General features: G+C 53.7%; 5 protein-coding genes across 8 annotated transcripts; 1 reads left to right on the top strand and 4 right to left on the bottom strand.

Moving 5' to 3' along the window:
* Positions 1-17,853: 17,853 nt before the first annotated feature.
* On the bottom strand, positions 17,854-35,706 carry MAL (mal, T cell differentiation protein (MAL blood group)). The gene is made up of 4 exons (XM_006112623.5): positions 35,491-35,706; positions 22,141-22,308; positions 21,236-21,361; positions 17,854-20,390 (listed from the first exon to the last, which is right to left on the bottom strand). Exons 1-4 carry the CDS (start codon positions 35,575-35,577, stop codon positions 20,316-20,318), a joined length of 456 nt encoding a protein of 151 aa, XP_006112685.3. The 5' UTR covers positions 35,578-35,706; the 3' UTR covers positions 17,854-20,315.
* Positions 35,707-51,647: 15,941 nt separating this feature from the next.
* Positions 51,648-61,787, bottom strand: LOC102462714 (serine/arginine-rich splicing factor 7). The gene is made up of 8 exons (XM_075925836.2): positions 61,630-61,787; positions 60,521-60,701; positions 60,271-60,447; positions 59,341-59,415; positions 58,796-58,897; positions 58,131-58,178; positions 53,585-53,620; positions 51,648-51,969 (listed from the first exon to the last, which is right to left on the bottom strand). Exons 1-8 carry the CDS (start codon positions 61,655-61,657, stop codon positions 51,912-51,914), a joined length of 705 nt encoding a protein of 234 aa, XP_075781951.1. The 5' UTR covers positions 61,658-61,787; the 3' UTR covers positions 51,648-51,911.
* A 5,384-nt stretch (positions 61,788-67,171) lies between these two features.
* GEMIN6 (gem nuclear organelle associated protein 6) lies at positions 67,172-78,600 on the bottom strand. Its single transcript, XM_075925837.2, has 3 exons — positions 78,399-78,600; positions 71,758-71,903; positions 67,172-67,808 (listed from the first exon to the last, which is right to left on the bottom strand). The coding sequence occupies exons 2-3, from the start codon at positions 71,883-71,885 to the stop codon at positions 67,433-67,435; spliced, it is 504 nt and encodes a 167-aa protein (XP_075781952.1). The 5' UTR covers positions 71,886-71,903; positions 78,399-78,600; the 3' UTR covers positions 67,172-67,432.
* Positions 78,601-78,645: 45 nt separating this feature from the next.
* LOC102463199 (serine/arginine-rich splicing factor 7) lies at positions 78,646-94,644 on the top strand. 3 transcript variants are annotated; one of them, XR_012903072.2, is made up of 10 exons: positions 78,721-78,895; positions 82,239-82,419; positions 82,935-83,111; positions 83,977-84,051; positions 84,134-84,235; positions 84,816-84,869; positions 89,529-89,631; positions 90,677-90,721; positions 91,349-91,384; positions 92,829-92,886. XR_012903072.2 is itself a non-coding variant. In XM_075925835.2 (9 exons), exons 1-9 carry the CDS (start codon positions 78,868-78,870, stop codon positions 92,884-92,886), a joined length of 756 nt encoding a protein of 251 aa, XP_075781950.1. In that variant the 5' UTR covers positions 78,721-78,867; the 3' UTR covers positions 92,887-94,644. The 3 variants fall into 3 exon arrangements, 2 of the variants coding, with proteins under 2 accessions (XP_089633738.1, XP_075781950.1); XM_075925835.2 differs by lacking the exon at positions 89,529-89,631 and having other exon boundaries at positions 92,829-94,644; XM_089777612.1 differs by lacking the exons at positions 82,239-82,419; positions 89,529-89,631 and having other exon boundaries at positions 78,646-78,895; positions 92,829-94,644.
* A 1,975-nt stretch (positions 94,645-96,619) lies between these two features.
* GALM (galactose mutarotase) lies at positions 96,620-132,428 on the bottom strand. 2 transcript variants are annotated; one of them, XM_075925833.2, is made up of 8 exons: positions 132,141-132,428; positions 131,781-131,981; positions 128,047-128,201; positions 121,931-122,137; positions 118,838-118,919; positions 101,276-101,417; positions 99,375-99,549; positions 96,620-97,672 (listed from the first exon to the last, which is right to left on the bottom strand). In XM_075925833.2, exons 1-8 carry the CDS (start codon positions 132,208-132,210, stop codon positions 97,595-97,597), a joined length of 1,110 nt encoding a protein of 369 aa, XP_075781948.1. In that variant the 5' UTR covers positions 132,211-132,428; the 3' UTR covers positions 96,620-97,594. The 2 variants fall into 2 exon arrangements, with proteins under 2 accessions (XP_075781948.1, XP_006112682.3); XM_006112620.5 differs by having other exon boundaries at positions 131,781-132,428.
* Positions 132,429-137,539: the final 5,111 nt, after the last annotated feature.

Below are 137,539 nucleotides of genomic sequence, written 5' to 3'. Positions count from 1 at the left end.
TGGGGGGAGCGCCCCCTGGCTGTGCGCTGTGGGATCCGGGTGGGGCTGTGGGGTCCGGGCGGGGCTGTGGGGGGAGCGCCCCCTGGCTGTGCGCTGTGGGGTCCGGGCGGGGCTGTGGGGTCCGGGCGGGGCTGTGGGGGGAGCGCCCCTGGCTGTGCGCTGTGGGGTCCGGGCAGGGCTGTGGGGGGAGCGCCCCTGGCTGTGCGCTGTGGGGTCCGGGCGGGGTTGTGGGGTCTGGGCAGGGCTGTGGGGTCCGGGCGGGGCTGCTCCTTTTCTCTGGTCCCTCTGCGGGACACGCCGAGCCGCAGGCACCTTACAGGGCCCCCGCCTGTTCCTGGGGCGTGTGGGGGGCAGGGTTCACAGGCACCTTTCCAGCTCTAGCCCTGGCGCTAGGCCCCCTGTGCTCTGGCAGTGACTCCCCAGACAGCCCCACCGGGCCCTGCCCCACACTCTGCCCCAGGCCCCTTGCGGCTAGCTGGCTGGGCCACCCCCTGGGGTCTGTGGGGGCGGGTGGAGGGGGCTCTGGGTGGGGCAGGGCTCTGGCAGAAGGGAGCCAGTGGCCGAGCTGCAGCAAAGGGAGACTCGGTATCTGGGTGGGGCTGGCTGAGCCTGTCGGGCCAGTCTGCATGCCTGGCGCAGGCTGGGCTGTTCCTTCCAGGCCCTGGGACCTCTGCCCCTAAGAGCCAGCCTCCAGCCCGCCTGCCTGCCTCACTGACGGGCCGTCTCGGGGCGGGGAGCAAAACCCTCGCGGAAAGCCCCAGGGCACACGCCCTGCCTGCCTGCCCGTGGCTCCCGGAGCGCCGGGCGCTGTCCGAAACCCGGAGCCCAGGCGCGGCTGAGCTGTGGGACGCAGCCGAGGGAGGAAATCGAGCGGCTCTGGAGACAGCTGTTCCCAGACTCCTCCCCTCCGAGGCCCTGGGCAAAACCGTCCCCAGGGCTTTGTGCTTTCCAGCAGGTGGGTGGGATTCGAGGGCCTGGGGTTCGGAAGGCAAGAGCTGCCGGATTGGGTCAGAACAAGGCCCCTGGGTCCAGGCCCCTGTCTCCAGCAGAGCTCAGGGCCTGCTGCTCCAGGGAAGGAGCCAGAACTCCCCAGCAGGCAGGTCCTTTTGGCACCGGAACTGGCCCCGTGGGCTCTGCACCTGACGGGTGGTGGCTGCGGGGAGGAGGGGAGCAAGAGCTGCTGGGGGTGGGCACAGGCGGCTTGCAGAGGCGATGGAGAGAGGGAGGCTGGGTGCGTGGGAACAGAGGCCAAGCTGGCTGCAGGCCAAGCTGTGAGGGTCAGAAGAGTGGCTCTGGTGAGGACAGAGGCTGCCCCTGCTGGAGGTCTGGGTGGCTCAGCCCATTAGGCAAGGGACAAGATAGTTAAAGGACAGGCCCAAGGCCATGTGATGAGTGTGTGTCAGAGGAGGGAGCAGAATTCCCAGTAGCTGGTTCTCACAGCTCAGCTGAGCTCACCAGACCACTCTGCCAGTGTGGGCCAGCTGCGAGGGATGTTCTCCTCATCTAGTCCGTTAGTGTGAGCGCTTTTCACAGAGACGGTGCAGCCAGCGCGCCAGCCATGTGCACGCAGACCAACTTCCAGTGCTGCCTAGGCTTGCCCCTGCTGCTACCGCTGCTGCTCCTCCACGTTTCCTGCAGGTTTCCACGCAGACCTCGGCTAGGAGGAGAACAGCAGGCCCCGTGGGACCATTCCCTCCATGCCGGATCTCACGCACCCGCTGTTTGTTTTCACTCAGTCCCAGGTCAGCGCTGGCCTGCTCTATGTGTTTTATGGGCTGTTTCCTCCTACCGGGGTGGGGTGTCCCCAGCCAGGGAGGGGCTGAGCTCCGACTGGTGCACTAGAAAGTTATGTGGCTACCACACATACGCAAAGCCCCGCAGGAGCATTTGTGTGTCAGAGGTAAGGCCGGGGGTGTTGCCCAGAACTCTCGGCCCTTCTAGGCAGCCGTGTCGCTGTGCGGGGCAAGGCTGGGCCCTGGGGGAGCAGGGGCAGGGCTGGGCCCCTGGGGAGCAGGGGCAGGGCTGGGCCCCGGGGGAGCAGGGGCGGGGCTGGGCCCCGGGGGAGCAGGAGCGGGGCTGGGCCCCGGGGGAGCAGGGGCGGGGCTGGGCCCCGGGGGAGCAGGAGCGGGCCTGGGCCCCGGGGGAGCAGGGGCGGGCCTGGGCCCTGGGGGAGCAGGGGCGGGGCTGGGCCCTGGGGGAGCAGGAGCGGGGCTGGGCCCCGGGGGAGCAGGGGCGGGGCCGGGCCCCAGGGGAGCAGGGGCAGGGCTGGGCCCCGGGGGAGCAGGGGCAGGGCTGGGCCCCGGGGGAGCAGGGGCGGGGCTGGGCCCTGGGGGAGCAGGGGCAGGGCTGGGCCCTGGGGGAGCAGGGGCAGGGCTGGGCCCCGGGGGAGCAGGAGCGGGGCACAATGAGGAAGCTCTAGCCAGTGTCCCAGAGGCCATTGAGCTGGGCAGCCGTGTGACAGTCGCCGTGTTTTCTGCCTTGTGCATTTCTGGGCTCTTGTGGTCCAGACACTGGCCTCGTGTCCCAGTGCTCAGTGTGGAGCCCTCCCCTTTTGTGTTGTATCTCTGGGCCGACACAACCGGCTGCGAGCCGCTGCCCTGCCCTTGCTCTGGCGCGGCCGGGGGCCTGGAATGCCGGACTCGGGGCCGTGGTCAGCGAGGCGCCGGCTCTCAGCTCGTCCCTTCGCTCACCGCGGGCTGAGCGTGGCTGCTGCCCCCAGGGACAGGTCCGACAGCAGCAAGCAGCTTCGGAGCTAGACAGGCTGACATGGGCCCCAGCTGGGCACCGCACAGGCCCCCCACGACAGGGCCTGCAGGCCTGGGTTAGGGGGCACTTGAAACCCGCTGCCGGCAGTGTTAGCGGGAGGGCCCTGGGCTCTGCTCGAGGAGAGTCTGTTGCTTTCAGACCACCGCGGGAGTTGTGCACCGAGGCCAGGAGAGGGCAGGCGGGCTGTGCAGCCGGGAGAGGGCAGGCGGGCTGTGCAGCCGGGGGAGGGCAGGCGGGCTGTGCAGCCGGGGGAGGGCAGGCGGGCTGTGCAGCCGGGAGAGGGCAGGCGGGCTGTGCAGCCGGGGGAGGGCCGGTGGGCTGTGCAGCCGGGGGAAGGCAGGCGGGCTGTGCAGCCGGGGGAGGGCCGGCGGGCTGTGCAGCCGGGGGAGGGCCGGCGGGCTGTGCAGCCGGGGGAGGGCGGGCGGGCTGTGCAGCCGGGGGAGGACAGGCGGGCTGTGCAGCCGGGGGAGGGCAGGCGGGCTGTGCAGCCGGGGGAGGGCAGGCGGGCTGTGCAGCCGGGGGAGGGCGGGCGGGCTGTGCAGCCGGGGGAGGGCGGGCGGGCTGTGTAGCCGGGGGAGGGCAGGCGGGCTGTGCAGCCGGGGGAGGGGCTGTGCAGCCGGGGGAGGGCAGGCGGGCTGTGCAGCCGGGGGAGGGCAGGCGGGCTGTGCAGCCGGGGGAGGGCGGGCGGGCTGTGCAGCCGGGGGAGGGGCTGTGCAGCCGGGGGAGGGCAGGCGGGCTGTGCAGCCGGGGGAATGCAACTTCCCTGCCGCCTGGGCCCCAGCCCACTAAGGGAAACCGGCTCCTTCTGCCCTCCCAGCGACGGGCGCAATAGCTGGAGCTGCGCTTCCCTGCCGGCCCATTGCATTGGGTTGCGCAACTCGAGCTGTTGCTCCCGTCGCGGGAAGGGCGGAAGGAGCCGGTTTCCCTTCAGTGGGCTGGGGCCCAGGTGGCAGGGACGTTGCATTCCTCAGGTTAAATGCTGAGTCCTGTCTTAAGACGGTTTCAACAAAAATCCCGGACACACGTGACATGACATCACAATCGACATCACGGCTCATTGAGAAAATCCCGGACACACGTGACATGACATCACAATCGACATCACGGCTCATTGAGAAAATCCCGGACACACGTGACATGACATCACAATCGACATCACGGCTCATTGAGAAAATCCCGGACACACGTGACATGACATCACAATCGATATCACGGCTCATTGAGAAAATCCCGGACACACGTGACATGACATCACAATCGACATCACGGCTCATTGAGAAAATACCAGAGAGTTCTATGGTCTCAATGTGTTTCCCGAACAGAAAGCTCGAACACTGGTCTGTCCGGTTCAAAACCAGACCCCTGGCAACCCCACTGTTTCCACTCGCCCGTCCCACTCCCAGGCAGTCACCAGTGGAGTTTCGCACCCTTGGGGCCCAAGGGACTCACTAGAAGGCTGCATCAGCTGCCGGGGTCTTTGGGTGCAGTGTCTGGTTTTCCGGAAGCCCCGCGCAGGTTTTGCCTGGGAAGAAGGTGACCAAACACATTTTTCACATGGCAAACCCACTGAAGTCTAGGTGCTGTTCAGGGGATCTAAGCAGCAGCAGCTCGTTTGCATGTCGGTGGGGCCGGCCCGTGTGCGTCGAACACTGGCCTGGGGCCGTGGGAAAGGACCCCGGAGATCTGGGCCCATCTGGGTGTAGAAAACTGTTCATGTTGATGCCGAAAAGGGGTCGTTTTCATCGGCGTGACTCAGCTGTGCAGGTGGGGGTTAAATTCTGAGTCCTGTCTTAAGGCCCTGGCGAGGGATGGGCAGAGTTTTCTGGTTAATGGTTGTAACGTGCACCACTCTGCACGTCACCTCTGTCCACGCCTCGCTGCCATGCCGCGAACGGGCAGAGCTTTCTGTCCCTTTGGAATAGCGCTGTGCAAATAAGTGAGCATCACACAAATGGTTTGCAAAGGCATGATGGCCCTAGCATTGGGGGCGGGGGGGGGGGTCTAAAACAGCCCCAAATCTGAGCCACTGTTCAGCTTTGAAAGCTGCAGTTTTTCCCTGTGGTGGCTGGTCCTTAAATGAAGGACACCAAAAGGAACATTTTCTTTATTTGAAAAAATCCTTTTTTCCCCAAGCCTGGCCTGGGAATAGCAGCTCCTCTGAAGGGCAGCGTATAATATTCAGCCCGGCCCCTTGTGCTACGTCTACACTAGCGTGATCTTGCGCAAAAACTCTATAGTGCGAGAGTTCTTGTGGTAAAGTAGCTGCGCACGAGAGCGTCTACACTGGTATGTGCTTTTGCGCACGAGCACCCATGGCAGTGTAGATGCTCTCTTGCACAAGAAACCTCTGCTGGCCATTTTAACCATCGGGCTTTCTTGTGCAAGAAATTCATGTTGCCTGTCTACACTGGCCTCTTGCGCAAGAACAGCTGCACAAAAGGGCTTATTCCTGAGCGGGAGCATCAGAGTTCTGGCGCAAGAAGCCCTGATTTCATACATGAGAACGTCAGTTTACTTGCACAAGAACACACGGCCAGTGTAGACAGGCAGCAAGTTTTTGCGCAAAAGCAGCCACTTTTGCGCAAGATCATGCCAGTGTAGACACAGCCTGGGGGTTTCACTCTGCCACGGCCACGGCGGGGCCTCCAGCCCGTTAGTGTATTTCCGGGGTGCCCACAAGAGGGGGCTTCAGAGAATGTGACAAAAAAAGCCCCTGGGTTTTGCAGCGCCCCCTGCTGGAGTCAGTCAGGTGGGGTGACTATGCTGCACGCACAGCTGGCGGGCAGAGGGCAGGCTCGTGTGCCTGGTGGGAAGCACAGGGGTGACACTTTACGGGCTAGCGGAAAACATTGCCCACCCGGCGCCTGCTCACAGCTGTGAAATGCCGCCGGCCACGTGCTCGCTGCAGCGCGCCCCCTCCGCCCTGGGGCGCTAACACGCCTGCCCAGGCATTCCAACCAGGACCATGGCAGGCGCACCACCTCCAGGGCCTACCACCCCACCAGCCCCTCCCGCACGCCCAGCCCTGTGCCTGCCAGAGGGGCAAATACCATCGGCCCCCTGTGCGTGGGCGCGAGGGGCTCTGGGTGCTTCCAGCACTGCGCCCCGGCAATGCCGTGTGTGCCCCGTCGCATGGCAGCCCTCCCGTCTCCCTTCTTGGCGCCCAGGGCCCGTTGTGCCAGGCACCCAGAGGGCCCTGTTGCAGCCCAATGCGAAGCACGCCATGCGTCCCCTCACTAGTCTGCGGCAGGGCTGGGATTCCAGGGCGTTCACTGCCCCTCCCACCAGGGACGCTGGGTCAGCATCTCGCAGGCCTGCCCCGCGCCAGCCTCGCGCCGAGCCGGCCGTGAAAAACCTGCGTGCCGCGCAGACCCCCACAGCGTGCCGCAACCCCCTCTCCTGCACCCCGCCTGTGGCACGGCAGGGGGGCGCTGAACCGTGCAACCCCCGTGTGGGCTGAGAGCCGGCCTGCTGGGCTTCGGGAGCAGCTCCATTCGGAAAGACGGAAGCCAGCGCCCCGGTGAGCTGCTGGCGTGCTCACCCGGCGCAGTGTTTGCTCGCTGGCGTGGCAGGGACACAGCAAATACAGCTGCAACGAGGGGAAGAACCGCGCCGGGAAAGGGCCTGGCTGCCTGCCAGACAGGCCTTGTGGCCGCGCCCACGGCAGCCTCTGAGGAACGGCGCGAACGCTCGCCAGGTGCCACGCCGCAGCCCATCTGTGGTGTGGCGCGTCCTGGGACCACCCGCGGTGCGGCTGAGCGTGTGCTTAGTGCCGCACCAAACCCTGGTTCACGTCCAGGTCCCAGGGCTAATCCATCATCCGCCCCGGCCCATCGCTCTTGTGCCTGACAACGCCGGGGGGGCCGTTGCGTAGCAACGCGACTAGCGGGTTCAGGTGTCTCACGGAAGCCGCCTGCCAAAGGCCCGACGCTCAGGAACCCACCGGAAAGCAGGCCGCTCCCAGGCGCTGCACGCGCACCCAGCGCCTCCGCGCTGAAACGCCTGGGCCCGGACAGCAGCCACCGAAGGGATGGCTCGTTAAGACCACGTCACCCTCAGTTCCCAGCCAACAAGCACGCACGAGCCACTGCTGGCAATCTCCGTGCCCGCTCACTAGCCTCCCCAGGCGGACGGGTCTGTGCCCACAGGGACCCTTCTGGGACGTGCTGCCCAGGGGACCTTTGGAGATCCCGCGTGTGCTGTATTCCCCAGACAGGGCTGGCTTCTCAGAGGTGCTCAGCCCCAGGTGAGATCATTTCATTAGTAACATAGGATGGGGCCTGGCGGGACTTGACAGACACATACACTTCATCAACACACAGCCAACCTGTGGAACTCCTTGCTAGAGGATGTTTCAAAGACCAGGACTTTAAGGCTATGTCTACACTGGTGGGTTCTTGAAGAAGAACATCTTGCGCAAGGGTGCTTGTGCAAGAACTCTTGCATAAAACCACGTCCACACTGCCATGTGCTTTTGCACAAGAGCATCCATGGCAGTGTGGACACCTTCTTGCACAAGAAAGCTCTGGTGGCCATTTTAGCCATAGGGGTTTCTTGAGCAAGAATCCCCCACTGCGCGTCCACACTGCCCTCTTGGGCAAGAGAGCCTACACTTGTTAGAAAAGAGCGTGGCTTGCGCAAGAAGCCCTCTCTTCCCACGCTTTCCTGTACATCTTCTTGCGCAAGAGCGGGCAGGCCGTGTGGCCGCTCTGCACGCGGGCAGTGTGCACGTAGCCGAACAGGCTTCACAAAGAGCTAGATAGATTCATGGAGGTTGGGGCCGCCGATGGCTAGTCACCAGGCTGGGTAGGGATGGGCCCTGCCCTCTGTCAGCGGCTGGAAATGGATCGCTGGATTCCCTGTCGTGTCCCCTCCCTCTGGGCCCCTGGCACTGGCCACTGTGGGCCGACAGGACCCTCAGTCTGACCCAGCCGGCCAGTCTGGTGTTCCTGTGCGGAGCTACATGCGGGAGGCTGGGCCGTGGCGATTCCAGCACACGCGTTGCACCCTGCTGTGTGCAGGGCACAGGCTCCTAGCCAGAGCTCAGGCCCCAACGAGCAGGGATCGTGCTGTGCTGCCCCTCGCGTTACAGCTGCAGGGCCGGACTCCCCAGGCTCACGGCAGGTGCCTTTGAGCCCAGGCCTGTTCCAAAGCATTGAATTGTGCACAGCCCCCGGCGGGGGGGGGGGGGGAGATACTGTCGAGCCTTTTCCAATCCGCTGCTTGAAAATGGCTGACATGGGGGGGCCGTTCCAGCCGGGGGGAGCTCAGGCCTTAGCTGTGACAAAGAGCCAGCCGGTCGGTGGCCATGTGAACGTTCGGCCGCACTGCGGGGTCTGCAGGCGTCACTGCTCGCTACGGGCCCCCGCCCAGCACGTTCCCACCGGCCCTTTGCAGAGCCTTAGCTGCACCAGAGAAGCCCAGCCCCCTTCTAAGACTGAGGCCCGCGGGGCCCCTGGCAGGACCTAGGGCTGCCCTCCAGGGTAAACTCCTGCGCTACCCATGGGGCCCAGCCAGCTCCATACCCTGCAGGCCTGGCCCTCCCCAGCGCGGGCCCACGATGCAGGCACCAGCCGAGCGAGTCTGACCGGCTGGGCTCCCGCCCTGCATTCCTGCCGGGGGCACGGGCCTTCTGAGCCCCTCGGGTGACAGAATCTCCCAGCATCACACGGACACTGCAGCCTGCTGCCCACAGGGGAATGGGAGCTGCAGCTTGAGGGAAGGGGGGTGCAAGCAGATTGAGGGGAGTGATTAGTCCCCTCCACTCGGCGTGGGACAGGCCACAGCTGGAGTGTTGCGTCCAGGTCTGGGCCCCCCACTACAGAAAGGATGTGGATGCATTGGAGAGGGTCCAGCGGAGGGCAACCAAAATGATTCGGGGGCTGGAGCATATGACCTATGAGGAGAGGCTGAGGGACTTGGGTCTGTTTAGTCTGCAGAAGCGAAGAGTGAGGGGGGATTTGAGAGCAGCCTGCAACTTCCTGAAGGGAAGTTCCAAAGAGGATGGAGAGAGGCTGTTCTCAGTAGTGATGGATGGCAGAACAAGGAGCAATGGGCTCAAGTTACAGTGGGGGAGGCCTAGGTTGGACATTAGGAAAAACTCTTTCCCTAGGTGGATGGGGACACGCTGGGATGGGTTCCCTGGGGGGGTGGAATCTCCATCCCTAGCGGCTGTGTCTATATTGGCGAGATTTAGCGCAAAAGCACCTGCCTGTCTACACTGGCCGCGAGTATTTGTGCATGAACACTGATGTTGTAATGTATGACATCAGTGGGTCTTGCGCAAATACTCTGGCGCTCCCACTCACGGATAAGTCCTCTTGCGCCACTGTTCTTGCACAAGAGGCCAGTGTAGACAGGTAACATCCATTTCTTGCGCAAGAAAGCCTGATGGCTAAAATGGCCATTGGAGCGTTCTTGCTCAAGAGAGAGTCTACACTGGCACAGATGCTTTTGTGCAAAAGCAAATCTTTTGCACAAAGGCACATGCCAGTAGCGACGCTCTCTTACTCAAATACTCTAATGCAAAAACTCTTGCGTTGAGAGTATTTGCGCTAAATCTTGCCAGTCTAGACATAGCCAGAGTGTTTAAGTCCTGGCTTCCAGACAAATCCAATTAGAAATCGGGTGCAATTTTTAAAGCTCTTTATTGGTTTAGATTAGAAGGTTGTAACCAGCATACGAGCGCTAATACCAGAGCTCTAACAATCATTATAGCAATGAGCTTTGTTTACAGAGAGATTATACAGGGCTCTGCTCACCAAGTCGTTCTATTTAACTGGCCGTTCCCAGGGAAACACTGTTACAACACCTGGGCTGTGTCTAGACTGGCCAGTTTTTCCGGAAAAACTTGCCAGCTGGCTACACTGGCCGCTTGAATATCTGCAAAAGCACTGACTTCCTACTGTAAGAAATCAGTGCTTTTTGTGGAAATACTATGCTGCTCCCGTTCAGGCAAAAGTCCCTTTTGCGCAAAAGGGCCAGTGTAGACAGCTCAGCTTTGTTTTGTGCAAAAAAGCCCCGATTGCAAAAATGGCGATCAGGGCTTTTTTGCACAAAAGCGCGTCTAGATTGGCACGGACGCTTTTCCACAAAAAGTGCTTTTGCAGAAAAGCCTCCGTGCCAATCTAGACGCGCTTTTCCACAAATGCTTTTAACGGAAAACTTTTCCATTAAAAGCATTTCCGGAAAATCATGCCAGTCTAGACGTGGCCCTGGGTAGTTCCCAGTGCTGGTGCTCAGTGAAATCTTCATGTGCACCTCTAGCCACTAGTGACACTCACTGACATTGGAGTTACGCTGGGGGCTTGGCAGATAAATGTGTCTGACCAAACTGGCAACTTTTCCAGACGATCCGTGTCAGCCAAATGCACGTTACCGGGTCCAACGCGGGGGTGAGCAGGTGGAGGTCAGACCAGCTAGTCTAATGGTCCCCCAGGCCGTAACCTCTGGGAACCGAGGGGCTTGCTAGAATGATGTTGTATTTTAACAGAGACAGACTCTGCTGTGATCCAAATGCACACTGAGCACAGCTGACGGGCCGCGCCTCCTCGGTGTGGGCAGCACGTGGCGTTTGACACAGCCATGACCATGCATGTCAGGGTGGGTTCTGGAGGCCAGGCACACGCATGCGGAGAGACGTCGGGCCCCCAAGTGTTTCTTGAGTGAATCAGTCCCAGTGCGAAAGGCAACGGGGGCACTAAGGGCCCTTTCTGACGCAAGGGGCGGAGCAATTAGACCCCTGTGCGGTCGTGTGCTACAGCAGGGGTGAGGCTGCCCAAAGACGTGGCAGAGCAGTCACCCTGTGGGCCGAGTTTCCCGTCTTTGCAGCTCCCTGCGTGTTGACTGAGGCCCGGCGAAGCGTCAGGTGTGTGAGCCCAAGAGGGAGCAGAGCCACGGAGCCTGCTGAGCACAGCGCTTGCTCAGGGGCAGACCTGGGGATTTCTGAGCCTGCCGTTTGGCGCCACCATGGCTGGGGGGCAGAACTCGGGGCACATTGTCTGTAACTTGCAGTGAGCGTGGATCTGCGGGGCAGCACTGATGTCTGGACCCAAGGGAACCACCCGGCCACTTCCCAGCACCGTCAGGGTAAGCGGGCCGGTGCCGCATGGCTGGAAGAGGAGGGCTGGGGCTTGGGAGAGTGAAATTCATTTTCCTTTCCCTGCCTCTGCCCAGATGGAAAGAGAGGATCCCAACCCAGCGCTGGCTGCCCGTTAGCTGACGTCCCGGTGCTTGTGGTCCCCACAGCGCCCGCACCAGGCTGAGAAACCGCCTGGCTCTCATGCTGATGTGCACTGCTGCAGGGGCCGGTAAGGTCGCCAGGGGTCCAGTTTTGAACCAGACACTCCAGTGTTTGAGCTTTCTGTCCGGGAAACACAATGGCTACGTCTAGACCTGAGCCGTCTACACTGGCCCTTTTGCACAAAAGGACTTTTGCCCGAACGGGAGCAGCATAGCATTTCCACAAGATGCGCTGATTTCGGACAGTAGGAAGTCAGTGCTCTTGCGGAAATTCAAGCGGCCAGTGTAGACAGCTGGCAAGTTTTTCCGCAAAAGCAACTGCTTTTGCAGAAAATCTTGCCAGTCTAGACGCAGCCATTGAGAAAATAGAAATGAGCCAATAGAAGTGCCCGGTATGTTCTCAATGAGACGTGACGTCGATTGTGATGTCATGGCAAGTGTGTCCAGTGTGTTCTCAGTCAGATGTGATGTCCATTGTGATGTCATGGCAAGTGCGTCTGGTATTTCTGTTGAAACCAGCTGGCACCCCTAGGGCCGACCCCAGGCGTGCAGACCCCAGGCTCCCCTATGGCCTGAGCGAAAGTGTCACCTGTGCACGCCAGCAGCAGTAGCAGGCGCATTGATTTTCTCCAGTGCTCAGTCAGCAGGAGGCGCCCAGGCGCCCGTTCCCGAGCTGGGGGGGTGGGACGTGAGCTCCTCTTCTCTAAAGGTCGAGGAGCCCCGGCCTGGAGGCCCGTGGCTCAGTGAGCCCGGCAGCCCGTGAGCGCTGCTCCCAAAGCGAGCCTGCCTGGTGTGCGCCCGGCCGCGTGGGGCTTTCCAGCGTTGCTTTTGCTCCTTTCATGCCTCCTTGCAGCGAGGCAGGCGCAGCGGCTCCGCACCCGCCGGGCGTGGCCGAGGGCACAGGCGCGCGCTGCTCAAACACGAAAGCAGAGGGCACGGCTCGGCACCCTCCCCGCTGCCCGCTCTGCTCCCGCCAGGTGAGCACACAGCCCTGGCCCCGGGCACAGACCCAGACAAAGGGCGCTTTATGGGGCAGCTGGTTCTGCCACATACTTGTCATTGCTGGTGGCAGGCGGGGCTGCACAGCACCCGCTATAAAAGCCGTGAGCTCCCTTTTTAGCCCGTGCGCGGAGGAATGCAGCCCCTGCGTGCCAGGCAGGGGGCGGGGGCTCTAGGGGTGCTGGGAGGCTACGGCACCCAGGACGTGAGTCGGGCACATTCGTGCGAACGCACAACAACAGGAGAGCCCAGCAGCAGGCGGGTTCCTTGCTCAGCTGGCCCAGGCCTCTCAGGCCAGCTCTGCCGCGGTCCAGCCGCCCTGGCTCGCTGCAGGGCCACCCAGCGCGCCGCTGCCTGCTCCCCACAGCTCCTCTGGCCCTGCAGAGCCCCCTGCCCTGGCCGGACACGGCTCGGTTGCATCCCAGGCCTTGGGCACCTCTGCCACTTGGGCCGGCACGGGGGGGCACGGCCCAGCCCCTGGCTTTAGCAGGGCTCAGAGCCGCCAGGCTGCTGCATGGCCAGTGCGCAGCCCTGCCCACACGCAGGCGGCCACTCGCTCTCTGCCCCCAGAGCACCTGCTGAGCGCTTGGCCCAACGGTGGGGGGGAGTCCCGTGGGTGCCTGGGCTCGGGGGTCTGCCTCTGCCCCTCTGCCCGCAGGACAGCGCATTGGGCCAGGCCCAGCCCTGGGCGGAAACCAAGGAACGAGGCCCCAGGCTGGCGCAGGCCAGCAAAACCCTGGCTGGGGCTGGGGGAGGGGCACAGCGTGAAGGTGCCTTTACTGCGGGGAGGGTCAGAGCACCTGTTGCATCAGGGACAGGCAGGGCTGAGCAGCCTGTGGGCGGCGGGGGGGTGGGCACAGAAATGCAATGGCTGGAGCACAAGGCGCAGGATGCTGCAGCTGGCGGGGGGCAGGACAGTGGGGGGGGGGCAGGGCATGGGGCAGCCTGTGGGTGGGGGGGGGACACAGAGATACAATGGCTGGAGCACAAGGCGCAGGATGCTGCAGCTGGCGGGGGGCAGGACAGTGGGGGGGGGCAGGGCATGGGGCAGCCTGTGGGTGGGGGGGGACACAGAGATACAATGGCTGGAGCACAAGGCGCAGGATGCTGCAGCTGGCGGGGGGCAGGACAGTGGGGGGGCAGGGCATGGGGCAGCCTGTGGGGGTGACACAGAGATACAATGGCTGGAGCACAAGGAGCAGGATGCTGCAGCTGGCGGGGGGCAGGACAGTGGGGGGGCAGGGCATGGGGCAGCCTGTGGGGGGGGGACACAGAGATACAATGGCTGGAGCACAAGGCGCAGGCTGCTGCAGCTGGCGGGGGGCAGGACAGTGGGGGGGCAGGGCATGGGGCAGCCTGTGGGTGGGGGGGGGACACAGAGATACAATGGCTGGAGCACAAGGCGCAGGATGCTGCAGCTGGCGGGGGGCAGGACAGTGGGGGGGGGGCAGGGCATGGGGCAGCCTGTGGGTGGGGGGGGACACAGAGATACAATGGCTGGAGCACAAGGCGCAGGATGCTGCAGCTGGCGGGGGGCAGGACAGTGGGGGGGCAGGGCATGGGGCAGCCTGTGGGGGGGGGTGACACAGAGATACAATGGCTGGAGCACAAGGAGCAGGATGCTGCAGCTGGCGGGGGGCAGGACAGTGGGGGGGCAGGGCATGGGGCAGCCTGTGGGGGGGGGGACACAGAGATACAATGGCTGGAGCACAAGGCGCAGGCTGCTGCAGCTGGCGGGGGGCAGGACAGTGGGGGGGCAGGGCATGGGGCAGCCTGTGGGGGAGGGGACACAGAGATACAATGGCTGGAGCACAAGGAGCAGGATGCTGCAGCTGGCGGGGGGCAGGACAGTGGGGGGGCAGGGCATGGGGCAGCCTGTGGGGGGGGGACACAGAGATACAATGGCTGGAGCACAAGGAGCAGGATGCTGCAGCTGGCGGGGGGCAGGACAGTGGGGGGGCAGGGCATGGGGCAGCCTGTGGGCGGCGGGGGGGTGGACACAGAGATACAATGGCTGGAGCACAAGGAGCAGGATGCTGCAGCTGGCGGGGGGCAGGACAGTGGGGGGGGGGCAGGGCATGGGGCAGCCTGTGGGGGGGGGACACAGAGATACAATGGCTGGAGCACAAGGCGCAGGATGCTGCAGCTGGCGGGGGGCAGGACAGTGGGGGGCAGGGCATGGGGCAGCCTGTGGGGGGGGGACACAGAGATACAATGGCTGGAGCACAAGGCGCAGGCTGCTGCAGCTGGCAGGGGGCAGGACAGTGGGGGGGCAGGGCATGGGGCAGCCTGTGGGGGAGGGGACACAGAGGTACAATGGCTGGAGCACAAGGAGCAGGATGCTGCAGCTGGCGGGGGGCAGGACAGTGGGGGGGCAGGGCATGGGGCAGCCTGTGGGCGGCGGGGGGGTGGACACAGAGATACAATGGCTGGAGCACAAGGAGCAGGATGCTGCAGCTGGCGGGGGGCAGGACAGTGGGGGGGCAGGGCATGGGGCAGCCTGTGGGCGGCGGGGGGGTGGACACAGAGATACAATGGCTGGAGCACAGGGCCAAGCATGAGGGCTGCTCGGGGCGGGGGGCTGTGACCACAGTGCTGGGGGGGAGGGGTTGCCTGGCCACTGCATGTGGTGCACTAGACAGTGTCACATGGGTGTCCCCTGCTACGCTCAGGGCTGTGGCCCATGCGCCCAGGAGTTACTAGAATTGGTTTTAAGCATCATCACGGGATTTATCACCTGGCATCCGGGCGCAGAGGCGGCACCAGCAGCGCCTCAGCCTGCCTGCCTCGCCCCGGCCCCCGGGCCCCCGCGCTGGCTCTGCGCCGCTAGGTCAGGCCCCAGGCAGACAGCTTGGCCGTGTAGCAGCATTAACACATGCTCTACACACGCGTGTAATGGCCAGTGGCAAAAGTCAGGGAAGCACTTGTGCTGTTTGCCCACCTCTGGTCCAGGACTGGGCTGTGTCTGCCATTTGCACACGGCTATCTAGGGGCTGCACTGAGCCCGCCACTTGGCTGTGGCACTGCGTGGCCGGGCGCGGCGCTGGCCCTTGGTGGTGGCAGGGGCACGGAAGTCAGCCGAGCACCGTGGCTGGCTGCATTTGGCTAATGCCCCGGAGAGCCCCTTGTGGTGCCGTTACCCTGAGACACGCGTGGCTCGTCACCAGGCAGCAAGATGCTCCGTGCTCAGTCGTGGGGGGCGGTAGTCCCCCACCCCGGTCTCACATCTGGGGGGTGAGGAACAGCCACGCTGAGCTGCGAGTGGAGACCAGCCCCCGGAGCCCGCACCAGCTGCTCAGGGTGCCTCGGTGCACAGCGAGAAGGGACTGACACTGCGCCCTCCCTCCCCCCCAGCACCTGCCTGGGGAGGGCTGGGCACCAAGAGCCACAGGGCGTCTGGGAAGAGGCAGGGGGCAGAGCTGAGGGGGGAAGAGGTGCTGGGCGGGGGTCAGGTGTTGAGGGCCCTACTGCACCGGGGGCAGGGCCAGGATCAGTGGGGGAGGGGGTGGCAGCACGAATTGGCTCCATCCACCCTGCCCAGCCCAGCCTGCGTTGCAGGATCCGTGTCCCCTGAGCTCACACACCCACCAGCCTAGGGTCCGGCCCCAGCCCCCCGGCCACCTTCGTGGCCAGACGCTGCTCCGCCTGCCTGTCCTAACACCTCCGTCCCGCGGTGCCCGGGACAGGGGGCACTGCTGGGCCGAGGGGATCCCGACGCCCGCACACAGCGCCTGCAGCCCGTGGGCTAGCGCTGGATCACGGCACGGCCCACTGAGACCAGGAGACCGCATGGTACACAGCTGAGGGCGCCGCCCACACGCCAAGCACTTCTATAAAGGACCAAGCGCCGGGCCCCGGGACCGGTTAAATGACCAAGCGCCGGGCCCCGGGACCGGTGGAAGGACCAAGCGCCGGGCCCCGGGACCGGTGGAAGGACCAAGCACCGGGCCCCGGGACCGGTTAAATGACCAAGCGCCGGGCCCCGGGACCGGTTAAATGACCAAGCGCCGGGCCCCGGGACCGGTGGAAGGACCAAGCGCCGGGCCCCGGGACCGGTGGAAGGACCAAGCGCCGGGCCCCGGGACCGGTGGAAGGACCAAGCGCCGGGCCCCGGGACCGGTGGAAGGACCAAGCGCCGGGCCCCGGGACCGGTGGAAGGACCAAGCGCCAGGCCCCGGGACCGGTTGAAGGAACACTTTGGGATCTGTGTAGGCTCAGGGCTGGGTACACAAAGGCTACATCTAGACTGGCATGATTTTCCGCAAATGATTGTAACGGAAACATTTTCTGTTAAAAGCATTTTCGGAAAAGAGCATCTAGATTGGCAGGACACTTTTCCTGAAAAGCACTTTTTCTGGAAAAGCGTCCGTGCCAATCTAGACGCGCTTTTCCGCAAAAAAGCCCCGATCGCCATTTTCGCAATTCAAAATTCAAGCGGCCAGTGTAGACAGCTGGCAAGTTTTTCCAGCAAAGCGGCTGATTTTCCGAAAAAACTGGCCAGTCTAGACACAGCCTAAGAGCCTATGGTGACCATCGTGGCTGGGGCCCAGCGAGGTCCCTTGGGGCTGCCTTCGGGCTGGGGGTGGCTGCCTGCCGAGGGTGGGGTCCGTTCCCCGGGGCTTTGCGTTCTCGTGGCGTTGGCGTGTGTCGAAGAGGCAGGGCGTTGTGCCGTGTGGTGCCTGGCGCACCCCGCGCTGTGTGGCTCCCAGACGTGCCTTGCCAGAGACCCATGCTACCCAGGGCGGTTGTGGCCGCGACCGGGGAGCTGGGGCAGTATTTGCGACTGGCCTGCAGGGCCTGGCCCGCCCCGCCTGCTGTGATGTGTTGTGCATTTGTGCGTGTGAAGGGGGCGGCCGATGGAGCTGGCTGAGGCGCCCGGCTAGCGAAGGGGTCGGGCAGCGAGTGATGGAAGAGCTGCTGGCTGCCTCCGGCCTGTTACGCCAGGTCCTGCCGTAGAGGTCTGGGGGCTGCAGGGCTGCTGGAGGGAGCAGCCCCCCCTCACCGTGCATGGTGCCGCGCTCCTGCGCGGAGGCTGCCCTGGCTGGACGTACCCGGGCCCTGGGCCGTGCAAGGGACCGCGGTTACACCCTGCTCCAGGCGCTGCGCCAACTCAGGCAGAGGGAAGCTGCGAACTCCCGCGTGCGCCCCCCCACTGCCCAGTGAGCACTAGGGGAGGGGCAGCTGCTTGGGCGCCTAGCTCCGGGGGATCATGATCAAGCCTCCAGAAGGGGGGGTGTCTTCTGCCACCTGAAATTTGGGCCTAACTTGGAGGCCTTGCCCCTTCCCGCCGCGTTTCCCAGGGGTAGCTCGGCCTTTCTGGGCACCTAGCTCTCCGGCACGGAGCCCCGGGCCCCTCACTCAGGGACGAGCCCTCCCCTCGGCAGCAGAGCCCCGAAAAGGCACCTAAGGCCCCCGTGAGAATCTCGTCCTTAGGCGCCAACTCCCACTTCCTGTCAGGCGTAGGCGTCTCAGCGCACCCCTGTGCAGCCGGGCGCCGCCCCTGCGTGCCGGCCTGTGTGAGCCGCACGCCTGCCATGAACCGCACTCAAACCTGCTGCAAAGATCCTGCCGCCCCGGGGGGGGGGTTCAGCACCGGGCCCCAGCGCCTGCACAGCTAGGTTCAGTGCAGCCCAAGCGTGTGCAGCTGGGCTCTGAGTGGCTCTGCCGTGGGCTGGGCAGCCGCGCCCCGCGTGGCCAAGTCACGTTCGAAACCGAGTCCAAGTCCCCTTTGGAAGCGTCCCCAGGGGCTCCGCAGTATCGCGAGCGCCGCCGAGGTCACGCTACCGGCTCCCGGGGACTCGCCTGCAAGTCTCTGCACGGGCCATGGAGACGACAGAGGCAAACGGGTTTGGAAAACCCCGGGCAAACTCGTTTTATTATTCGTTTTATTAGCAGGATTTGTACATTGAAAAATAATTGAAATCTTCCTACTGAACAAACCAAACCATGTGTCTGAGAGTGATTTAGCACCCAGTTGTGGTGATCATTAGTTTAAAAGTAGCCTACACACTACACAGCACGCTGGTCATCTTCCCCTGCTGAGCAAGACAAGAGAGCAAATTATACACCCAAGAATTACGCTTAGTCCAAGAATACCCTTAGCGGCTGCACAAATTCCCCCTCCCCCCCAAGGAAAGCAGCCGTGGTTCCTGTTTCTTGCCGCTTGGAGACGGGACCGTTTACAGCGAGGGCCAGGACTACTGTTCTGTCACAAGACAGTTAGCGGATCCGGCTGTTCCGCAGACGCCCTGAGGTGAGTACATCGCAGAGGAGTGTGTCTTGTTCTGGGGCTGTTGCCGTCCGGGTCAAGACGAGAAAATCGGGTTAAAATATTCAAATTCAGGTGCCCGAGTACGGTCTGGGTGTCTGACACTGGGCAGCAAAGCCGGAAAACATGGCAGGTGGCTTTCAGAGGAGCAGGCGTCTGCGTACTTAGAACCGGCTTCCTCTGGGGTCCGTGGCCATTGGCCTATTGGCTTCCCGGTGCCGGAGCAGCGCGTAGTCCTTTGTGACCCTCAGTCCCCGCTAACCAGCATCTCTGAGCACCACTCACCGGGAGCCGCCAGATAACCCTGCGCCCCCCAGTCCACAGCCACCTCCTGTACCCCAAACCCTGCACCCCTGGTCCTAGACCAGAATGGTGCCCCCCCAGCCAAAGACTGTACCCCGCCTGCACCCCAGCCCCTCCCCAAACCAAGCCCCCTCTTCCAGGCCCACATCCCCTCCTACACGCCAACCCCTGCCTCACCCCACAGCCCTCTCCTGTATCCAAATCCCTTGGCTCCATGCCCAGCCTTGCACCCCTGCTGTACCCCACACCCCAAATCCCCAGCCCACTCCAGAGCCCCCACCCCCCGCTGGAGCCCTCAGCCCCTCCCATACCCAGACACCCCCATTTAGAGCCCTCATCCTCACCCCTTGCCCCCCCGTCACACACTGCCCGAGTGCGGAATGACTTGTGTTACGTGCTACGCCACTGCCAGAGCGGGGCACAGAACACACGTCCGTGCACCCGGCCAGACAGCAGCAGAGGGACCCTGTCGCGGCTGATGCAGGCGAAAGAATTCTGCTCAGCGCGGTGCCCAGCGCCCGTCAGCTGCTGCTTCTCTCTCGCGCCCAGCGCCACAAACATGAGGCAAACAAGAGCCGCCTGACGCCCCCCTTGCCTGACGCCTGCGGCAGAATGTGGCCCCATCTGGCAGGCAGATCCCCGCAGTGGGGCTGAGCCAGCGCAGTCTGCATGGAGCTGAATGCAGGAGCCCGGCCATTGCAGCGCCTCTGCACGTGGCTTGTGTGAAACTAACTACGCCCCAGGAAGGAGGCAAAGAGATGGATGGGCCCGTGGAGAGGAGACAGACGCCTCAGGAATGCCTCAAGTCACTCAGCCGGGAGGCTTTGCTTTGAGCGTTTCAGAGCGTTTGAGGCCAGAATAGACCAAAATCACCTGCTCTGAGCCCCCTGAATTTCACAGGCCAATTAACTTGCACCCGATGCCCTGACATTAAGCCCAAAGACTTTAGTTAGACTCAGGGTACGTCTACACTGCACGCTTATTTCGAACTAAGTTGTTCCAGAACATTTAGTCTGCAATAGCTTATGTCGAAATAGCACATCTACACTGCAGGGAAGCCTCAAAATGAGTCCGAGGCAGGTTTTCCTGATGTGGACGTGCTATCTCGAGTTAGAGCCCCAGGAGGCACTGGGGAAGGCTAACTTAGAAAGGCCCTGGTGGGGGCTATTTCGAAATAGCAGCAGTGGAGCGTCTCCACACGCCTTATTTCGAAATACCTAGTTCGGAATAGGGGCTATTCCTCGTAGAATGAGGTTTACAGATTTCGGACTAAGCCGTCGGTTATTTCGAAATGGCCGTGGAGACGCTCGCACTGTTATTTCGAAGGAATGGCGCCGTGTAGACGCACCCCACAGTGCTCAGGCCTGTTGGGAAACCAAAGTTCCACCCAAGCTCGAGGCCTCCTTCCCTGGCAGGGGCTGAGAAAGGCCCTTGGTTCATGCCAGCAGCTGGCCCAGGCCCGGGGAGCGGGGACAAAGCCGATCAGCAAAGCGGATCCCCACCACAGACCTGAGTCTGACTTTCAAGACACCGAAAAGAAACCGGTTTGCTGAAAAATAGGCGTCTCCAGGCTGATTTTGTCATCTTCGTCATGGCACCACGTACCAAGCAGTGTAGGGGAGTCTGCACACCAGTGCATACCAGTGTACAACGAGTCATTGGGCAACGGCGCATGCTGCTGAGCTAGTAACGGGGGAGGATGCTCGAACTGGATTCCTTCGGGGCCGCGCTGGAGGGTTTATGACGATTTCCATCGCAGCAGAGAGAACGCTTTGTGGATCACGTACGTCAAGGTGGCTGCAAACGCGAATACCTACAATGGACACACGGCTGGAGTTAGCCGCTAAGGGGCTGTGTGCGTAGACGGGACGTGCATGTTGTGGTTTGTGTTTGCCCGGCCAGCAGGATTCATACTAACCGGCACAGGGCTTGGAGCCCAAACGCCAGGGCTCCGTGCCAGGGTTGCTAAAGTCACCTAAGTGATTTAGACGCCTAAGAGCCACTAAAAGTCACTTGGGCTCTGAAGCGCAAAAGTCACTTTTGAAAATGGGTCAAGTTCTTGCGTCACTTAGGTGCTTTTGCAAATGTTACCCAGAGCCTCACGATATTGTTTGTGAGTGTCTCACAGTAGGTGGTAGCTCAGGCTCTGGTGGAGTCTCTCCAACTTTTACCCTTTCCCAAAATGGCTGCCATCTGCCATTTCTTTCAATGGGACTGAAGCCCCCGTTGGCCCTCAGTTAAGATGGCTGCCACTTTCCCTCCATTCTGTGGTTAAAGGACAAGTTGCCTCAAGTACAGATCTTCACTGGCTTTTCCTGTGCTCAGCGGGGTCCGGGCCGAAGCCCCGGCTGGGCTACGGGAAGAGGGTCACTAGAGCGTAGCCCTCAGCAGCGCTGTATTCGAAAGCTGTTGAAACCAGTGGGCGTGTGAGGCAAGGAAGGGCTCCTGAGTGGCCCCAACCCCCGCCAGAGATGGGGATGGATTAAGCAGCTAACACGGCCCATTATCACAGCGCGGCAGAGAAGGGCTAGTCCCCTCCCGCCTCGTGGAGGTGCTGGGTCTGAGGCTGCCCCCAGGCCCTGCAGCTTTCACCCCTGGCACGTTTTGTCCCTTCCCGCCCTGGCACGTCTGATGGGGTGAAAGCTACTGGATACTCACCACTGCTGAGATATCTTCCTGGTAAATTTTAAATGAGAACGTGTCTTTGGCCTGGATGGTGGCAAAGGCTTGTAAAACCGCAGCACTCAGGTAAAACAGAGCAGCCATTGAATGGTAGAAGGCATCCTAGGAATAATAGCAAGACCAGTTAGCAATTGCTTCCAGGAACGCCGCTCAAGCCGGCGAGAACAGAAGGAACTCTGGAAAGAGCAGATCAACCGTGTGGGTCAGTCAGAAGCCAGACGGTGCTGCAACAGGCGGGGCAATGCCAGCCCATTGGGAAACACCGATTCGTGGTGAATTGACCCCAAACAAAATATTTTGTTTCTATTTTCCTGACAGAAAATTGGAAAACTTCTACAAATGTAACATCACCCTGTAGAAAAGTGTGTTTTCAGCAACTGTGTGTTCTGTCAATGTTATTTTGACAGAAAATTCCCAACCAGCTGCAGCTCTGATCTTCCAAGTCCCCTGCCAACAGCTGGCCCCTCAGACCAGCCTGTGCCTGCATGCGGAGCCCCAGCCCATCGCTGGCTGCCGGAGATGCAGGGCTTTGGGGAGGCAGGGGGGAGGGAGGGCTGCCCAGGAGGGGCTGTGGTGACTCAGCATCGCTCAGCAGCAAGGGGGAACAATTGCTTGTCTGAACGGGTGCAACGTGCACAGCAGCTGGGCTGCCTGAGCCAGCGGCAATGGAGGCAGCTTATTCTGGGTTCCGAGGCCAGAGAGCAGCGTCCGATAGTCCTGCCGGGGCACAGCGAGAGGCCCATCCCCCTAGCACACGCGCCTAACGTCACCTGGCACCGGTGAACACCCCACTGATTCAAGCACATGCCAAAGTGTTGTGTGGCTCAGGGCCCCGGGCTCGGCCCATGCTCCGCGAGCCCCACAGACACAGGCCAGCTTACCACTGCGAGCCAAGACGATTTCCCACCGTGCGCACCGCAGAAATAGAGGCACATGAGGAGCGTTGACAGAGTGAAGCAGAACACGGAGACAAACATCACCCAGCCTTGGATCATTGCAGAAGCTACGCGGGTCGAGGCCACCAGAATCCAGACAAGGCCGCCAAAGACCTACAAGGAACAAGGAACAGGGAGAGAGAACAGATCAATTCCTGGGTCACGTTCTGGTCTCAGAGGACTCGAGGCGTCTGCTGCCTCACCCCGAAAGCTGTACAGAAAGATTGTTTCTTGAGGCAAGAAGGAAACTAGGGATTTGGATTTACCACACCCTGTCTTAATAAACCCAAGAGCTTCAGGAGGTAGCTGAGTTCGTCTGTTACAGAAAAAACCAACCAATGGTCTGGGAGCATTTTCTAGACTAACAGAACATGGAGATGGGATCATGAGCTTTCATGGGCACAGATAACCAGAGTTATGAGCTGGGGATATGAACACTCGAGAGGGGAAGAGGAGAGGGGAGAGAAAGAAAAAGGGAGGGGGTGGGAGACAGAGCATCAGGAAGTATCAGTTTCTTGCCATTTCAACCAGAAAGGACACTGTCTCAACGACTTCATTACCTGCATCCTGCTTCAGAAGCCTTTTAAATCTGCACTTGAAAGGGAATCCTCTGAACTGTCATTCATGCTAAAATTCGACACTCTGCGCGGGGGGCTGAACAAAGACTCTAGCTATCTTTCCCATTACAAAGATAGCTTCCCCAATTATCACCTCTAATACCATTAGCTCACAGACATTTACCTCCCCCCCCCCCGCATCCCCCTTCTGTTCTGAAATGTGATTTGTCCTTTTCATGTGTGTTCATTTTTTTAATTGTATCCTTTGGTATATATGGTTGTGACTATTTTCTTCCACTATTTGATCTGAGGAAGTGGGTCTGGCCCACGAAAGCTCATCACCTAATAAACCATCTTGTTAGTCTTTAAAGTGCTACATTGTCCTACATTTTGTTTTATCTGGAGAATGGGCACTTAAACCTAAGCAGATAAACATCAAAATCAATAGCTAGATTCCTAAGACAGGAAGGATACCACTCAGGGAGCTGTTAGCACTTTCCACACCTCGATTTCCCTTCTTCTCCGGCCATTCACAAGGCATCAGTTCAAAGAAACCGAGGTGACAAGAAATCACCAAACTCCACAATTTACTTTCATGGAGAGAGGAAGGGGGGCCCCATCGCGTGTGTAAATACTAAATAGTACCAAAACAAAGCACTTGATCATGAAGAGCCAAAGTGTTTCCCCGGGGGTCCAGCCCACATGCCAATCTAACATTAGCGAAATGGTCACATCCTGCTCCTCCAGTCGGTCGACGGTTTCTTACTTTTCTGGGTTTTTTAATGACATTTGTTGTTGAAAATTAGATTTGCCGTTAGCAACACAAATTCCAATACAAAATCGAGTCTGCATCTTGGGTGCTGGCCAGCAACTGAGCTCAACTTTGCATTTGCTGCCTTTCAAAACGAAGCGGCTTTTAACCCTGCCTGTGAGCTTGGCGCTGGGTTTCTGGCTGTCGGTGCAGCTGCCATTGGGGTGCACATGGTGCACTTGCAACAGCAGCCACAGCTTTCCACTGGCGTCTGGCTCTCTGCTGAATGAGTGTGGCAGTTAGGGCTTCTCTACACAAGTTAGTGAATAAGAAACCCTTCAGTCGGTGTGCCTACAGGCTGTCTGCACTGCACCTGGACACCCGGAGCCGGCCCTTATCCGTGTGCCTACAGGCTGTCTACACTGCACTTGAACACCCAGAGCCGGCCCGTACCCGTGTGCCTACAGGCTGTCTGCACTGCACCTGGACACCCGGAGCCGGCCCGTACCCGTGTGCCTACAGGCTGTCTCCATTGCACCTGGACACACGGAGCCTGCCCGTACCCGTGTGCCTACAGGCTGTCTACACTGCACTTGGACACCCGGAGCCAGCCCGTACCCGTGTGCCTACAGGCTGTCTACACTGCACTTGAACACCCAGAGCCGGCCCGTACCCGTGTGCCTACAGGCTGTCTGCACTGCACCTGGACACCCGGAGCCGGCCCGTACCCGTGTGCCTACAGGCTGTCTCCATTGCACCTGGACACACGGAGCCTGCCCGTACCCGTGTGCCTACAGGCTGTCTACACTGCACTTGGACACCCGGAGCCGGCCCGTACCCGTGTGCCTACAGGCTGTCTGCACTGCATCTGGGCACCCAGAGCCAGCCCGTACCCGTGTGCCTACAGGCTGTCTACACTGCACTTGAACACCCGGAGCCGGCCCGTACCCGTGTGCCTACAGGCTGTCTACACTGCACTTGAACACCCGGAGCCGGCCCGTACCCGTGTGCCTACAGGCTGTCTACACTGCACCTGGACACCCGGAGCCGGCCCGTATCCGTGTGCCTACAGGCTGTCTACACTGCACCTGGACACCCGGAGCCGGCCCGTATCCGTGTGCCTACAGGCTGTCTACACTGCACCTGGACACCCGGAGCCGGCCCGTACCCGTGTGCCTACAGGCTGTCTACACTGCACTTGAACACCCAGAGCCGGCCTGTATCCGTGTGCCTACAGGCTGTCTACACTGCACCTGGACACCCGGAGCCGGCCCGTATCCGTGTGCCTACAGGCTGTCTACACTGCACTTGAACACCCGGAGCCGGCCCATATCCGTGTGCCTACAGGCTGTCTACACTGCACTTGAACACCCGGAGCCGGCCCATATCCGTGTGCCTACAGGCTGTCTACACTGCACCTGGACACCCGGAGCCTGCCCGTATCCATGTGCCTACAGGCTGTCTACACTGCACTTGAACACCCAGAGCTGGCCCGTACCAGTGTGCCTACAGGCTGTCTACACTGCACCTGGACACCCGGAGCCGGCCCGTATCCGTGTGCCTACAGGCTGTCTACACTGCACCTGGACACCCGGAGCCGGCCCGTATCCGTGTGCCTACAGGCTGTCTACACTGCACCTGGACACCCGGAGCCGGCCCGTACCCGTGTGCCTACAGGCTGTCTACACTGCACTTGGACACCCGGAGCCGGCCCGTATCCGTGTGCCTACAGGCTGTCTACACTGCACCTGGACACCCGGAGCCGGCCCGTATCCGTGTGCCTACAGGCTGTCTACACTGCACCTGGACACCCGGAGCCGGCCCGTATCCGTGTGCCTACAGGCTGTCTACACTGCACTTGGACACCCGGAGCCGGCCCGTATCCGTGTGCCTACAGGCTGTCTACACTGCACTTGGACACCCGGAGCCGGCCCGTACCCGTGTGCCTACAGGCTGTCTACACTGCACTTGGACACCCGGAGCCAGCCCGTACCCGTGTGCCTACAGGCTGTCTACACTGCACTTGGACACCCGGAGCCGGCCCGTACCCGCTGCCTTGGGCTTGAGCCCAGGGACTCTGTAATTGCAATGGAGCTGTCTGAATCCTGAGTTCTGTGACCCCAGGGTGCAGGCAAATCCCTGGCTCCTGCCTGAGCCTGTTGGTCAGACTGCCGGTGGGGGAGCGCTCCCCTCATTGGGCCAGTGTCCGGTGGGGTGAGCGCTCGTCCGGACCAGCAGGGCTACAGCGGCACGTCACTGCAACCCAACTGCCCGTAGCCTGAGCCCAAGTCATGGGCATGGGCATGTGCCAGCCGCGGGTGTCTAACTGCAGTGCACACGCATCCAGCATGGCCCACGCACAGCTCTGGAGCGCCTGCCACACACGTTGCCTCCCCATCGCCGCCATTCGCAGCTGGCTGCGCTGAATCCCACGAGCCCCTGGGCGAGGCCATGCTCTGGGCCTGGAGCAAAGGGCGGCGCAGCCTGGCGGGCGCCCCTCCAACTGTCTGTCAAGTCTGGGGCAGAACGGGCCCGGGGCCCTGCTCTTCCCCCAAAGCCGCTGGGACGATTGTCAACCCTCCCGGCAGCTGTTCTGGCAGCGCCCAGCCCATTCACAGCCGCTGGCCATGGGCCCGGGGCTCGCCGGGTAATTCGGCTCCTCCCAGGCAGGCACAATTCTGGGCCACAAATCAAGCCGCACTCACCTCCCGCCTGCTGCTAAGCGCCTGGCTCGCCTCCCCCCCCCACACCCGCTCTGAGCCTGACTGAACTAGGCCAACGCGGGGTCTGGCCGGTGCGGCAGAGGGCGGTGCCGGGAGAGCCGGCTGCGGGAAGGGCGGTGGCCGCGGGGTCTGGCCGGTGCGGCAGAGGGTGGTGCCGGGAGAGCCGGCTGTGGGAAGGGCGGTGGCCGCGGGGTCTGGGCGGTGCGGCAGCGGGCGGTGCCGGGAGAGCCGGCTGCGGGAAGGGCGGTGGCCGCGGGGTCTGGCCGGTGCGGCAGAGGGCGGTGCCGGGAGAGCCGGCTGCGGGAAGGGCGGTGGCCGCGGGGTCTGGGCGGTGCGGCAGAGGGCGGTGCCGGGAGAGCCGTCTGCGGGAAGGGCGGTGGCCGCGGGGTCTGGGCGGTGCGGCAGCGGGCGGTGCCGGGAGAGCCGGCTGCGGGAAGGGCGGTGGCCGCGGGGTCTGGGCGGTGCGGCAGAGGGCGGTGCCGGGAGAGCCGTCTGCGGGAAGGGCGGTGGCCGCGGGGTCTGGGCGGTGCGGCAGAGGGCGGTGCCGGGAGAGCCGGCTGCGGGAAGGGCGGTGGCCGCGGGGTCTGGCCGGTGCGGCAGAGGGCGGTGCCGGGAGAGCCGGCTGCGGGAAGGGCGGTGGCCGCGGGGTCTGGCCGGTGCGGCAGAGGGCGGTGCTGGGGCGGGCCGGGGTCGACGCTGGCAGAGACTGAGCCCGAGCCCAGCGTGATGCCCTGCAGCCGGGAGGGCGTTGCTGATGTTTTCTGCCCACACAGGGCAGCCTGCTGCTGCATGCAGCTTCACCACGCTGGCCGCACCGCCCATCGGGCACACGCATCAGAACTGAGCCAGGCACCTAGGAGGGGAAGCAGCCGAGCGTCCCAGCAGGGCTCCCCTCGGGGCCGCACAGGAGCCCAGGCTGTGGCTAGTTAAACAGAACGGCCAGCGCCAGGCTCGGGGCCGGGAGATGAAATTGACAGTCGGGACTCAGCAAACCCTGAGGAATCTGGCCCTTGAGTTTGCACAGGCTGATGAAGACGCTTTCAAACCAGGCAGGCATGTAACTCGGGCTCCCTCTCGGCGCGCTCGGGTGGTTCCCTGGCAGCCTGGGGGCGTTTCTGTAGCTGCACCACAGGAAACCTGTTTCTTTATGGCCCCAGCAAAAGAACAACGCCAGCGACTCCGGGGTCACGCAGGAAGCGGCCGCTCAGGGCAGCCAGCACCAAGGTGAAATAAAACTGCTCAGCTAGCTCCAGAAAGCGCCAGGAAGCTCCGCTTGGCAGGGCACTGAGGCGGCCAGGACGGACCCTCTTGTGGGGCTGCTCAAGGGGGTTTCTTGCGCAAGGAGCAGTGTAGGCAGCTCCTTCTTGGGCCAACGTCTGTGCCGCAAAAATGGCAGCTCATTAGGTATGCAAATGAGGCACAGCGATATTCATCCCCGCACCTCATTTGCATATGTTATTGCCCAACAATGCGCAGTGTAGACGTATCCTCACTGTTGGAGGAGGAGGGGAAGTGGGAGGAAGCGTGCTCTGTGTCGCAAGAAGGGCTGAGTGGACGCTCCCAATTTTGAAATAAGCTCCGCAATTGACGTGGCTCGTTGCTTATTTCGAGTAAAGTCCTTTGGGAGATTTACCGTAGACATGGGAGCCTGCCGAATCGTGGTCAATGGTTATAAAGCTTTAACGGTTATTATGTCGACATCTCCCGGCGTTAAATAATTACCTGGCGCCCATTCCCGTTGTCTGGCCCCCACCGCTTCCTACAATCGTGAAGATTTAAATTATTAAAAGAGGGAACAAATGCCTCAGCAGTAAATAGCTGTGGGAATGATACAAAATCCAAAGCCTCAAACCGTCATTAAATCCCCAGTCACCACGATCCATGCCCGTTCCCCCTGCAAGACCCGATGGCATGAGCATGTTATCAGGCCTCGGGCCCTTTTGCCACAATAAGAGTTGCATAAATGCACCGAATGTCAATGTTTTCCCTGATAAATGTGGCTGCTTTATCAGCCCGGGGAGGCAGTTTCAGCTTCACACTGGGCTGGGTAACGCTTTATCGGTTAATCAGCTGTTGTTGCCGGTATGTGACTCCCCCTAAGCACACAGCGGGGAGCGATAAAACGGCCACAGGCGTTTTCCAGACAATTGGTATCTACAATTATCGGGCCGTTGGCCTGAGAATGCCTTGCAGCCAAGCAGGCCTAGGAGCAGGACGCGCTGGCCACCCACAAGCCAGCCCTGCCTCGTCGAGCACAACGAAGCTCTGGGGGCCCTGCAAACCGGGAGTGTGGCTAACCCTCCCCTTCCTGCTGCTCCCCGCGTGCTGCATGTTTGTGCGCCGGGGCCGCCCGTGTGCTGCTGAGTCCCAGCGACAGGGAAGCGAGCGCGGGGCAGGGCCGAGGCGTAACCGCCGGGAGCGAGTTCGGGCTGGTTCCAGGACAGGATTAGGCTGCTCAGTGCACAGCGGGGCAATCGCGAGCGGTGATCACAGGAGACCGGCCGCCCCGGGGGAACCTGCGAGGCCGCCCGCCCCGAGTGCTGCCCTTGAGCAGGGCGGAGGCCGGGGTGCGTCAAAAGGAGCCGCGCCCGGGTCGGCCTCCCAGCAGGGGCGGCTCGTGGAGGCGGAAGGCAGGGGAGGGCTTGGGTCCCAGCTGCGAGGGAATCCGTTCCCCAGGCAGGGACCCGCCGCAGCCGGGCGTTAACTCCCCGGCTCAGGAGCGCAGGGCTGGAGCTGCCCAGCGACTCTTCCAAGCTCCGTTCAGTAGCGATGCCCCTGGGGCAGGGACAGCCCTGGGCAAGCAGCGGCCGTCCCCACCCTGCCTGGGAGGAGCCGCCTTTCCCTCTGGCTCGGGGAATGGCTGGGGGAAGGGAGGCCCGGGGCCTGGCACTATTATGGGGCCTGGATTCCGGCCCAGGGCAGGGCCTGACCAGCGAGGGGCACCGGGGCCGGGGGGTTCCACCCTCCCTAGAGCCCCCTCAGCGGGCGGGGCAATGAGCCACACCCTGGCTTCACGGACGCCCGGGAGACTCGGTCGGGCGCCCGTGGGGACAAGGGCCCGTGCAGAGCGGACACGAGGGGGAGGGCTCTGACCCACCCTCCCAGAGCGCTGGGGGGCTATGGGGACAGCATGGGGCAGGAGCCCCCGCTCCCAGACTAGAGCAGCCGGCTCCCAGCAGGGCCCTGGCCTCGGGGCGGATGCTCTGGGGCATTTCTGCTGGCGCCAGGAGGGGGCGTGAGGCGAGGAGCTGGGAGACCAGCACAGCTGGGAAAAGACGCCAGAGAAACCTGGGGCTTGTGGGCAGGCGCAGGCGCCGGGGTGAAGGGAGCGTGGGCCAGACGGCCGAGCTGGGGCCCAGGCGTACGGGGGGCTCGGCGCTTGGCCCGCCTCTTGGATCCCTGCCTGCCCTCTTCCAGGGGTGGGCTGGCCTGGCGGGATACCGGCAATTTCCTGCTGGGCCGTCGTGTCCACCCGCCGGTGCCCAACCCGCCGCCTGCGCCGCGTGCCGGACCTGACACGGGGTGGGGCTTGAGGGGCGCGCAGGGGTGACGTCATGGGGAGGGCCGTTCTCAGCCATTTCCCGGGCCTGTTTTGATTGCCAGTGCGCTCCTGCCTGCTTCTGCTCCTGCTCAGTGTAATCTCAGAGATCCCACCGGGAGCCCATGTTCCCCCCAGCCCGGGCCCAACAGTGTTTACCCCCCTCTGCTCCAGTTCCTGCTGAGGATTTGTTACAGGCTGGTTCATTCTCCACCCTCATCCCAAGCGCCCCAGCTGCGCGCTCCTCACCGCACGGCCGGCCGTGAACAGGCTCCACTAGCGCTGGGGGGCGCGAGAGCCAAGAGGCGCCCTGCAAACGCTCCCTGGAACATTCCCCTTCGCGGTAGCGTTTCCGAACGTGACACACCCGACCGGGTCCAGCTCGAACACTTGCTCACGCTCACCGAGCGGATCCCTTTCCAGCCGAAGCTTTCACCACACGGCACACAGAATCCTAGAGCCCAGGGCGGGCAGAGCCCTTAGGAGTCAGCCAGTCCAGCCCCCGCCCAAAGCAGGACCAACCCGACTCAGTCAGCCCAGCCAGGGACCTGTCAAGCCAAATCAAACACCTCTAGGGACAGAGATTCCACCCCCTCCCCAGGAACCCAGCCCAGCGCTTCCCCACCCTCCTAGGGAAATAACTTTTCCTAATAGCCAACCTAGACCTCCCCCACTGCAACTTGAGCCCATTGCTCCTTGTTCTGCCACCACTGAGAACAGCCTCTCGCCAGCCTCTTTGGAACTTCCCTTCAGGGAGTTGCAGGCTGCTCTCAAATCCCCCCTCACTCTTCTCGTCTGCAGACTAAACAGACCCAAATCCCTCTGCCTCTCCTCATAGGTCATGTGCTCCAGCCCCGAATCATTGTGGTCGCCTCTGCTGGACCCTCTCCAATGCATCCACATCCTTTCTATGGTGGGGGGCCCAGAACTGGACACAATACTCCAGATGCGGCCTCACCAGAGCCGAATAAAGGGGAATGATGACATCTCTGGATCTACTGGCAATGCCCCTCCTAATGCCCCCTAATATGCCATTAGCCTTCTTGGCTACAAGTGCCCCCTGTTGACTCCTCTCCAGCTTCTCATCCACTGTAACCCCCAGGGCCTTTTCTGCAGAACTGCTGCTTAGCCAGTCGGTCCCCAGCCTGTACCAATACTTGGGATTCTTCTGTCCCAAGGGCAGGACTCTGCACTTGTCCTTATTGAACCTCATCAGATTCCTTTTGCCCAATCCTCTAATCTGTCCAGGTCCCTCTGGCCAGAGCCTTTCAGCACAGACGTGACCCCTGTTCTCGCCTTGCGATGGTTTGGGGATCAGCCCGTCAGACGCTGCACACACGGCCCTTCCCCGCCATTTTCCTCTTCCTCTCCCCAGGCCCAGGCCCCAGGGTGGGGAAGCAAACCTGAGTGTCCCTGACCTACAGCAGCTACGGCTCGGGCCCCGTGTCCTGCTGAGCAGCACCCCCCAGACACCGGCTGCCTGGCCACGCCCTGGCTCGGGGCGGGCCCCTCTTGCCCTCGGGCCCCCCCCCCCCGTTCTCACACGTGCTGGAGCGAGGACTGGAGCCAGTCAGAGCTGTTTGCACGGAGCCACGTGGCAGCTGGCCGGGTACCAAATGGAGTCCCAGTCTGCGAGGCCACGGGCTGCCTGGTCTCCCCCATGGCGGCTGCCCGAGGGAAGGCTGCACGGCCTGAAAGGGGCCTGCACGCTGCAGCGAAGGACACCTGGACTGTCCACCCCCCTCAGAGATTTTTGGCGGGTTCCTGTCACGGCAGAGGGAGAACCCAGCCCCTGTGCGTCCTCTGCAGCCGCCTGCCCCCCCCCAACCCATTCGCTGTCTCGCGGCTCCCCCGGGGCGCTGGGCGGGACTTGCCTCTGCCTGTGGGGCAGCTGCCGAGGGGCGGGGACGCGGTTCCCGGGGGTTGGATGCCGAGGAGCGGGGACCCGGTTCCCGGGGGTCGGCTGCCGAGGGGCGGGGACGCGGTTCCCGGGGGTCAGATGCCGAGGGGCGGGGACCCGGTTCCTGGGGCGGCTGCCGAGGAGCGGGGACCCGGTTCCTGGGGCGGCTGCCGAGGAGCGGGGACCCGGTTCCCGGGGGGTGGATGCCGAGGGGCGGGGACCCGGTTCCCGGGGGTCGGCTGCCGAGGGGCGGGGACGCGGTTCCCGGGGGTCAGATGCCGAGGGGCGGGGACCCGGTTCCTGGGGCGGCTGCCGAGGAGCGGGGACCCGGTTCCCGGGGGTCAGATGCCGAGGGGCGGGGACCCGGTTCCCGGGGGTCGGATGCCGAGGGGCGGGGACGCGGTTCCCCGGGGGTCGGATGCCGAGGGGCGGGGACCCGGTTCCTGGGGCGGCTGCCGAGGGGCGGGGACCTGGTTCCCGGGGGTCGGATGCCGAGGAGTGGGGACCCGGTTCCCAGGGGTCGGATGCTGAGGGGCAGGGACGCGGTTCCCGGGGGTCGGATGCCGAGGGGCGGGGACGCGGTTCCCGGGGGTCGGATGCCGAGGGGCGGGGACCCGGTTCCTGGGGGTCGGCTGCCAAGGGGCGGGGACGTGGTTCCCGGGGGTCGGATGCCGAGGGGCGGGGACGCGGTTCCCGGGGGTCGGATGCCGAGGAGCGGGGACCCGGTTCCTGGGGGTCGGCTGCCAAGGGGCGGGGACGTGGTTCCCGGGGGTCGGATGCCGAGGGGCGGGGACGCGGTTCCCGGGGGTCGGCTGCCGAGGAGCGGGGACCCGGTTCCTGGGGCGGCTGCCGAGGAGCGGGGACCCGGTTCCCGGGGGGTGGATGCCGAGGGGCGGGGACCCGGTTCCCGGGGGTCGGCTGCCGAGGGGCGGGGACGCGGTTCCCGGGGGTCAGATGCCGAGGGGCGGGGACCCGGTTCCCGGGGCGGCTGCCGAGGGGCGGGACGCGGTTCCCGGGGGTCGGATGCCGAGGGGCGGGGACCCGGTTCCCGGGGCGGCTGCCGAGGGGCGGGACGCGGTTCCCGGGGGGCGGATGCCGAGGAGCGGGGACCCGGTTCCCAGGGGTCGGATGCCGAGGGGCGGGGACGCGGTTCTCGGGGCGGCTGCCGAGGGGCGGGGACCTGGTTCCCGGGGGTCGGATGCCGAGGAGTGGGGACGCGGTTCCCGGGGCGGCTGCCGAGGGGCGGGGACGCGGTTCCCGGGGGTCAGATGCCGAGGAGCGGGGACCCGGTTCCTGGGGCGGCTGCCGAGGGGCGGGGACGCGGTTCTCGGGGCGGCTGCCGAGGGGCGGGGACGCGGTTCCCGGGGCGGCTGCTGAGGGGTGGGAGGTTGTGCTAAGCCACTGGGGACGCAAAGGGGTCTATTTGGGCCTTGCAGAAGCTGCTGGATGGGGGGGCTGTAGAAAGGGCCCCCCAACCCTGCCACAGGTCTGAGCAACACGAGGGCTGCTTGCTCTTGTGCTATTGGACCCAGGCCTGCGAGGTGCTGAGCCCTCCCACTCCTGAGGGGTGAAGGAGCTGGAAGGACTCGCCGGAGGCCCCAGCCTTTCCCAGGCCCTGAGACCCTGGAACCAGACATACTGGAGCCTTGTGACCGTCTGGGCCAGGGACGGGCAGTCGGCAACGTGGGCCAGGGCGCCGCGGCCTCCCCAACCCGCCCAAACGCCCGACCGCCCAGGCAGGGGCTGCTGCCAGCGGGGTCGGGGGCCGTGGTGGCTGCCCGGCTCAGCGCCCCAGCTCGCCCCACGGCCAGGAAGGATCGGGCTGGGGGGTGGGCAGGGTTTGGCTCCGGGTGGGGCCTTGGGCAGAGAGGGTGGGGGTGGGGCTGGCGCTTGCCTTCCCCAGCTGAGCGTTCTCCCGCCGCCCATGGAGCCAGGGGTGTGAAAAAACACCTCCCCGGCCCTGCAGTTCATGGCGCTGTGGGAACCAGGCTCCAGCACTGGGAGCCGCTCTCATCGGGGTGGTCTCCACGGAGCGCTGGGAGCTCTCTCTCCCGCCGTCCCTGCCATGCCTCTCACTTGACAGCGCCGCCCTGGCAGCATTGCTGCAGCTGCACGTCAAGCTGCCAGGGTGCGGCTGGACTGCGAGGGTCTAGCGGGAAAAGATGCGCACGTTGCCCTCTGCATTTTCGTGCCTTTTTCCGATACTTTTGTCGGAAGAGGCTTTTCTGAAATTTGGCCCGTCTAGACAGGGCAATATTTCAGGACCCCCCCCCTTTCGAAAGCCCCCTTCTTCCTCGTGGAACGGGGCGTACAGGGGCTTCCGAAAGAGCCAGTCTGCTCTACGGCTAAAAAACAGCGGAAGAGCAAACGCGCCCCTGGACGTGGCGGAGTTTTGTTGGGACCCCCAGTCTAGCCATGCCCAAAGTGCAGACCAAGCCTAACTCCTGGGCAGGATCAGCCCTGCATGACCTACTGATGCTGAGCTGTCGTTGGTCAGAAAGCACTATTTACAGGCTGACCAGTGGTGCACAGCCAGTTGTACTTGTCCAGTGACATTTCTCAGACAAGGGCTTTATCAGCCCCGGCTTCCTGCTGTTTGCAAACTGCACAGAGCAGGGGGCAGCGGCGAGTCGGGAGACAAAGGAGCCTCTGCCCTGTGAACAAAAGACAGGACTACGCAGCACTTTGAAGACTAACAAGATTACTATTAGGTGATGAGCTTTCGTGGGCCAGACCCACTTCCTCAGATCAATATGTGGAAGAGAATTGTCTTTTGTTTCAGCTGGACCAGACTAACACGGCTGCATTTATATCACTACTCTGCCCTGGGAGACCGTGAATAAATCCCTAAGCTGTTCAGGTGAAACGCTGGCCCTGGGCCAGCAGCCTTTCACCCTGTGAACTCTGGTTTGCCTGTCACACCAAGAGGGGGGTCAGAATTTTCTTTTTCTCCCTTGTGGAAAGTGTTAGCGTTTCTCTGTAAAACTGAAAAGTTTTGGTCCCAAAACAAGTCATTTTACAATTTTTATCTGAATTATTGATTTGGGGGGTTGTCTGTGTTTTAATACAAAACCCTAAATGTTTAAAGGAAAACAAATACTCCTCACAAGTTTTCATTTAGTCCAAGTTCCACTTTCCTGTTAAAAAACAGGTTAGATGGAAAATTTTCAGGCAGCCTCACTTACATCTTTAATTAATTGTTGTTAAATGCCTGGAGACTTCTTACCGTTTTCTCCCACTGTAATATTCCGGTTATATAATCAGCCTAATTCTTTCTCCTTGTGCCTGTTCATTCGGTACCATCTGTAACCCCACGGTCTCAAATGACTCTTCAGACATCAGAGATTGCTGGACAGCTGCCACCGTCCAAGAGGAGCAGGGTCGCCAGCCCACTCTCACACATTGAAGATGACTCTTCCATTGAAGAGCATGTCCGTCGATGGACCTGGGGTACGCTGTGTGAGCTGGAGTCATACCAGCCCTTTATTGGACAGGCTAAGCTTTTACAGCCGTCCACGTTCTGTACAGCCAAGCTCCACTCATTGAAACAGGCCCCTGCCGTTTGCAGCCGAGTTAGATTTGTGGCCAGCAGCTCAGCCTCTGCCTGGCCCCCTAGGAAAACTTGTCCTAGGGAGAGACGTCTCAGCAGGAAATCGCCCTCACAGCCAACAGGCTCAGTTTACCTGTTTTACCAACTTCTCTCTGCCACCCCAGCACTTGGCTTCCCCCTGAGACTACTCCGAGATCCACAAACCCAGGTCTCTGGCCACCACCCTAACGGTCATGCTGCTTCTACAATTCAAGGAAATAAAAAAGCCCAAACTTACGAATTCTGGGATAAAGAGGAAATCAGGAAACGTGGCCAGGACAGAGAAGCCACTAGGCAAGGACACTGCAGCGGCTGCGGATGACATCTTGGTCTTTCAGCTGACCCACCGCAGACACTCAGGTTCTTGCAGCTGGGAGCAGACGTGGCTTTCAGATGCAGCCTCCACCTCTGAGACAGGTGAATTCGTAACTGATCGACCTGCCTAGAGGGAAGGAGCTAACATAGGTGTGGCCAGCTCATTTGACAGACTTGCCCGTTGTGTTTGCAAGCCTGGGGAGGGGGCGGGAGAGGAATGTTAGATTTTAACTTTCCTGTAGCTTTGGATCTAGCCTTAGATCTCCTGGGCCAGGCAGGGTTAGTGGTGGAGACCTGCTGGCCCAGAGGGGGCTGGAATGAAATGTTCCAGGGATAACTCAAGGGACGGGGCCCAGGTACTCTGCTGGGGGAGAGCAGTGTCACCCACCCTATTGACATCAGTGGAACTGAGCTGATTTACACCCCCCGCGGGCCTGGCCCTGGCTTGTGACCTGAGCCCTGCCGCTGCTCCACAACTGCATCCACAGCTGCTCCGTGAGAATTGGGAGATTTCCAGGGGCCCCTTAGCACCCAGCACCTCCTGCAGCTGCCAGAGCCTCGGGCGCTCCCCCAGCCAGCCGCCGTGGCTTGGTAGCGCTGGGAACACGGCGGGGACAAGCCTGCCCTGGAAAGGAGGAACCCGCGTCCCCTGAGCGAGGGGGCCCGTGGCCAGAGCGCTGAGCGCGACCCGCCAATGCGACAGGTCGCCACGGGCAGCGGTGGCCCGGGCGCATTTAAATCAAGAGCTGGCAGGTAAGAGCAGCCTCCCAGCTCCCCTGGGGCAGGGCAGGGACTCCCGGGGGCGGGGGGGGGGGCTGTAGGTCAGCCCCGTGATCTGCTGCCGCCTGCTGCCCTTACGCGCTGGGACTCTCCGTTCCAGCGACCCGGGCACCCTCGACCCCGTTCTCCAGCGCGAGGGGCTGCCGGGGGTGCCGGGGGCTGCCGGGGGCAGAGGCGCAGGGGGCAGGGCGCTCAGGTGCCTGACGTGAGCGGCCAGGAAGGGTCATGGGCCCCGTAGCTGCCTCAGGACAGTGACTCAGCCAAGCTCTGAGGGGTGGGTGGGGCAGGACTCCTCCCCCCCCTCCCCCCTGGGAATGCAGCCCACATGCCTCTGTGAGGCAGGGTCCCTGCAGGCCCTTTGAATGGGCACCTTGAAGCAGGAGCAGGCAGGGGCCACTGAATGGAGCCCTTACCACGGGGGTGGGGAACCTTTACTGGGCCAGAGCCTGGCAGGGGGGGGGCAGGACACTCCCCACACACCAGAGCCTGGCGGGGGGGGGCAGGACACTCCCCACACACCAGAGCCTGGCGGGGGGGGGGGGGCAGGACACTCCCCACACACCAGAGCCTGGCGGGGGGGCCCAGGACACTCCCCACACACCAGAGCCTGGCGGGGGGGGGGCAGGACACTCCCCACACACCAGAGCCTGGCGGGGGGGGGGGCCAGGACACTCCCCACACACCAGAGCCTGGCGGGGGGGGCCCAGGACACTCCCCACACACCAGAGCCTGGCGGGGGGGGGGGGGCAGGACACTCCCCACACACCAGAGCCTGGCGGGGGGGGGGGCAGGACACTCCCCACACACCAGAGCCTGGTGGGGGGGGCCAGGACACTCCCCACACACCAGAGCCTGGCGGGGGGGGGCCAGGACACTCCCCACACACCAGAGCCTGGCGGGGGGGGCCCAGGACACTCCCCACACACCAGAGCCTGGCGGGGGGGGCCCAGGACACTCCCCACACACCAGAGCCTGGCGGGGGGGGGGGGCCAGGACACTCCCCACACACCAGAGCCTGGCGGGGGGGCCCAGGACACTCCCCACACACCAGAGCCTGGCGGGGGCGGGCAGGACACTCCCCACACACCAGAGCCTGGCGGGGGGGGGGGGGCAGGACACTCCCCACACACCAGAGCCTGGCGGGGGGGGGCAGGACACTCCCCACACACCAGAGCCTGGTGGGGGGGGCCAGGACACTCCCCACACACCAGAGCCTGGCGGGGGGGGGCCAGGACACTCCCCACACACCAGAGCCTGGCGGGGGGGGCCCAGGACACTCCCCACACACCAGAGCCTGGCGGGGGGGGCCCAGGACACTCCCCACACACCAGAGCCTGGCAGGGGGGGGCCCAGGACACTCCCCACACACCAGAGCCTGGCAGGGGGGGGCCCAGGACACTCCCCACACACCAGAGCCTGGCGGGGGGGGCCCAGGACACTCCCCACACACCAGAGCCTGGCGGGGGGGGCCCAGGACACTCCCCACACACCAGAGCCTGGCGGGGGGGGCCCAGGACACTCCCCACACACCAGAGCCTGGCGGGGGGGGGCAGGACACTCCCCACACACCAGAGCCTGGCGGGGGGGGGCAGGACACTCCCCACACACCAGAGCCTGGCGGGGGGGGGCTCAGGACACTCCCCACACACCAGAGCCTGGCGGGGGGGGGCCCAGGACACTCCCCACACACCAGAGCCTGGCGGGGGGGGGCCCAGGACACTCCCCACACACCAGAGCCTGGCGGGGGGGGGCCCAGGACACTCCCCACACACCAGAGCCTGGCGGGGGGGGGGCAGGACACTCCCCACACACCAGAGCCTGACGGGGGGGGCCCAGGACACTCCCCACACACCAGAGCCTGGCGGGGGGGGCCCAGGACACTCCCCACACACCAGAGCCTGGCGGGGGGGGGGGGGCCAGGACACTCCCCACACACCAGAGCCTGGCGGGGGGGGGCAGGACACTCCCCACACACCAGAGCCTGGCGGGGGGGGCCCAGGACACTCCCCACACACCAGAGCCTGACGGGGGGGGCCCAGGACACTCCCCACACACCAGAGCCTGGCGGGGGGGGCCCAGGACACTCCCCACACACCAGAGCCTGGCGGGGGGGGCCCAGGACACTCCCCACACACCAGAGCCTGGCGGGGGGGGGCAGGACACTCCCCACACACCAGAGCCTGGCGGGGGGGGCCCAGGACACTCCCCACACACCAGAGCCTGGCGGGGGGGGGCAGGACACTCCCCACACACCAGAGCCTGGCGGGGGGGGCCCAGGACACTCCCCACACACCAGAGCCTGGCGGGGGGGGGGGCAGGACACTCCCCACACACCAGAGCCTGGCGGGGGGGGCCCAGGACACTCCCCACACACCAGAGCCTGGCGGGGGGGGCCCAGGACACTCCCCACACACCAGAGCCTGGCGGGGGGGGGGCCCAGGACACTCCCCACATTCCCCAGCCCCACACTCCGACAGCAGCAGGCCTCTCCCGCGGTCACAGGGCTGCCCGAGGGGGGTGCTGGGAATCCCACCCACCAGCCCTTGGACGCTGCAGCAGGAGCTCGGCCGCGGCATCTCAGGCTGGTAGCAAAGCCCCGCTGCTCTCCCAGCACCACCCCTATTGCAAGGCCTGGGTCACTCACTCGGCAACGCCTGGAGCAAAGCAGGTGGCTGGGGGGACGTTCCCGTTGCCAGCACCAGGCCTGGCGTGACGTTGCGCATTCCCATAGTGCACAGCGTGAGGGTGGTGCACGGCCCTGCGGGATGCAGGCCCACAAGCTTTGCTCTTTGTTGACAAGGGAGCTGCAGATGTGGCCACGAGCTGCCCACAGCAGATATCAGAACAGGCGGTTTGAGGGGTTTCCAGTTCCGGCAACACCTGCCTGTCGACAGCACGTTCCTGGCCAAGCCTGGCTGGGGGAGCGGGGAGCGCTGGCTCTTCGGCACCGCGGGAGGAAGCCAGGCCGGGCGGGGGAGAGGGTGCTAGGGAAATGCAGAGGGCGTGGATCTGGGGTTAATCTCGATTTTCGGGTTCTCATTCCATTCCTGAGCTGCTGAGAACAAAGCAGAGGCCTGACAATACCGCAGGATGGGAGGGTTCACATGCCACAGCCTGACGGTGAGAACTTGTCTTTTTAAGAGCCCGTTAGTGTGGAAGGTAACGCTGAGATACTGCAATGAGTGGCTGGCACTCGCTGTGTATTAGCTGCCTCTCGGGAAACCCAGCAACTGCTTAAGAAAGGATCGGTATGAATCTGTAGCCACTAGGTGATGAAAAGCTTTTGTTTAGAGCTGTCAAACCCCAACCCTGAGCATTAGTTCCGAATGTGTATTTAACATTGCGTAATGAAACCTGCCATGATGCAGATGTTATGGATTTGCCAGGACCCCGGCCTGGCTGCACAGGCTTAGTATAGGGATTTAAAATCCTGTTAAAATCAGCCCTCCCCAGTGCAATGCAGGCAAGGGGTTGCTTCGGCCGGGCGCTGGTTAACCGGTTACCCCTTCACATCCCTAGTTCAGTGCCACCAGGTGTGTGCTGCAGCAGGAGTCTCAGCAGGGAGCAGAGGTCCCAGCCCTGGGGCCCAGGTGGGTGCCGACGAGATGAGCAATCGCAGTCGCACTCGCGGGGTTTCCATGCACAAAGCCGACCCTGCTCTGAGCAGTGATTTCACTGACCTACAGAATGGGCTTTAATTACGTCCCCTTGAAATTGCCAAACCACCGCCCACTCCCAAGAAAGCAACCAGACCTATGGCCATTGTCTGGAGCCCTGACGCTGCCCCGCGTCCCCTGGCGGCCGGGGGAGAGAAAGCCCTGCAGCGTGGTGGGGGAATGGGCCCAATTGTGGAAGTGACTCTAGGAAAGTGGGAAAAGGCGGGGGGGGGGGGGAGGGGGCGGGAGAAGGAGAAGCCAGGACGCTGATTTTCTGCTGCCTTCCAGTGGAGCAACCCCGCCCCCTGCTGGCCAGTTCGGTAACTCGCAGGCATGTCCGGGAGAACAGTTCTACAGCCCACCCGCTTCCCAGGCTGGCCTCTGGCACAGCCAGTGAATGCGACAACACTGCTGTCAGCCCCACGCTCTCGGCCTGCCAAAGGAGCGTAGCCAGCTGCAGAGCCTGGCATCCCAGACACCCTGCAGGGCGACCCAGCCAGGAAAGGGATTCAGCTGATTGGAAGTTTCAGCACGGGCCGGGCCGGGGTCCCCAACTTCTGTCTGTGGGCCCCATCTGCCCGCTGCAGCCTTTTCCCTTCATGCATCCAGGCAGGGACAGACGGAGCCGGCCCAAACAAGGCGGCCCGAGGGATCTCTCCCAGCACTTCAAGCAGCCTGGGAACTCTGCAGAACAAAGACAAGATCCCTGCAAGGAGGAAAAGCATCAGTTCCACTCACGCTGTCTTGTCCTTGGAGACCAAACCAAAGCGCCCCATCTCTGCCCGCAAAACAGGTGCAGCTGCCTCAGTTTCCCTCCTTCAGAGACGCCAGGAATCCCAGGACACCCCTCACGCCAAGATTCTGAAAAGGGCAGTCAGGGCTAAGAGTCACAGCAGGGGCAAACCTGAAGTGGGAGCAACCATGGAGTTTGCAGTCGGGGTCCAGGGCAGAGTCGATACCCAGGCTCTGGGTCAGGAAGCAAAGTCCAAATCAAGCCAAGGTCAAAGCCAGCAGCGGGACTGGTCATGGCAGCTACAGCACCCTTCCCAGATCAGCCTTTGGGTTACGCAGGGCAGCGAGCCATCCAGAGCCAGGTGCCGCTGCCCGTCAGCCCCTTGAGCTGAGATTCCCCATGGCGAGTGCAGCAAGCTCGCTACAGCTGCTGTGGGCACTGCTAGCCGCTAACCAACCCTGCAGGCCTGGATTCTAGACCTGGTGGGCCCCAGATTTGGGGGCTAACCCTGGCTCTGCTTGGGGCCTATTTATTACTCGCCCCCGCTGGAAAGCCTCCACACCAAGAGTCCCAAAGCACCCGCCACTTGTCCCTCCATGACGGCAGCCCTTCCATGACAGCAGCGAGCCTGTCAAGGTAGCCCTGCCCCCCTCAGCCTCTTCCACCACAGACTGGGCCCTTTGCCGGCCCCCTTCCAGGATTTAAATAGCCGGTGGAGCCTTAAGGAGGAGGAGAAAGAGCTCACCTCAGCTGGCTGACGGGTTCCAGGCACCAGGCCACACAGGGCTGGCAGCAGTAGAGGGACTTTCCTGCTATGCTCCCTTGGAGCACTGAGGATCTCTGCACATCTCCCCACCCGGAGGGGGAAAGAGAAACAGGAGTCCAGCTCTGAGCAGCACTCTAACTTTTTCCATTCATGCGTGGAATGCATTTTGTTCTGTGCACCAACGCATGTGCACTGTGCACCACCATAGGAACACATGCTGCTGGCTGCGGGCACTTTCTCTCCTGGGCTGCCCAAGCACTCAGCTTACAGGCAACACTGCTGAGTAGACGAAGGCTGGGTGTTCTGTCCCAACATGCCTGTGCGTCCCAGCAAGCCCATAGCAAGCTGCCACTGGGTGCACACCTGGGTCCAAGACCCACATGGCACCAGCAATTCAACCTTGGAGACAAGTTCTCTGTCCCGTCTGCCTGTCTCCCAGAGCGCCACCTGCTCGCCCGATGGCTCCAGGTCAGACAGCGAGTGCCAATGGCGCAGCCGTGACAGACGTGCCTGGCAGAGAGCCTGACTCATGGTTACAATGGGGCTAACGAGTGTCGAGCTCTCCGCAGAGCCTCGAGAGGCAATGCCCAGGCGGTTACGGCCGGGGCCCGCTGCTGTGGGGCTCTCTCCCCTGGGACCGGCTAACGGAGCGCTGGTGGGTCTGTGCCAGAGAACGGGAGGGTGGCATTAGTTTGCAGATTTCACTTGCACAGGCCAATGGAGTCTCCTGGACACGGGGGTTTCACCCTGTGACGTAGCTGGGGGGCTGTGTACTTGTGGCCCTAGGCTCACTCCGGTTGGACATTCACTGGGTGCTGGGGAGGACCCTACTGGCCTGCGTCTGTGAGCACTGCCCAGCAGGGGGCCCTGAGGAACCTCAGAGCACGTTGTAGACCAGTGGTCCCCAACCTTTCAAGGTTGTCGGGCGCCAGGGGGCGTGGCCGTTCGCCCGCCGGGCGCCAGGGGGCGGGGACACTTGCGCTCCGGGGGCGGCCCCCCCCATAGCTGCATGCCCGGGGCCGGCGCTCCCCCCGCCATGCGCCGCGCGCCCGGCGCTCCCCCCCGCCATGCGCCCGGTGCCAGGCCAGCCCCGAGCACCTGGCGGGCACATGGAAATGCCCCCGCGGGCGCCATGGCGCCCACGGGTACCGTGTTGGGGACCACGGTTGTAGACAATGACCCAACTGGTCCTTACCTGACGAGGGAAGGGGCTGAATAAAGGGAGGGGGTGGCTATGGGAAGAGGCAGTTTTTGGCTGGAAAACCATGAAGAGACCAGACTAAGCAGAGTACTGGGAGCTGAGGGGCCTGGGCATGCTGCCCCACGGGGTCTAGGGCTGCCCGCCCGGCCTCCTTGTGTCCACATCACATCTGTGCTGGGCTGCATCCTGGAGAGGCAATAACCCTTCTCTGCTCTACTGGCTGGCGGGTGCAGGATCGGGGGGGGGGGGGTGCCCGACACGCCCACACACCTGACTGAGCTAAACTCCTGCAACCCAACACACATGGGCCAAGGGGGAGTCTGGCATGTTTTTCTAGCCAAGTGCCGGGTTCTGTCCTTCGCTGGGCAGCAGCTGTCCCAGCCGAGCATGAATTTCCCACACTTTCCCCGCAGCGCCATGGGTGAGTTACAGGAGGGATGGGAAGGCAGGCACCACGCAGCGAACACAGCTGGCACATTACCAGCTCACAGCAAGAGTTCAGAGATCAGGACCCCGTGTGCAGAGCTTTGCCAAGCTGAGAGGGAGTCTAACACTCACGTCCCTCTTCCTCCGGGACAAGGGCAAGCGATTCGTAGGACACGTATGGGGGCAGAACCAATGCCACAAACAGCATGGAAGGCCGAGCAATGCGGTGTGCAGAAGCAGCTGGAGAGGTGGGGTCTGGCACTTGTGCTGGCATCTGACCGTGTGTGCACAGACGGACCGCCCAGCAGATCTGGAGGAGGGGAAGTCAAGCTGGAGGGACACTTGCTGTTGCAGCTCAGTGACTGGATCCAGGCAGGGGGGCCCAGGCCGTGGCATCAAGTGAGTTTGGTTACTTGCTCAGGGACGAATGGCCCAGTTCTCTCATGTGGATAGCACTACATGTGCTTCCACAGCTATTCTGAGGACTTCTCCTTCACGCATTGCACTGAGACGCAGCCACTAGCACAAGGCCGGGCAACGCCTAATCCCCACCTAGGAGCTGGTGAGGACTGCACAGGGTACCCATAAAGTCACTCCTTCACTGTGTGGAGATGGCACCCCAGTACATCGTGCAAGAGACCTCACCAGAAGCAGACCAGACACTCTCCATGGTGTTTCCACCTCTTGCATCTCTGGACTCGCCAACCACAGCTGGACAGCACGTGGGGAGTGGACGACAAATTAAGCCGCTGGCTCCCAGAACAGGTTCTTAGCGGAGCTCCCTAGAGACTTTTCCTGCAGGTTAGAATTCAGAAATAAAGAGGAACCTTCCCCCGGTGTTCTTCTTGGTCCTCTGCATCAGGCCTTCGTTTGACTCTCTGGTCCTAGACCCAGCAAGGTACTTCCTCAGCACATCCCCTATTCCTTGTTATTGTCACCCCGGCAAATTCCTCTTTGACTCTTCTCCCCCAGCAGGCACACTAGGCCAGCAGCTGCAGTGCAGCACACAGGGGCACCCCTCCCCCCCAAATGGGAACAGTCCCATTCCTGCCACCGGACTCTCAAAGCGGCGATTCTGTGGGAAGAGAGAAGCGAGATCCCCAGAACGAAATGCCTCACGAAAGCTCCTGCTGTCTCTCTCACTGCCCAGCCACCACAGCTGCTCCTTGCAACAGAGACCACTGCGAGAGCCAGATGCTGTGAGGGACCCTGCAGCAGTGGGAAAGGGAGCCCTCAAAAGCCAATGCAAACAGGTCATTGCTCCTTTCTTCTCCATTGGGCAGAATTCTGTGCCTAGCAGGGGGCTGGTGTTCTCTGGGCGGCAAGCACAGGGCAGATAGACGGGCTATGCTGGATTGAAGTAGTGCTCAAGTATGCAAAGAATAAAGGGAAAGGCCCTGCATTAAAAAGCCAACTCAAACTAAAGCGAAGGGGGCTGTTACTGGGGGAGAGACTTGGGTGCATGGAGTGACTGGATCCTCCCCGTCCTGACACCTTAGGCCAACGTTCCAGCCTCTAAAGCCACAGGGAGGGCAGGGGAGGGGCTGGGACAGGTCTGGTGGGGGTAGGAGATGGTGCTGGAAGCCCCCTGTGCCCGGCCTGGGAACCTGGAGGAGCACCCCCGTCAGCAGAGGGACTGAATACTCTGCAGGAGCAGGGGTAAAGCAATCAGCATGGACTAGTTACTGCTCCCCATAGGGCTCCACATCCACTGCTAGGTTTGCTGGTCACACAACAAAGTCGTCAACAGCTCCCAGTGGCCCTGTGCCTTGCTGCTTAGCCTGGAGGAGGAGTCCTCACATGAGGCCCCCTCTTCTCTGGGGACAGGGTGCTGGGAAGGAGAGTTAGGGGATGAGGAGCCCACAGGTTTCATGGCCTTCGCCAGGGCCCTGCACATCCCAGCTGGGAGTCACCCAGCCCCTCGGCACAGAGGTGCCTCTGCACTGGCTGATGGCGAGGGTGTGCAGGGCTGGCTGGAGCAAATGCCCAGCGATGACCCAGCAGCCCCAAGCATGGGGTCACTGCTCAGTGCGCTGGCAGTTCGGATGCATGGAATGACTGGATTGGAGGCGGCTCCCTGGCCTGCTCTGGGAACAGCAGTGAGTGTCCGTGGCAGCGTGGACACGCTCTTGCGCAAGCTCAGATAGCCATTTTAGCCATAGGAATGTCTTGTACAAGAACTCCCCACTGCCCATCCCCACTGCCTTCTTGCTCTTGCAAAAGAGGGCTTATTCCTTGTGGGGAGAGGAGTAACTCTTGCGCAAGAAGCCCTCTGTTCCGACGCTTTAGTGTAAATTTACTTGCACAAGAACATGCATGCAGTGTAGACACTCCGCAAGTTCTTGCACAAGAACAACTGTTCTTGCGCAAGAAGCCTTCAGTGCAGACGGAGCCGGCTGGTTTTCAGCATAACAAAATACCCAGCAGATGGAGAGCTAGTATTTTACATATTCCACAATCAAGCAAGATTACAGTTGTCAAACTATTCTTTGCACACTCTGGAATTGCGTTTTAAAGGTGTTCACAGAACACCTACAGAGGAAGGGGAGAAAACAGAACAAAGGAGAAGTACCTAGACAGTTATTGCCAGGATGATGTAAATGCTGCTAGAGATTTTCATTGCCATAAACTAAAATTAATGCTAAGTGTGGATTTAAGCAGATTTTACTCTTGCCATGGACTGGACTGGCACCAAGGACGCAGTGTTCCTGCGATGTCGATGACAAGTGTGGAACAGAAGCTCCAGTGACAATGCATGTGTTAAAACATTTCTATGATGGAAGGGTCCCACGTGTGACTACTACACAACAAAGTGTAGCAGCCTTAACCAGCATTTTGCATGCAGGCATGACAATTTGGCAGACAGCTGCTTCCCAGGAGAGATGCGCAGCATAGCTGTAGTGCTGGCCAAGTTAGCTAAGGATGCTTGCACAGAGGGCTTGAGAACTGTGCAAACAGCCTCTAAAGGGAGCCACGCAGCTCTAGAGTGCGGAGGGTGACGAGTCTGCTTCTGAAGCCAGGCATAAGGAACCTGTTCCAGGGGTCCTGCTGACAGCTGCCTCATTTCCCTCTGCAGCCCACTCCGTACCGACATTTCCATCTTATAATGGAGCAATCGCCAAAGAGCAACTGTGCCAAAGCATCACTAAATTGCGTAAGTGACAGTAACTGTCTACATCAGGGTTACACTATCACACCTGCAGTCATTCAGTGTCAAATGTTAAATTCTGCACACAGTATTCTAAAATTCTACAATATTTGAACTAAAAGTGCATAGCCTCGGGGAGCACAGGCCACTGGCTACGTGAAGGTGGGAGATCAGCTTGCAGTCCCCTCGCTCCCAGGACATGGACTCAGTGGGGGGCCTGAGTGCTGGGGTCTGACGGCAGCCAACTGGTTAGTGGTATGACTGAGTGATGTGGGGGCTCAGGTTTGAGTTCAGGGAACTCAGTAGGATGTTCAAAGCAGGGAGTCGAGGTGCAGGGGTTGTGGCTCAGGTATAGAGAGATCTGGATGTACCAGAAGGTTGAAAAAGCTACTAAGGGGGAACCTGTTCTAGATTTGATCCTAACAAATAGGGAGGAACTGGTTGAGAATTTGAAAGTGGAAGGCAGCTTGGATGAAAGTGATCATGAAATCATGGAGTTCACAATTCTAATGACAGGTAGAAGGAAGAACAGCAAAATAGAAACCATGGATTTTGGGAAGGCGGATTTTGGTAAGCTCAGAGAGCTGATATGTAAGGTCCCATGGAAATCAAGACTGAGGGGAAAAACTGAGGAGAGTTAGCAGTTTTTCAAAGGGACATTGTTAAGGGCCCAAAAGCAAGCTATTCCGCTGCATCGGAAAGATAGAAAATATGGCAAAAGACTGCCTTGGCTTAACCAAAAGATCTTGCATGATCTAAAAATAAAAAAGGAGTCAAAAAATGGAAAGTAGGACAAATTACAAAGAATGAATATAGGCAAACACCACAGGAATGCAGGGGCAAGATTAGAAAGGCAAAGGCACAAAATGAGCTCAAACGAGCTACGGGAATAAAGGGAAACAAGAAGATTTTTTATAAATACGTTAGAAGCAAGAGGAAGACCAAGGACAGGGTAGGCCCACTGGTCAGTGAGGAGGGAGAAACAGTAACAAGAAACTTGGAAATGGCAGAGATGCTTAATGACTTTTGTTTCGGTCTTCACTGAGAAGTCTGAAGGAATGCCTAAAAGTGAATTCTAGTGGGAAGGGGGGAGGTTTAGAAGATAAAATAAAAAAAGAACAAGTTAAAAATCACCTATAAAAGTTAGATGACTGCAAGTCACCAGGGCCTGATGAAATGCATCCTAGAATACTCAAGGAGCTGACAGAGGAGGTATCTGAGCCTTTAGCTATCATCTTTGGAAAATCATGGGAGACAGGAGAGATTCCAGAGGACTGGAAAAGGGCAAATCTAGTGCCCATTTATAAAAAGGGAAATAAGAACAACCCAGGAAGCTACAGACCAGTTAGTTTAACTTCTGTGCCAGGGAAGATAATGGAGCAAGTAATTAAGGAAATCATCTGTAAACACTTGGAAGGTGGCAAGGTGACAGGGAACAGCCAGCATGGATTTGTAAATAATAAATCATGTCAAACCAATCCGATAGCTTTCTTTAATAGGATAACGAGTCTTGTAGATAAGGGAGAAGCGGTGGATGTGGTATACCTAGACTTTAGTAAGGCGTTTGATACGGTCTCGCACGATATTCTTATCAATAAACTAGGTAAATACAACTTAGATGGGGCTACTATAAGGTGGGTGCATAACTGGCTGGATAACCGTACTCAGAGAGTAGTTATTAATGGTTCTCAATCCAGCTGGAAAGGTATAACAAGTGGGGTTCCACAGGGGTCTGTTTTGGGACTGGATCTGTTCAATATCTTCATCAACGATTTAGATATTGGCATAGAAAGTACGCTTATTAAGTTTGCAGATGATACCAAGCTGGGAGGGCTTGCGACTGCTCTGGAGGATAGGGTCATAATATAAACGATCTGGACAAATTGGAGAAATGGTCTGAGGTAAACAGGATGAAGTTTAATAAAGACAAATGCAAAGTGCTCCACTTAGGAAGGAACAATCAGTTTCACACACACAGAATGGGAAGCGACTGTCTAGGAAGGAGCACGGCAGAGAAGGGATCTAGGGGTTATAATGGACCACAAGCTGAATATGAGTCAGCAGACATGATTCTAGGATGCATTAACAGGTGTGTTGTGAGCAAGACACGAGAAGTCATTCTTTCATTCTACTCTGCCCTGGTTAGGCCTCAGTTGGAGTATTGTGTCCAGTTCTGGGCTCCGCATTTCAAGAAAGCTGTGGAGAAATTGGAGAGGGTCCAGACAAGAGCAACAAGAATGATGAAAAGTCTAGAGAACATGACCTATGAAGGAAGACTGAAAGAATTGGGTTTGTTTAGTTTAGAAGAGAGACGACTGAGGGGGGACATGATAGCAGTTTTCAGGTATCTAAAAGGGTGTCATAAGGAGGAGGGAGAAAACTTGTTCATCTTGGCCTCTGAGGATAGAAGCAGCAGCAATGGGCTTAAACTGCAGCAAGGGAGGCTTAGGTTGGACATTAGGAAAAAATTCCTAACTGTCAGGGTAGTCAAACACTGGAATAAATTGCCCAGGGCGGTTGTGGAATCCCCATCTCTGGGGATATTTAAGAGTAGGTTGGATAAATGTCTATCAGGGATAGTCTAGACAGTATTTGGTCCTGCCATGGGGGCAGGAGACTGGACTCGATGACTCTCGAGGTCCCTTGCAGTCCTAGTATTCTATGATTCTATTCCTCTGCCTCCAACTCAGCAGCTCATCATGGTTCAGGGTAGGAGGCACTAGCTCCATGGTGATTTAACCTCTCTACTAGCTGCTCCAGGTGCCTAAAATGTACCTACACTGCTAGGGAGTGGTCTGACTTCTCTTGCAGCTTCCTCTTGCTTTCCTGTCAGTCATTTTTCTGCAGGGAAGCAAAGAAATGAGAGACATGAATTCTCCCGAGTACACCCTGCAGTAGGGAACGAGTCAAACAAGCAGGGAATTCTTACTCAGTACTTTTTAAACAGATACCTTTGCAATATTTAAGCACTTTGAGGATATAAATTGTGTGAACACTCCCTCCTATGTAGACTAGCTTGCAGGGGGTTGCGTGCCTGCCCTGGAGCCAAACCCGCCTCCCACGGCACAGCCTGACCCTCGGGGCCAAACCCCCCGCCTGCAGCGCAGCCGAACCCCCATACACGCCTGCCCCGGGGCCAACTCCCGCTCCCACAGCACAGGGAAAACTCCTGCGCTCAACTCACTCCTCCTGCAGCGCAGAGAAGCTGCTGCACTCCCTCCTCCGGGGCTGACACCCCCTCCCGCAGAGCACCCAGTGCACTTCTGGAACCCCCAGAAGTGGCATGAAGCTGCAGGCATGACTGCCGACCACTCCGCAGGAAGCCAGCACTATGCTGGAGGTAGGTAGTGGGGCTTCTCTGGGGTGGGGGAAAACGGGTGTCTCCCCCCAACGCCTCGTGATCGACTGGTCGAGGCCTCATGATTAATCAGTCAATCGCGATCAACCGGTTGGTGACTACGGCCCAAGATCGTTTGGGCTACTTGAATTGCTTGCTGCTCCGAGCTCAGGCTAAAGCCTATTCCCTGCTTTAACCCAGTGTTTTGGGCTGCCTGAGCTGGGAGGCATAGGCTACAATCTGCTAGCACCTGAGCTCTGACCAAGGGCTAGGGCCCTAGACTTATTTGCTGTTAGGTCTATTGCAGGGGTGCAAGCTAGACTCCACAATGCACTGCCCCACCCAGGGGCAGGAGCAATGGCCCCACGCAGTTATGTACTTGCCTCTGACGGCCCCAGAGCTCATGACTGCTTATGGCTCGGGCCCACTGGTGCAACCTGAGGCCAAGGACTAAACCAATGAGGCTGAGAACGAGGGAGCAATTCTAGACCTGTTCAGAAAGTGGGGACTACTTAGTACTAGAAGTCTTACAGGGAATAAATGAAGCCGAACAGACTAGGGATGTAAAATTCCATTTCATTGGTTAACCAGGTAAACATGTTTGACGGATCAAAGGAAGGCTGCTGGTGGAGCTGGAGCCACCTTCCCCTACCCCATTGTAGGCAGAGGCCCAGTCACAAGGGCCCGAGACATGCCCAGACTCACTGCAGACGGGGCGGTTAACCTAGCACATCCTTACATAAGGCGAGAAACCTATTATCTGAAATTTGTGGATTACCCAAAACTTGTCTTTTGGTCCAAGTAATTTTCTGTACTAAGACTTTATTTTAAAAGCATAATCTACCGCTAGATATTTCATTAGAACCAAAAAACAAGTCTGTTCATTCAAAGTCACTGACTCTGAAGGTGCTCTAAAGCATTCTGCTTGAACATTAAAACTGGTAATCAACTACAGCATGAGAATGGCCGTATTGGGTCAGAACAAAGGTCCATGTAAGCCAATATCCTGCTTTCTGATAGTGACCAATGCCAGGTGCTTCAGAGGAAATAAAACAAGGAATCATCAAATGAGTCATCCCGTCACCCAATCCTAGGCTATGGATCCATCCCAGCTCACAGCTAATAGACACCTTTGATGAATTTACCTAGTTTTTTTTTTTTTAAATAAGCCAGTATGTTAGAGATGCAGGGTTTTTGTTTATCAAAAAGTTCCTGGCAGTCTAACAACATCTTTACCAAAGGATAGTCTTGCTCTGTTTCAATAGGAAGTAAAGCCCCTTGCAACTCATTAGAGATCACAAAATAGGCTTCAGAGTTTGAAATACTTCCTCATATACAATTTATTTTATATACTTTGATCATGTATTTGCTGTGTACTACAGGAATTAGTTTACCAGTACCATAAAATATTTTGCTAAATAGCATACAAGCTGCTTTATGATTGCAACATATGTTGCAGAAAGATTTGACTAAAAAAAAAAAATCAGTTTCATTCATTCCCCCCCCCCCCCCCCCCCGTCTAATCAGACAAAGTTGGTTGAAGAGAAAGTCATGACAGAGCTGTATTTTTCCCCTCCCTCAGCACACACTATTTAAAGATAACCTAAAAGGCACTTGTGCTTGTGCCTTTTCTGCTTCTTTATATGTAAAAATTAATAGCAATTGAGCTGTTAAAAATCCAACACATTTGATACCTCACTGGATCTCTAGTACAGCCTGGGGAGGAATAGACTTCACATTCCTGATCATTTTGAATTAAACTAGAGAACAAAAAGTTACACTTCCTTTTAAGTCGCTTTCCTAATCAACTTATCAAAAAAAGAAAAAGCAAATTTAGTACTACTACTTTGCAGATCACCTTTAACTTGAATCGTCTCATCCATATCTCAGAACAAAAGCAGAAATTAAAAAACTCATCTAAAATTCAAAATAAGCTGAGAAGAGTATAACTGGTTTGATAACCTACATATGGCATATATGACTTGCTTTAAAGTTACTGAAGCATTAACAGAAGCAGTAGAGCTACCACCAAGTTTTCGTTAGAAATACACATTTTATTTCTGTGTGTCAATAAAAAAGTCCCACTTTTCAGATCACAGGATATGAATGCATACAACAAAAAAAGTTGCGCGCTAATCTACTCTTACGATGTCACAATTTAGAAGATCCCTGACCCAGGCCAATTTTTATTTGATTGACATACCCTTCTAGGACTAAGTCCTTACCATTTACATCAGACACAAAATACCTTGTAACAAACAAAATAACTTTCTTCCTAAAAGGTTAACTTTGAAATTTCAGTCCATTCTTACAGGACTCGCACTCCTCCTTCGAGGGCTTCCTGATGGTGAACGACTGAAAGTAAAAGGAAAACGGAAGTTAGAGTATATCAAGTTTTGATTTGGAACTGCTGATAGATATACACACTTGGGGGTATTACTGTATGTTTTTTCCCCCTGAAGGAAACAGAGTGATGTCATCACATCACTATCTGCAGCTGCCTCTGCCCTCAGCTATCCTGCCTCCTCCCCTCCCTCAGGTCGGAAGCTGCATGGCCTCCCCCCACACACCCTGAGCCCCCTCACTCCTTCCACAGAGACCTCTGCCCCCCAGCCTGCTCCTGCTCCCTCCCCACAGCCAGATATCTACCCCCAGAAACAGGGGGATGGCGAGCATAGCAAGCAGGGGGCTGCGCTCCCTAGTTTTCTATAATAACCCAATAATCAGAACTGATGAAGGTAGAGAATTAGTTTTCCTTTTATAACAGATCTTGTAGACATACCCTCAAATTGAGTGAAATCTTACTTTACTATACAATCAATAGTAACTTTTTTTTTAAATGAAACAAAAAACAGGAATATGTAGCACTTTAACAGTAACATCTTGAAAATACAGAAGGCTGTTCCTGAAGTCCATGACAGCATAACAGGAATGGGATAAAAAGGAGGCTACAAACAAGGACCTCAAGAGGTGAGCCACACAGTATAGCAAAGCACAAATTACTCCTATTTCTATGCATTCCTTCCTTCAAGTCTCTTTAGTCAAGTTTGTAACAGCTGCCTCCAAGAGTGAAGACCATACGAATCCTGAGCTAACGAGCAATGTTTATAAATGGCTCAAACTAAAATTAAAAAACTAAGGCTAATAATAAATTATATAAAATAGGCAATGTTATAACAAGTACTCGTGTATTACAAAGGGGAAAAGTCAAGAATTTTATCTTGCTAATACCATGTTGCAACAGACTGTATAGCCATTAGTCAAGATGAGCCAGCAGCAAGAAGGCCTGCACAGTTTGACTTCATTCAACCAGATAGGTGTTTGTTACAAGTAGTCTTCAGATTGTTTTGCTTCACACATTTAATTCATTTCCAGGTGTACGGACAGCCATTTCTTTACTATTCTAATTCAGAGTTTTTACTCTGGTTATCTCTCCCCCCCATCCCTTAAGAAAGTAGGTTCAGTTCACCTGAAAAAGATTTAATTGCAAGCCACAAGCAGCTCATTGCACCTTCTAAAATACTAGTTCATCTTATGATGGTCACTGGGGTTCTTAAATAGCTTAAAATTTATGCCCTGCGCTTAAGATTTTTCATGCTTTAACTCATTCACTTGATAAGCTCAATTTAATGAAACCTTTAGAGAGGATGGAAGTATTATAACCCGAGCTCGACAAATCAGTGTATCTACTTGCCTGTGGCAAGATTTCAGCCGGTCGCCCCATTCACTGGCGGCACATGCATGCGCAATGCGGGTCTGGCGAGTAGATTTCGCCACGGTTTGTCAAGCCCTCATTATAACCATAGCCAAATGCAAGATCCTCACAATACACTCACTTGCAGGGGAACAGCTTTACCAGAGCTTTCCTGTATATTTAATCTCAGTGTTGACAAAAGTTTTCAGGAGAGACCTCTGAAGAAACTACATTAGTTCTACACTCAGCAACCTTTAATCACAATATTCAACTTACCTTCTCTTTGGAGATGGTGATCTGGACTTTGATCGGCTACAAAATAGGAATACAAGTGAGAAAAAAAATACAAGTTGTGTGAAAACAATAGTGAAAAATTCCCCCCAAAAGCCCTAGTCATTTTAAATATGCATCACTGTTTGCAAAAATCCTTTTAAAAGATTTGTATGGGTATCAAGCTAATCCTCACCATCGCTACTACTGAAGCAGATACCTGCATGGTTTCTTATCTCCAGAGGCATTTGGCGAGAGTTCTTTCATCATCATTGTTCAATATCAGCACTGAATGGCTGATGGATAAACATGAGGACGCAGCTGTCAGTCCTGCTGAGCTCAAAAAACCTTTCTACTTCAAGATTTTGAATATGCTGATAACGGTCATTGACTCAGTTGGTGAATCACTACACTTATGGCCTGTGTGGGCAAGAAATATCATGCACTTAGGATAAAAGTGCCTAGTACCATCAAATCATCTCCAAGTCACAACTAGCTCAAGGCTCACCTGTCCCGACAGGACATCAAGCAAATGGCAGCTATCAAGTATTTGGGCAACATCCTGAATCGGTATGTTAAAAAGTGGATAATTAGGTAACCATGTAACCTCTGAAGATCTCAGCAATTACAGTTACATGCTACAGGCTCTACAGTATAGAGCTTATACTGCAGAGCTCGCAGCACAGCTGGCTTGCCAGGATCAGAGCCGGCTGGGCTCCACTCGCAGGGAGCCAGCTGCATTGCAGGCTCTCCAGAATACGCATTATATACTGCAGAGCCAGCATTGCAAGGTGGCACCTGACACACCATCTCCTGCCTGCAGCCCTGCTCCCAGCTTCTGATACAGTGTGCTGCTGCTTCTGATGCAGAGCCCAAGTTTTATCAGTTAACCCAGTGTTTCCCAAATGGTGTTCTGCAAGAAACTTCTATTACAGTAACATTTTATGATTTTTAAAATATTAATATTTAAGCATTTATGAATTATATTGAAAACAATTTTCATTTGTGGTTGCCACGATAAGTGTCCCTGTGTAATACCAGCTTGGCCAGAGTGGGGACAATGATGTCACTACTCAGCGCTGATGTCCGTATATTAGACTTATTAGGGGATCAGCAAAATTCTTGAGTTTAAACAGGTTCCGTGGCCAAATAAAATTGGGATACACTGAGTTAACCATTTCAACGGTTATACTGTTACATCCCTAATCATGAACAGTGCTGGAAGATGCTTAAAACATGTAGCCACTTGTATAAACAGCGGCTGTTGCCATGTTTCAGGTACTTCAGCTGCTTCTGCGGGGACACTGATATCAAGCTTGCTGCTAACTTCCAGAAGCCTCAACTACAGTGTTGAATGGAAGTGAAACACGAGCACTGAGGAAAGCTGAAGACCAAATTGACATTTATGATTCTCATTGTGTGTCAGCTGCTCCATTACCAAGAGATAACAGGATCAGAAATCAGGAGCAAATGCCTCCTTCAGTACTGGTCCTGTTTCACTGGATTTCGTGGTATTGATACAAGACTGGAAAACTAAACAATTCACCACCAACAATCACGTGGACACCAAAAGCCTAGGTGAGGGATGGTCAACCCGCAGCTCGCATACGGCTCCCCCTCCAAAAGTGAGGCTCACGAAACCTCCCCTGCAGCTCGTGAAGCCAGCCCAGCACCTCTAGAAACAGTCCCTGGTGCTCACAAGGGCAGGGGAGCTGTCCAGCGCAGTGATTCAAAATGGCATTGCCAAGATGGGAGACTGATATGGCCAAAAAGCCTGTCTTTCAAAGGGGCAGCATCCTTTTCTCCCCCACCCCCCAACAACTCTGGGGGGCTGGTGGCAAACTCTTCCTCTTTTTTTCTTCTTAAAAATTGCTCAAAAAATTCTGGTGCGGCTCTTCATGTTTTTTCCGCCACTGTTTCGGCTCTCTTCGTTTAATGGCTTGGCCACCCCGGCCTAGGTGGCGCTAAAAGGTGATCAGACAAACAATCTAACCAGATCTTAAGCCCTTTGCCACAGACAGATTTGGGTAGCACTAGGTTTGCAGAGAGGCCATGTTAGGATTTGCCATCATGGATGATCTACACCACTCATGAATTTCAAGTGATTTAACAGCAATGCTGAAGTCAGTCCTGTAATGCAGGAATGCTAGAGCAGAACAAGACAGAGGTAGTAAATCAGTACAGTGATGAAAGCTAAAAAGAGTTAAAATATGAAGTTGGGATAGAACAGTGGTCAGAACAGTGGTCACCAACCAGTAGACCGGGATCTATTGGTAGACCGTGGAGCCTCTGACAGGTGATCCTGACAGGTTTGGCCAGGAGGCTGTCAAGTAACGGCATTTCATTTGTCCCTCTAAATACTACTGTGTTGCTCCTGCCCTCTGCTTTGGAGCTAGCCCTCTAGCCCCTGCAGCCTCTTGCTTGCTGTGCAGGGTACAGGAAGAAGAGGAGGGGGTGCTGATGTCCGGGTGCTTCTCCCTTCACCCCATCTCCCGAGAGCGAAGAGGGCAGGGATAGAGAGAGTCTGCTGGCTGCTTTTGATAGCTGTGCAGGGCCAGAGATGGGGTAAGCCTGGCTTAGTCCCCTGCATCACCACCCAGAAGCCACTGTGCTAAGCAGTGCCCAACTGGAGCCTGCATTCCAAATCCCGGCCCAAGTCCTGAACCCTTCCTGTACCCCAAACCACTGCCCTAGCCCTGAGTCCCCCTGCACCCAAACTCCCTCCCAGGGTCTGTATCTTGAACCACCTACTGCACCTCTACTCCCTGCCCCAGGCTCAGCTCAGAACCCCTCCCACACTCCAAATCCTTTAGCCCAAGATCAGAGTCTGCAGCCACCTCCCCTACATCTCAGCCCTCTGCTCCCAGCCTGATAAAAGTGAGGATGGGAGGGGAGGGAGGAGGAAGAGGATGGAGTGAGCAAGGGTGGGGCCTTGGACAAGAAGCAGAAAGCAGGTGGGGCAAGCATGTTTGAGTTTGAGGTGGATCCTGGATTACATTTAAATTCAAAAAGTGATCTCATGGTTAAAAAGGTTGGAGACCACTTAGGAAGTTTCCCAAATGCCTAAGATGACATTTTATAGCCAGTTACATTTTCAAGTAACAGAACACATTACACATATACAACTAACCATTTTAAATTAGCCAAACAATCTAACTCGCCAACCTCTAGCTTTTCAGACAATACTGTCCTGCAGCTGAACCATCTTCAGCGCAATGTTTTAAAAACTTCTTAAGTCTTCAGCCTTGGTTATGGATAACAGCTGAAGTTGTGACCTAGAGTTGCAATAGCTGAGCTTCATCTCTTTCTGAAAAGACTTCAGTGCAGTATTTCTCTCTCCTGTTCTTTTGAGATCAATTCAGAATCCATCACTACTTATGCAATAGAACATGTTGATACATGTGCTCGCATCTGCGTTTAACTACACTTTTTTCTATCTCTTGGCAACTCTTCTGTGCCAACTGCTTAGAAAATCCTTCAACAAAATCCATTAGCACGAGAGCAGCACCTCCTTAATATAACCACTATCAGAAATTAAGTTCTTCTCTTGAGACTTAAAACTTCCAAGAAGATATGCAAGAAGTCCTCTGGCATCTTATAGACTAACAAGATTTATTGGAGCATAAGCTTTCATGGGCAAAGACCCACTTCATCAGATGCATACTAAGCTGTGCATGCATCTAACGAAGTGGGTCTTTGCCCACGAAAGCTTATGCTCCAATAAATCTGTTAGTCTATAAAGTGCCACAGGACTACTCGTTGTTCTTGCTGGTTCAGACTAACAGCTGCTCCCGATACAAGAAGATATGAACATTCAACAGATTCTAGAACTCTGATAGTTCTACAGCCAAGAGTTCCCATTTGGTCTTCTATAAATAAACAAACAATTAGAACCTTCTGCTTGATTGAAGGTGAAGTTCAATGGAGTATCTGATCAGCTGTTTGTCGGCTCAGCGCAGCAACCATGTAAATTTAAATGAAGCGGTGATTATTTAAATCGTTGCTTCATTTTCCTATGTCCGGTAGCCTAATCTACATGCCTCTGGCAACAGAGGCATGTAGTCTAGGCGTACCCTGAGTATGGCTAAGTTGTTCATGCACATATCTAGCATACATCAATGAATCATGGCATACTGGAGAATGGCTAAATGGATATTTGAAGGGGGAGTGAACTAATGTTAAGTTTCAATATAACATTGAGGCAACAGAAACAGTATTTTAGCATCTAGAGATAGCTCCCTGCCTATAAATACCTTCTCATACACCCACGAGTCTCAAGTTTTCCATTACTGTGAATTTGCACCTGATGCTGTTGTAAGTTTTTTCCAACAAGTCTGGGGGTTGAAACGGCATAAATCTTCCTTGCAATATACTTTCCTAGCATCAACTTTATTTTTACAGGACACTAATGTCTTAGTGCATGATAATGAACTACTTCTCATACATGAACAAATTTTCCCTTATATGCATCTACAGCCAAAAGAACTAATGCACTTGACTACTCCCAAAGTTACTATTAAGTGGCTTTAATTAATCACGGCAACCATCTTACCTGCTTCGTGGCCATAAAGCAGATCTGGATCTGGACCTGGACCTAGACCTAAAGTTTGAGGAAAATTAATGAAAACCAACTCAGCTCCACAATAAGAATTCCTGTATTAATACAGGAATACAGTTAGAAAGGTACAGCATTTGCGGTATAGGTAAAAAATTCCATCAAGCAATCAATACTGCAGCAGTAATTTTATTATCTGAGTAGGATCCTGTTTGCCAGTTTTAGACAGAGGCAGTTTTTCCAAAAAAATCAGAATTCCAACACTCAAACTTGGCAGGTTGAGGTCATTGATAAGCTTACATTATACTATGTAAAAGAATTTTTATTTACATAACTGTTTAGGGCTTTGACCTCAGTACTTAACGCTGTTTAGAGTGCAATTTTCTTCACAATCCTTAAGAACATAACTAAGATGGCAAAATGTATTAAGGGTAGGCCAGAACCTAAGACTAGCTAAACATGCAGTAACAAAAAATAATGAGAACTGTTCCTATAATATTCACTTCAGTTTGAGGGGAAGATTCCAAGTTGATATGTCTGGTCTTAAAAGCTGTCACAATATATTCCCCAAACAAAGAATGAATTTCATATGACCATAAAATATTATGCAATCACTACCATAACAGAAATACTGGCTGAGAAGCATAATACAAAACCATTACCTTGATCTTTTTAAGGAACGTGATCGGGACCTGCGGGGTGAGGCCGATCTAGATCTACGAGGTGAGACAGACCTCGATCTTCGAAGGGAAGCAGACCTAGACCTGGAAAAATTGAAGTCACAGGAGACCCTCACAATTCATGGAATTGTTATTTGCAAATCCATGCATCTCTCCAGTCCAAGCCCTACCTGTTCCTGCCACCAACCTTCCCTCCCCCCCATTGCACCCCATTCCCCAGGCTGGAGGGACAGAAACACTGCCGCACAGCACCCTGCAATGCGACAGTGGGGAAGGCCTGTTGCCTGGCAGTAGCAATCAGCCTGCACTGCCGCCCCGCCCTGCCCCCCGCCACCAAGCCAGAAGGAAGCAGAGCACTCACTCTACTTCCATTCAGTATTTGCTGATTTCACCCTCTGCAGTGGTATCAGGAACATATCCACCACAAAGGGCCAGGATTTTCTGAATATAGTACTATACTTGTCTTTAAAAAAGGTGAATTGGTCATCTGACTTCTTAAGTCAAGCACAAGGCTGTCTGAAACTCACCTCCTTCCGCGGCTTCGGCTGCGTGACCGAGAATACCTTCTTCCTCTGGACCTTGAATGAGATCTAGACCGCGACCTAATGTTAGGTTGGAAAAAGTAAGTATTAGAAAACAATCTTACGCTATTACTGCACGTGAGCCTCTGCCGAAGTTAAAATTTCAGACAACTAATAATTAGTGTCTGTCACTTGGAAAAACTCAGGGCCTATTTGCTTTGAGTATTTTTACTACCTAGGAAAGATGTTAAGCTGAATTACATTTTAGAATTACATTATAATATAAAACACTGTAATGCGTATTTAAAATAAACCTTGCAAGTTTGCAGGTCGACCCTCTTTGGCCCAAGGTCTAGCAGATCTAGACGATCTAGAAGTATCTATAGCCGATCGCTGCATCTAGGTGTTCTCTTCAATCTAACGACGATCAAACTGACAGCCAAATGAGCCAGGGTGAGGCTTGATTGACGCAAGAAGATTTTTCTAGGTGGGAATGTGGTCAATCTGGTGTTCCTCTTTCTAAACCGGAGGGGGGCCCCAATTGAAAGCCAAATTTACTGTTACGGCGATCACCGTCTCAAATTTTCTGCCCTTTAAGAATAAGGTGAAGCTAGGTGTAGATGGCTCGAGGGGATCTGGCCTCTTATGCTGATCACCTCAAGGTCTAGGAGAATCTTAATTGTCGGATTTTGCAAGGCGCCTCAGCATGAAACCTTAAGGCTTGTGACATTCTGAATCAAGGCGACTGACTCAAACGAAGAAACCTGAAAGGTTTTGACCAGGTTGATTGTTAATATATTAACATTGAATACGAAATATCAACACATTGTAAAACCCGCCTGCACGACCACGGCATTCACGCTACGTCACGCGGCAGAACCGTCCAACAAGCCACGTGTGCCCCGCAGCGCGGCCCCGCCCGCCCGCCGCCCGTACCTGCTCCGCCGGCGGCGGCTGTAGCGGTGGCAGTCGTAGGCGTAGTGGCCCTTGTCGCCGCACTCGTAGCAGCGGTCGTTGGGGTCGAAGGGGCGGCGCGCGGGCGGCCGGTCGTAGCGCGAGCGGCGGGGCATGCCCGTGGACAGCTCCACCCGCACGCGGGAGCCGCACAGCACCCTGCAATGCGACAGGCCGTCAGCGGGGGCGGCCGGACCGGGGGGGGGAGGGGGGCGCCGGGGGGGGCACCTACTTGCCGTCCAGGCCCAACACCGCGTCCTCCGCGTCGCGCGGGTCCTCGAACTCCACGAAGGCGAAGCCGGGCGGGTTGCGGGCGATCCACACGGTGCGCAGCGGCCCGTAGTAGCTGAAGGCGCGCTCCAGCTCGCCCTTGCCGGCGCCCGTGCCCAGGTTGCCCACGTACACCTTGGTCTCTGCAAGAGCGGCACGCGTCGCTGGGGCCGCTCGCTCCCCCGGGGCTCCCCCCGCCTCAGAGCCCGGCCGCTCGCTCCCCCGGGGCTCCCCCCGCCTCAGAGCCCGGCCGCTCGCTCCCCCCCCCCCCCCGCCTCAGAGCCCGGCCGCTCGCTCCCCCCCCCCCCCCCCGCCTCAGAGCCCGGCCGCTCGCTCCCCCCCCCCCCCCGCCTCAGAGCCCGGCCGCTCGCTCCCCCCCCCCCCCGCCTCAGAGCCCGGCCGCCCCCCCCCCGGGGCTCCCCGCCTCAGAGCCCGGCCGCCCCCCCCCCCGGGGCTCCCCGCCTCAGAGCCCGGCCGCCCCCCCCCGGGGCTCCCCGCCTCAGAGCCCGGCCGCCCCCCCCCCCCCGGGGCTCCCCGCCTCAGAGCCCGGCCGCCCCCCCCCCCCGGGGCTCCCCGCCTCAGAGCCCGGCCGCCCCCCCCCCCGGGGCTCCCCGCCTCAGAGCCCGGCCGCCCCCCCCCCCCGGGGCTCCCCGCCTCAGAGCCCGGCCGCTCGCTCCCCCCCCGCCTCAGAGCCCGGCCGCCCCCCCCCCCCCCCCCCTCGCCCCGCCCCCCCCCCCCCTCCCCCTCAGAGCCCGGCCGCTCGCTCCCCCCCCCCCCCCCGCCTCAGAGCCCGGCCGCTCGCTCCCCCCCCCCCCCCGCCTCAGAGCCCGGCCGCTCGCTCCCCCCCCCCCCCCCCGCCTCAGAGCCCGGCCGCTCGCTCCCCCCCCCCGCCTCAGAGCCCGGCCGCTCGCTCCCCCGCCCGCCGCCATCTTGGCCGCCCCGCCGCGGGCCCATCCGCGCGGCGGGCGCCCAACGTGCGCAAAATGGCGTCGGCCGCCTACACCCCGCTGCCCCCCGCCCCCCGCTGCCGCCCCTCAGGCCCGCCCGCCACCGGCCCCGCGCGGCCCCTACCGCCTCCATAGCGGCCGTAGCGCGACATGGTTCCCGCTCCAACCGTCAGCCCGAGCCTGCCTCCCCGCGCGCAGGCGCCGCCAGCCCCTTATATAGAGTCGGCGGCCCTCGCGCGTGCGCACAGCACCCCGGCCGCCGCCGCGCGCTGGGAAGGCGGGAAGGGGAACTCGCCCCCTTCCCCCTGTTTCCATAGTAACATGCCAAGGTCGCGAAGTTGTCCCAGCGGGCGGGGACGGGAGAACTTCCGGCCGCGTGCGGTGTGGGCGGGGCGCCGGGCAGCTACGCGGGCAGCAGGAGTCCCCTGGCTATAGCCTGTAGAGCGCGCCTGGGGCATGGACCCTATAGCACCTCCCTGGGGCGTGGACCCTATAGAGCCCCCCGGGGCATGAGGGGCCCTATAGCACCTCCCTGGGGCGTGGACCCTATAGAGCCCCCCTGGGGCATGAGGGGCCCTATAGCACCTCCCTGGGGCGTGGACCCTATAGAGCCCCCCGGGGCATGAGGGGCCCTATAGCACCTCCCTGGGGCGTGGACCCTATAGAGCCCCCCTGGGGCAAGAGGGGCCCTATAGCACCTCCCTGGGGCGTGGACCCTATAGAGCCCCCCGGGGCATGAGGGGCCCTATAGCACCTCCCTGGGGCATGGACCCTATAGAGCCCCCCTGGGGCATGAGGGGCCCTATAGCACCTCCCTGGGGCATGGACCCTATAGAGCCCCCCTGGGGCAAGAGGGGCCCTATAGCACCTCCCTGGGGCATGGACCCTATAGAGCCCCCCTGGGGTATGAGGGGCCCTGTAGCACCTCCCTGGGGCATGGACCCTATAGAGCCCCCCTGGGACATGGGGAGGAGGCCAGCCCCTATAGAGCTCCTGTGGGGTATGGAGGGGGCTGAATGGCAGTAGGGCTATGTGGGGCTGGGACTCATTAAAGCCACTCTTGGGTACAGGGGGTCCTGAGCCCCAATAGAGGGAAGGGGGATGGGCTGGACTGCAGTAGCTGGCAGGGGGAGGAGGTGGCTAGCCTCAGTACAACTCACAGAGGCATGGGGGGGAACAAGGGATTCCACTAGACTAGAGCTAGGTGGGGGGAGGCTTCAGTGGCCCATGTAAAGTTATGCATGTGCTTGAATAAATATTCCCAGGAGGGAGAACCGAGTCATTTTTTCAGCCATGTTCTGTACTTTCTTAACAGCTTCTTTCTGCTAGTTCAGGTTTGTCTGGACAGAGACTCTGCTCATGTAGTTGTGTTGGGGTGATGAGGCCTGAGGCCATACAGATCCAACAGCAGAACATGGACTTGAGTCCTAAATGGGAACTTCTGTCTTTGACACATATGAAGAAATTCTGGGCATCCTGTGTCATGGCTTGAAACGGGGCACTTCAGAGTCTTGTACAATGTGCTGCGATCAGTTATGGAGCATTACACATGTAAATGTCTCCTCACTGGGTCAGTGTCTTACATAGTGAAAAGCACTCTCTTATTTCATGTTCCAGAGAACGTTATTTAACTTAAAAAAATCATTTTGGAACTGACAATGAGCAAAAGGGCAGGGAGAGGGTCCAGAGTGACCTAGACAGATTAGAGGATCGGGCCAAAAGAAATCTGATGAGGTTCAACAAAGACAAGTGCAGAGTCCTGCCCTTGGGACAGAAGAATCTCAAGCATTGGTACAGGCAGGGGACCGAGTGGCTAAATTGCAGTTTGGCAGAAAAGGCCCTGGGGATCACAGTGGATGAGAAGCTGGATATGAATCAACAGGGCGCCCTTGTAGCCAAGAAGGCTAATGGCATATTAGGTTGCATTAAGACAGGCATGTCCAAAGTCCGGCCTGCGGGCCAATTGCGGCCCGTGTTCCGGTTTAATACGGCCCCACAGGTAATTTGGCAATATCTATCTTTTATGGCCCCCAACGAATCCATATGTATTGAGATGAATACACTGTAAAATCTCAATGTCAGTTGGTCTAAATCAGTTATAAATATATTTGGACACAACATGTATACTTGGTGTTATGTTCCTGTTCATATTTTTTGAACTTAAAAGTTGACAGACAACCTTTATTACCAATAATATGTAATGTACTTTACAATGTTCCTGACGTATATTTCAGCTTCCTGGATTTTTTTTTCATCTGGCCTTCAGATATGAAAGGCAGAGTGATTTAACACCTGTTTAGATTTGTCATCCATGTGACGAAATGAAAAGTATGCCGTTTGCAATAAACTTTGCATAAAATAGTTAATTTGTGTTTAATTTTAATGGTTCAAAGAATGTCAGGCAAAATGGTCGGCCCTCACGCATGTTCACTTCATAAAATCTGGCCCTCTTTGAAAAAAGTTTGGACACCCCTGCATTAAGAGGAGCATTGCCAGCAGATCCAAAGATGTCATTATTCCCCTTTATTCGGCTCTGGTGAGGCCACATCTCGAGTATAGTGTCCAGTTCTGGGCCGCCCACCATAGAAAGGATGTGGACGCATTGGAGAGGGTCCAGCAGAGGGCAACCAAAATGATGAGGGGGCTGGAGCACATGACCTATGAGGAAGGGCTGACGGATTTGGGTTTGTTCAGTCTGCAGGAGAGAAGAGTGAATAGAGGATTTGAGAGCAGCCTGCAACTTCCTGAAGGGAGGTTCCAAAGGGGATGGAGAGAGGCTGTTCACAGTAGTGACAGATGGTAGAACAAGGAGCAATGGTATCAAGTTACAGTGGGGGAGGTCTACGTTGGATATTAGGAAAATCTATTTCCCTATGAGGGTGGGGGAAGGACTGGAATGGGCTCCCGGGGGAGGTGGTGGAATCTCCATCCCTAGTAGTTTTTAAGACTCGGCTTTACAAAGCCCCAGCCAGGTTGATTTAGTTGGGATTGGTCCTGCCTTGGCAGGGGGCTGGAGTTGATGACCTCCTGACATCTCTTCCAACCCTATGAAACTTTTGATCTTCTGTCAAGTACAAATCATGCCAAACCAACCTAATTTTTGACAGGGATGGTGGGGCACTAACAACACTATCAAAGTAGGAAATTAGGTTAGGAAATGTATGGAGCTTCAGTTTTCAGCTATTTGTTCTTATGTTTTTTCTGATAAATTAAAGCCCTTTCAGGTCTGATATTTCTCCTGTGAAGACACGTATCCAGTGTAATCAAGTCACCTCTCTCACTATGCAGTTCATTCAGATTAGCCCTGAGGGTCAGCCTACCACAGGGACACAGTCTCACAGCTCAGCCAGTGACCATGTCCTCATTGGTGTTGCACTCATATATGTGTCAGCAGGACATCTGGGGCACATCTTTTGGTTCTTTATTGTGCAGTAAGCTGGGTCACTCTGATTTTTTCCAGGTGAGCAGGGGGAGAACTGGTCTGTCCCAGGCACAGAGATGGACTGTGGAAATGCACTGGAGGACGGTCAGCGCTCAAATGAGTTAGCCTATCTCCTCACTGCAAAGTGGGCCCATTTCCAGCCCAAATGAAAGCTGCTCCAGCCTGTAGCCCCAGCCAGCACAGGTGCAAAGCAATGCTTAGGCCATATCTCCTGAGCTGGAGGGTCCATGCTCTGGTGATCAATCCTCCTAAGTTTGATTTAACAGATCCAGTAGAACCGCTAATCTCAACACCAAGGGCACCCGTTGGCACCAGTACTCCTTGCTATCACACGGAATGAGGCAAGTTGATGGGCACACTTCTCCTGTTTGCCACCCACTGCGGGTCAGTGCATGCTACACAATTCATGTAGCCGGAGTTGTGTACCTTGCATCAATTTTTCTCTGCCAGTATAGACTTGGCCTCAGCTGAGGTAAAAGGGGTGTGTGGGTGGGCGTGTGTGAGAGAGAGAGAATGGGAGGCAGGTCAGGGCATTATCTGGGTGAGAGCCTGGGCTAACATTGCCATGATGACTCCAGAGGGCATTCTGTGCCAAAAACTTGAAAGTTCTGCACAAGGTATTTTAAAATCCTGCAAGTTTTACTTGCAGAATAAACCCAGACACTCTGGGTGCAAGTTTTATTTGTTGATAAATAAATGCACCAGTCCCTGGCTGCACAAAGGTGGAAGATCCCGGTGCAGCCTCCCCACCCCCAGGACATGGACTCAGCAGCGAGGCTACACCCTGCATCCATCCCTGACACGAGGCCTGTGCCTGCCCCAGGAACATCCTCGCATAGGGCCATGTCCTTCTGGCAGATGCACAGGATGGGGTAGGCAGGCTCAACCAGGCAAGATCCAAGTGTGAAGGGCTCTCTGTTAGCCAATCTGGGTGCAGGTGGCACAGGGGAGGAGTCTCGGTGTGGGGGGGATCTGGATGCACAGAGGCTTATCAGCAGGGTTTCATGTGCAGGGGCAATGGGACTCTTCAGGGACTGATGGCTGAAGTTGGTTGGGACTCAGCAGAGGGGTCTGGGTTTGTGGGTGTCAGTGGAGGGGTCTGGATGTGGGGGCTCAGGTTTGGGTCATGAGGGATCTAGAAGGACAGGGGCGGCTTGGCAGGGATGTTGAGGTATGGGAGGTCCAGATGCAAGAGAGTTAGGGGAGCAGCTCTGGGGAGAGATAAGGTGTGATGGGGGTTGGAAGCAAGAGAAGTTGCTGAGCTTCTTGCTTCCAGGGGAAGTTTCTGGGTTGGGGCTGACAGTCCCAGTCACTCCTTGCAAGGGAAGAGGAAGTCCCCTCCCCTCCTGCCTCCAGCCTGGCTGGGCCTAACAGCTGATCCTAGCTCAGGGTGGGAATCCCTGCTAGAGGGGATTTATCCTTCTGCCGGATGCTACAGGTGCCTGAGAGGATGCAGCTGCACTGCCAGGGAGTGGTGCCTGACTGCTCCTGCAACTTCCCCTTCACTTCCAGGAAGGCTTTTTTCTGCAGGGAAGCAAAGAAACCTGCACAGGTTATCAGTTCTGTGCAGGAGTGGTGCAGAACTTCCCCAGGAACAGAAGACATAACCTCAGTCTTCTTTTAGATAAACTAGACAAATTGGCCTCTTGGAGTCTCTTATTGGACAGCATTTTCTCCAACCTGAGTTCTGTTTTGGGGCCCTTCTGCACCCTCTCCAATTTTTTTAACTTTTTAAAAACTTGAACCCAACTAGACATAGTTCTCCACTATTGGTCTCCTCCGTGCCACATGCAGAGGTACAATCAACTCCCCCCTCCTACTCACTGCCCTATTTACACATCCAAGGGTCACAGTAGCCCTCTTTGCCACAGAATTGCCCTTGAAGCTGATGTTGGGTTGCTTGTGCGCTATGACCCCTAAATCCTTCTCAGAGGCACAACTTTCTGCAGGGATGGCCTGCATCCCATGTCCAGTGAGGTATAATTCTGCATGTGGCTGTATTAATTCACCTTTTGTTTGACTGGCACCGGCTTTCCAAGCAAGCCAAGTCGTGCGTATGACTGTCCTCTCCTCCTCAGAATGTACTCCACCTACGTGTAGGAATCCACAGGTAGGAAGAGAGCAATTAGAGGTGGACACAGAAGTGAGGGACTCTGCCAGGCAGACAAGTGTCCCATGAGACAGTGGTTTTAGATAAAGAAGAAGGATTCCACAGACTAACATGTCATTTGTACCAAATAGCGATTTTGATAACATTATAGTAGGTAGCACAAACCCTCCCTGCTTCCAGCTCTACAGCGGTTCCACCATCTAGTCCCTCACAAACAGAACGAGCCGGAGCAGCTAACGCACAACAGCACCCTCACTCCTGTCACCGAAGAGCAGGTCGACCAGGACCAGAGAACAGCTCCTAACTGAAGGGGAAAGGCATCTCCCCGTGTGAAACAGAAGAGTTTTAGACAAGCAGTATCTGCCCACTTGTCCATTACTGCTGTGCTGCAAGATGGCCTTGGATCAAGCTCTGGACTCTGGACAGAATAATTTCATTGGAGCTGCTGCAGTCTTCTGGCCCGTATGGCGGGTCGACAGTTAAGACACCGGCCACACACAGTGTTCTTTGTGACTCGCCTTGTTCTGTGACAGGGATGTGATTGGACTCCAGCCAAGTCTTCAGGCTGCTCTTCCTCTTCTCCAGTTCTTCATGGCCAAAAGCTTTGCTCTCCTCCGGCATGAATAGGCGAGCAAGCCGCTCCTTCACTTCATCATCCCCCTCATTCACTATTTCAACTGTCTGTACAGCATGACCCAAGATGGCGGAGACAGAAACTTTTCCATCCTCCAGGAGCTTCACTAGAACAATACTGCCAAGAAAGAGCACAGACCATTCCATAAAAGTCATTAAGTAGGAAAAGAGAGTGAGAAATCTAAGTTACGTTGTTCAAAAATGGGTGTTTAGAATGTAGCTCATAAATACATAACCAGTTTGCCGAAATTGGAGTTCTCATTAGAAGTCACTTTAAAATCATGACACAATCAGGCAAAATTCAGACACCTGTTTTTGAAAATCTTGGCCCTCCCCTATGGTCTATTTGCATATACACGCTATGCAGTGCATGGCAGAATATTCCATGCAAAACAAGAACACTCATACAACAAAGCTAGGGTTGGGAAATCAAATATTCTAGAGACAGGCTGCAAGTGCAAACTTGACACAGGGTTCCTGAGTGCCCAGGATTATTATACCCTCATTTTTAACAACTTGAATGTTGAAAGCCAGAAGCTAGAATTCCCCACTGTAATTACCATGCAGTGACATGTAGTCAACTTATCCCGTTAAGGTGTTTGCAAAGGAGGGGAGATTCTGTCTGTTCGTGATATAAAAGGTGCCAGAATGCTTTTTGTGGGGCGGTTGTTTCTGCACTGGAAAAATCAGGTCTCATTTCCCCTGGAAGACTCGCTGTGTAACTAGCCGTGCAGAGGAAGGGCACCACTGCAGCCAGACATGGTACAGCCGGAGACAATGTCTGCTCTGTGTACCTTCCCACTGCACACCACTGTAAGGTGCACAGCGTAGTCTCTATTGCTGGGAGAGCGCTCTGCTGGCAACAAAATAAGACCACCCCAAACGAGGGACACTCGCTTCATCAATAGGCGAGTGGCTCCTGCTGATAAAGTGACCACACAGGCGCTTTTTGTTGTAGTTCGGGGGATGTTTTTCACACCCCGAGCAACAAAAGTTTTCACAATGAAAGTGGAGTTTAGATATGAGCTGAGCAATTGCAGTGGAAGGAATCCAGTGCAGACTCCACAAGGTGCGAGAGGGCCCCGCTACACTAGACAGTGACACAGATGCATCAAGATCTCTAAAGGGAGTTCTCCTGTTGGCTGAACGTACTACAGTCCCTGCAGCAGCATCAGCTACATTAACAGAAGCTGTCTCCCCAATGCTGTGCTCTGCACAGCCGCACTTCTGTGGCTGTAGCTTCCGTCACCCAGGGAGGCGACTTCTCCCTTTGAGGGACGCCGGCAGGAGCTGTATCGTAGACACAGCCTGAGGCATTGCCATGCTGAGCATCCTAGTGCATAACTTCCAGGTGCCTAGAAAAAAACACCATGAAAACAATGGTGCAATCTGCAAAGCCTGAGGCAGACACTAGGCTCCCTATACGATCAACCAGGAGAGACGGGAGTCTCTGAATGTGATCCACAATAGCCAGCGTGCTAGGCAGGTCCTGCTCTAAGCCAGCCAATAGGAGATGCTGACCAGAGAGGTGTGCTAAGCCCCATTCCTCCCTTCAGGAAAAGGTGCCTACGGCTTTGGTCTGCACTTGTCAACTAGGGACTGCTTCTCAGAGACAGGCAGTAAACACACCCAGGCTTTGTCTACCCTGGCAAATGAACGACAAAACTTTCATCGCTCACAGGAGCCAAGTCCTCCCTCCCCTAAAAGACAAGTTTTCCCCCACAAGTGCCCGTGTGAACGGCAGGCTCTCAGCCGGAGCATTCTCTTGCTGAGAACACAGTGCAGCTAGCTGGGGTGCGTGTGGGGGGATTTTTCCACAGTGCCACTCTGAATAACTAACTAGAGGGGGATTGGAGTGGGAGGGGAAGAGAGGACCCTGGATCTCCTAACTCTGGTGCCTGAAGCACTGGGCTATAGAGTCCCTGTCCCTCTATCTCTATCTCCAGCCCACTATAGAGCTGCACAGAGTCACGGGGGGAAAGTGGGAATGATTCTGTCCTGCTGTGCTTGGGGTCTCAGCCTGAGTCCCATACCCCTACTCCACTATTTATCCAGAGCGGAGCAGCTTCAACAGGGTAGACTGAGCGGACCCCATTTCACTGCCCTGTAATCCAGCAGCTAGAGCACTCGGCGGTGAGAACCTCCTGTTCAAATCCTCGCCCCCCCTCTGCCAGTGGGGGGAACTGAACCGAGGTCCCACATCTCCTGCGAGTGCTCTAGCCTCCAGACTAAGTTATAAGGGGGTGGGGCATCACCAACACCTCCTTCGGCCAGGCTGCCAGTGGAGCTGAGCTGGCAGCCAACCCCTGCACACACCGACTGAATTGTGCCCTGCCCATGAGGTAGGAGTTGGACGCTTCTCTCCTGCCAGTTTGTGAACTGCTCTGGGGCATAGGTCAGACAGAGGCATCTGGCAACAGTGCCCATGCCCAGCAGCAGAAGGGAACCTTTAGGGCCTGTGGAGTTTGGAGGAACCAAAACTGGGATTTCGGTGTCTAAACCCCAGACATAGGCACCTGAGTACCTTTGTGAACCTGGGTCTTGCTCAAGTAGCAGAGCGCTAGCCGTGTTAGTCTCAATCTGCAAGAACAGCGAGAAGTCCTGTGGCACCTTATAGATTAACAGATTTATTGGAGCATAAGCTTTCGTGGGCAAAGACCCACTTCATCAGATGCGTGTGACAAAGTGGGTCTTTGCCCACGAAAGCTTATGCTCCAATAAATCTGCTAAGTCTATATAGTGCCACAGGACTACTCGCTGTTTTGGGTCTTGTTGTTAACAAAGAACAAGTTTTAAACACCATTCACCTCAGTTCTGGCCCGCAGCTGAGGGTAAAAGATCTTTGTGACTCACTCAAGCCCTGGACCCGCTAGTTACTGGCTCAGACTGCTCCCTTCCCAGCTCTGATCTCCTGAGTCCCACCACACCCACAATGAAGAAAATACTTGATTGTTCTAAGACAAATGCTAAAATGACAGATGCTATTTTCCTCTTTGCCAGCTACCTGGCAGGTGAATTCTGTGCTAGCACGGACACAAGCTAGAGTCATTATCCTCCGAGTAGGCCAGTTTCCTGGGAGATGCCCGACTAAAGAAAATAGCCTGGTTTAGCCTGGCCCAATGACATGTTCTGGGATAACTGAAATTTCTACAGCCCCTTTCATACAAACTGCTTTACAAAGGATACAGACACAAGACCACAGGATTGCAGCCACCTTGACAGGGAGAACAGTCACCCAAGGACACAGGAAACACACAGCAAAGGTAAGTTCCTGCCAATGCCCCCCCCCCTCCACCCCGCCTCAATTATTTCTCAACATATACAGACCCAGAGCAGCAGACTTTCAATTCCCAGGTAAATAATTCAGGGTCTTTACACATCCTGTCCCCTCTCAAACATCCTTTCTTTAGTTAAAAACACTTTGTTTGGATATAAACATCCCCTTGCAGTGTTGTCTGCCTAAAATCACTTGTGCCAGCCCATGAGAACAGTAAACAAATGTATCTACTTCCATTGTCCACAAGTGAAATATAAAATGATTTTTTAAAATTTGCTTTTCATTATCTGCAGTCTCAACTGTGGTCTGCATTGTTGCAAATGAGTTCACCAGATGGACTACAACACAGGACTGGTGACATGTAACAGGAAAATAGGCTTTTTAAGGTGCTAAGATCCCTTTAATATTTCCCCTTGGCTTTCTCTTGGATGTGATCAAGGTCAAATGCACTCTATGGTTAAAACCAGCACTGCAGAGAAGTAGTGATGATGTCTGCTGAAAATCCACAGCAAAACTGGTATGAATCAAGATCAACCTAGCTCCTGGGTTCCATCTGTCCCCCAAGCCCTGTCTCGCAAGGAAAATGACCATTAGAAATCATATGAATGATCCTCATGACTCCTCCCCTCTCTCACTCCTGCCTCACCAGGTAGCCCAGATACAGAATTATGGACCCACGTCCATACGCCATTTCTGCACCAAACATGTTTGCTCCAGGTGAGCTTCTTCAGTCTTTCCCTGTCAAATCACCATTCTCTTCGTTATGAGTGAATCACAAGTTTGTACTTACTTCGCAGAAACTGGGTCAATTGTTAAGACCCATCCTTTGTATTCATGTTTCTCAGCAGCTGTGACTTTTACTTCTTTGTTCACGTACGTCTGCCAGTCCAAAGGGTTTTTCCTCTGCCAGTCACTCATACTGCCCACTCACTGAACCTAAAAAGCAAACAGTGTACATGAGAACATAAGAACAGCCACAGTGGGTCAGACCAAAGGTCTATCTAGCCCACTATCCTGTCTGCCGACAATGGCCAATACAGATGCCCTAGAAGGAAGGCTCACAACAGGTAAACCTCACACGATCCCTCTCCTGTCATCCATTTCCAGACAGAAGGTAGGGGCACCATTTTACCTATCCTGGCTAATAGCCATTGATGGACCTAACCTCCATTAATCTATCTAGCTCTTTTTTGAACCCTGTTACAGTCCTAGTCTTCACAACATCCTCTGGCAAAAGCGACGAGGAGTCCTGTGGCACCTTATAGACTAACTGAAGTGTAGGAGCATAAGCTTTTGTGGGCAAAGACCCACTTCATCAGATGCATGCATCTGACGAAGTGGGTCTTTGCCCACAAAAGTTTATGCTCCTACACTTCAGTTAGTCTATAAGGTGCCACAGGACTCCTCGTCGCTTTTGCAGATTCAGACTACCACGGCTACCCCTCTGATCCTCTGGCAAGGAGCTCTACAGGGTTGACTGTGCACTGCATAAAGAAAAACTCCCTTTTGTTTGTTTTAAACCTGCTGATCCTTAGTTCTTATATTGTGGGAATAAGTAAATAACTTTTCTGATTACTTTATTCACTTTTTCCATACCAGTCACGATTTTCTAGACTTCTATCATATCCCCCCTTATTCTCCTCTTTTCTAAGATGAAAAGTCCAAGTCTTTTTAATCTCTCTTCATATGGGACCCATTCCAAACCCCTAATAGTTTTTGTTGACCCTTTCTGAAACTTTTCCAATGCTAATGGAGCTTTTTTGAGATGAGGAGACCACATCTGTACACAGTATTCAAGATGTGGGCATACCATGGCTTTATAGAGGCAATAAGATATTATCTTGTTCTCTATCTCTTTGTTAATGATTCCAAACATTCTGTTTGCCTTTTTGACAGCTACTGCACACCGAATGGATGTTTTCAGAGAACTATCCACAATGATTCCAAGATCTCTCGAGTAGTCGCAGCTAAATTAGTCCCCATCATTTTGTATGTATAGTTGAGATTATTTTTTCCAATGTGCATTATTTTACATTTATCATTAAATTTTGATTGCCATTTTGTTCCCCAATCACTTAGTTTGGTAAGATCTTTTTAAAGATCTTCACAGTCTGCTTTGGTCTTAACTATTTTGAGCACTTTAATATTATCTACAAATTCTGCCACCTCCCTGTTTAACCCTTTCTCCAGGTCATTTATAAATAAGTTGAATAGGATTTTTCCTAATACGGACCCTGGGGGGATCCCACTAGTTACCTCTCTCCATTAGGGAAAGTTACCGTTTATTCCTACCCTTTGTTTCCTATCTTTTAACCAGTTATCAATCCACGAAAGGACCTTCCCTCATATCCCATGACAACTTACTTTGTATAAGAGCTTTTGGTGAGGGACCTTGTCAAAGGCTTTCTGGAAATCTAAGTACACTATATCCACTAGACCCTCCTTGTCCACGTTTGTTGACCCCCTCAAAGAACTCTAGCAGATTAGTAAGGCAGGATTTCTTTTACAGAAACCATGTTGACTTCCCCCCAACATATTATGTTCATCTATTTGTCTGACAATGTTATTCTTTACTATAGTCTCAACTAACTTGCCCGGTACTACTGACATTAGACTTATTGGTCTGTAATTGCCAGGATCACCTCTTGAGCTCTTTTTAAATATTGGCATCATGTTAGCTATCTTCCAGTCGTGGGCTGAGTCTAGATTGACAAGTTTTTCCGCAAAAGCAGGTGCTTTTGCGGAAAAACTTGCCCGCTGTCTACACTGTCCGCTTTGAATTTGCGCAAGAACACTGACGATCTAATGTAAGATTGTCAGTGTTCTTCCGCAAATACGACTCTCCTGTTCGGGAAAAAGCCCTCTTGCACAAATGCTTTTGCGCAAGAGGGCCAGCATAGACAACTGAGAACCATTTTGCGCAAAAAAGCCCCGATGGTGAAAATGGCGATCGGGGCTTTCTTGCGCAAAACCACATCTAGATTGGCACGGACGCTTTTCCACAGAAAGTGATTTTGCGCAAAAGCGTCCGTGCCAATCTAGACACTCTTTTCCACAAATGCTTTTAACGGAAAAACTTTTCCATTAAAAGCATTTGCAGAAAATCATGCCAGTCTAGATGCAGCCATTAGGTACAGAAGCAGATTTAAAGGATAGGTTACAAACCACAGTAAATAGTTCTGCAATTTCACATTTGAGTTCTTTCAGAACTCTTGGGTGAATGCCCTCTGGTCCCGGTGACTTGTTACTGTTAAGTTTATCAATTTGTTCCAAAACTTCCTCTAATGACACCTCAGTCTGGGACAATTCCTCAGATTTTTCACCTAAAATGAATCGCTCAGGTTTAGGAATCTCCTCAATATCCTCAGCCGTGAAGTCTGAAGCACAGAATTCATTTAGCTTCTCTGCAGTGACTTTATCATCTTTTAGTGCTCCTTTAGCATCTCGATTATCCAAGGGCCCCAATGGTTGTTCAGCTAGCTTCTTGCTTCTGATGTACTTAAACATTTTGCTATTACTTTGAGTTTTTGGCTAGCTGTTCTTCAAACTCCTTTTTGGCTTTTCCTATTGTATTTTTACACTTCATTTGGCAGACAGATAAATAGTGACAAATTTTTGAAGTGCTTATATAGGAATGCTAGAAGTCTAAATAAAAAAAATGGGTGAACTAGAGTGCCTAGTTTCAAAGGAGGATATTGATATAATAGGCATCACAGAAACTTGGTGGAATAAGGACAATCAATGGGACACAGTCATACGAGGGTACAAAACATATCGGAAGGACGGAACAGGTTGTGCTGGTAGGGGAATGCCACTATATGTGAAAGAAAATGTAGAATCAAATGAAGTAAAAATCTTAAAATGAGCCAAAATGTTCCATAGAATCTCTATGGTAGTAATTCCACACTCCAATAACAAGACTATAGCAGTAGGAATATATTATCAACCACCTGCCCAGGACAGTGATAGTGACTATGAAATGCTAAGGGAGATTAGAGAGGCTATCAAAATAAAAACTCAACAACAGTGGGGGAATTTTCAGTTTGCAGTGGGCATTTGATTGCCCTTTGGGCCAGGTCACTCTGGCTGCTGCGGGCAGTGCTCTTGCTTCCAGCCTCCTGTGATAGCTGATGTGACGACATGGATGGGTCACCTGAGGATTCCCTGCTCTGTTCACTCCCTCACTTTGAAGGACCTGGCACTGACCACTGTCAGCAAACAGGATCCTGGGCTAGATGGACCCTTGGTCTGGCCCAGTCTAGCCACTCTGATGTTCTTATGACATCATTCTTGTGCCTACCCTGGGTGGTACAGAGCTGAGATGCACAATCTGCCTTAAGACGCACCAAGGACATTGGTCAGCAGCAGCAGAACTGCTTCTGTTTCTAGGTTGGGGCAGGAGAACATCTCCTTTCTCCAGGGCCCCTCCATGCAAACTGACTGGCAGTGGAAGAGGGAAATAAAGACTCTTTCTTATTGGGTATTCGAGTCATTACTCAACTAATCACTCCACACACACACACACCCTCGCCTCTGTATCAGAGGCAGCAAGAGGGGGAGGAGAAGCCAGTCCTGGGGGGAGCTGGCTTAAAAGCTGGCTCCCCCAAGCATCGTCTCCGAAGGGGGATAGGGAAGGCAAAGGCGCAGTGGGGGACACGGTCCTCTGCTTTTTAATTGTAACAACAGCCTGGCACCTCTTACAGCATTTAAAAATGCAGAGCCACAGCGCGCCCCCATTATCATTGAATCCAGTAGTCAATGGAAATTTCATCGCTTACGATTCACTTACTAACTGCTATTTAACATCCATAATTTCTTCACTGTGCAGAGACAGGAAGAACTGGGAGTCTACCATGTCTATGCCAGGTCCTGCCCACTGTATTGGGGGAGGAAAGCACCAGCAGACAGGAACAGCCCTGCACTTCCTAGACCCCTGTATCTGGCTCCGGAAGCCTGCAGTTCCCTCTCCGGTTTTCAGAACCACTGCTTTAGTATCCAGCGTGCAAAGTGCCTTGCTCCGGGTGCGCTCGATACTGTACAGAAGAAGAGTGTCCCTGCCATGCAATGTGCACTGCAGTCTAAGCCCCTCAGTCATGCGCGGATGAGGGTTACTCAGGGTGCAAACACAAGGCAGCTCGGAGCTGTACACAGGGTCCAAGCCCAGAGCATGTGGCTCAGCAGTGTCCACTGGGGAACCCTGCTCCCCCTCCCAGCCCAGCGCATGCGGCTCAGCTGTGTCCACTGGCGAACCCTGCTCCCCCCCCGGCCAGCAGCGGGCCCCCCCCAGCGCATGCGGCTCAGCTGTGTCCACTGGGGAACCCTCCTCCCCCCCCAACCAGCAGCGGGCCCCCAGCCCAGCGCATGCGGCTCAGCTGTGTCCACTGGCGAACCCTGCTCCCCCCCCCCCGGGGCCCCAGCCCAGCAGGCCCCCAGCCCAGCGCATGCGGCTCAGCTGTGTCCACTGGCGAACCCCGCTCCCCCCCCCCCCCGGCCAGCAGTGGGCCCCCAGCCCAGCGCATGCGGCTCAGCTGTGTCCACTGGCGAACCCCACTCCCCCCCCCCCCCGGCCAGCAGCGGGCCCCCAGCCCAGCGCATGCGGCTCAGCTGTGTCCACTGGCGAACCCCGCTCCCCCCCCCCCCGGCCAGCAGCGGGCCCCCAGCCCAGCGCATGCGGCTCAGCTGTGTCCCCTGGCGAACCCCGCTCCCCCCCCCCCCCCGGCCAGCAGCAGGCCCCCAGCCCAGCGCATGCGGCTCAGCTGTGTCCACTGGCGAACCCTGCTCCCCCCCCCGGCCAGCAGCGGCCCCCCCCAGCCCAGCGCATGCGGCTCAGCTGTGTCCCCTGGCGAACCCTGCTCCCCCCCGGCCAGCAGCGGCCCCCCCCAGCCCAGCGCATGCGGCTCAGCTGTGTCCCCTGGCGAACCCCGCTCCCCCCCCCCCCGGCCAGCAGCAGGCCCCCAGCCCAGCGCATGCGGCTCAGCTGTGTCCCCTGGCGAACCCTGCTCCCCCCCGGCCAGCAGCAGGCCCCCAGCCCAGCGCATGCGGCTCAGCTGTGTCCCCTGGCGAACCCTGCTCCCCCCCCCGGCCAGCAGCGGGCCCCCAGCCCAGCGCATGCGGCTCAGCTGTGTCCCCTGGCGAACCCCGCTCCCCCCCCCCCCCGGCCAGCAGCAGGCCCCCAGCCCAGCGCATGCGGCTCAGCTGTGTCCCCTGGCGAACCCTGCTCCCCCCCCCGGCCAGCAGCGGGCCCCCAGCCCAGCGCATGCGGCTCAGCTGTGTCCCCTGGCGAACCCTGCTCCCCCCCCCCCCCAGCCAGCAGCAGGCCCCCAGCCCAGCGCATGCGGCTCAGCTGTGTCCCCTGGCGAACCCCGCTCCCCCCCCCGGCCAGCAGCAGGCCCCCAGCCCAGCGCATGCGGCTCAGCTGTGTCCCCTGGCGAACCCTGCTCCCCCCCCCGGCCAGCAGCGGGCCCCCAGCCCAGCGCATGCGGCTCAGCTGTGTCCCCTGGCGAACCCTGCTCCCCCCCCCGGCCAGCAGCGGCCCCCCCAGCCCAGCGCATGCGGCTCAGCTGTGTCCACTGGCGAACCCTGCTCCCCCCCCCGGCCAGCAGCGGCCCCCCCCAGCCCAGCGCATGCGGCTCAGCTGTGTCCCCTGGCGAACCCTGCTCCCCCCCCGGCCAGCAGCGGGCCCCCAGCCCAGCGCATGCGGCTCAGCTGTGTCCCCTGGCGAACCCTGCTCCCCCCCCCGGCCAGCAGCGGCCCCCCCCAGCCCAGCGCATGCGGCTCAGCTGTGTCCCCTGGCGAACCCTGCTCCCCCCCCCGGCCAGCAGCGGGCCCCCAGCCCAGCGCATGCGGCTCAGCTGTGTCCCCTGGCGAACCCTGCTCCCCCCCCCGGCCAGCAGCGGCCCCCCCCAGCCCAGCGCATGCGGCTCAGCTGTGTCCCCTGGCGAACCCTGCTCCCCCCCCCGGCCAGCAGCGGGCCCCCAGCCCAGCGCATGCGGCTCAGCTGTGTCCCCTGGCGAACCCTGCTCCCCCCCCCGGCCAGCAGCGGCCCCCCCCAGCCCAGCGCATGCGGCTCAGCTGTGTCCCCTGGCGAACCCTGCTCCCCCCCCCGGCCAGCAGCGGCCCCCCCCAGCCCAGCGCATGCGGCTCAGCTGTGTCCCCTGGCGAACCCCGCTCCCCCCCCCGGCCAGCAGCGGGCCCCCAGCCCAGCGCATGCGGCTCAGCTGTGTCCCCTGGCGAACCCCGCTCCCCCCCCCCGGCCAGCAGCGGCCCCCCCCAGCCCAGCGCATGCGGCTCAGCTGTGTCCCCTGGCGAACCCCGCTCCCCTCCCCCGGCCAGCAGCGGCCCCCCCCAGCCCAGCGCATGCGGCTCAGCTGTGTCCCCTGGCGAACCCCGCTCCCCCCCGGCGGCGCTGAGCCAGGCCCGGCTCCCACTCACCGACTCCGCCGCCGCTGGCGAGGGCCCGGCGGGCACGCGAGGCTCCTGCTCCCCGGGCTCACGGGCCGCCCGTCCGAACAGCGCGGGGCCGGGGACCGAGCTCGGGCGCCCGGGGAAGGCCCCGTTCCCGTCGCGGGGAGACGCGCGCGAGCCGCAGGGGCGGGAGCAGCCGTTGGGGGGGGGGGGGGTAACGGCTCACGCGGGCCCCGCCGCAGATGTGGTGAGCAAAGGAGACCAGCGGGGGGTGCCACGCACATTGCGGCCCCGCCCACCGGAAGTTCTGGGTGCGCGGCGGAAGTAGGCCTGAGGCGCCGCTCCGCGTTGCTATAGAAACCACACTTCCACTTCCCGCTTTACATCGGCCCAAGCGCAGAGCTGGGGAAGGGTCCCGCGCGCATGCGCGCGACCAGGCGCTCGCGGCGCATGCGCGCGACGGGCCTGGCGCGGAGCTGCAGCCGGAGCCGAGGCGATGTCTCGCTACGGGCGCTATGGAGGCGGTGGGTGCGGGCCGGGCTGGGCGCGCAGGGGCCGCCGCTTGCCGCTCGTCGGGGCGCAGGGGAGCGGCCTGTCGGGGCTCGCGGGGGGCAGCGCCATTTTGGGCCGGTCGGGCGCGCGCAGGGCCTGGGCCGCGGCTCCCCGAGCGGGGCGGGGCTGCGGCGGGAGCGCGGGGGGGGGGCCGCAGGGAAGGGCCGAGGCCTGGGACGGAGGCGCTGTCAACAAAGATGGCGGCGCCTCGGGGGTGTGGCTATTGGGCGCCGGCTGTGCGCATGCGCTGCCTCCCGTCTGGCAGCTAGACCGCCCCGCCCCGCCGGCAGCGCCGAGCGCCACCTAGCGCAGGGGTGGCCACACGGCCGCGTCCGGCCCCCAGCGATGGGTCCGCCCACGGGGGCCCTGCTGCTCTCGCAGGCCGGGCGGGGCAGGGAGCGAGGGACTTCCGGCCCCCTCTCCTTGGAGGGAGTCTAGAGGGAACCGCCAGGTGGGGCGTGAAGGCGGGGCAGCTCCCCCCCAGGCCAATCAGGGGAAAGCAGGGAAGTGTCCGGGCCCCTCCCCTTCTGCCTGAAGCCCCGCCCCTTCCGGGCCAGCTCAGGGCCACTTCAAAAATATGTGCAGTGCTGCCTGGTCAAAAATAACTGCCTCCCCCACCCCCAGTGACAGCCTCTCTGTACATCCTGGCTACCTTCCTCTTTGAACCCTGGTACAGACTTGACCTTCACCACATCCTGTGGCGAGGAGTTCCACAGCTGCCTGTAGTGTGGAAAGACACTCCTTTGTTTTAAATCTGCTGCCTATTACTTTCATGTCATGAGCCCTAGTTCTTGTGTTATGAGGAGTAAATAAGACTTTATTTCTCCACATCACTCATGATTTTATAGACCTCTGTCATAGTCTCTCTTAGACTCTTTTCCAGTCTTATTAACCTCTTCTCATATGAAAGGTGCTCCATATCCCATTGACTTAAAGAAAACCCTTTAAGTATATAGTAATACACATTTTAAGTGAGATACTGCTTGCTTGCATCACACTATGATTAGAGTGATAGGTGTTCCTGGTTTTTGGAGCAGAGCAATTCCATCTCTGGTTGGATGCTTATGACCGCTATCCAGTGTAGGGATGTCAACATGTAGTTGACTACATGATTAACCGATAAGCCTGGGATTATTGGTTAATCTTATTGATTACATGTATCCTCCCCCATGCCTCTGTATCAGAGGCAGAAAGGATGAGAGGGGGAGTGGGAGCTGATGCCTGTGAAGAGCTGGATTTAAGCAGGCTCCCCAAGAGCACTGGATTGCCTGCCCCACCCCCCACCTTGCAATGCTGGCTCTGCTAGAGAGGTAGCAGTGTGTAGGGTATGGGGGGAAGGCTTAGGGTTGCCAGGTGTCCAGTTTTCGCCCGGATGGTCCTGTATTGGCGGGCTCCATTGCTTAAAAAAACCAGGAAATACCGGATATGTGTAATGTCCAGTATTTCCCGTTCCCCTGGGACAGAAGCCCCGTGGGGACAATGTTCCCCTGCCACATCTGGCAGGGGCAGCGGAGTGAGGAGAATGGCAGAGTCTAGTGAACAGGCGGCAGGAGGGCGCTAGGCTGGGCTGGGAACAGAGCACACACTTCTCTGGCCCACATGACCAGCAGAGACTGGGAGCTGGTCATGTGATGCCTCCCTCTACACACTGCAAGCAGGGCCAGGCAGCAGAAGCACCCACTTTAAAAGTCAGATTGTTTCGCCGTGCCTGGCTCTGCAGGAGGGAAGGGGGGAGATTTGATTGGTGCGGAGGCTCCCTATGCTGGGGATGCCTGCCTCAGAGGGAAGAGGGAGTGCACTGGGATGGGGGGATGTTGGGGGGGGGGCTGGCTCTGAGGCAGGGGTGAGTGCATTGGGATAGTGCGGCACTAGCGGGGCCTGGATCTGAGGTAGGGGTGAGTGCATTGGGATGGGGAGACTGGGGGGCCTGGCTCAGGGAGAGGGGTGGGTGCATCGGGGTTTAGTGTGTGGTCCCAAACTGGAGGGAGTGGTGCACCTTTTGGTGAACAACTTTGGTCTCCTCCCTTTTTTTTTTCCTTGACAGAATTTTTTCCCAGTGTGTGTGTGGGGGGGGAGTGGGGTTTTTTTTGCCGAGGTGTGTGTGTGTGTGATATTTTTTGTTAAACCATCTGGCAACCCTAGGCAGGCAGGAGCCGATATGCATGAGAGTCAGCTTTCAGAGGCAGTGAGGGGGGGCGGGCAGGAGCCAGTGCTGGGGGGAGCCATCTTAAAAGCTGGTTCCCCCCAGCACCAGCTCCATAGTGCCACCTCCCTCTTCCCCCGACTAAGCAGCCTCTGTCCTTGTGGGCTCTGAGCTCCCCATGGAGAGGGGCTGCTGCCACCCTGCGCTGCTGCCTCTGTGTGAGAGGCAGTGGGACAGCAGGTAGCTGATCTGCACAGGGTGATGGTTTTTAAACTGGCTCCCTGGTGCATCAGCTCCTGCCTGCCACCCCACGCTGCTGCCTCTGATAGGCAGCAACGTGGAGTGGCAGGGGGCTCCCCTACGGTGGGGCCAGGAGTACATTGGCTGAGAATAGTCGTGTAACTGCTAAGATTTCATGCAGTTGCATGACTAATCAATTACATGATATCCAACATCGCTAATCCAGAGAGTCCCTTTGCACACTCTAGCAAATGGATTCATGAACAGATAGCAACAACTTTGTGTAATGCAATGCAAGTTTAAAAGAAATCCTTCAAATGCACAGCACCGTCTAGAGCAGGGTTCTCAAACTTCACTGCACTGTAACCCCTTCTGTCACTACATGACCCCAGGAAGGCGATGGAGCCTGTGCCCCACCATCCTGGGTGGGGTACAGAAGGACCCACAGCCTGAGCCTGCCCCAGGTGAGGCTGGAGGTGGAGCTTCAGCCTTGAGACCTAGTAGTAAGTCTAATGATTGCCCTGGGAAGCTCAGGTCACCACCCACCCATAGTCTGGGAACTGGTCTAGAGTCAAACGCACAGCATCATCTGGGGCCTGATCTGTCCGGAGCAGTCAGTCTGCTAATTGTTCATTTGTGCGCAAAATGTGTTCAGCCATTTCCCCCAGAGCCTCTCACCGCATCCGCTCCATATGTCCTCCCCACATTTCAGGAAGGTGAGAAGTAGTAAGCTGTCACAGGTTTGTCTCCTGTCACAGTTTGCTACCTGGGCAGGAAGTATGGGAAAGGCAGAGACCAAAGTGTGATAGCGAAGCAAAAAAAGAACACCGAGGAGTTAGTAACTGCTCCCAGTAGCAAATAGTACCAATAGCAATAACATTACATTTGTGAGCTACTCAGTCATTCAGTGACAATGTGGCTTGCTTTTGCAGAGACCAAGGTGTATGTGGGAAACCTGGGCACTGGGGCCGGAAAGGGCGAACTGGAGCGAGCATTCAGCTACTATGGTCCCCTGCGCACAGTGTGGATAGCAAGAAATCCTCCGGGATTTGCCTTTGTAGAATTTGAAGACCCAAGAGATGCTGAAGATGCAGTTCGAGGTTTGGATGGAAAGTACGAATGTGTTGCATTTCTGGAGCCCTTAACTCTTACTAAGGTTGTGACTGCGCTGCAAGCATCTTCATCACTGTAGTAGAACATAAGAACGGTCATCCTGGGTCAGACCAATGGCCCATCCAGCCCAGTGTCCTGTCTGCCGACAGTGGCCAATGCCAGATGCCCCAGAGGGAGGGATCACAACAGGTAATCCTCACGTGATCCCTCCCGTCATCCACCTCCAGAGAAACAGAGAGTCGGGACACCATTTCCTATACAGTACAAACCTCGAGTGACCAGGCTTCCATCAACCTCCTGTTTCTACAAAAGGACTGGTACAGGTTTTTTTCACACCACAGAGCAATGTAGCTAGGTTGACCTAAGTGTTAGGTCTTAAAAGCTATAGCTCTTTAACAACAACGGGGGTTTCACATTTTAGTGGTTCTTTAGAGACTGGCTTTCTTATTTAATAGGTATTAGATAAGGGAAAATACCAGATTAATAATGACTATTTTGAATATATCAAATTACAGGGTGATTTGTGGCTCCCGAGTGAGGGTTGAGCTGTCAACTGGCATGCCCCGTCGCTCCCGCTATGACAGACCTCCCGCACGGCGACCATTTGATCCTAATGACCGGTGTTATGAGTGTGGCGAGAAAGGCCATTATGCTTATGACTGTCATCGTTATAGTCGACGAAGGCGGAGCAGGTATTGTGTGAAAGGAGTGATTGGTTCTTTTTTTCACCAGTTACTGGTGCAGCCATTAGCCATAAAATGTTATACCAATTTAATTTAACTTTAATGCTGTAATTATACAGATATTTATTACAATTTGTTATTTCATATTCAATGTTAATATATTAATAATCAACCTGGTCAAAACCTTTCAGGTTTCTTCGTTTGAGTCAGTCGCCTTGATTCAGAATGTCACGAGCCTTAAGATATCATGCTGAGGCGCCTTGCAAAATCCGACAATTAAGATTCTCCTAGACCTTGAGGTGATCAGCATAAGAGGCCAGATCCCCTCGAGCCATCTACACCTAGCTTCACCTTATTCTTAAAGGGCAGAAAATTTGAGACGGTGATCGCCGTAACAGTAAATTTGGCTTTCAATTGGGGCCCCCCTCCGGTTTAGAAAGAGGAACACCAGATTGACCACATTCCCACCTAGAAAAATCTTCTTGCGTCAATCAAGCCTCACCCTGGCTCATTTGGCTGTCAGTTTGATCGTCGTTAGATTGAAGAGAACACCTAGATGCAGCGATCGGCTATAGATACTTCTAGATCGTCTAGATCTGCTAGACCTTGGGCCAAAGAGGGTCGACCTGCAAACTTGCAAGGTTTATTTTAAATACGCATTACAGTGTTTTATATTATAATGTAATTCTAAAATGTAATTCAGCTTAACATCTTTCCTAGGTAGTAAAAATACTCAAAGCAAATAGGCCCTGAGTTTTTCCAAGTGACAGACACTAACTATTAGTTGTCTGAAATTTTGACTTCGGCAGAGGCTCACGTGCAGTAATAGCTTAAGATTCTTTTCTAATACTTACTTTTTCCAACCTAACATTAGGTCGCGGTCTAGATCTCATTCAAGGTCCAGAGGAAGAAGGTATTCTCGGTCACGCAGCCGAAGCCGTGGAAGGAGGTGAGTTTCAGACTGCCTTGTGCTTCCATTTTTTAAGATAAATCAAACATTACACATCATTATATTTTTAAAATTTCCCCAGATCCAGGTCAGCTTCCCTTCGCAGATCCAGATCTGTCTCTCCTCGTAGATCTAGATCTGCCTCTCCCCGCAGGTCCCGATCAGGCTCTTTAAAACGATCAAGGTAATTGTTATGCACAAGGACTACTAGATAATGTTTCTATGGAGGTTGTGGATTCAGAGCCTATTTGTGGGAAGTGTACCCTTTGCACGCTTGCAGAGCAGATTCTGAAAGGCACCGACAACCCTCCAAACCAAACTCTAATTTCCTCAAACGGGCTATGGGCATTAACTTGATTTCTTCTTGAGCTAAATTAGATAGTGTAAAAAGAATTGGTTGAGGGCTTGTTTACACAGCAGAAATGTGCACTACAACAGTGTGACTTCTATGGAGCATTAATTGGTCTGGGTAGACTGGTGCCATTTTAAACCAAAACAGACTATGCAGACACAATAACATGCAGTTCATTACCCCACCATGTAGGCAAGCACTGAGCTTTTGGGATACAAAGTGAAAGCTATAGCCTTATTCTGTGTAATATAGGTGTCTGTTCGGATTGTCCTATGCACTCTGTAGGTTCTGTGATCTTCACAGATATCTTAGTATCAGTCAGCAACAAGGCTACTTTGATAAGCTGCTATAATCATCTTAATACTTTCTGCTTGCACTGGATTGATTTTTATTAGTATCTTTTAAAACCTAGATCTAGATCCAGATCACGATCAAGATCAAGGTCTGTTACGTGGCCAAGAAGCAGGTAAGATCTTTGACAGGATTGATTAAAGCAACTAACTGTGTGGTGTCCAACCAGTTCTGAAGCAGTAGCCACTAAAGTGGCTACTACTATAGCCAACTAGCCACACTCAGACTGGCCAGATGGCCACATGTTGTAAAGCAGTTTTTAAACTAAGGGCTGGGGAAAAGCCCATGGGTGCGGAGAAGCACATGGGTTGGACAGAGACATCTCTTTGGGGAGGGTCAATAAATAGAGATGCCCTATGCTCTAGTCAGGAGGAAAGGATGGAAGATGATAAAGTATAGTTAAGATCAGATGAGAAACAATCAAATGAGAAAGAGTAATACATCAGAAAATAGCAGACAAATAAATAGGAACACATTTTTAAAGTGTTTATACACAAATGCAAGACGTCTAAATAATAAGATGGGTGAACTAGAGTGCCTCATATTAAAGAAGGATATTGATATAATAGGCATCACAGAAACTCGGTGGAGTGAGGACAATCAATGGGACACAGTCAGTCCAGGGTACAAAATATATCGGAAGGACAGAAGAGGTCGTACTGGTGAGGGAATGGCACTACACGTGAAAGAAAATGTAGAATCAAATGAAGTAAAAATCTTACATGAACCAAAATGTTCCATAGAATCTTTAGGGTAGTAATTCCATGCGCTAATAATAATAATATAGCGGTAGGGATATATTATCGACCATCTGATCAGGACAGTGAAAGTGACTGAAATGCTAAGGGAGATTTAGAGAGGCTATCTAAATATAAAACTCAATAATAGTGGGGGATTTCAACTATCCCCATGTTGACTGGGTACACGTCACCTCAGGACGGGATACAGAAATAAAATTTCTTGATACCTTAAATGACTGCTTCTTGGAGCAGCTGGTTCTGAAACCCACAAAGGGAGAGACAGTTCTTAATTTAGTTTTAAGAGGAGTGCAGGATCTGGTTCAAGAAGTAAATATAAGTGGACTGCTTGGAAATAGTGACCATAATGTAATAAAATTTAACATCCCTGTGGTGGGAAAACACTTCAGTACCCCAACACTGTGGCATTTAATTTCAGAAAGGGAAACTACACAAAAGTGAGGAGATTAATTAAACAGAAATTAAAAGCTACAGTAACTAAAGTAAAATCCCGGTAAACTGCATGGAAACTTTTCAAAGACACCATAATAGAGGCCCAATTTAAATATATACCCCAAATTAAAAAACACAGTATGAGAGCCAAAAAAGTGCCACCGTGGCTTAACCACCAAGTAAAAGAAGCAGTGAGAGGGTGTGTCTAGACTACATGGCTCCGTCAACGGAGCCATGTAAAGTAGTTTACTCAACATAGTCAATGAAGCGGGGATTTAAATAATCCCTGCTTCATTAAAATAAAAATGGCCATCGCACTGTACTGACAATCAGCTGATCCGGCACAGCGCGGCAGTCTAGACATGGATGTTTTGATTAAAAGAAGCACCCGGGATCTTTTTCAGGGGGATAAAGCAACACTCCACATTATTGAACATACATAGATCAATCAATATTTATCATATGCATACGATACATTACACTCATTCACTCTCTCACACACACTCACGCACACACACTCCATCTTGTTGTTACCAAAAGTTGCTCCCGCTAACTGCACTGGCCAGGTGAGTTAGATGGGGGAGGGGTGGAGCTGGGCTTCTGCAGATCGGAATTGATGTTCCCATGTTGACAAGACGAAAACCCGGGGTCCCTCTGCAAGATGCCTCCTATTTATCCCTCTCATGCAGCCGATTAGTCATCACCTCACCTTTCTTAATGCTGATTCAAAGAGAGAGCTTCCAAGGGCAGGCACTTGCTGTTTGACTCCCAAGGCCTCTGTGTGTCCAATTTTCTCAATGAGCTCACTTTACAGGTATTGTCTTAGATCTGGCTCCCAGACCTTCTCCAGCCTTGCAACTGCTGCTGGAGGTGCTCACCTTTCATTCTCCATTCACACCTCATTCATTTCAACAGGACAATCAAGGAAAGGAGAGAGCTCAAAAGACATTCCTCTCCTACAAGATCTACACGTCTTAATACAAAGTTATAGGAGAAATGTTCCAGAGATTCTATAAGAAAACTTAACAAAGATAGATCTAAAAGGACAAGATCTTAATATAAAGTATAATATCACAGGGATTTATCCACACAGATCGGTCAACAAAGGCTTCCCTTGTCAACCGATCCGCGTCTAGACTGCCGCGCTGTGCCGGATCAGCTGATTGTCGGCACAGTGCAGTGGCCATTTTTATTTTAATGAAGCAGGGATTATTTAAATCCCCGCTTCATTGACTGTCAAGTAAACTACTTTACATGGCTCCGTCAACGGAGCCATGTAGTCTAGACACACCCAGAGATAAAAAGGCATCATTCAAGAAGTGGAAGTTAAATCCTAGTGAGGAAAATAGAAAGGAGCATAAACTCTGTCAAATGAAGTGTAAATTTTAATGAGAAAAGCAAAAAGTAGTATGAAGAGCAGCTAGCTAAAAACTTAAATAGTAATAGCAGAAGCAGGAAGCTGGCTAAACAACCAGTGGGGCCCCTGGATGATGGAGATGCTAAAGGAGCACTCAAAGACAATAAAGTGTCATTGCGGAGAAACCACATGAATTCTTTGTTTCGGTCTTCACGGCTGAGGATGTTAAGGAGATCCCCAAAACTGAGCCATTCTTTTTAGGTGACATATCTGAGGAATTGTCCCAGATTGAGATGCCATTAGATGAGGTTTTGGAACAAATTGATAAACTTAACAGTAACAAGTCACTGGGACCAGATGGCATTCACTGAAGAGTTCTGGAAGAACTCAAAAGTGAAATTGCAGAACTATTAGCTGTGGTTTGTAACCTATCCTTTAAATCAGCTTCTGTACCCAATGACTGGAAGATAGCTCAATAGTATGGAGGATTGCTTTGTATAGAATGTATTACAGGAATTAAATGTCTCAAACCAGATTTAAAGAATTGTGTGTAAAATGTTGCATGCCTGAATTCTCATTAATACTTCTGTCACAAGAAGGTCTAAGCTGTGTGATGGGCAGCATAGCTGACAGTCGTGGACCAGGTGATCTGCTCTCTGTTATGCAAAGACAGAATTAAAATTTGGGTGTCTGAACCTTATGGATGGTGCTGTTCCATTCTCTGCTCTTGTCCACATCTGTGAGATTTGTTCCCTGTCTTGAAGGGCTGTAGAATGAAAGAGCTCTCTCCTAGTTGCATCCCTTCCATTTCTTCTAGCAGCAGCAGTAGTTCCTGCTGTTTGGGGTGGGGCATGCCTAGAGGGAAAGCCCCCTACCGGGAGGGGAGGACAAGACTGGTACTAGTGATGGCAAGAGATGGGATCCCTGTTATAAGTATGAGGGAAAGTAAGAACTTCCTTGGGGAAGATGAAGAGCAGGGGAAGCCCTGCTTGGTGGTGGGGCAGGTGCGATGAATCCCTAAGTGGAAGAAGCAGAGGAGGTGGCAGTGGGTAAGAGAGGAGAAATACTGAGCTGAGTGCAGTAAGATTTGGGAGGAAGTACGGTGAGAAGCCCTGCCTTGTGTGCTTTCTCTTACTGTTCAGGTGGGCTCTCATTCTGTTACCCCTGAGTGCCACAGTGAGCCTGAACGCTTGTTCCTCCAAGTTCACTTCTTCACTTGGCCATTCTTTCATCTTCATTGCATCTGCCCAGACTTTAATTGGCACATGCCTGCGATGTGCAGAGAACAACTATTCTGGCTCATCTTGTGTCAGCAAGGGAGATCTTTGAATAACCCTGCATACCATTGGCTATTGAATTTCGGCACTGGGATTGTTTTCACTGAGTCAGCAGTTTGTCAGATTTTACACCTAGAATTCCCATTTAAACATAAAGCTAGTTCATGGCCTATCTGTTTCATTGTAAGAATGCAGTTATGTGGCCATAGTCACAAAGATTTCAGGACTCAAGTTACTGAAAAGTAACCAAACATGGATATTGTTCACTGTGCAGGGTTGATAATAGCCACTGTTAGACTTTCAAGTAAGCAGATGAGTCATCTTGCTTCTTTACAGAAGAACAAAGGAAAGGCTTGGCATTAGAGCTGTTACAGTGCGGCGGCAGGAGAGGCAGAGGCACAGTGGCGCTGCCATTTAAATGTAGTAAGAGCCAGGTGGCTTTTATTACATTTAAAAGGCAGAGCCACAGTCATTGGGGACCCAGCGTGAGCTGGAACTGAAGCCATCCCAGCTCACGTTGGGTCCCAGGCCTATCCCCACTATGGCTCTGCAGTTTAAATATAGCAGGAACCAGGTTGCCTGCATTCCCAGCTCCTATTACGTTTAAACTGCAGAGTTGCAGCGGGACCTTAACGACGAATTGTATTGAGTACACGATTAGTCATTTACCCACTACTTAACATCCTTATTTACAGCCAGTTAAACTTTCCCACCCTGCTGCTAGTTTTAAAAGACTACAACATCACGCAGCAGGAGAACTTTTTTGCTGTTGTGGTTATATTAAGGAAGCACTGGTCTCATACTAATTCTTTTTGTTGAAATATTTTCTGAGCCAAGAAAATGGCACCAGTGTGCCATTCTGCAGAAATAGGAGAAATGAAACTCAAATGAATATGAGTGAGCTAATTGTATCTGACTTGAAAACATGCTGGCATATTTCATTACATGAGTATTGCTGCATGCTCCTGGGAATGGTCAGCAGTCACTACAAGATGAGCATCAGAGGAGATGGAATGCAAAACGAACTGCTGACACTACTGGAGATTTTTACAAGTAAGGAATTATCAGTGTCTTGTTACAAGGATTCTGCTTTTGAAAATACCTGACAGTGACAACTTCTACTCCAGTGAAGCTCAGAGTGTGGCTTACTGTATTCATGAATTATCTTGCTAAACTAATTGGACACATTGTCTTGTGTTTCAAGAAGCTCTGTGCAAAAGCAACGGAGCAACATTTGGGTGATAAGCTGGTAAGGAAAGAAGACTGTGAATTTCTTGATCACAGTGACTTGATCAAGAACTCAAGGTTGTTTTACAAGAATTAACATTAGAACTGAGGTACAGCAGTGTCACTTGGCTAAGGCTGTATCTGTTTCAAAGTAACTATGTTCTTGGTTTAGAATGGACATTAAAGGATGAAGACACGGAATCAATGAGTTCTGCTGAGTTCAATATACTAGTTCAAGGTTTATCTAAACATAGCAATCACAATCCTGACCATATTTGAAGCTTATGAGATTCTGAAATAGTTGAGGAAAGGTCTGAATACTAGAAAATTAAAATACTCCCTGTTGATGAAACAATCTAGAAAATTCATCTACTTTCATGAGTAACATCAGTAATACTGAAATCTTTGGAAGACTTTTCAGAACAGTTAACTTTCTGTACCTAAAAAATTTGTCCCACTTTCAGCAGACACTTTTAACCAAGGTTGAAGATTTAAAATGGCTAAAGAGTTAACATTGAAATGATGATTGTTCAGTTGCAAGAGAGCACTGACTGGAAAACAGCTTGGTTTTCGGGTGGAAGTCATCCATCCCAGTGGAGTCTTGAATACAGTATGCAATTGTGTTTATGAAAATACTAGTCATAGCTTTCTTTGATTGGAGAATATATGCATGTGAACTGTCTCAAGTAATATTTAGCATGTGTGGCATTGAATTAAAAAGCTGTCTTCTGAAGTGTAACTGCCAAAGCCCCTCTCACAGGTGGATTTCTACCTGTGAGTCACTAGCCCTCCATTATCCCTGATTTAGGTAACCTCACTGTACATGCATCCCACTGGTGCCTTGCTGAGCGATATTTCTCTTCCATTGTAGGTCTGGGTCCCATGGTAGATCTAAATCTGGCTCGCCTGCTAAAAGGTGAGCTCGTAATGCTGAATCCTGCACTAGATCTTTTAGATGTCAGAGCTGTTTTGTTGTGACTCAAAAAGCCCTTTGCTTGGACCATTATTTCACTTCTGTTTGAAGGGTGTTATTGCTAAGGGTTATTACTTGGGATTTTTACTTCAAAGGTCATGAATATTTAGTGAATTTTTTACTTGAAACATAATTCTATCTAGAAAATAATTTCTTTGCAGGTGAATGAGTATGTAGGGGGGAGGGAAGCGGGCGAGGGGGAGGGGTATTTCCCTACCCCATTTTTTGTTCTACCTATTTAGTTTTCACCACAGTACTGAATCAACTTGTTCTCCTCCTCCACCTCTTATCATAGAATTGTTGTGATACATAAACACAACATTAACATTTAATATTACCACAACATTTAATATTGTTCTTAACACACATAAAAGGATTTGCTGCAGATGTGGTAAAGATGGGGGGACTACTGTGATGGCCCTGCAAGACCCTTTAAAAGATTTTGCACGTCAGTAACACCTATGTGAAGTGCTGCCTCAGAGATTCTGTTTTAAGGTTATGGGCAAAATTGTTTTGTTGTAATGCAACTGTATGAAGTTTTGTCACTTATTATTTCTTTCTGTTTTGTAGCCGATCAAAGTCCAGATCCCCCTCTCCAAAAAGAAGGTAAGTAGAATCTCGCTACTAAAGACCGCTGGTGTTACAGCATTAGCCTCTATGGTCATCACTACTGAAAAGTCAGCATTTGCCAGTACTGAGATTACCAGAGCTTTTCCCTGTAGCTCACTGAAAGCACTAAAAGGAATATTTTGGGTGGAGTGGGCTTCCTCAATGCATGTGACACTGATTATTAAAGTGAGGCGCCTAGAGGTAAACTGCTCCCAAGAAAGCGGGAACATGGTGTACTATGAAAAGCTTTTCTTGTGCTGTTGCTGTAGGATTTCCCTCCTCTGCAAAGGCTTCATTGAACTGAGTTCTATGCAAGAGGATAAGCAAAATCACATTAAACTTATGGTCAGAAAGACACAGGGAGAATCCATTTTAAACAGCCTCTTTTAAAAACTCCAGTGACACAGAGACTGACTGACTTTGTAGAAGGTGCAGTGGGCTTACAGCTAAACCTTTTTCAGAAGTACTGAACCTAGTTTCTCAAGGGATGTTTGTAGCCAGAGGAAAGATCTGAATAATTCTAAGCATAGAGGAAAATGAAAATGGCCCAGAGTAAAGCTGGTTGCCGATGAAATGTGTGAAGCAAAACACAAACTAAAGACTTCTTAACAAACACCCATCCGGTTGAATGGACTCAAACCGCTCTCATCCTTGCTGATGGCTCTCTCTTAAAAAACAGCTATACAGTCTGCTGTTCCTTCATGGTAATAGCAAGGTAAAATTCTCTACATTTCCCTTTTGTAGTCCAGATCAGTTCTTACTAGAACTCCTCTGTATTTTATGTGATTAATCACTTGCTTTGTTTTTTCAGTTTTAGTCTGAGCCATTTAGAACCATTCTCCATTAATTTGCCTAAGTATCTTTTCTGAACACTGGGAGACAATTCTTCCAAGCTTGGCAAAAATCTCCTGAGGAGTGCACAGGAGCTCGAGTGGCTTGTGACCTGCCACACTGAGGCCCTGCGTGTAGCATTCTTTTTTTCCTATTTTTGGACTTTAGAAAAGGCTTTCAAATCTTAAATGATGTATTAATAAAACTTTAAAATGCCACTACAGGTTGAGCATCTGGCACTCTTTGGTCTAGCAACATCCATGGTCTGGCATGATTTTAGTGGGTGGCTACTTACAATGGGGGTGGCCAAATGTCTCACGGTCCCATAATGTTTACAGCCACCAGTCCTGGCTCTCAGTGCTCTGTGCTGATACTTAGCTCTAACTTACCCCAAGTGTCTTGTAAGAGCCCAGTGAGCAGTGGGAGTGTTGGTGATGTTGCTGGACAATATTGTCCTTTCAGGGTTCAGCAAATTCTCTGGTTTGGCACCACTCAGGTCCCAAGGGTGCCAGACTTAAGGATGTTAAATATCCAGGGTGGTGGTGAACCTGTGGTTCCCGATCAGTACTAAAGTTACTCCAACTGACAGCTGTTTTCTTTCCACTTCCAGTCGTTCACCATCAGGAAGCCCGCGAAGGAGGAGTGCAAGTCCTGAAAGAATGGGCTGAAATTTCAAAGTTAACCTTCCAGGAAGAATGTTATTTTGTTTACATTATTATAAGGGATTTTGTGGTGTCTTTGTAAATGGTAAGGGCTTAGTTCTAGAAAGGTATTTCAATCAGATAGCAGTTGGTATGGATCTGGATCTTTTTAAATCTAAGTTATATCAGTAGACTAGTGCACAACTTGCTTTGTTGTACATATTTAACACCCTGTGATCTGAAAATGTGGGCCTCTCTTACTGACACTTTTTTATTCACACATTCAAATAAAATGTGTGATTCTAACTATAAAACTCCTTGTGGTGCTCTGCTTAAAAAAAACTAGTCTATCCTAAATCAATCATATTCTTCTTCCCAGTTGATTTGAAATAGTCTCTAGTAATGTGAACTTATCTAACAAAATTTTAAACACTGGCTAAAATCCTTGATAGCTCAGTTGCCATAACTTCCTGTGACAGCATTTGCATGAGATCTCTGTTCATTGTAAACTTCCAGTGTAGAGAAAGTACAAATTTCTAATGCATAAAACTTGTTTACCAAAAGTAAATGTTTTGGTAGGGCACAAGCATAGTATTTGCATTGCAGGTTGTCTTTCAATAACAGTTTGTGTTCTGAGAGAGAAGGTAGCTATAATGCTTTTTTTCCCCCTCCACAACCCATTTAGGGTCACTTAGTTTAATCTGAGGAAAAACTGACTGAACTTGTGCAGTTGCAAACTGTTTTGCAACACATTGCTATCATAGAGCAGCCTGTATGCTGGTAGAGAAAACCTGTTTAGATATTAGTAAGATAAATTCTGTAGTGCACACAGCAATATGTGATTGAAGAGCTTAAAATGAATCTTTTGTGAAACTCCCTGAAGCCCGTTGGTCTGTAGCTAGGAGCTGCATGAAAATGTGGCATTTCATATTGAAACAGAGACTGGCTATCCATAGGTCTTACCTGGTTGGCAAAAATAGTGTTAGATGCCAGCACCCTTTTTAATAGATATTAAAAAGTGCTATTTTTTTAATCTGGACTATTTTATATCATGTTGCTAGGTGTCAGTTTCAGCATTTACGGAGAACTGTTTGGTTTTTTTTTAACAGCCACTAAATTTGAAAGAGCAGACTTGTTTGGGCTCTAATGAACTGGCTAATGACAGATTATAAGTTTACAAGCTTTTAAAAACAAAAAGTTATTAATGTGGTACCTTAAATAGCAAAACAATCTTTTGGACCAAAAGGCAAATTTTGGGTAACCCACAATTTTCAGATAACAGATTTTTCATTTAATGTTAGGAGCCTCTTCTGTCAGAGAGATGTTAGAGCTTCTAAGTAGTCTCCCACGTTCTGAAGATATTTCACTTGGCAGCTTTATTTCTTGAGTGGACTGGCCACTTTCCTACCAGCTTTGATGCCTATTCTTGATTTTTCTGGGGTCTGGTTTTACATTCAGTGCATTGTTGCTTAGCAACAGAAGCATCGGCTCCCATTTCTAATTATGCTGTGATTGATATTCTGCTAATGTCCATAAAACAAGACTGCAAAATGGGGAACAAGAAATAACAACATTGTATGATTCTCCTGGAATAATTCAGCAAATATACCCAGAAATCATTGCTTAGGATGACACTCATCAATATACACAGTCCATTGTCTAGCAGTTTTACAGTAAATCTAGTAAAAGTGCCACATGAAATGATGCTACTGTATTTAACAAGCACTTTCTTCTTCTGTACTGCTAAGACAACCTACTCCACAATAAACCTGCAGTCTAAAATCACTGTCCTGGTACATCTCATCTCGTCTGTCTCTCTACACCTCCAGAACAACCTAGAAAACAGAGAGGCTGTGTCTAGACTGGCCAGTTTTTTCCGCAAAAGCAGCTGCTTTTACGGAAAAACTTGCCAGCTGTCTACACTGGCCGCTTGAATTTCTGCAAGAACACTGACGATCTCATGTAAGAAATCAGTGCTTCTTGTGGAAATACTATGCTGCTCCCGTTCGGGCAAAAGTCCTTTTGCGCAGAGCTTTTGCACAAAAGGGCCAGTGTAGACAGCTCAGATTTGTTTTGAGCAAAAAAGCCCCGATTGCGAAAATGGCGATCAGGGCTTTTTTGCGGAAAAGTGCGTCTAGATTGGCACGGACGCTTTTCCACAAAAAGTGCTTTTGCGGAAAAGCATCCGTGCCAATCTAGACGCTCTTTTCTGCAAATGCTTTTAACGGAAAACTTTTCAGTTAAAAGCATTTGCGGAAAATCATGCCAGTCTAGACATAGTCAGCTAGTAGTGTTGCACTTCCTTCGGCTGGAACAGTGTGGTGCACACTAAACGGTCCTGGGACTACATGAGGGACTAGCTTATATGTAGGCTGGCGGTCCCCTGCTGTGGTAAGGCAGAGAAGGGGACAGCCATGGGCAGTGCAGACTCTCCTCGGAAGCAAAGATCTGGGGTCACAGTGGATAAGCAGATGCTGTTGCCAAAAAGGTTAATGTGACCCTTGGGTGTATCAAGGGAATATGGACTTACGGATGTTACATTAACACTGTGGTTTCACTGAGGTAACTACTACAGGAAGCCTGTGTCCAGGTCTAATGCCCATAATTCAAGAAGAATATTCAAAAAATTGGAGGGGACTCAGAGAAAAGCCGTGAGAATGATTACAAAACCTGAAAACATGCCTTAGGTGAGTCTCATGATGCCAATCTATGTAGCTTATTAGCCAGGACTGTAACAGGGTTCCAAAAAAGAGTGAGATAAGTTCATGGAGGATGGGTTCATCAGTGGCTATTGGGCAGGGATGGGGTCCCTGGCCTCTGTTTGCCAGGGAGTGAATGACAGGAGGTGGCTCACTTGATTATTCTGCTCACTCCCTCTGGGGCACTGGGCCGTGGCCACTGTGGGCAGACAGGACACTGGGCGAGATGCACCATTGGTCTGACCAGCATGGCCACCCTGATGCTCTTACTGAAGAGAACAGTACTGGGCAGTTTGATCACAGTCTGCATGTACCTATGTGGGAACCAGAAACTGGATAAAACTCTCGAGTTTAGCTGAGGAAGGTTTAATGAGAGCCCATGGCTGGAAGGTGACACTGTACAAATTCAGACTAGAAATAGGCCCACATTTTTAACAATGAAGGTAATTAAAGGACCAGCCTACGCAGCTATGTGGTGAATTCTCTGTCAGTGGGATTTTTTAAAACAAGATCGTTTTCTAGTTCAACCATAGCTAATGGATTTGAAGCAGGAATTAATTCAGGAAAGTTTTCTGTTATGCAGGAGGTCAGAGTATATGACGACAATGGACCCTTCTGGACTTAACGTGTTAATCTAAAAAGAAATTGCACACAGTATCAGTAAAATGCTCTGTGATCAGATTACGTCAATGGGGTAGTCTCTGGGTCCCATACTGGGCTGCATTTGATGGTTTTGCTCTGTTTCCTCTAGCACAAAGCTTAGATCTGGGTCAGAGAGGCTCTCCCTCTCCACAATATCATCAGATCCTTGCATGGCCCCTTCTGCAGTCCAGGGTTGGTGCTGGAGGCATAGCTGGGGCATCTCTGCCCCTCAGTGAGAACCAGCTGCACTACCAATGCCTTGATGGCCATTGGTAGCCAGAGGCACTCAAGCTAGGCGATTGGCCAGCACAGATCAGCTCTGGAAAGGTCATGTGTAGTCCTACCTCGCCCCCCCCCCCCCCCCCCCCGTGCGCCACTCTGTGGCTTCAGCTTGAGAACTGGGTTTTGTGTGTCTGCACTTCATCTTGAAAATTCATTTTTATTGCAGAAGTAAAAGCAATACAGTGAAAGCAATAAGCAAGATCTTTGTAGCGTACGTAGCAGGCATAAGTCCTGCATCAGCTACTAGCACCAGATGAAGTTGAGCAGATTTTAATCTTCACAGAGACATTTTCTGGTGGGGGGGAGGGGGGCGGCTGGACATGGGTACGGATGACAGCCATTTTGATTAGTTAGGCACCACAAGGTAAAGCGGCTCCTGCAAATCCCTACTGTATCTGCACAAGCTGCACTTTGCCAGTCCACTATACTGGCAAACCACGCCTAGTGGGGGTGCAGCTTTGGCTAGCAAAACTGCCCGGGTGCTGGTATAACTTACACCCTTCCCCTCAAGCAAAACAACAGAGCTAAGTCAGTCACAAATCACTCTGCCTAACCTAGCTATGGAGTGGGCTTAGTCCTGCACGTAGGGCCAGTGCCTCAACGATAACGCCATGGGCATTAGGTAACTGAGCGCCTTTGAGGATGCAGCCCGTAGCCCCTCGGGCTTCAGTTCCCGTTTGTCTGAAGATGAGCTACCATTACACAGGCATTTCTTTCTCTGGGCTGTTTTATACCTAGAGAAAGGGAAATAAGTACGTGTGTTGTGCACCCGTCCTACTATAATTGTATTGGTAAAACATCACACCCCTAATTCAGCAGCCATCAAGGGTCAGATTTTTAAAGGTATTGAGGAGCCTAACTCCTACTGACACCAGTGGCAGCCAGGTCCCTGGGGCGGGGGCAGGCCTCAGTGCTAGTCCCACATGAAGGGGAGTTTTACCAGTGATAGCTGTCAAGCCCGTGTCCAGATGGCATCCTTAGGAGAGGTCCCAGCACATGCCACCTCTGTTGTGCTGGAGGCCAATCCATGCTCCTGCAGCTATTTTTAGTGACTGCCCCTGCTCCCACCCCACCACTGGACTTTCCGCTTGTGGCTACAGATGTGACTCTCCTCACGCTGCAGTAAACTTCAGCCAAGTTGTGTGGTTGTACTCCTCGCCTGGCCGCAGCAGCACACTGGGGAAACGGGGCTGTGGAAAGAAAACCAACAGCTTCATTCTGACAGTGTCACAGCCTGGGGGTGAGTGCTGCCACTGCACGGCAAGAGTCATTTTCACCATTGGTAAAAAGATCGAAAATCCTTGTTCTCCTTTTCATGGCAGAACAGCCTGCTAAGGCGAGCTGGGTGAACCCGACAGCTTCCAGTTCCCTAACAAAGGACACGTAACGCTGGGACCCAACGGGCTCCATTTAACATCTGTTGCAGTCTCCTGGCTTGGGGGGGGGGGGGGGGTTGTGCATTTATCCCAGCTGCTCCAGGCCCAGCTCTTCTGAGGGGGGAGCATTTTGAAAGGAGCAGCACATTGTTCTTCAGAGTTTGGCTGCCTGAGGCCAGCTGTGTTTTCTTGGGAAGACAGTCAGGGAGAGGGTATGGGTGAAGGGAGGGCAGGGCTGATTACTGTACCGAGGTTCATTTAGACACAGTTCAGAGCCCCTGGGAAGGATTGCAGGGTGTCCCTGACAGTGGCCCACAGAGCACTCGTGGGGAGGTGGAATGGAGGGCTGCAGGGAGCCCCTGGTGGGTACAATGAACTTGCCTGACAAAGGGAACAAAGTGAGCAGCCCTCTAGTTGATAAGATACAATCTAGGGCCGTGAAGGCATCACCCCAAACGGGGTGCTGACCAGTTCCAGTTAACCACAGGGGCTGAAGCAGCTCCCCGCCCACCCCAGCAGGGGGCTGCACCAGCCCCACCGGGCCCACCACAGGCAGGGGCTCCTCTGATCCACGGTGGGCCTGCCCTAACCCGCCCCCCCGGCTACAGGTTACATGCTGGGTCCCTGGGAGCAGGGCCAGCATGTAACTTACAGCAGGGAAGGTCCTTCCCCAGCAGCAGAGCTGGCAGGGCAGGTGGCCCTGCTCCCGTGAAGACTGTGCTGAGCTTATTGACGCTTTATACTGCAGAGCCCTCAGCATGTGTAACCAGTGAGATTTTCAGTGGTTACACAGTTACCTACTTAACTGTTCACACCCCTAAGACAATCATTGACAATATCTCCTCCTCCTCCAAGCAAGGCATACAGCTGCCTCCTTCCAGACCCAGCGTCTGGCCTGTGACACCTTGGGGGGAGGGACTGGTGGTGCATTTGGTTAATTTGTTCCTGGAAACCCAAGTCCAAACAGATCCCAGAAGGGGTGTTGTTTGTGGCACTCCTAGTGGAGTTCTGTCCTCACTCTGCAATCAATGCCCAGTTTGAGCTTTGTGCTCAGGCGTGGGACATGACTGGGAAAGCAGCTGTGAAAGATCCCAGGGCACTCTTCCGAAGAGCTGGGGGTTGCCTTTCTTGGGCATTTACTTAGCCACAGCCTACAGAATTAAGGCCTGAGAGGTGCAGTTTCTCAAAGGCTTGTCTACACACACGAGTTGCACCACTAGCTCCCCTCAAAGTCAAAGGGATGCACCTTCCCCCAGGTATGGACAGTCACGAGGAACAATGGAGCTTTATGCGGGTTTAGCCAGTCCTGTGTAAGAAGGGAACCAGGCCATGCTGGTAGAAGGCCCCTTTACACTGGAGTAACTGCATCTCGACAAGGGGCTGCACACCTGAACTCATTCAGATCTACAGTAGACCAGGTGTCAGGAGCTGGTGCGTTTTCACGAGCATGCATGTAACTAGCCGAGGGAGCCCTTCCCCCCATGCTGGTGCATACTGCCAGCACACCAACAGTTACCTTATTGACAGCATCTGGCCAGTTCTGTGTTTCAAGGCAGAAGGCTGAATGCTTAGGATACACAGAGCCCCCTTTGCCCTTCAGGGAGCCGTCCAGGAAATTCCCAGTGTAGAACTGGATCCCAGGCTGTGTGGTGTAAACTTCCACTGTCCTGCCACTAGGGGGATGATGTGCCCTGTAGAATGAGAAGCAATTTGGTACTCAGGGAGCAGGCACAGAAAGCAAGAGGGGGAAGAAAGGAAACTGGGGAACAGGGAAAGAAGATGGTGCTGATTCCGTCTCTTCAGCCTTGCAGGCCGCAATGCAAGACTCTTTGCCCCAGGAATGGTGACATAAGAATCCTGCTAGACTGGAACCAAAAATTAGCCTGCAGCTCATGCAGTTTTGTAGGGCACTTGACTTCCCTGGCAGTTAGCACTGCCCAGCCCAGGCAGTGAGATAAGCGGGAGGACAAGCAGTGGCCAGGGCATGGCTGACAGGAGGCTGACATCAGTGGATGGCCTGTGGGAGTGGAGGGGAGCCACAAGACCAGGCATGGGAGAGGGTTAGAGCCAGGGAGGCATCAGTCAATGGCAGGGAGCCAGGGAAAACAGAAGCCAGCAGGGCAAGGAGAGAGGATAGCCCCCTGAATAGGGGGGTTCAATTCCCTGCCCTGCTCAAAGACTTCTACTGTGACCTTAACATCTCAGTCTGTCTGTGCCTCAGTTCCCCATCTGCAGGATGGGGACAGCAGCACAGCCCTGCATCGCGTGTCTTCACGTGTGAGGGGATATACTGAGGATTACTGTAGATGGAAGGGACAAAAGATCGGGACCTTCCTTCAGAGACTGCAGTCGATGATGTAGACCACAGGGTTTTATAATGTTTTATGTGATGTGCTTAACGTGTAGTGTGAGAACGAATGTTAAACAACCGTAACTCTGTTCTTCCCTGCTAAGCAGACAGCAGTCTTCTAAGCCCTTCATAAAGACACATCAGGCAAACTGCTTGTGTCTGTATCTGATGTCAAGAGAGAAAGATCAGCAGGATCCTTGTGATTCAGCATGATCACGCTGTTGCTCTTAGGAGTAATTAGTATATAGATTGTGTTATCAAGAAAATATAATAAATGAATTAAAAGTTTGTACTAATAGAAGCTTTGTATTAGGAGTTGGATTGATACCTTTTGTATGGACAACTGTACCCCTTTTCCCCTGTGTGAAATGATGGTGTGGTTCCTGGGGAGAGGGAGTGAATGGAATGTGAGGGTTTGGAGAGAGAACAACTTGAAGGCCCAATAGTGTCAGAGTCCAGACACTGAAAAAGGGGAGAAGGCTGGAAGACTCAGAGGCATCAGGGTACCATAAGTTGGGAAGCCATAGGGACGGCCTTGGAGTGTTAGGAGCAAGCGCTCCGTTACAAACAAGACAATCTTGAAATAACACTGGGAAGGAGACACCAACATACTGATGTCAGAGTAAAGAATAACTCCCAGATAAACAAATATTAAGCAGAACGGATGGTGATTAAGAGCTGACAAAGCAAAACGCATAGACCTAAGGGGGAGAAAAGCCCTATCAAAGATGGGGCATCTTGCATGAACCTTCGGGTCTGGTCTTGTCAACATCGGAGCGTCGGCCCAGACCGAGAGAAGCCTCCGCTCCTCCCCCTCGCCATTCACGCGCCTGGCCAGTGAGAGAGAGAGAGAGGGGGGATATGGCAATGACAAGACGCGCGGGAATGTTTTTATGAAGCAGATGCTAAGTGTATTCTCAATAAATGTGGCATGTTGCCTTTTCCCATGTGCTTGCTATAAGCATAACCATGACCCCTGTGCTGCAAACACCAATGGTGCAAACCAGAAGGCCCTGAAGCCGGGGAAGTACTGCTGCTTTACGCTGCTGATGTGATCAAGTCCCCACCTTGCACAGTAGCGTCGAGCCTCTGATTGCTCCAGGCAGAAGTTATGGTCAAAGCCAGGGAGCTGAAACTTCTGCAAGTGTCTTCCAAGTTCCACCGGCTTCCTCAAATCAAAAGCGGTGTCCTGCACTGCAGCCATCGTGCCTGGGGAGGAGAAAGCACAGGGCCTGTCTGTGAGCAAACAGCCAGTGTTAGCAGTTCACAGAGAGAATGGCCAGGCTGGGTCAGACCAAAGACCCAGCCAGCCCAGTGTCCTGTCTGCCCACAGTGGCCAATGCCAGATGGCCCAGAGGGAGGGAACAGAACAGGGAATCAAGTGATCCCTCCCGTCAACCATTCCCAGTGTCTGACAAACAGAGGCCAGGAACTACCCCTCCTGGCTAATAGCCACTGGGGACCTGTCCTCCATGAATTTAGCTAGTTCATTTTTTAACTCTGTTAGGGTGCGTCTACAGAGCACCGTAACACAAAATAAAATATGCCATCTGAGCTACGTAAATTGCATATCTTAGTTCAATGCTATTTTGAAATAGCTCTTTATTTCAAAATTTGGCGCGGTGTAGACAGCACCAGATGACAAAATAAGCTATTTCAAAACATCCCTTACTCCTTGTAGAACGAGGCTTACAGGGACATCAGAATAGAGGACCCGAAATAACGGGCTTACTGTGAAGGCACAGAATAGCTATTTCAGGATATTCGAGTACCCTTAATGTCCTGGCCTTCACAATATCCTCTGGCAGGGAGTTCCTCAGGTTCACTGTGCACTGTGTGAAGAAATATTTCCCTTTGTTTAAAATCTATTAATTTCATTTGATGGCCCTAGTTTTTGTGTTATAAGAACACGTAAATAACTTCTTCATTTGCTTTCTTCACACCAATCATGACTGTACAGACCTCTATCCTATCTCCCCTTAGTCATCTCTTTTCTAACCTCAAAAGTCCCAGTATTATATTATTTAATCTCTCTTTATCTGGCAGCCTTTTCAGACCCCTAGTAATTTTTGTTGCCCTTTTCTGAACTATTTCCAGTGCCAAGATATCTTTTTTGAGATGAGGCAACCACAACTGCACCAATGTTCCCTCTAATTTTTCCATATATGTGCAGAATAAATTTTGTTATGGGCAGTACGCAAGTGCAGATGAGCACCACCAATAAAAACACATGCTGCCAGCTGTGTGCATTCTGCCAATTACATGTGTGGCACCTGAATCTCTCCTGGGTGGGCATCCAAGTGCTCAGCTTACAGGAAATACTGTCACACAGTATTCAAGATGTGGGCAACCCATGGATTTATATAGAGGCAATAAGATACTCTCTGTCTTATTCTCTACTTTGCTTAAGAGCCTTTGGTGAGGGACCTTGTCAAAGGCTTTCTGGAAATCTAAGTACACTAGATCCACTGGATCCCCCTTGTCCACGTGCTTGCTGACCCCCTCAAAGAACTCTAGAGGACTGGTAAGGCAGGATTTTCCTTTACAAAAGCCATGATGACTCTTCCCAAACAAATTATGTTTATATACGTATCTGACAATTCTGCTCTTTACTCTAGTTTCAACTGAAGTTAGACTTACTGGCCTGTAATTACTAGGATCACCTCCGGATCCTTTTTAAATATTGGTGTCACATTAGCGATCCTCCAGTCATTGGGTACAGAAGCGGATTTAAAGGGTAGGTTACAAACCACAGTTAATAGTTCTGCAATCTGAGCTCTTTCAGAACTCCTGGGTGAATGCCCTCTGGTCCTGGTGACTTGTTACTATTTAATTTATCAGTTTGTTCCAAAACCTCTTCAGATGAGGCCTCACAAGGGACAGTTCCTCAGATCTGTCACCTGAAAAGAAAAGCTCAGATTTGGGAATCTCCCTCACAGCCCCAGCTGCAAAGACCAATGCAAAGAATTCACTGAGTTTATCGTCCTGGAGGGCTCCTTTAGCATCTCAATCATCCAGAGCCCCACCGGTTCCTTAACAGGCTTCCTGCTTCTGATGGGCTTACAAGCTTGCTATTGGTTTTGAGATTTTGGCTAGCTGTTTTTCAAATTATTTTTTGGCCTCCCTAATTATATTTTTATACTTCATTTGGCAGAGTGTATGTCCCTTTCTATTTCCCTCACTAGGTGAGAGGGTTACTCAACCTCTGCAGTAGCCAGCATGGTAGGCCTGTTGCTGCTGCTGGTGCATTCTAAGAGGTGCGCAGGGGTTCCAGTAGGGCCGAGCGGGAGGCAGTAGCCACTGGCCGGGGTGCCACCGAGGCATCATTGGTTGTGGCAGAGGAGTGCCTGGGTGAGAGCATTTGAGAGACACAGCTTCCTCCTCGCTATATGAAGGAGGTGCAGAAGCTGTTCCATGCGCTGGAGAGAACCTGGCCAGTGTCGGCGAGGGGTCAGTACTGACAGCAGAGTAGTGGGTCCTGGGGTCACCTTTAGCTGGTCCATAGATGTAAAAGAATAGGTTTGAGGCATAGGTGGCAGTGGGGTGGACACGCACCCTGGTAAGAGTCGAGCGTGGGGCTTTGGAAAACCTGCTATTTAAACGTGGCAGAGCGTGAGGTCTGCGCAGGCAGCCCCATGGCTGTCTTGAGTTTTTGGGCCACGAGGGTCTTAGGCTTGTTAGCCTGTTTCAATATTGAAGCCAGGTCCTGGGCCCCTGGGGGCTCAGTGGGTGATTGCAGCCCTGGCAAGCTCTTGCCCAGAGCCCCCACAGGGCACGGAACTGGCTTGGAATTGTGGGATCACCCTTCCTTGGGTGAAGGGGAGTCCCTGCTAGTAGCTGCATTTATCTTCTTAGATTGTCTGACATTGCCGCTGAGAGACTGTAAGCGGGATGCAGGAAAACCCCAGAGATTAAGTCTGGTCAGATCACTGTCCAAGCGAAACAGCTGTCTCGCTGGATTTGCTGCGGCAATCAGGGCTCTGTGAAGAACGCCCTGAAATACTCCACGTGCTCCTCAGGCAGCAGAGATAAGTGAATGCCCCTCTGGGTGGGAAATATACAAACGCCAAATAGGTGGTGTCGGAGCACCGGCCGCTGCTGCGTATGCCTGTGGGGGAGGGTCTGAGGAGCACCTTACAGATGATCTCCTCAGGTGGATAAAAGATTGAAAGAATAAAAATAGTAAAAACACGGAGGGGATCCCCACAAGGGGAAAGCGATAGGCAGTGAGCCGCTGCTCGTTCGTGGTTCAACGCAAAGAAAAATCTTCTTTCTTTTTTTCCTTTCTTCAGAGCGAAGGAAAATGGTTTGAAAAGGCGAAGTCTGACTAAGCGCTAAGGTGAAAAGGCTATCTAGCTAACTGACATGCATCTGACGAAGTGGGTCTTTGCCCACGAGAGCTCATGCTCCGACACTCCGGTTAGTCTATAAGATGCCATAGGACTCCTTGCCACTTTTGCAGATCCAGATTAACACGGCTCCCCCTCTGATAGCTAATTGAGAGCTCAATGCAGAATGCACTGCCATTCTGACTGGCGTCGGAGGCAGCACAGAAGGAACTGAGGGGATCGCGGCTCGTGCATGCGCATTACCTGCCTGGCGCGTGAGGGTGACTGTGCACGCGCGAACAGGCTATCCACAAGCACTGCTATAGAAATCTTCCGGACGGGCGCGCTGAGGCGCCCAAACACCTAAGATGGGGCCCCCAAAGACACTCCTTGAAGAAGAATGTAACTTCCACTTTTTAAACAATGCCTTTTTCTCTTTCATTGCTTCTTTGACTTGGTTGTGAAGCCTCGGTGGCACGTTTTTCGTTCTCTCACTGTGTTTTTTAATTTGGAGTGTTTGTTTAAGTTCAGTCTCTGATCTAGTGTCTTTGAAAAGTTTCCATGTTATTAGACCATGGAATTACTATCCATAAAGCTTCTACAAAATAGTTTGGTTCATTTAAGATTTTTACTTCATTTGATTCTACACTATTTCATGTATAGTGCCACTCCTCCACCAGCACGACTGTTCTGGCTTTCCAATAGAGTTTTGTACCCTGCAATTACTGTGCCCCATTAATTGACCTTCATTCCACAAAGTTTCTGCCTATTGTCTATTATAACAATATCCCCACTCAATACAAGGGTCTATAATTCACCCATCTTATTATCTAGACTTCTAGCATTTGTATATACACACTTTCAGAGTCACTTTTTAGCTGTCTGCCGTTACATGATGGGATTGACTGAGACGCTTTTATTTGACTCTCATCAGATCTGACCTGTATTTTATCATCTTCCACCCTCTTCTCTTTACTAGAGCATTAAGAATCTCTATTAACAGACCGTCCCCAAGGGATGTCTCTGTACCATCCATGCTCTCCTTCGCACTTGTCGGCTTTCCCCCAGCCCTTAGTTTAAAAACTGCTCAATTACCTGTTTCATTTGAAATGCTAGCAGTTCATTTCACTCCGCATTTTCTCTCATCCAGTCACTTCCAAAGCTGCAGGGGATGTGCTAGGCACCCTGAGGCTGAACCCTACCGACTGGGGGGGATTGGAAAACAAGCAGGGGGCAGGAGATGCAAAGGAGCCTCTGCCTCAGCGTTAGCATCTCTGCAGGTGTCTACCGCATGCCTGGCAGGTAACCCCAGCGCTCACACGGCACTGCCCAGCACTCAGCCACACACACCTGCCAGACTGACTGGAGAAGAACGGGGGGGCAGGTGCAGCGAGCCCCTGCAGTACAGGCTGTCCCAGTGGGGGCCCTCAGGGCATGCTGCAGGTGCCAGGGTCCAGCTTCGCAGCACATCCAGGTGTCACCAGCTCTTTCAAAGTGCACCCGGCTCGGCAGGGGCACTGCTGGCTGAGCTGTGAGTCAGCTCATACTGCTGAACCCGCGCCAGCTCCCACAGGCGAGGCAGGGAGCAGCAGGCCTTGCTGTCCAGCTCTAGAGTAAGAAATGGGCCCAGAGGCACACTTACAACTAGGGTTGCCAGGTGTCCAGTATTTTCACCTCCTGTCAAGTAAAAAACTTCAGAAATATAGAAATTCCGGCTCCAGTCAAGAAAACAAGATGGCTGCTGGCAAAAAGCCTGGTTTTTTTTTTTTTTGCGCTTAACAACTTTGGTCTCCCCCCGCTCCCCCTTTTTTTCCCCTTCAACAGAATTTTTTCCCCGGTGTTTTTTTCTGGGGGGAAGGGCAGGTGTTTGGTATTTTTGGGTAAACCATCTGGCAACCCTACTCACAACCCCTAGATCAGTACAGCACTAGCTACACTTGCTTCAGATTTGTCAAGTTTCTTTCACAACTATAAAGGCCAAAACATTCTCTTCCTGTCACAGGAAAGCTGAGATTCTGCAGACGCTCAGAAAAACCCGGACAACTCCCTTCTCCCTGAGGGCTAGGGTACTGCCAATGCTATGGAAATGACAAGAGATTACTTTAGGTTCCAAGACACTGAGGGCAGTGCACCATCTGGACAGTGTACACAGACCCAGCCTAGAACAGGGGAGCTGGCTTCTCCACCTTACCGAGAAGCCTGCTTTGTCTCTTGCTGTACTGGGCTGGCAGTTTAGATTTCTGGATTCTGAGAAATAATGCCGTGTTACGGTGCAGCCTTTCACACAGTGTCTATTGTTTTCTCCTAGCTGTGTGTGGGTGAGGCAGCAAATCAGCATAAAGTGCACGCACCATTCTCCAGCTCCCCATTCTTCCTCAGGGCATGCTCTGATGTTCTGCCATGCTTTTCTGTTCTCCAGAAGGCCCCTAGAGCAACCCCCCTGAAAAAGGCAGAGAGATGCTAACATGCAAGCACACCTGCTTCAACAAGAGCACTGCTGTAGGTGGTTTCTCTAGGTAGAGGCTCTCAGACACAGCTGTCTCAGAACTGGGGACTGAGAACAGCAGTCAGGTCTCTCAACAAGCAAAGTGCCACTCGTGCTAAGGAAGAGCAGGCAGGATTTTTCTAAACTCAGTCAACAGTAAAATAATTAAGCAGATAGAACATCTTCTCCCCGCCCAGTATCGCAAGCACACAATGACACTCCATCAAATCATCTGTCTTCAAAGTAGGGGGAATTTGGGATCAGAACTTCCAGGGCTGACTCAGAGTCATGCCAGTTCAGAGCAAGCCCGTTCAGTCTCAGTAGTAAAGCTGTTCTCATGGCCCTCTCGTATTGGTGTTACATGGTGCAGGCATCATTAGTTCAGCCCTGAGGATCTCAGACTGGAGACCCAAAAACAGACACAGCCAAAATTAGTAGCCACTTTCGAAAAGCTCTAAATCGTAGGGAATTAAACTTCTGAACCACGGGCCTAATTCTCCAGCCACTCCCACAGGTGTAATGCCACTGGTCTCAGTGGTGTTACTGTACACTGGGAGCCACGCAGTGCTAGCAGGTGTCAAACTGCCCCTTCCTCTGGGCCTTTTTACATTGCACATAATGCTGCTCTGTGTCAGGGCCTCCTTCAAAGCCTTTGAATTCAGTGAGAGGATTTCTAGACACTTCAGTGGATTCTAGATCAGACCCTCAGTCAGAAGAGAGATGCCTTCCATGCCTCTGAAGGCTACATGCCATGCGATGGGGCCGGGCTCTCCAGTGTGAGTCTGCATGTTGTCCCTCAGAAAAAGGGCAACTCTCCATTCCACTAGGCTGAAGGGAGCCAAACAGGGAGAGGTGCGAGGTGCGCAGCCGTAACAGCTTGCTAGGCCTACGTGAGTGCCAGTTCCCAACACAAGGGCTACTGGTGCTATTTGTGGGGTCTTGTTCCCCTTTCCACAGTCACAAGAAGCAGGGTGACCTGGAGCAACCACTTCCCCTCTGTATATCTCCCCATCTGTACACTGTAGTAACAAGCACCAAGCCAGGCCTCATAAACCTCAAGTACCACAGCCTCCAACCACCTTGTTCAACTCCATCACTGTAAGCTGCTGCTGCAGGCTGCCGAGACCTGCACCTCCTGGCCTGTGTGAACCAGCTCCACTCTTGTGCGACGAGGCTGATCAAGCCCACTCACTGCATGTTTTCTTAGTCATACCCACACAACCACTTCCTCCACATCCCTTCTCTCCACTGCTTCGGAGCACTCCTGTAGCTGCTGTCCTGTGTCCTGGCAGCAAAACACGCCTCAACCATGCAACAAGCCAGTGGGCCAACCATCGGGAACAAGACACAGCAATCTCCTACAGTTGGCTGGAAAGACAACTGAGCGCAACCCAGGATTTAAATGTATACCGGAATTAAAGAGCAGGTGAAGGCCTCAGCGGTTTAGCTTAGATGCAGCAGATCTTCAGGTCCCCGTGCAACTGTGTGGCATGTCTCGGACAGGACACTTAGAAAGCTCTCCTTGGGGGCAGCGTACCTTCTGTAATCCCTGTGTGCCGTATACAGTAGGTGCAACCAGCTCTGCATCACCTGTTCCAGCTGAGACAGAAGCATCTTGGACTCTGGTGATCTCTGGTAAAACAGTCCCTACAAGAACACTGTGGCTGGCATAATTTAGAGCAGCCCTGAGAATTCCAGAGATAAACTACCCACGAGTCAGCCAGCCAGCCATGACTGGGACATGGGCAGTCTTACCTAGTGGTCAGAGCAATGGCAGTCAGATGATAGGAGGTGTTCCAGAGCAAGCCAAGAGGCATGTCCACCACTGCAGGCAGCAGGGGAGTCCATCTTGTTGCACAGACACTTCCTAGCTTCTCCTCCTGAGGCAGTACTTCCAGAAGGACTGTGGTAATGCACGCAGGCCTACCATGTCTGCTGGGTATGTGTCTGCCCTCTTGTAAACCAACGTTCCTGTCTCTGTTTGCCTAATCCCGAGGCTGTGAGGTTCTGCAGGGACGAGACATTACCTAGTGCCACTTTTCCCCATTCCCTTTGCATCCTGCACAGCTTGGCTGGCCCTCAGGATGTAGCCCAAAAAGCTGCTAGATACTCATCACTCCACTGACAAGCACAAGCCGCCATCTTCTTATTGCTGCGCAGAACAAAGACAGTGATTTGCTGATTGGGGAAATGGCCGAGGGCCAAGGCCAGGTAGAGCTACCTCCAACTGTAGCCTTTGATTCTAGAAACACACCATTATCTGCGCTCACTCAGGATCTAAATTCATGCTCTCTCTGTGGTTGAGTTTCCAGCACCCAGCATTCTGTGCAACACTTTCAGTTGCATCAAGCTCAGCATTTCCCGTCTCCTGACGACTGCTCATGGTTTACCGTCAAGCACCTTCAGCGTACGGGTCACAAGTCGGCTATGAATAGAGCCGGATCTGTACACACGGCTGCAATGAGGCAACGTCTATTTCAGATCACTCGGCTCTGCTATAAATCACCATTGCTGCTAGACTGTGGCCTTGTCCAATCACAGGGGAGCGTGTTGGAGCACAGGGACTGCTGAGAAGAGGCCCCACCAGAGGAGCAAGGGTTATGCAGAGCCATGACTCCGTCCCTAACTACCAATCAGCAAAGATAGCTAGCTATGTGAGGGCTGTATATACACTCCGTAAAGAGGCACAGTACGGTCTTGCCAGGGATCTCTGGGACAGAAAACTGGATCTTACAGGCATCATCACACCCTTTGAAACTAACAAGAAACTTCTGAATGATTTGTTCTGCACATCAAGAGTTACACCCACATATAGTGCCAAGGGCTATGTGATCAAGGAAAAGTGCAAGGAAAACAATGGCCCAAACTCCGCCAGTACCGCGGATGGAATTCACCATGTCTCACATGCTGCACTCAAGAGCACAGAGCAAGCTACCCGGGCAGATGAACACTAATAATGTAGGAGTAAGTGCCATGACAGGTGACAATCCACACAGTGTAGGAGAACATACCCTCAGGAGCACTTTTGAGGTGAAGCCCTAACATGCACACTTCAGCACATGAACAGGTGATCACGGGAAACATCTATCTATAGACTTAAGAACTGTGCATCTGTCTGTCTGTGAGCCTGTTTGTTCAAGAACTCCTCCTAAACAGTAAGAGCTAGGGCCACCAAACCTCTTCTCCTAACTTACAGCTAGATCAGGGTTTGGCTGTGCCAAGAAAATGGGAAGTGCTGGGAAAACGAGTTTTCCACAACTGGTGGGGTAGGGGGGAAGAAAAGACCCCTGGCAGCTGGGGGGAGGGGGAAGGGGCTGCTGTTCGGAGAGATGCAATAGGGAAGTGGCCACTGGAGGCAGCGAGCCCGCAGGGGAGAGCTATCCTGCAGAGTGACCACTGGGGACAACCACACCACCCAGAAAGTGGCCAGCTGGAGACGGGGCTCCACCATCTTGTCTGTCACTAGCCCAGATAAGTAGCCTCCCGCTCCAAACCCCCTCCCCTGGCCCTTGGGCACAATACTGGGGAAGACAGAAGGCCCCTGGTAACCAAGAGGTTCCGGGGGGGGGGGGGGGGGGGGAGAAAAGGCCCCTGGCAGCTGTGGGGGGAAGGCCCCTGGCAGCTGGGATCTCCCTCCAACCTAAGCTCCTCACCCCCACTCCTCACTCTCACATCCCCCACACTCCCAGCCTCCTGCCCTGCCCCCACGCATCCCCAAGGCCCTGTCCTGAGTCCCGCACCCCCCACCCGACGTCTTCTAGCCACAGTAGCAATGGAAGAAGTAGAGCGCCACGGGAAAAGAATGCAGCCATGGCCTGGCACGCTAGCGAGAAAGCCAGCGGGCAGAGGGGCGGAGGCGACTGAGCAATCTCTCCTCTTCCAGAGCCCTTTGAGCCCAAGCCTCCTTGCCCATTACAAGCCAGTGAGAACTGGAGGGGAGATTTTCAGAGGCCCAGATGGAAGTTTAGTGCCCAGCTGCCCTTTCTTCCCAGGCACCCACTCCCCACGCCCTGCAGCCCTTTCCAGCAGGACACTATACCGCAGAGCAGGTGTCAGACGCTGCCACAAACACTAGAGGCACAGTCTGTGCGTGGGGGCCACAGTGGAGCTTTGTGCAGACTTCTAGGACCATTTTGTAAGGGGCTATGGGTTTTTTACCACAAGCAGAGGCCTGAATACAACAGTTTCTCCCTTTAAAGAGACCCTCCCTCCACTCAGCACAGGCCTTGACAATAGGAAATGGTGCCACAGAGCCAGTGCCACATGCTGCCAAGCAGATTTCGAAGCACGGGTGTACCAGTGAGAGCAATGTAGGATCAGGGCCTGAGATCACAGCCCTTGCTTGTCTGGCCCAGCGCGACCGTCTGTGATCAAGTTTTGTTTCAGCTCTTTCCTGTCGACTGCCAGGTTTTTATTTGCTGGGGTTTACTGCTGTCACGGGTACCTGTGAATGGAATGGCAAGTTCCCGTCGCTTTGGTGCTCAGAAGTCCCTGTTCAGGGACATTTCTCTCCTCACCTCACTGCTGACTGCCCTGACATTTCCCATCTGCTCACTTGGAGCTCAGCAGTTGCTTTGCACCAGTTCTTTGCAAATGCTCAGAATCACTCTTTATCTTACAAGTTGTGTGTTTTTGTGGCTTTTGATCCGATCTAAATAGAGAACTCTACTGAATACAGCAGAGGGGAGGAAGAGTCGTTTTAAAAAGAGAAACTGTTTTATTCAGGTGTCTATTTATGCTAAAAAAGAGATCCACACAAAATGGTTTGTAAAATATACATAACCTCCACCAAGCACAGTATAACCAGCAAGGGCTTTGCCTTAAGGGATTCATTATTCAAAAGGTTAAAATCAAATAAATATAGAAAACAGGAATATCAAGCCAAGGTGCAAATAAAAACGTTCTAACCAGCAGGTAATTGCTAACTTTGACATTGCTTGAAAAACATGAACACCCATTAAACATTACACTAAGGTCCCAATTCAGCAAGGTAAGTCCCTTGCACACAGCATGGGCTGAAATCTACACATCAGCAGTCCCACTGAAGTCAACGTCCTTTGGTGTGTGAAGCCCAGGGAAATCTGAGGTGCCTACATTCAGCCCCTTACTGCACTGGGTCCTGGATCCAGAGGAGATGCAGGAAAAGTAAGTAGACTCACTAGCTCTACTCACACCCCTGCCCCAGATGCAAATCAATGGGACTTGCCCAGAGCAGAGCCGGAAGGCATATCGTGCAGACTTGCAAAAACGTCAAAGAAATAAAACCTACCAGTTCCAGCTACGTTCTGTTAGCCGAGGCTTACAAGAAACACCAGCATACCCGGCACTCCCACCGCACACACCATGCTGCGGAGGAGGGACACACACACACACGTATCAGACCCCTGCGTGAACAGGGCACATGCGTACATGCACACACCTGTCACAACCTGGGTGGACAGAGGGGAACACAGCTTGGCATGAAGGGTCTCTCTCATTCTCTCACATGCAGTTCACACCAGACACTCCCTCCCTCCCACACATGACAACCGTGCCACTCTATCACTGCTCACCCCCCCCTCCCCAGGTCAGATCCATGGGGGCTGGATGCAGAAGAGTGAGGGGTCTCAGTTGGGGGCCACATCAGTGAGGGTTGGGGGTTTGGAGAGGAGATTTTTTGCTTCTCACTTGCGTGGTCCCCAACTGATTTCTCTGGGGGTCAGTGACCCCTGACCCAAAAAAGGCTCCTCACTCCTGCCTTAAATAAAGCATACATTGAAACCTCTTGTGCTGGACATAATATTTTACTTTATTTGAAATGAAGTTTGATAAACTAACATGAGAAAGTTTAATAGTTTAAATTAAACCGTTCTCCCCAGCTGCAGCACCAGCAGAATGGCTGGGGCGTAATCGTGTAATGAACAGGGAATTTCCATTAGCAACTGGTAGTCTGCGGAAAGGTTTGCACTGAGGCGGGGGTAGGGATGTTAAGCACTAGTCAACTATCTGATAAGCAAATACTTACCGGATAGTCAACTAGTCGCTCCCCCCCCTTGCTGCCTATCAGACAGAGGCAGCAAGTGGGGGAAGAGAGGGGTACTTCAAAGTGGCAGCCCCGCACAGAGCCTGTGCAGCGCTGCCCCTTTGAAACACCACCACGGCATTTCAAAGGGGCAGCGCAGCATAGAGCCCGGGATCAGCTGTGAGGCACTGCCCCCTCCCATCCTGCCCCCGCAGCCTGATCCCCTGCATCGTCCCATACCCTCAGTGCAACCCCTGCCCCTCCCATCCTGCCCCCGCATCCTCTCTCACCCTTCCTCCTGCCCCCACATCCCTTTTTCATAGACGGGCACTATATTTATCCTTTTCTCTATGGCCTGTGGCTGCAGCTCGCGTGGGGAGCTGTGGTGACAGCAGCACCTCTGCCTGCCGGGGAGGGGGGGATGGGCGAGAGCACCAGCCCCATCAGCAAACCTGGTGAGCTCAGGCAGCCACAGCAACAAGCTGCTCTTCTGCTTCCCCTTCCAGTGGGGCTCGGAGCCCCCAGCCATCCAGGCCAGCAAGGGACAGCGCGGGGCCACGTGCCAGGCGCCAGAGTTCCCTCTACGCTGCGCACTTGTGTGCACAAAGGAAATTTCTACCTGCCCACCTCCTCAGTAGAGCCACGCAGCAGCGTGGTGGGAAGGACGCTTGGGCTGGTGGGGCTGGAGGAACCGCCTGGCTGGCAGGCGAGTAGGCTGCTGCTCCAGCTGGCCAAGGCTAGAGGAATCACGCAGCTGGTGGGCAGGAGGGAGGACGGCTGCTCCAGCTGGCTTGAACTGGAGGAACCACATGGTTGACGGGCAGGTGGCTGCTCCGGGCTGAAGGAACCACATGGCAGCCCAATGGGCGGCTGCTCCGACTAGCCGGGGCCAAAAGAACCACATGGCTGGCTGGCAGGCAGGTGGGGGGCTGCTCCAGCTGCCTGGAGCTGGAGGAACCACGTGGCTGGTGGGCAGGATGGGGGGCAACTACTCCAGTTGGCCGAGACTGGAGGAACCAGATGGCTCGTGAGCAGGTGGCTGCTTGGGGCCGGAGGAACCGCCTGGCTGTCAGGCGGGACGGCTGACAGCTGCTCCAGCTGTCCGGAGCTGGAGGAACCACATGGCTAGTGGGCAGTCAGCAAAATAACACATGACAGAGTAAAATTAATCCCCATAATGAATATGCAAATGAGAAGATGCAAATGATCCACCAACAGTTGTTTAATGAGTTTGCTGGTCTGTGGTATAAAAAAGGCGGGGAACCACTGTTCTAGGCCGATTTCATCAGGCCCTGGTGACTTACACATTACTTGGACAAGTTATATCTTCAACTTACTCTTTCCCCATTTTAGCTTCTGAAGCAACCTCATTTTCACTGGCATTCACTGTGTTAGGTAACCCAAAACAGAAGTCATTAAGCACTTCTGCCAGTTGCACATTTTCTGTTAGGCTACGTCTAGACTGGCATGATTTTCCGCAAATGCTTTTAATGGAAAACTTTTCCGTTAAAAGCATTTGCGGAACAGAGCGTCTAGATTGGCATGGAAGCTTTTCCACAAAAGCACTTTTTGCGGAAAAGCGTCCGTGCCAATCTAGACGCGCTTTTCTGAAAAAAAGCCCCGATCGCCATTTTCGCCATCGGGGCTTTTTTGCTCAAAACAAATCTGGGCTGTCTACACTGGCCCTTTTGCGCAAAAGGGACTTTTGCCTGAACGGGAGCAGCATAGTATTTCCGCAAGAAGCACTGATTTCAGACAGTAGGAAGTCAGTGTTCTTGCGGAAATTCAAGTGGCCAGTGTAGACAGCAGGCAAAAAGCACCTGCTTTTGCGGAAAAACTTGCCAGTCTGGACACAGCCTTAGTGTTTTTCTCTCTCCATTGAGTAACGGGCCTATCTTGTCCTGGATCTTCCACGTGCTTATAATATATTCATAGAAATGTTTTCTTGTTTTCATTTCTGGCTCTAGCTAGTTTGAGCTCATTTTGTGGGCTGGCCTTTCTAATTTTGCCCCTACATACTTGTGTTATTTGTTTATAACTTTGTTACCACTTTTTGCAGGTTTCTTTTTTATTTTTATGTCATTGAAAATCTCCTGGTTAAGGTCAGGCTGTCTCTTGTCATACTGCCTATCTTTCTTATGCAGGTGAATAGTTTGTTGTGCCCTTAATAATGTGTCTCTTAAAAACTGCCAACTGTCTTCAATTGTTTTTTTCCTCCTTAGACTTGCCTCCTACGGGATCTTATGTACCAACTCCCCGAGTCTGCTAAAGTCCATCTTCTTGAAATCCATTATCTTTGTTTTCCCTTTTGCCATTCCTTAGAATCGTGAACTCTATCATTGCATGATGACTGTCACCCACACTGCCTTCCACTTGTCCATTCTCAACCAGCTCCTCCCTATCCGACAATATCAAGTCTAGAACAGCCCCCCCCCCCCGTAGCTTTCTCCACCTTCTGAAATAAAACATTGTCTCCAATGCAGTCCAACAACTTGTTGGATAGTCTGTGCCTTGCTCTCTTATTTTCCCTACAGATATCTGGGTAGTTGAAGACCCCCATCATCACCAACCAAGTCTTGTGTTTTGGATGATATTATTAGCTGTTTAAAAAAAGCCTCATCCACCTCTTCTTCCTGGGTAGGAGGTCTGTAGTAGACCCCTACCATGGCATCACCCTTGTTTTCTCCCTTTTATTCTTACCCAGAAACTCTCAGCAAGTCTATCTCCTATTTCCATCTGAGCATCCACAGTCATCCATAGAGCGTGGGAACATCACCCATCAGTGCTCCTGGTATCTGAGCATCTCGGAGGTTAGATGGGGAGGGCCCTGGTGATTTCCATGAAGGTTTAGCTGCCAGTGCTTTGTTGGCAACAACAATTTGAGGAAAACCCCGCCCTCCATCCTCCTCTCTCTGCCGCAGCGTCTGACACTTCACAGATGCCTGGGCTGCTCTGACATTTGACTTTTAGTTTCAAAACTGATCTGGAGCCGAGTCAAACCTTTCAGCATCTGATCCATGTTTTAAACATGCACTTGCTCAGCATGAAGGCAGTTCATAACAGAGGCTCCTGGGCCTACTCCTCAGCTGGTGTCAGTCAGTGCAGCTTGAGTGAGACCGCAGCGGAGTCACGCTGACTGATGCCAGTTGAGGATCTGACCCATCCCACGTAAAACAAAGCAAGCTGGCTGGGATTCCCATCATGCAATGACCAGGCTTGGAGCCACGGGTTATCTAGGTACAGCTTGAACAGGACCTCCAGCTCATTTGGAGAGCTCGGCTACAAAAAGCCTAAAACCCAGTGACTAGCCCTGCAGCCCGAGAGCCGAGCGCAATGCAGATGGTTAGTTTGTGGATCTCTCAGGTGCTGCAGGACCATTCGCTGGATTTCCGTTTTTTCGATTACAGACTAACCCGGCTCCCCTCTGAAACGGTGCTACAAAAGCAGGAGTAAGCCAGGCACTGCAGGAGGAAGGAAAGGGGCAAAGGAACCAGATCCGAGCACTCGCAGCTACTCACAACAGCACAAGCAACAGGGCTAGGGGCAGGAGGTGGAGATAACGTGGAGCAGGCCTCCCAGGCTGGCCAGACCTCGTAGTGCTGGCAAGGCTTGGGCTAGTGCTCTCAAAACAGCTGTGGGACGTGGTGACTCAGCTGGAGACTTGGACTGGCCACCCCAGCTCAAGCCTAGGGGGCCTATGGCTAGCCTGAGCCTCTCCAGAGCTGCAGCGTGGTCACAGCTATTTTCACCTTGCCAGTGCAGACTGGACGCTCACTCCCAGCTGCAGCACAGACCTACCAAAAGCAGCACTGGCTTCCTTCCCCATTCGTTACACCATGGAAGCATGGAGTCCCGCGATGGTATGATGGAGTAACTCGTACTTGTGTCCAGCAGGCTGCGGTCCTTCCCCCGGACTCCTCGCATACTCCGTGGCAAGCTCAACCTGCCTGCCTCATTTACACGGTACTAGATGAGGACAGGGCTTGTTCCCGAGAGCATTAGCATCTTCCCTTCTCCCGAGACATGATGGGGCAGAGAGCTCTCACCTCCAGGAGAGCCTCGCCTGCCTGCCTGATCCCTCTTCCTGTATCTCTGATAACAAACTGAACCCCCCTCCTTGGTAATCGGTTAATTACCTCATGCCCAGAGTGGTGAGTTAGCCTGTGGCTACTCACATTGTGCTTTATTCACAGAGGAACGTTGCAGGCACCTATCCATTAGTTAATGTACATCACCTTTCAAGAATGCTAAATTTAAAAAAAAATAAATAAATAAAAAAATCAGTTAAGGAGGCCAAATCCCCTCTAGTGAAGGCAACTTCTCAGGTTTCTTTCTTGCATGTGGTATATGGAAAATGTCCATCTCAGAACACATAGCTGTGTACAGTAATTCCGCATTTAACATGTGCCCACTTGACATGTTTTCGTGATAGCACAATTTTTTTTTAGGGAACGTTTTCTGAATTACACGACCGTTCCCGGAATAACACAATTTCCCCAGCCGGCCCAACACCGGTGGCTGCACGGGGCTTCCCCCGCCTTCCTGCGAAGCGGCGGAGGGTTCGCCGCGCCGTTCTCCAGCAACCTCCCCGCCCCTTCGCCGGACGCAGTGTGGGTCCTGGCAGACCCGTCACAGGGGCATGCTCCCAACCCGATCCCCCTCCCTTCTCCTTCCCCAGAGCCAAACACCTCCCCTCCCTGCTGCAACCCAGTCCCCTTCCTCCCCCAACCTTATGTCCGGGTCCCAACAGACACCACCGCTTGAAACGCAACCCCCCCCTTTTCCATTATTTTCAATGGGAAAATTGACCCCGCATAACACGTTTTCACTTAACACGATCATTTTCTGAAACATATCTATAGTGTTAACTGAGGAATTACTGTAATCTATTTCACACCCACATCTCTGGGACAGACCAGAATGACGTGTTATCTCACCAGGTGCACTTTGCATGGTCTAGGTGTGTGAACTCTTTATCTACTGCTGTGTCTCTGCACGGATGACACAAGACTAACTGATACACACGAGACCACAGAGCCTCTCGTGTGGTACAAGGCAAAAAGCGTTAAGACTTTTAGAACGCCACTGAGCCCTTCACAATTCATCAACCCTTTGTCTGATCTTTTTAACTTGATGGCAGGAGCTCAGATGAGGCCCTCGTGTAACATTTCAGTTTGGAGACACATGCAGCTTTGGGGGGATTTGAAATGAAGGCCATGTATGCATCAGGCTCATCCACTACAACCTCAGTTAAGCACGAAGCAGATACCTGCACCACAGTGGAGAGCGAGGGCTACAAGGCCAAAAAGCCAATCACACGAGGGCTCAGGGCACCGTGAGAAAGCTGCTAACCGGCCCCGCTGGTGTATTTACTCATCGGCACCACAGCCATGGAGCCTCGCGGCTCCCCTTGGCTGCAAACAGCTAACAGAGCCATGGGAGCTGCGAGGCGCTGGGCACCAGGACGTAAACCCACCGCTGGGGTCAGTTCTCAACTTTCTCCAAGTGGTTTCACAGGCCACTTTGCAAAACACTGGGAATCATGCTCCAGCTGTGTTTGGATGGAGCAGGAGTCAGTTCAGTGTCAACTGCAGAGCGGACTCTCATCGGGTGAGCCACTGGCATGTTGCTCTGGACCCCTGCACATGCCACATTAGGCTGTTTGCGAACAGAAGGGTCAAACCATGGCTCTAATGGAATAAGAGACTCCACTTACGTTTCAGAACGACTTTCCTTGCCTTAAAGCCCGTCCTGCTCCCAATGAAATCCCCACTCTGCCCACCCTCAAACAGACGCAATTCTCAAAGTCACCAACCAGTAGGGATCAAGGTGTCATCCACAGGCAAGTAAGAGTCTGCTTCTATGGAGAACTCGTGGTCGTAGATATCGCGTGAGCCCTAGGAGACAATGAAAGAAATGCTTAGGCTACACTTCACTCCGTAGCTGAGTCCAGATGCCTGTGCAGGGTTTTATCAAACCACATGTTCACTGACTGCGAACGCCTGCAGAGCGAGCCCATGTCACTGGATTACACATTCAAATGGGAGGGACTCTGAATTTCCCTATAACTATGGCACAGGCAGTCTCCACATCACTCAACAGGCAGAGAGAGGCAAAAGCAACTATCATGATCCCCAGGCTTAATCATACTCCACTGCTTAATACAGTCGCAGCCTAATCAATGCTCTATACACAGCCAAGAACAGAAGTCCTGTCAGGATGACTGACAGCTTGCATGCAGCGTGCAGCAGATATACCAAAAAAAACTTGCCAACAGGAACTTCTACGCCTGCAGCGTCCCTCTGTGTCTGCCTGACCTGCGCTTCCTTCTTGTGTGTCACCCTGCCCAGCACGCAGAAGGAAGTTACGAGGCAGAAGGTGCCATATAAAACTTATGCTGGACATTTTCTTGGGCCCAGATCCCCAGAAGTATTTAGACATGTAGGCCCCGCTGTGGGTTTTTTGTGGATCTGGCTCTTTGACTTAAAGGCTTGTAGGACCCTTTTTTGTTCTGTGTTTGTATTCTAAAAAAGTTGCAAAATTTAAAAAGCTAATATGCAGGCATTAATGACTACACATGTTAATGATTTCACTAAAATCCCTCATAAAAGCAATAGCCTTTTCCAAATCAGGCAAATTCTCATATGGCTAAAACAATCAAATCTTTACCGCAACAAAAAAATTATCCATAAGTTACTTCAATTATGCAGTTTTCTAATTTGGCCACTACAAAGCCAAGTGATGGCTTACTATTAATTACCAAACTTAAATCAAGTAACCAGGGGGCCCAACAGAATTGCCGGCGCCTGGGCAAAGTGGGGCGGGCCAGCTTTGTGGTTCTGTAAGGGGTGGGGCCTCAGGAAAAAGAGGGCGGGGCTGGGCAGGGCAGCCAGCCCTCCATGCCTCCCAGAGTGTGCTGTGCTGTGCCATCCCCCTGCTCTCAGCAACGCCTGGAGCATGCAGCACAGTGCTCCAGCTGCGATGCACAGGGACGAGGGCTCTGGCTGCCACCGTTGCTGAAGTAGTGGTGGTAGCGGCAGCCGGGGGCTGCAGCCCCTTTGAATTGCTGGGCCCTGAGGCAACCGTCTCCTTTCCCTGCCCTCCACCAGCAGGCCGACAAGCAACTAACTATTGTGCAGCTGTTGTAGCCAAAACGCCGAACCCCTGTAAACCCCAACGCAAAATGGTTTTCTGGCACGGACACGGCCAATGACCACCAGTCAGGGCCCATTTTTAAGAAAAGTCAACAACATCCACATTACACAGGGAAGGGGGTGAGTGTACTTCCTATCTCTTGCCCTCACATTTTAGAACAACGAAAGCACATTCTGCCCAGTCTTACAAACCATGTGTTCTATTTCAATATGTGAGTAACATCAGTTTAGCAACAAAAACTTAGCAAAATAATCTAAAATGCCAAAATAAACTTTTACATATCACCCAAAAACCCAACCAAACCTAAAGGGTAGCCCAACAAAGTACATTTTGTTACTAAAGGAGATCAGAAGGTCTCAGGATGGCAGATGATGTGTGCTGTGCTTGCAAGTCCTTGTTGTAGAGGGCAGAAGTCCTTCTGAACTGGGGAAGGAAAGTTTTCTTCTCTCATGGTTGGGATTCTTTCTAAGTACAATATAGGTCTGATCTTGCTTCCACTGAAGTGAATGACAACCTACACCACCTCCATCCCTTGCTAAAATAGGAGCAAGATCAAGCCCTAAAATATGTCTCAGTTTCTAAATAGATTAACAACTACCCACACAGAGGGACACACACATTGAGGTGTTTTGTCTGCTCCACAAAATGTGAGTAAGCTAAAAATTACATTTGTTTCCTTGACCTTATCATTAACCAATTAAGTACACACTGAAGATTACACTGCAGTTGTTACGACATTGATACAGTTAAAATGATATTCTAAAAAGGTCTCTTTCTAGCTAGCATCTTTCAAAGAGCTTTGTTATCTAACTGTAAGATTGAAACAAGGTTATCAGATGCTACCCTCACTGCACAGCGGTACTCGGAAGAATCATTTTCTCTACCTTTGCCTTCATGCCGGGTTATAAATGAAAACAAAGTGCCATTGAGAGGCAGTGTGGCCCACCTGGCAGGGAAGAGTGACATTGGCTCTGCTAGCAACTTGTTGGGTGACCTCAGGCAATTCACTTTCCCTCTCTGTGCCTTTGTTTTTCCCTCCTTGCAGCTGTTCTCTGTGGTATCTGGTTAGATTGTGAGCCAGGGCTCACACCTGGTCTTTGTCTCCACCTACCCATAAGAGTGCCCTGATCTCAGCCAGGGTGCTAGGCACTAGTAGAATGAGGTCAACACTAAGGCGACAGCGGTGCCAAGTGAAGTACCTAGGACACCTGCGTTACTGAAGCAGAAGTTATTTAACCCTTTGTTAGCTGACTGGTCTCCTGGCCCAAAACAATGGGAAGTCCAAAAGAGCCGTTCTGCCATGCCTTGTGGTGACCGCACCAAGCTTCATTTTTTGCAGTCAGGGAGTTTAAGGCCAGAAAGGCCCAGGTGATCATCCAGTCTGTCCTGTATCTCTCCGGCTTGGGAATACAAATAGACTCAGAGTCACAGTAGTTTCTCCTGAAGCCAAATTAGCTTCCCGGGGCATGTCTCATCCCCGACTGCCCTGAACCTTTGGACTGGGCTTTTCTGAACACCCACACCACAAGTAGCCCCAGCCTCTCCCTCCCTTACCAACCTGCACATGCCTCTTGCTCCCTCTCCCTCCGCTCCCTCTCCCTCCGCCCCCGTACTAACATATTAGTTCTACTCCTGCAGCAAGCTAAGTAAGATCACTGGACAACACAGCTCACGAGAGAGTTAGGAGTCTACATGCTAGACTGAAAGAGACATTGAGATGAACTGTGTCAAGGGCCAAGGATGATGAACTTACCTGGCCTGCTAGATTGAAGTAGGTATGGTTTGTAAGGCTAACCGGAGTAGTGTTGCTGCTTTGCGCCCGGTAGTTTATTGCTAGTTCTCCGCCATCAAGTGTGTAGGTCACCCAGACTTTTAACTCCCCAGGATACCCTTCCTCACCCTCTGGGCTCCTTCTGAAGAAGCGTATGCCATTTACCAGCACCTCGGGGGTCCAGAGAACCTGCAACATCAAGTTAGTTGACATTCACTTCATTTCTCTACCCCTGGAAACCCACATGCAAGATACATGACACAGCTCCATTTCCTGAAGCAAACAGGTCTCTCAGAATTCTTATTTACAGCTGCAGTGACACAGAAACCATAGTTAGACAGTAAACTCCTTGGGCTAGGGGCCTTTTGTGTTCAGTGCTTGTAGAGTGCCTGGTACGCTGGGGTTCTGATCCAGGACTGAAGGTCGCAAGGGACAGGATAATATGAATCATAATGCTTTACTGAACAGCACCCCTCTCTTGTGCTGCCTCATGGATTTGAACATGGAAAGAGGAGGCTGCCAATCAGTATTAGTTCCCATTTGCTCAAGGTCCTGTATACTTCAGATACATAAACCAAAAACAGATTTACATACTGCATTTCAGAGAGATCCTACAGTTTACATTCAGGAATCACTTAGCTCACTCCAAGGGTAGGAACTCTTCAGCGGCACACAGTGTAAGTCCGGAAGTGAAAACAAACACTGAGTACAACTGAAAAGACTAGGAGCAGCTGAAGGAACAGAGCAATTGAAGCTGGAAAGTCCAATCGGAGTACTAGGGATAACTCTCGGACCAGGGATATAAACGATAGGGGAGTAGAGTCACTCTCTCAACTACTCACTTCCCCTCCCCCTTGCTGCCTCTGTATCAGAGGCAGCAATAGGGGAAGCAGGAGCCAGTGCTGGGGGTAGTCAGCTTAGAAGCCAGTTCCCCCAGCACCATCTCTGGGCAGAGGGGAGGGCAGAGGAGGCAGAGGCACAGTGGGGGACTCTGCACAAGCCAGGACTGAAGCAGTCCCAGCTCACGCAAGATCCCCGAATGCTGCACCTCTGCTATTTAATTGTAGTAAGAGCCGCCTGGCTCTTACTGCATTTATAAGGTGGAGCCAGAGCGGGGGTAGTGAGCACCCCCCCATCAACTACTCAATCAGCTAATTAAATGTTATACTGATCAGCGGGGTGTTAAGTAACAGGATTGTGAGGGTACATCTACACTGCAAAACCCACACCACAACAAGTCTCAAGAGCCCAGGTCTGCTGCCTAGTTGAATCCCAGTATTCTCATATCCCTTGGTTTCATTCTCCACGTTCCCTAGTCAGCTTCCTTCTAGTCAGAATGCTCTCTACCTGGCCAAGGTTGAAGAGGCCTTCGCACACCCTTCTCTTTGCAGGTGTGCATGGTCTTGACCCAGGCACAGAAATCAAATAATCAGATCAACTGTAAAGTGCCTTTCTGCAAATGGGACTGCTACAGCCGATTTGTTTGCTTGTCTCTCCAGCCAGAAAGAAGATAATAAAACTACAGATTATCCTGCCTGGGGACCATGAACTGGATGACTAAAAGCTGACCACAGCACTGAGACCAGCTAGATGACAATTGGCTCTGCTCAACATCACTCAGCTAGTCGTAGCGTATAGGTGTTACACTGACGACTCATCCAGTCCTTGTCGACTCTGGCCACAGACCTTTGGCCAGCATTCTGACTTCAGCGCCACCGAGTTTAAACACTGGGCAGCTTTCAAATGTAGACAAGTACTGGGAAAGACTTACACTATTTAAAACTCCTTTTTTAGCTTTTGTAGACGCCATCTGACTTTCCTGAACAAGTAGTATTTGGGATAAAAGATGTCTTTGCTAAAATTTCAGCACCTGCAACTCTTCGGTATTGTCCTCAGCACTCGCGGGTATTTGAGACATTTCGAATGGGTTCGCCAGGGCTGATGTTAGGCTTGCTGAGGCTCAGGGCCAAAGGCCACACCCCATCATGCAGGGCCAAAACTGAAATCTGAGCGCTTCAGCCCTGGGGGGCGGGGCTCAGGTTTCAGGCCTCCTGACTGGGGCTGAAGCCCGTAGGCTTTGGCTTTGTCTCGTTTCCACCACCACCCACGACAGTGGGGCTTTGGCCCTTCCACACGGGGCAGCCAGTTTGGGAAGGCTGAGGCGTCAGTTCCCACTGCTGGGGTCAGGTAGTAATTCTGGTTGTCAGAAGGGAGTGGCGGTGCAATGATGTTTGAGAACCTGGGACTATATGATAAAGATAAGGAGAGCGTGGCATCTGTGCTGCCTTGTCCGTGTTGACATTTACTGGCCATGACTAGGCAACCACGGTGATCATTTCCAAACATGATTTGCTAGCTCTAGTCAGTGTCTGCTGATTCAGCAAATGTTGCATGATCATGAGCAACATTTACACACATCGCTTTTCACCCTCACCAGCACAAATCCTACAGTCTACTCCAGTGTCTCCAGCTTTGCCTGAGGATTGCAGGAACTGGTGTATATAGGGGGAAACTGAGGCACAGCGCTCCCCCCCCCCCCCCCCAAGGATCATGGTGTCAGAGCTGGGGCTGAAATTCACATCTCCCAGCCTTGTTCTCAGACTACAAGATCACACCCTTCCTCAGTTCAGCAGTGTGTGCATCCCTTGGATTCAGGATGGCATTTTCTCCAGCTGAAGTCCAGAGGGGAAAAGACGATTACTCACCTTCTCCTAAGTGTTGTTCTTCGAGGTGTGTTTTCCATGCCCATTGCAATCAGATAGATGTGTGTGCATGCGTACAGCAGCCGGAAGCTTTGTCCCCTGGCAGTGTCTGTTGGGTCATTCAGGGCACCCCCTGGAGTAGTTCGATAGAGGGCCCTGCCGACCTGCCAGCCACTCAGCTCCAGCAGAGGGGAGGGAGGGTGGGTATCGGAAGGGCCATGAAGAACATCTTGGAGAACAAATTATGAGAAGGTGAGCAACCGTTTTTTCTTCATCCAGTGCTTGTGTGTGTCAATTCCAATCAGGTCACACCCAAGCCTAAGTCCTGGAGGCAGGGCAGAGTTCAGGGTCCACTGAGTGGAGTACTGCTTTACCAAAGTCCTGTCCCCTCTGGCCTGCTGGATAATTGCAGAATGAACAGCGACAGTACGTCTGGAGGCCCGCATCGCCACTCTGCATACCCTGGGTGGGACCCTGCCTCAAGAACTCTGCGGAAGCGGCATGCACCTCTGCTAGGTTATAGCACTGCAGGGCACGATCTAGGATGAAATTCACTGAAGGGAGACTGAGGGACCTTTCATTCTGGCTGCAACAGCCACAAACAATTGAATGGATTTCCACAAGAGTTTTGTTCTTTCAATGTAAAAGGCCAGCACTGTGCGAACGCCCAACAATTGAGCTGGTGCTCCCTGCCGCTTGTGTGCAGCTCAGGACAGAACATTGGGAGGAAGACGTCCTGGTTGATGTCAAACAGAGACGAACTTCAGGAAAAACGCTGGGAGTGGCCTGAGCTGATTTTTGTCTATACAGAACACAGGGTACGTCTGTCCTGGCTGAGGTTATCACCACCAAAACCACCACCTTGTGGAAGAGGTAAAGCAGAACAAGTCAGAGTGGTTCAAAGGGTGGCATCACTAGTCTAGAAAGGACTAGACTGAAGTCCGAGGCCGAAATCAGCTGTGGGATACGTGGGCAGAGCCTGCCAAGACCTTTCAGGAAATGGCTGACCATAGGGCTGGCTGTGCCGACGTGGAAGGGAGAAATGGCGGCTAAGTAGGCCTTTACGGATGAAATGGACAATACCTGCTGCTTAAGATGGAGAAGATGGTCTGGTAGAAGTGGAATAAACACAAGCATCAGAGACGGACACTGTTGCACCCACCAGACTGAAAATCTCTTCCACTTGGCCAGGTAGGTAGCCCTGGGCGAGGGTTTCCTACTGACAACAAGGACTTGTCTGACTGGGTCTAAGCAGGAGACCATCAGGTTCAGCCTTGGAGCTTCCAGCTGTGAGGCGCAGTGACTCGATGTCTGGGTGATTCTGAGTGATCAGGCCCACGAAGAGGGGTAAGGTGACTGGGGCTCCCACGGACATTCCCAGGAGAGATGTGTACCAGTGCTGGCAGCGCCAAGCTGGAGCTCTCAATAGCACCAAAGCTTGTTCCCTCTGAACCTTGAGGAGCACTCTGAACAAAAGGGAGGAGAAATGGCTTCCCATAGTCACCCAGGGGATAGAGTCCAGCTCTAGCCCAGCTGCGGTGGCCAATTCACAGCAAGATTTACCTGGTGTTGCTCCGGTCCTTAATGTGATGAATTTTGGGTTTTTGGAAAATAAAACGTAAATGTCCATGCTGCATTTGACGTAGTGGGCTGGGTGAGGGGCTCACGATGCAGGCCGCCCCCGGGAGAGAGGACAGTCCTAGCCCTCTCATCGCAGCAGCCTGGGGCCAGGTGAGAAGCGCCAGGCTATGGCGCTGCAGGGGAGGGGAGCATGTCCTCCAGCTGGGGCAGGTCCAGGTTTGCTTGCCCCTGTGCTCCCCAGCCAGAGTGAGAGATGCAGCAAACTGGCGCTTGCCCCTCCTCCCCGATGAAGGGGAACAGCCAGCAATGCTCCTGTGCAAATCGGGGAAGCCTCAGCTCTCCACCCTCAGTAAAGGACTCGTGAGGTGGGAGGCCTAGAGCTGGGGCTGATCCAGGAGGGCGGAAGGGCTCCCAGCCAGCCCGGCCCGGCCCGGCCTAGTGCTTCTGTCTCTCTGCTTCTCAGTAAACCATACAGAAGTCTCATTCCAGGCTGTCACATGACAGTCCTATGTGGGTCCTGCAGCTTAGCAGGCCTGGGATGGAAGTTTCCATCCCTGCTGTACCCAGCTTAGCAGAGCCTGGGACCCTGCAAGCGCAACAGCAGCTGGGCGTTATCAGTTCTCCCCAGGCCTTGAGCAGCAAACAGGTCTGACCTCGGTCTCAGCCCATGATAGTAATAAGAATGGCGCTGGGCCAGGGACGTGCACACCTGGTAAACAGCCAGAGTCCAACACCTGCCCGGGGTCCCGCCCCTCGGGGGGTTCCACCAGGGACCTTTTCCCTCGCAAGGTGCCCTGGGTCCCCCAGCTGGAGCCACGTCCACTGCGGCCTGGTGCGAGGTGACTGGAACGGAACTCCCTGCAGACCTGGCGGGGCGTAAGCATTTCCAAGTGCCTGTTGCTCATTAATATGGATTGCTTTGCCTATGCTAATTATTTGGATTAGCTTGCAGTAGTTGTGTACTTGCCAGTATTAGCCTGTAACGGTAGTGCGGTGGTGAGATTTGTATTTTGTAGCAGCTGGGTAATCATTTGGCAGTATTGCATTTGTCTTTGTAGTAAGATTAATAAAAGCAACTATCTATCCACAACCCTGTTAGGCACAATGCCCCTGTGACTTGACACAGGCATATCCCATTTTCCTGGCACAACCAAACCTTTACCTCGCTTTAAACTAGGATCAGAGGAAGCTGCATACTGAATTTGGTGGTGCTAGCTCTTTCTGTTTGGGAGGAGTTCTCAAACACAGACTGACAGACAGACTCTCGGAAATACATACTAGATTAGGGGCAGATTTTACCCATAGTAAAAACTGATTGGAATACATTGCAGGGATTGTGTCTTTTAGTTGCACAGATCTGAAAGCTCATTGCAAAACAAGGCAATATGAGTCTGATCAGAAAGCCACTGAGAAAGTGTCAACAAGGAGCAATGGGCTCAAGTTGTGGTGGGAGAGGACCAGGTTGGATATTAGGAAAAACTATTTCACTAGGAGGGTGGTGAAGCGCTGGGCTGGGTTACCTAGGGAAGTAGTGGAGTCTCCATCCCTAGAGGTGTTTAAGTCTCGGCTTGACAAAACCCTGGCTGGGTTGATTTTGTTGGAATTGGTCCTGCCTAGAGCAGGGGGCTGGAATTGATGACCTCCTGGGGTCTCTTCCAGTTCTATGGTTCTATGAACTTTCAATGTACAGAAAGCTTGTCCTCAAACATCAATGGCTCAGGGCTGAAGTGCACTAAAATCAACTGCTTGCTTAACAGGCTGCTGCTCATTGAAAACCAAGAAGATCAGAATCAGAATGACCATGAACAGAGGTACCTTGTCAAATCCTTTGTTCCCTCCATGCAGGCTGTTGGGTGGGTTATTGAGGGCCAACTGATACTCTTGTCCTTCCACAGTGAATTTCCCATTAGCAATTCTGTTAGCAACTCGCCCAATCACGGCTCCAAAATAGGGATGTTTGTTGACGTAACCTAACAAAAATAAATGAGTCAGCATTGAAAACATAGTTCTAGTTTGATCCTGATCTCTAAGGCCAGGCAGATGGAACAGAGGGTATGTCTACACTGCATTCCTCTTTCGAGAGAGGAATGCAAATGCAGCTGAGTGAAATTGCAAATGAAGCGTGGATTTGAATTTCCCATGCTTCATTTGCATAATCGCGTCTGCCCGCTATTTCGAAATACCCTATTTCGAGATAAAAAACGCATTGTAGACATGGTTATTTAAAAAAAACCCTTCTTTTGAAATAATTGTTAAGCCTCGTTTTTTAAGTAACGGTTCTTTCGAAAGAAGGGGTTTCTTTCAAAATAACTGCATCTACACAGTGTTTTTTTTATCTCTAAATAGGGTATTTCAAAATAGCGGCTGGATGTGATTATGCAAATGAAGCACAGGAAATACAAATCCGCGCTTCATTTGCAATTTCGCTTGGCTGCATTTGCATTCCTCTCTCGAAATAGAATGCAGTGCAGACATACCCTCAGAGACTGGGGTGGGAAAACCAGTCCTGGCAATAAGACAAGGGTCCTATTGTAAGAAAGAAAACTTAGAATGTATCTGCAGGTCTCCATTTGTTCACAGATTTGAATTCTAGACGGCACCTCCAACTGCACACCCATTTCCATCACCCCTGCACCTTCCAGAATTATGGGAGTGCTTCATTCCTCAGAATTCATGGCCCTAGAACAAGCAACTGTGGAGGTCTGAAGATCCCTTTACGAGAACATTTGCCCTAACAGAAAAAACAGGATGTTTGTGTTAAAAACGCAGGAAATGGAGAGCTCAGGAGACACTTCCCATTCAGTGTAGCCATTTGAAGCGCTAGGCTGACATTAGCCACAAGGCAGCCCTTCCTGCTAAGTACCATGGAGGTGAGGTGTTTTCTACTCACCTCTCACCCCCAAAAAAAATTCTGCTGCGAGTGGCTTGCTCAGCATCCCACAGGCAAGCTGTGCGAGAGACCAGGACATGCACTGTCACCAAATATACACCCCCAGACTTTACCCAGACTCTAAATTGGCAGGCCAATTTTTAAGCCACTCTAACTATGCATGTGGATTTCAGAGAGGTTAGAAAATCAGAACCTGTACAGAAAGCAGCATAGTAACAAATATACCCTATCAGCCAGAGAAATCAAACCAGCTCATCCAAATCTACTCCATTCCTCAGACAAAAAACAAAACCAGATTAATATGTGGTCTCCATTCTGCTCCCAGATTCTCCACTGAGAATGCAGAGCAGAATTTGGCCTCCTGCTTTCCTGCAAATTTGAGAAACAACAAGGAGGAAATGCATCAATAAAAACAGCCTGGTGTGTGTTTGCCAGGGAGCTGCCAGCAGTACAGAGTGTGGGTTCCCTGTTGGAGCTCAACGAGCATTCAAAGTGCTTCATCATTCTGAGGAGAGCTCATGGTCCCCGTGTGACAGCGGGTGCACTCTGCCCTCAGCTGTCACTTCATGATGCTCCAAGTAGCTCATATAATTTCCTTAAAAACAGGAAGACAGCACCCATTTGCCATCCGACAGTGACTGAGCGGCTGCTTGTTGCAGGACTGCATGCCTAGCTCAGATCTCCTTAAAGTAGTGTGTGGCCTAGGGATGCTAAGGACTAGTGGACTATCCAATAAGCAAATGCTTATCAGATAGTCAGTCGACTAGTCGCTCCCTTCCCCCCGCTTGCTGCCTCTCAAAAGAAGCAGCAACCAGGGAGGGAGGGGGAAAGGAGCAGGGTACTTCAAAGCAGCAGCTCCACATGGAGCCTGGGGTCTTCTCAGGCCTCTGCCCTCCACAGTGCTGTCCCTCCTCTTCATACAAAGCACAACTGCTTGCAGCACTTGCCGTCTGCTCCCTCTAAGCATCTCCACCTGCTCCTCTCTCTCTCCACATTGTGGTCACGCTACTCATCTTCACTTCACAAGTCTCTGACTCTGCCCGGTCTGCATGCCCACTCCCACCTCTTGTCCACCAACCCTGCCTGCTCTGCTGCACCAATGCCGCCAGTCTCCACAACCTCCGTATCAGTTCTCACATAGCGTCCATCCTGCCAACTGATCCGTAAGTGCCTAACATGTATGGAATCTCCCTCTCTGGAGATATTTAAGAACAGGTTAGATAGACATCTGTCAGGGATGGTGTAGACGGAGCTTGGTCCTGCCTTGAGGGCAGGGGGCTGGACTCGATGACCTCTCGAGGTCCCTTCCAGTCCTATGATTCTATGATTATACGGATGACCCTAGTGCCTAGGAGCCCTAGCCACGGACCTGACCCCACTGTGCTAGGTGCTGTACAAACAGAACAAAACCATGGTCCCTGCCCCATTTTCAAGTTTTGCGAGCCTGACTGATCTTGCGTGCACAGGTCTGTAAACCAGGAGCAAATCCAGTGGCACTGAGCACCCCTGAGCCAAGTAAGGGTCATAGACTGGGTAAGGACTATCCCAGTTTGAGCTTGTACAGCACCTAGCACAATTTGTTTACATTTCTCTTATAGCTCCTGTCACCATATGTCACCAGATCCTCACAGCTCTGTCATCAGGCAAGGCAGGGCACCTATCCTGCTCTACAGGTAGGAAACTGAAGCACAGAGAAATTAAGCGACTTCGCCAATGTCACAAAATGAGTTTGAGAGAGAGCAGGGACTGAACTCAGAATTGCTGAAGTCTCAGCGTGGTGCCCTGGGCATTAGCCCATCTTTCCTCTTGAGGTTCCATTCCTGACTAGGGCCCCTAGGTGCTACAGTTAAACAAAACTCCACTAACTTATCTCATGGTCAGAACAACGACCATATGGGTCAGGCCAACGGCCCACCTCGCCCAGTACTCTGTCCCTGACAGCGGTCAGTGCCAGCGGCTTCAGAGACAGCAAAGAGAACAGGGTGGTTTTGAATGTTCCACTTCTATTGTCCAGCTCCAGCTTCTGACAGCTGGAGATTTAGGCACACACCGTGCATGCAGTCAGGACCCTGACCATCTGGACCCTTCCTCTGGGAACTTTCTAATTCTTTTGTGAACCCAGTTATACGTCTGGTCTTCACAACGTCCCCTGGCAACAAGCTCCACGAATTGACTGTGTGTTGTTTGATGTACTGTACTTCTTTACACTTGCTTTAAACCAGCTGTCTAGTCATTTCATTGGCAATCCCGTTCTCCCGATCCGTCAACACTTCATGATAGACCTCTGTCCCACACCCACTGTAGGCCCCCCTTTCCTGCCTGTGCTGCCCCACAAGCTAGAAGGAAAGTTTCCTGCTCTTGGGATGGGGATTCTGTGACTTATGGTGCTGCTCCTGCAGCAAACGGCAACTTGCAACCCTCCTGCCCCGGCCCTCTGGAAGAGAAGCCGTTCCCTTGCCTTGCAGAGTGCGGTGGATGGGACACAGCCAGGCTGGGACGGGGCAGGGTTCGCACTCCTGTGCGCTACAGCAGAGGCCTACCCTGGGCAAGCTGGGAAAAACGGCAGCTCAGGGCCAGGCGCCTCAGAAAAGGATCCGAGAGAAAACAACCGAGACGCTGAGTCACTGATACTGGCTTTGAAGAATGGATCGAAACCCACCTGCCAAACGATCGAAGCCCAGAACAACGTCCAAGGGGCTCCCATCCCTGCCTCGGGTCTCCAGGGCAGTGATCGTACAGCCCCAGGAGATAACCTCCACTTTCACACGCTCTGATTTCAGCACAAACTTTTCCACGGCCCCGCCTCCTTCCTCCGGGGGCAAGCGTCCGAACGGCTCGCTCGCCACCTCGGTCATGGCCCCTGGAAAACAAGAGGGAAGGCGCAGCAGCGAGCTGAGCACGCAGGGCAGGGCTCGGAGCAGGAAACCACAGGGCCCTGCCCAGGCAGAGCGGCTGCCAGGGAACGGGACCGACGCCCCGGCCCGCTCCTCGGCAGCCGCATCGTGGGGCGGCACCTCACCTGCAGCGCGACTAGCAGCCGCTCCCCGCTCCGCAGGACGCTCGGGCCGGCGTGCGCTGGCGGACAGCATGCTGGGACGCGGAGGCTGCGCTCCTGCGTGCTGGGACCTGTAGTTCGGGGAGCGGAGCGGGCCCACCAGGAAGAGGCGGCCGAGCTCAGCGCACTGGCCTTCGGCCTTCAGGCGTTCGGGGCGCGCTCGGATCGCCTGGCCAAGTTTCCTCCGCAGCCAGGGCGCCTAGAGCCTTACGGCTGTTTTCAGAGGACGCTGAGGTTCTGCCTGGGGCGCTGGGGTGTCAGAGTCCCCGTCGGGCAGGACTCTCAGGTTGTGTGCCCATTGGCTGTGCGTGGAAGCCTAGGCGCTGGAGACCGCCCTGGGGATACTCCGCATGGCTTTCACGTGCGGGAGAGCATCCAGCAGTAATGGGGCTTTGTATGATCTCTGGAGGTAAGGCCGGTATTTCACTGATGCAGTTTTATCACCTGTTTCTATTTCCAGCTGGACCATCCCCAGGATCCTGAACTTTGATTAGCCACGTGGGAGCAGGGATGAAGCTGCCCAGCTGTCCAAGGAGGCACCTGGGCACTAGCTGCCCAGCTTTCTTGTAATTTTGCAGCAGCCAACAGCTGATGTTAGGGAGGAGGTGTCTACAAAGACCTGACTACACTGCTGTAAGTCTTACCCCTCATGGAGGTGGAGTAATTATGTCAATACAGTAGGGCACCTACATGGGCAGGAGGAAGACATTACTGTCGACACTGAAGCCTTGTCTACAGCACAGAAGAGTAAGAAGTCCTCCAGCTTCACAGTATTTCAACATTATTTCAAAATAACTGCTTGCTGTGTAGACGTACTCTGCGATGGACCCGGCTGGGTCTGGGCACTGCTGAGGGCGTCCGCTCAAGGCGAATTGCTCAGAGCCAGGGCTGCTTATAACTCCTGACTGGAGACCTTCCCAAAAAAGTCACAAACCAGTCACACCGAGCGCTTCAGCTGCCAATCTGGCCAGCAGAAAGCCTCATGAGCAAAACCCCTCCTTGTATCTTATTCCACCCTCACATCCTTCCACTTTCCCTTCCCTAATCCCCCTTCCTGATGTCAAATAAAAACACATGTTGCCAAAAAACCCTCTATTTATTGACCGTAACTGGGGTAGGCGGAGATGAGGGTGGGAGAGGGGAGGGGGAAACCTGGGAGTAGGGAGCTAGAAGGGGGAGGCAAGGGAGGAGAAGCTCAGGGTTGGGGGTCTTGCCAACCCACCTGTCTCCCAACACTGCGGGTGCCGAGGCCTCGGCATCCCCTGTGGGGAGCGGGTATGGAAGGGGGGGAAGGTGGGAGGAAGGAGTGGGAGGAGGAGCGATAGCTGGAGCAGTAGCAGATAGCAATCTCTGCGCCATGGTCTGCAGGTGGTCGTGGATGGCACGGCCCTGGTCACGCAGCTCCTGCAAGCTCTCCTGCTGCAGCTGGAGGTCTTCCTGCACCCAGTGCTCCTGGCTGTGGACCTGCCTGTGCAGTAACCCCAGGTGCTGCTGCTGGTATCCCTCCTGGTTCCAGGTGTGCCTGCTGGCCCGGGTGCAGGAGGATGTCCGGGGCAGGGTGGTGCGCCCTGCTCTTGCAACTGGTGCTGCTGTGGAGAAACCAGAGAGGTGGACAATTGTCCCTAGGGGTGCTGCTGCCACAGTACCTCTGGCCTCCAGGGCCGGCCCCAGGCCATGTGGCCGAGGCACCCTGGCCTCCGGGACTGGTCCTGGGCCGCGTGGCCACAGCAGCGGCACCTCCGGGGCCGGCTCCAGGTCGCATGGCCACAGCAGCAGCACCTCCAGCCCCCATGGCTGGCTCGGGGTTGAGTTGGCGGCAGCAGCCCCTCTAGCCTCCAGGGCCGGCTCCACACTGCGTGGCTGTGGCAGCAGTGCCTCTGGCCTCCAGGGCTGGCCCAGGGCTGTGTGGCCGTGGCTGCGGCAGTGGCACCTCCGGCCTCTGGGGCTGGCCCTGGACTGCGTAGCCACCACGGCAGCAGGACCTCCCTCCAGGGCAGCCGGGACAGCGTAACTGCAGCCGTTGCTGTATGGGAGCAAGAAGCCAGGTAAGGTTCCCCCTCATGCTCAGACCCCCCACTCCCATTCCAATTCCCTCGTTTCCCTCCTCTAAGACCCAGCACCCCTAGCTTGCTCCCACACCCTCCCTTGTTCTTGCACCCTCTCTTCTAGCCACACACTGCACCCTCCCTTGTTCCTGCTCCCTCCACCTGGCCAGACACCCTACTCCCAGCCTGCTTCTTCATCCCAGCTCCCTCCCAGATCCTCCACCCCATTCCTATCCTACTTGCTGGCAGCCTTCTCACACACTGTAACCTTCATTTTTGTCCCTACCCTAGAGCCTAAGGAGGGCCATAAACTCCACTAACTCCAGAACCCCAGAAAAGTAAATCTGTTCTATGGGAAGCCCTAAACCTCCATCCCCCCATCCTTCCCTTCCCCTCTCCCCATGGGCTGGGGCATCAGAGGAGTGAGATGTCTCAGTTGGGGCCACATCAGTGAGCACTGAGGGGGTTGGGAGTTTTTTTGCTTCTCACTTGTGTGGTCCCCAATTGATTTTTTTTGTGGGTCAGTGACCCTCAACCCAAAAAGGGTTCTCTACCCCATCCATAAATAAAGAAAACATTGAAACCTTTTGTGTTGGACATAACGTTTTACTTGATTTAAAATGAAGTTTGATAAACTAACATGAGAAAGTTAAAACACTTAATCTGTTTCATAATCTAAACTAAACCATTCTCACTAGCTGCAGCTGGTTCAGAAAATTAGGTCATACCCATACCCATACCCAGCAGGGCAGTTCTCAATCCTGCCCTTTCCGGGTTGGCCCACGGCCACTTCTACAATTTGTGAAGTAGTCCCCCTTCCAAAATTATTGCCCACCTCTGGTCTGGAAGCAATCAATGCTCATGTTGCTGTAGAAGATGCCTTAATGCCCATGTTCTCTGATATGAGGGAGATGCAGAGGAGGATGGTCTAAAACCGGGGACACTCCCCTATAATTGGCATTACCTGCTGTAAAATTAACATTAGAAAATTAAAATGAGCTTAAGTGTGGCTATAGAAACATGCTATAAAGACCCAAACTAGACAGTAAAAGAAAGCCTTTCAAGAAGTGAATTATAAGGACAGAAGAATGAAGGGGGGACACTGTCCGATTCAAATAAACTAAGGGTATGTCTACACTAGCCCCCTAGTTCAAACTAGGGAGGCTAATGTAGGCATTCAAAGTTGCAAATCAAGCCCGGAATTTAAATATCCCACGCTTGATTTGCATCTTCTCGGTCAGTCGCCATTTTTTGAAATTCACAAGTCTGGACTAACTGCCCGTGTCTACATGCGGCAGGGACCCAGTAGTTCAAATTAAAGCCCTAGTTCAACTACCTGTTAAACCTCATTCCAGGAGGAATAATAGGTAGTTCGAACTAGGGGGCTAGTGTAGACATACCCTAAGAAACTAAGGGGAAGCTTCTAAAAAGGAGGCATCAAACTAATATGACGAAGTGGGTCTTTGCCCACGAAAGCTTATGCTCCTACACCTCAGTTAGTCTATAAGGTGCCACAGGACTCCTCGTCGCTTTTGCAGATTCAGACTAACACTGCTACCCCTCTGATACTTGAAACTAATATGAGTGACTGCATAAGGCAGTATCCATCTTCAAAAGGAGCCAACATGACCCTTCTCTTCCCCATGCCCATACCAGAGTTATCTAAAAAATTAGGGCCTATATGAACCCGGGTGCAAAGGAATAACTGTTGGTCAACAAGGAGGAAGGAAACAGAGACAGAGAGAGCAGGGATGTAAGTGACTAATCAACTATTCTCTTTCCCCCTCTTGCTGCCTCTATCAGAAAGAAGCAGCAAGGGGAGGCAGGAAGGAAGGGGAACCTGCGGGGAGCTGGCTTAAAAGCCGGTTCTCTCTAGCTCCAGCTCCATGGGAGGGGGAGGGGCGCAGCAGCAGCATTCTGCTTTGAAATGTACAAGAGCCCCAGCAGGGACTCTTGTACATTTCAAAGGTGGAAGCACTGCGAGGAGCCTGGAGCCAGCAGGGACTCAGGGAATCCCGTGTTGGTCCCGGACTCCACACAGCATTTCAATCTTTGAAATGCGCAAGAGCCCCTGCTGGTGTTCTTGCGTATTTCAAAGGCGAGCAGCCATGCAGCACTTATGCCTTTGAAATGTAGCAACACCCTGGTGGGCTCTTGCTACATTTCGAAGCGGAAGTGCCCTTAATGACTAATCAGATTAGTTGATTAATCTAATTTTAATATCCCTACAAGGGAGGGAAGGCTTTGGGGAGAAAGGAGGTTGTAAATCTTATCTGGATTAAAACTAAAAAAAAGGGTAACCTGTCTCATATTGGTTTGAAGTCAGTAATTGGAAAGGATATCACTTGTTTGTTAAAGAAATCATGGCTAATACTTGAATTACCACAAGGGAGATGACCAATATGGATTTACACCCCCAGTGGTCTAGCACATTTCTAGCTATCTTGATCAAATGCTTATGTCTTGTTACTATTTGGATGTAGTAAATAGCTTGTCATTAAGGCTTTATAGACATGTTTAAATCCAAAAGCCAATAGCTGTAATAAAGGAATTTATGGTTACTGTTCTGATAATTGTGTTGCTGCACCCCCCTATTTTTATGGAAATGTGGTTTTGAGTATGAATATGCTTAACTCAAATCTGCTTTATGCAAAAGATGGCATATAACCTCTCATTGAAAAGCTTGCAATTCACTGAATGTGTACATTCTATTTGTGTGTATGTATTATTCTTGTATATAGTTAGATATATGAAGTATAAAGCTGTTTATTAATCTTGGTCTTCTAGTGCAGTGTTTCTCAACCTTTTTTTTTTAATAAAATACCCCCTTTAAAAAAATTATAAATACCCCCAGTGCCTACAGTTTTCAGACACACACAATTTTTTTCTACCATCGCAACACACTTGTTTAAACAACTTAATTGTAGCCAGGTGGACAATACAATTTTTGGGCATAAAAAGTACAAAAATAATAAAGCGCTGTAAAATCTTAAAACAAAAATTCACATCTCTCCAAATTTCAGTTGTGTTGATGTATCCCCCAGACTTCTCTCGAGTACCCCAACAGTACCACCAGTTGAGAAACACTGTTCTAGTGAAAGCCATTAGTGGTACTTAAGGAACTTAATGGCCCAGTGTTCAAGACAATGATCTCTAAATAGTCTTGTTTTTCCTGTAGGATTGGTCCTGTCAAGACATATGCCAGGTCACCAGATGCTGGAAACCATTTTGAATTTGATACTTTTCCATGGCGGTGTGAAAAGGTGGAAACCAAACACAAAGGATTGCTGCCTTGGGCAAAACCTATTAATAGGCAGG

This window comes from Pelodiscus sinensis, chromosome 3, assembly GCF_052426305.1.
Source record: "Pelodiscus sinensis isolate ZL-2025 chromosome 3, ASM5242630v1, whole genome shotgun sequence".
Taxonomy (NCBI): domain Eukaryota; kingdom Metazoa; phylum Chordata; order Testudines; family Trionychidae; genus Pelodiscus; species Pelodiscus sinensis.
The sequence above is the reverse complement of the archived record's forward strand: the minus strand, read 5'-3'. Positions and strand labels throughout refer to the sequence as shown.

What these genes read in the sequence shown, in the direction of transcription:
- MAL (XM_006112623.5), bottom strand. Translation starts at nt 35,577, where the DNA reads ATGTCATCCGCAGCCGCTGCAGTGTCCTTGCCTAGTGGCTTCTCTGTC. An exon ending in AATCGTCTTGGCTCGCAGTG is followed by an intron (nt 21,362 to 22,140) that starts GTAAGCTGGCCT and finishes TATTATTCCTAG; the next exon opens with GATGCCTTCTACCATTCAAT. An exon ending in AGGAAGATATCTCAGCAGTG is followed by an intron (nt 20,391 to 21,235) that starts GTGAGTATCCAG and finishes TGTCCATTGTAG; the next exon opens with GTATTCGCGTTTGCAGCCAC.
- LOC102462714 (XM_075925836.2), bottom strand. Translation starts at nt 61,657, where the DNA reads ATGTCGCGCTACGGCCGCTATGGAGGCG. An exon ending in AGCCGCCGCCGGCGGAGCAG is followed by an intron (nt 59,416 to 60,270) that starts GTACGGGCGGCG and finishes ACCTAACATTAG; the next exon opens with GTCGCGGTCTAGATCTCATT. An exon ending in AGCCGAAGCCGCGGAAGGAG is followed by an intron (nt 58,898 to 59,340) that starts GTGAGTTTCAGA and finishes CAATTTTTCCAG; the next exon opens with GTCTAGGTCTGCTTCCCTTC.
- GEMIN6 (XM_075925837.2), bottom strand. Translation starts at nt 71,885, where the DNA reads ATGAGTGACTGGCAGAGGAAAAACCCTTTGGACTGGCAGACGTACGTG. An exon ending in ATTGACCCAGTTTCTGCGAA is followed by an intron (nt 67,809 to 71,757) that starts GTAAGTACAAAC and finishes CTTTCTTGGCAG; the next exon opens with TATTGTTCTAGTGAAGCTCC.
- LOC102463199 (XM_075925835.2), top strand. Translation starts at nt 78,868, where the DNA reads ATGTCTCGCTACGGGCGCTATGGAGGCG. An exon ending in CTACGGGCGCTATGGAGGCG is followed by an intron (nt 78,896 to 82,238) that starts GTGGGTGCGGGC and finishes TTGCTTTTGCAG; the next exon opens with AGACCAAGGTGTATGTGGGA. An exon ending in GTTACGTGGCCAAGAAGCAG is followed by an intron (nt 84,870 to 90,676) that starts GTAAGATCTTTG and finishes CTTCCATTGTAG; the next exon opens with GTCTGGGTCCCATGGTAGAT.
- GALM (XM_006112620.5), bottom strand. Translation starts at nt 132,210, where the DNA reads ATGCTGTCCGCCAGCGCACGCCGGCCCGAGCGTCCTGCGGAGCGGGGA. An exon ending in GGAACAAAGGATTTGACAAG is followed by an intron (nt 122,138 to 128,046) that starts GTACCTCTGTTC and finishes TTGATGTTGCAG; the next exon opens with GTTCTCTGGACCCCCGAGGT. An exon ending in TGACACCTTGATCCCTACTG is followed by an intron (nt 101,418 to 118,837) that starts GTTGGTGACTTT and finishes TCTCCTCCCCAG; the next exon opens with GCACGATGGCTGCAGTGCAG.